Source organism: Gorilla gorilla, chromosome 14 (genome assembly GCF_029281585.2).
Source record: "Gorilla gorilla gorilla isolate KB3781 chromosome 14, NHGRI_mGorGor1-v2.1_pri, whole genome shotgun sequence".
NCBI lineage: Eukaryota > Metazoa > Chordata > Mammalia > Primates > Hominidae > Gorilla > Gorilla gorilla.
In genome coordinates, this window is record NC_073238.2 from 83,978,741 (window position 1) to 84,122,919 (window position 144,179).

At 33.6% G+C, this 144,179-nt stretch overlaps 1 long non-coding RNA gene across 1 annotated transcript; it reads right to left on the reverse strand.

Moving 5' to 3' along the window:
• Positions 1 to 9,443: 9,443 nt before the first annotated feature.
• On the reverse strand, positions 9,444 to 104,452 carry LOC109029352 (uncharacterized). Its single transcript, XR_010130679.1, has 4 exons — positions 104,390 to 104,452; positions 38,735 to 38,815; positions 36,809 to 37,041; positions 9,444 to 9,549 (listed from the first exon to the last, which is right to left on the reverse strand). It is a non-coding gene; the product is annotated as an uncharacterized lncRNA (long non-coding RNA).
• Positions 104,453 to 144,179: the final 39,727 nt, after the last annotated feature.

A 144,179-nucleotide genomic window follows, 5' to 3' on the forward strand; every position in this document is an offset into this window, starting at 1 on the left:
GCAAGAGACGAGAGCAGGCTGCATAAAGCAGCAAGCCCTTGATATGTGTTTATCACACTCTGAAGCCAAATATTTCCTCTAGTCACTGACACTCTCAGCTTTTAGAACAACATAAGGCAAAAGCTGAACTAGAAGATGACCACTATCAGGAATGGTATGTTAACAAGTAAGTGGTCATTGACTACAAGATTTTAGGATGATATACTATGTGTAGATAACTAAAATGGTTCTTTATTCTGTAAAGCTATACCCAGATGATCATAATACTTCTATTTCAAATTGCCAGTAATGAGGGCTACACGCAATTGCCCATGTCAACTGTCAAAACACACAAATCTACTTTCTTAAGAGCCAAAGTAACAGCCTTTTTTTTGCTGATGAGTAAATTGCTGAGTTGACATATCCTACCAAAGTACACCCTGTGCTGAATGAATGTAGCTGCATTAATATCATTAATGTACACTACATAATCTGCTGTATTATCCCTCTATGCCAAGCTTCCTATAAGAACCCAGTCAGTGAGGTATTTCAAATGAAAGATCTGGTGTAAACAACCCAAACATTTGTTGATGGGGAAATACCACAACTGCCTCAATTATAGCAACTCATGAAACAGCAGCAGGAAGACCACCAACCTTAACCTCTAAACAAGTAGAACAGTCAGAGAACCAGAGCAGAAAACAGAGGATCAGTACCTTTCAAAAATCAGATCAGCATTTTAAAAACTTAAGTCCCCAGTAGAAGAAAGTGGAAAGATAAGGGGAAGAGCTGCCTATGGATACCTGAGAAATGTGTTGGAATTAGTTTGCTAAGGCTGCCATAACAAAGTACCACACATTGGGTGGCTTTGCTAAGGCTGCCATAACAAAGTACCACACATTGGGAGGCTTTAAAAAAACGTATTTATTTTTTCTCATAATTCTGGAAGCTAGAAGTCTGGAATCAAGGTGTCAGCAAGACTGATTTCTTCTGGGGCCTTTGTCTTTGGTTTGTAAACGGTCATGTTTTCCCTGTGCCTTCACATGGTTGTACATCTATAGTCAATTTTGTCCAAATTTTCTCCCTTTATGAGGATATCAGTTATACTGGATTAGGCCCCACCATAATGACATAATTTAAGTTTAACTACCTCCTTAAAAAGCATATCTAGAAATATGGACATATTCTGATATATTGGGGTTTGAATTTTAATACATGAATTTAGAGAGGATGAAATTCAACCCATAACAATAGGTAAGGCATACTAGATGATATCACTATCCTCTGAAGAGGATAGTGACAGTTCAGTATTCATGGGAAATTAGATATTTGTATAGACGAGAAATATATAAAGAAAAAAAGAAAATTTTAAAATATATGTGTGTGTATATATATATATTACTCAAACATATAGGACTTTAATGCTCTTAACTACAGCATTGATCATTTTTAAAGGCAAAACACTGTTATGGAAGTTGTTAAGCAGAAAGTTAAAACTCTAAAATTTGAGATATCTAAATAGAATTGAAGGATTTATTCACAAAAGGCTGGAAACAGAAAATCTAGTCAAAATTCTGTTAATAGTTCATAAGAAGAATGATTAAGGAAAATCAGGACAGAAATAAAAATTGTAACAAAAATAAAACTTTCAAGAAACACTAAAGCTAAGAGCAGCAAAATTTGGAGTCCAACTGAATATTATGTATAAATGAAAAGGGAAACTAAAACTATTTTTATATTTTTAACCTGGAAGACTGAAAGTATTTTGATGCTGATAGTGACAACAGTAAGAAAAATAAGAAGTAGAAGAAAATACAATTCAAGACATTTCAATTTGCAGATGGAAATATGCAAATAGGTCAAAATTCATTAAACTCAAAATCAGGAGGTCAGAAGTAAAACTAGACTTGAAGTCATGCATATACAGAAAATAATGATGGTAGTGGGAATGAAGAAAGATCTTAATGTGGATCATTTTGTAAACATGCTGAAAATATAATTTTATGAAATTTCGGTTTTAAGGATCAGATATATACATACATATACATAAAACTTAGGAAAATATGATTAAATAAAAAAAATGAGTACTCAGAACCAAAACAGTAAGGATTTTAAGAAGCAGGACATTTGTTTTTCTCAAAAGATCAAATAATATGAAGATATAAAAATTTGAATTTTCTAAGTTTGAAATTACAGTAGATTTTGGGACCCATTAATTTATTTCAAAGCATTTTCCCTAAAATATTAGACTCATAAGATGTTACATATAGATTACAAAGGAATAAATCCATATGCAAATTGGTTTGAGAAAAGTTATAAACTATACCTTGCTTGGTGATTCACAATATGAATCATATTGGGATACACCATAACTGTTAAAAAATTATTCAATGACATTTGTTAAAGCTTAGTAACTAAGAGTTTATCCAGGACTATTGCAACAGGCACTGGGACCACTGCAATGGGATCTTGCAGTGGGGAAGGGACATTGAACTCAACTCTGAATACAGCATGGAGAAGTGGGAATTTATAGTCAAGGAGCAGGTGGGGATTGGTGGATGAAAAATTGCTAAAGAGAAACAACAGGGGTAAGGAGGATTCTGGCTGAATTGACTCAACAACATTCGTGCTGAAGCCAGGCCACAGTGATGACATCAAGTGAGGGATAGTGGTAAATGAAGAACCTAATCCAATATTGAAGATGATCAGATCTTGAAGATGGGTGGTTCTTGCTAAGCTAAATTGGCAGGGTTCTTTGCTAAAACTGGATTTTACAAGGAAGTGCACAGATGGGCTGGCCTACCAGAGGATTCAAAAACCTGATTCAAGTTTGCCCAAGCAAAGAATCTTTTTCAAAAATTTTCCCACAACAAAGAATGACCAAGTATGAAAAACCCTATCCAAATGATATGAATAACATTACTTTTCCAACTTTACTTCCACTAATTCCTCAACTTACCGCTCATTCAATCCACTCGGTCCCCAGAGTTCCTCTCCTTCCCCAAACACACCAGGAATACTCTTTCATCTACACCTTTGTACCAGTTTTGGCCTCTGCCTGGAACTCCTATTACTCAAAAATCTAAGTACCCTATACTTTCATCTTCAAATCTCTGTTCAAACACTGTCTTCTCAGTAAGGCTGACCCTGCATCTTCCTTAGAATATAAACTATCCCTCAGCCCCAGTGCTGCCAATCTGTATGAACTACTTGTTTTTTTTTTATAGCCTTTAACACCTTCTAGCATACTATATACTTAACGTACAGTTATGGTGCTTATTGTTAACTTTTTGTCCTGTCTTACCAAAATGTGTGTTCCCTGAAGAAAGACATCTGTGTTTGCTTTGCCTACTGATTTATACCAAATCTATGACAAAACTAGATAACTCAATACATATTTGTTAACTTTAGTAATTTAGTTTTCACTTCATTTATTTTATTTTCAAGACAATTTAGTGTACATTTTTTTACTAGTTTATATGGAAAAGGTGGCAATTTTTATCTCCCATCTGGGTTGGCATGATCTGTGCTAAACATATTCTTGTTTCTTTGTTTGCTGTTACTTCTCCCTGCGGAAAGATGAATTTCCCGAAAAGACATTACAGGCTTTTTCTATTTTTTTTTTAGTGGGAGGAAAACTGCAAAAGGTTAAAGGGATCATTAATTTCTTAAGGAACAAAAAAACACATTAGAACCCAGAGCCATTCTTACCCATTATTTAGTATTTTTATATGTTTTAAATAACCTGGTGTCCTAAAATAATTGTGCAAAATTTCTCCATTTACATATTTATATCTCAGTAAAACAGCACAATGTAGGTCATTACTACTATAGCAGGAGACAACGCACTAGGATATTGGAGACTGATTAGTTGCTATGCTGTGCTTGTTAACATGCAGACCCTTGAGTGAAGATTACATTTGCATATTTCTTTTCTTGTCCAGGATGACACACATTTCTCTTTGCCTGCCTAATACTATTATCATGTTTGAACATTCTTGTCCTGGGAATTAATTTTACACAGGTCTTTCTGTTTGCTCCACTTTTTCACTCTATTTTTGATTCTTTTAAAATTTATGTTTATATAATTCTGTCATTACCTATTTAATTGTTCAAAGTAGCATTTTCTCTGATTTTTTTTTTTTAATGTTTTTAGTTTGGGTTTAACTCCTCAGAGAGAATATGGGTAGGATTTGACCATGAGATGCTGTGCTTTTTTAAATATTTAAGACTTACATATTCTCTCTGCTCTATTTCATATGGCATGTTTATTACCCTTAACATTTAAAACTTGTCTATTTTTTTCCAAACACTCTCAACTCTCATTTCTACTCTAAGCAAACGCAACTATGCAGCTGTCATCAAACATAATACATATTAATCCAACAAGAGATTTGCTACATGAACAAACAGGAAATGCCTCTGAACAGGATATATACATATAAATGCAAGTTTAAGATATATAATTGGGCCAGGCACAGTGGCTCACGTCTGTAATCCCAAGACTTTGGGAGGTCAAGGAAGGTGGACCACAAGATCAGGAGTTCAAGACCAGCCTGGCCAACATGGTGAAACCCTGTCTCTACTCAAAATACAAAAATTAGCTGGGTGTGGTGGCATGCATCTGTAATCCCAGCTTGGGAGGCTGAGGGAGGAGAATCGCTTGAACCCGGGAGGTGGAGATTGCAGTGATCCGAGATCGTGCCACTGCACTCCAGCCTGGCGACAGAGTGAGACTCCACCTAAAAAAACAAAACAACAACAAAAAAGATATATAATTGAAGGCTTACACTTTAATGAGAAAGTTTTCAAGGGAAGAAGAGGAAGGAAACAGAAAAGGAAAGTGAAAAAAAACCTCAAAAATAAGAAATGTGTCTAAAGGAAAGAAAATAATAAATAATAAATACAGGGTTAGAAGTTGATTTAATGGAATTCTGGCTCAGATTGTGGAGTAAGATCACTCTGATATATTCTCTCTGTTCCCAACACATAATAGTGATAAGAAAATATAAGGGTAAAAATACCAGTAACAAGAAGTCATGAATTCTCTGAAAAACAAGATAATTTGATCTTGTTTGATCTTTGATCAGAAAATTAAACATAAACTTGAAATAATACATAAAATCGAGGATACCAGTATGATTTTCTTTGGTTTTTGAGGCTGACAACGATGATTGGATTTTGATTCTTACAAGTCAGAGGGCACTAAAAATGTTCCACTTCAAAAGTCTATTCCCAAGGACAAAAGAGGAACAAAAAGACTTTCTGTCCACAGATATTTAGACTAGATTGAGAGATCTCAACAAGAGTCAATAATTCTGGAAGTAAACATAAGAAACAATGGTGAAGTTGCAGAAATCATTGCTTTAATTTCCCAGAGGATGCCTTAGATCCAAAAAGCACAGATCAAATACCAAAAACTAAAAATAAATATACATATAGATCAAATATATAATAACTATGAAAGATCAAAAATAAAAAGAAAATCTTAAAGACTACCAGAAGAAAAAAGCAGATTATTTACTAATTATAATATTTAGCAGAGTATAGTCTTAATAATAGCAGCACATGTCAGGAACAATAGAGTTGTATCCATTTGTTGGGGGAAACCCTCTGCTCTGACTCTTTCCGCCCCATGAATTTCTTACTTTCTTAGCATTGAACACATAAGATTTTTTGTTTACTTAGTAAATATGTACTATGTATAAAATTCAGTTTCAACTATTTGAAAACAACAATGGCATTGAACTTATAATTTTGTGAGGCATAAATATGACCATTGAAGGGAGAGTGATATTTACATGTGAAACTTTAAGATAGTGAGTGACATCTACCTGTCAATATTATAGCCTAGCTGTTCTTGCCTTGCCCTTGCTTATGCTTTAGTGGTAGATGACAACTTGCTTTGAAGAGTTATCTCCCAAATTAGTAGGCATATAAAGAAATGCCAAGGTTGTGCTATACTTTCTACATGTCATGGAACATACAAATGTGTACATATATATATGGCATATTCTTGTTCTGTTGTTTTGTTAATTTGCTGGACTCTCCCAAGAGGTAGTATATTCCTTGCATTTATAAACCCGATTTATTTGTGACTATGGTTGAGGAAATCCATAAATCAGTTAGTCTTAAAATATAGCCTTTAAATTACCTGCACCTGAAACATCTGCATATTGAAAGTTTGAGTCTCACTACCAGGCAAAAATCCATGAACAGCGGAGAAGCTTGTTTATGTCCAAGTGACTACAGAACTGGTAGTAGAATAAAATAGTTATTAATACCAGCAAGTCTCATGAGATCTGATGGTTCTACAAGGGCGAGTTTCCCTGCACAAGCTCTCCTTTTGCTTGCTGCCATCCATGTAAGCTGTGACTTGCTCCTCCTAGCCTTTTGCCATGATTGTGAGGCTTCCCCAGCCACGTGGAACTGTAAGTCCATTAAAGTCTTTTCCATATATAAATTAGCCAGTCTTGGGTATGTCTTTATCAGCAGCATGAAAATGGACTAATACAGCCCCTAAAAGTTCTGCATATTTATTCTTTATTTTGATATGAGTATTTTGTGTGTAACTGGCACTTTTTTCTCTCTCAATCTCCTGCCATCTAACATAATATGGCATAATAGTTAATTGAGTATCTCAGTAAATAAGTTACTGAGAATATTAAAGGGGAAATATAACTCAGCAAGAATAATTAACATCTATAAAGACAGATAAAAATAATATATCCTCCTTTGAAGCAAGACTTGGTATATTTTCAGTTGTACAAGAATGACTGCATTATGTTAGGCAGGAGCATAATTTTGTTGTTGCCTTAATTTGAATTTAAGCATGGTCAAGTGGTGTATATTGATGTCAAATTGACAAAGGGTAAACCCCAGTGGATTTGTACTATGTCAATTTAGATAGGGGAGGACTAAAGTTATTGGAACAGTAAACAGCTGCAAGTTAGTTTCAGCCATAGAAAATATTTTGTACAAAATCCTCAAAACAGAACTTAAGCATCCAAGAAGCAGCAGCCATATCCTTTTTATGCTTAAAAATGAAAGCTCAGCGGGCACAGAGCACCGCTGCTAGTACTGCACAGCCATGTTGTTCTACTACATGTTGGTCTACTGCCTCACCAGGCCCTCAGCAACTCCAGCTCAGGGTTTCTGAATCCTGGGCCAGCATGTTCCACTCCTGGGGCAGCTGTTGGGTGCATATTCCTTCAGCTTCTTCTGCTCCTGAGTCAGGTATGTAATAAAGGGAACCAGTAAAGCAGTTTCCAGCTTGTTCTCACAGATTTCAGTTTGTTTATGCTCCTCTTCACTTTCTTCTTCACATTCAAATTCTCTTCCCTTCCCACTCCTCGCTGCCTGCCCTGCTACTACACAGCCAAACATAGAAGAGCTTTCATAATTGAATAAAGCTAAATCCTTACAACAAATCCTTTAGTTTATATTCTTAATATACTTACTTATTTGATGAAGCCTGACTAATGTAGTTCTAGAAATTAAAATGATTTAGTGATCGTGCTATACAATTAAGGTGTGTGTGTGTGTGTGAGTGCGTGTGTGTGTGCTGGCCAGTCTTATTCTTTTGTTGTTTTGCAGGACACTCTCAGTGGTTTCTGTTTTCCGTGTTAGTGGAATGACTCAAATGCTGACATATTGGGAACTGTTTGAAAGATATTGATAATTCATAACCCCTCAAAGTGTGATATGCAGATCATCTGCACCTAATTCATGTCTGATCACTAGTTTTTGATCTCAATCTGTTCCTAGAGATTCGGATTTATTAAATCATTAAAATGTTGGTTGCCAAAGGCTAAGGGAGTGTATAGCAGTGTATATTAAGTACCATATTTCATGTAAGAAAGTGGGGTAAAAACTTTCAGTTGCTGGATTTAAATAAGATATTGGTAAAATACATACAAAACTAAAAACAGTGATTACTTGATTAGCAGGACATGTCAGGGTAAGGAAATTGGGGTAGCTGGACCTTTCACTATACACTTGAAATTATTATTTTGATTTTTGCACCATGTGAATAGAACTTCTATGTCAAAATGAAACAGAAAGATAATGAAGTGAAATGAAATAAAAACCAGCCAGATTGTTTTGCTACACTCTGAGATTTGAGAGCCTCTGACTTAAGTTGCACGATATTTAAGTATTATCTTTTATTTGTATGAGACTCTATGTTTTACAAAATACTTTAACTTCATTATTCTAATTTGATTACTATGACAGACCTATTAGTGTTTATTTCTATGCAACAAAGGGGAAAACTGGTATTTCAGGATATCTTCCTTTGGTCTGATGCATTCTGCACCCAGATTTCTTCTCCCACTTTTCAGTGAGTTTTCCCAAAAGCAATTTCCTCACAAAATCATTCCTGACACTATATCTAAAATAAAATAGACTTTTAGTCTTAACTTTCCTTTTTAGCTTTTAAAGATTTTATACCTGATATTCTATCTCATATTCTATTTTATTTTGTTCTATTTTTGTGTTCATTATCATTAATCCCCCCCCCCATCTATGAAAAGCAGCCACATCAAGGTCCAGCCTTTATATGTTTGGTCAACTGCCCGATCCCCACGTGCTTAAAAGAGTGCCTGCGTAAAGTAGAAACCATAAACATTTTTATGAATGAATGAATATCTATTTGGTTTAAAGATCACTCAAAAGTGAAATAATACTAGCTATAAATTTAGACCCCCAACCAAAAGACCTGTAAAAGCATGTACTGCAAAGAAAAGTGAACAGAGGCAAATTGTGTGAGATGTAATAAAAAATAACGAGCAGATACTTTAATAAGTATGATAAAAATTTAATAGACAATTTTAAAATTTTCATAGGACACTTCATGTGAGGTAAAAATTAGATCATGTAAAATAATTCAGGAGAAAAAGAAAAAAACAGCAAACTTTATTTTTGTTGGAGAAATTGACAATTATATATGTATATTAAGTGCAGATAATCAGAAAAATGCAGGGGGGAATATGATCTATATTTTTCCCTTTAGGAGTGGAAACATTGCCAGAGTCATTGGAACCAGAGTAATTCCATCTTGAATAGGAGCTGGGTAAAATGAGGCTGAGACATATTGGGCTGCATTCCCAGACAGTTAAGGCATTCTAAGTCACAGGAAGAGATGGGAGGTCAGCACAAAATGCAGGTCATAAAGACCTTGCTGATAAAACAGATTGCAATAAAGAAGCCAGCCAAATCCCACCAAAATCAAGATGGCGATGAGAGTGACCTCTGGTTGTTCTCACGGCTACACTCCCACCAGCACCATGACAATTTACTAATGCCATGGCAAAGTCAGGAAGTTACCCCATATGGTCTACAAAGGGGAGGCATGAATAATCCACTACTTGTTTAGCATATCACCAAGAAATAACCATAAAAATGGGCAACCAGCAGCCCTCGGGGCTGCTCTGTCTGTGGAGTAGCCATTCTTTATTCCTTTACTTACTTTCTTAATAAACTTGCTTTCACTTTACATACTCGCCCTGAATTCTTTTTTTGCATGAGTTCCAAGAACGCTCTCTAGGGGCCTGGATCGGGACCCCTTTGCTGTAACAAAATGGAAAGACAGAAACTCTTATCACTTTAAGAGAATGTAACAAAAAAGGGAAAAGAACTAAACAAAAGATGTCACGTCAAAAGTACAGATTAAAATGGAATCAATAAATTTAAATATATCAGTAATTAAATGTAAATGAATTAAACTTATGCTTTATAAGTCATTTATGATCAGATTAGATTTGAATTAGACAGTTACAGGTTTCTAAAGAGACTATACCAAAACACAACAAAGAAAGAGTGAAAATAAAATAGAGAAAATACCTTCTAGAAAATAGTAAACAAGAAGATACCCACCTAAGCATACCCGCCTAAATCAAATGACAATATTTTAATGCTAAAAATAAAAAAAGAATGGGCTACCAAGGAGAAAATAAACAAAAAAAGTGTCAAAATAAATATTAACAGTAAAACATTAATAAAAATAAACACAGATGGTATCAAATAATACAATAATTCAGAAAATATAAGAAGAATAAAACCCGAATATATTTTAAAAATAACTTCCCACTATACAAAGCAAAACTAATAGGATTACTAAATAAATGTCAATCTATGGTGATAAATTTGTGACACGCACAACTCTATTAGAAGGTAATAATTCACTACACACAAAATTAGTTAAGTGTAGAGAAGATTGAAATAGTAATATCCCAAGCTAGATCTAATAACTATATAGTGCATCATTCATCCTCAAAAATAGAGACTATATAATTTTTTAAGAACACATGAAATATATAACAATTTAGCCACTTTTTTGATCATAAGAATATTTTATTTTTCTCAAATACTATTATATGTTTTTACTGAAATTAACTTTCAAATAAGCCGTAAAAGAAAAGAAAAACCTTCACATATTTTAAAACATAAATTTCCCCTAAATATCCTCTGTGCAAATTCATTCACACTGGAATTTACAAAATTGAACAACAAAAAATCTTTTTTTATGGTATAGTGGTACTTCTTCTAAACTTGCAGTCTTAAAGATGCTTAAAAAAGAGGTGAAAGTAAATGACTTAAGTATTTAGTTGCCAACATAAAAAAAAAGGAATAAAAAATATGATATTCTATTCTATTGGAGATGTGAAGAGTACCTATGATTCTTATGGAATGATTAATAAGACATGACATCTTTAGTTCATGCTTTATTTGAATTCCATTTTTAGAAACCCAAAGAAAATAAAAAAATCCTGTTATCTCAATACACTATTTATCTTTTGTGTTGATTAGTTTTGTATATTGAATAAAAATGTTTTTAAAATCATATATTAGATTATATGTGTTTGGAAGTATATTTAAATGTTACTGAATTAAATAAGCTTCTAAATATACAACAAAACAGCTATAGAAAGAAAATTTTGCACTTATACACTACTAGTGATTTTTTGCCTAAAAACTATACTTATGAGTCAGAAATTATTTATGTTATAATTTTTCTTGTTAAACAATTTGAAATATTTCTCTCTCACATTAAAAGTTTTCTCCCACGTCTGGGTACAATTTTTAGTGCATATATAATACTCCATTTTTCAAAAGCAAAGATGGTACTAAAGATTGAATGATGGCAGGCAATTTACATAGAAAATGGTTTACATTTTCCCAACCTAAAATATACATTTAATCAATTCCAATCCCCCAAATCGTTGTATTCTCATTGGAACAATTCTAAAGGAAGGGCATTGTGGAAGACAGCCTCCAATATGGCTCACAATGATCTCTGCTTCCTGGTGTTTTTACTCTTGTAACTCCTCCCCTGTTGGACCTAGGTAGGTCCATGTGACCAAAAACACATGCAAGAAGTGATGGCATGTGACCTCTAATGATAAGTTACAAAATCCTGCAGGTTTTCACTTGGGAGAGTCTATAATTATAAAAATCTCCTTGACACATTCCCTTTCTTTGTCTCAGATATCTTGCAGTAAGGGAAGCTCTGTCCTGAGAAGCTTTTACAGAGGCACAGGAAGAGGCCAGGACCTGAAGCCTCCCCCTCCCCCAAGAGTCACACAAGTGAGCTTGGAAGAGGAACTTCAGCACCAACTGGCAATGTAACTAGTGCCGTGTGAAAGACCCTGAACCAGAACCACCTAAATAAGCCCCTTCCAGATACCTGAGCCTTAGAAACTATGTAATACAATAAAAACTTGTTCGGGGGCAATTTATAACCCAGAACTGGATAACCAATACAGTTATGTTTTTAACAAACAGCTGGCTGGGGTGAAAAGTGCAGGTTGAAACAACAAAAAGAATTTTCCCCGTAGAAATGTACCTCACCCATATGAAAAATTATACTTGCAATCAGATTCTCAGCAGCAGTGCTTTAAAGTACATTTGTATTTATTTTTAATTGACAAATTAAAAATTATATATGTTTATGGTGTAAAACATGATGCTTTGATATAGGTATAAACCGTGGAATGGCTAAATTAAGCTAATTAGCATATGCATTGTATCATATAGTTTGTTGTGATGAGGACACTTAAAATCTACTCTCAGCATTTTCAAGTATACCATACGTTGCTATTAACTGTAGTCACCATGTTGTACAATAGATTGGCAGAACTCATTCCTCCTGTCTAATTGAAATATCGTATTCTTTGACCAATGTCTTCCCAATCCCAATGCTTTAAACAGCTGAGATAATTGTATTTAGATATTGCCATTTCATTATTATGCTATTAATATGATAATAAAATAAAATTTTCACTGAGCTAAACTTAGAAATATTGAATCTTAAAAAATAGGTGGAATCATTACAAAAGTGCCAATGCAACTTGTTATTAACAGCATAGGTGATAACATTAACTACCAATCACAATTTCAGAGAATGTAATATATTCAAAAATATAGCTTGTCTTTCATTAAATTTGGATGGTGTATTATTTTATGAGACTCATTAAACATTTAATTTTTTAAAAAATAGTGAAATTCTGCTGACTTAATTCATAAGGCAAGGTGTTCACTGCATATTTGTGTTTGGTTCAGTTAAACTTAGAAGTTGGAATTTAGATTTTTTTAGTAATTGTTTAACTACTAAGTAAAAATATATTAATTATCTTTGTTTTTACCCTGTATTCAGACAATTAATATGTTTTATGTAGTTCTGATTTGTTTCTTGGCAATTGTATCAGTCAGTGTCAAGTCTGGAATGCAGAAATCACTCTAGAATTTCAGATACTGAGAAATTTAATGCAGTTGCAAAGTTGTTAGATGGGCTGTAGAAGCAAAAGAGAAAAGGATTTATGAGCAATTAGGGGGTTGGCTCAGCCCTGGGGGAGGAAGGATGTGACTCTTGCAGGTGCAGCTTCTTCCTGAAACCATGCTGCCAGGGTTGCAAAAAGCAATTTGAACGCCTGAGGGCTGCACTGAAACCGTTTTCTATTGCATTCAATCCCTATCCTACCTCTATGTTCCCATTGGAATTCTCTAGGTGCAAAGAGTGTTAGAGCATGTGCTTTTGAGTCTTCCCTTTCAAACACAATACACAGGCAATTTCAGAGAAACAGGAAGTGAGCTGAAAACCCACAGACACCTAAGAGATATAACAGTGGACAATAATTTGTAACATTTAAGTTTCTTCTAATAGAAACATTTTTTCAGGTTTCCAATGCAAATGTACGCAAACATATAGCAGTTTGACCTTTGCTTATTTCTAAGCTTTAGCATATTCCTATAGCCTCCTATAGATCTGACTTTTCCCCATGAATCTCAACAGATATACTTGCCTATTAAGCCAAAAACAAGTGAAAAAACTGAAAATTGAGGAAGCAAAGGAATCAACTTTGAACATAATTCCTATGAAAAGCATGTTCCTCCTCTTGTCTAGGATTAAGTCCATCACCCCTGCTCCATATCTCATAATCTTGTCTTCTCAGGACCTCACTTCATCAAAAGATTTTCAATTATCCACTGCCCATATAATCACATTAATCTTTCTCTCATTTTTTGGTTCCTTTCTAGTTTCTTTAAATTTTCTGTCATCTTAAAAATTAATTTTTGACCCAAGATGTCAGATTAGTTATACTCTTCTTTATTTCCATTCAAATATGCTTGTTGAAAGTGTTGCACAAGCTCACATTCTCCTCTTGCTTATTTTCATTCCTCCAATCAGTTTGGTTAAGTATTTACATCCACTACTGCATTGAAACTACTTTAGGAAGGAGGTCCACCAATAACCTCGTTTCCTTAATGTTTTGCTGATTGTGAAGCATATTACCATAGCTGTTGGGTCTATGGCCTACTTTCTCACTTTTGCAAATCTCTTCTGTGGTCTCAAAAAAAAAAAAAAAATCACTCTGCTGGTACTCTTTCTCTGTTTGCTGATTCTTCTCATGTTTGCCTCTGGGTTCTGCCCATGTCATAAGTATTTCCCACTGAATATTCTTCAAAGAAATTTTGTCTCATTTTGTGACTTGAACTAGTCTATGTCAGAGAGGCCTAAAGCTGTATGTCTGGTTGGGGAGCTTCAAACTCATGTATCAAATCGTTTTGGGCATATAAATAACCTGCATGTCACAGAGATATTACTCAACACAATATGTTAAAAGAGAGTTTGTGATTAAATCTCTTCAAATCTTCCTGTCCAAACATATATGATTTCTAAATGAACAGCACCACCGTTCTCTTAGCTCTGAATACATGAACTTTATGGTCAGCTTTGTGGCTTCTATCATCCACACCAATCGATAACTGAATCTTGTTAATTTCATCACTTAATATTCAGCAAAGCTGTAAATTTGTTAGCATTCCTAATGCTGATAGCTTACTTTGTCCTATGGATTACTTCATCCTGTTTTACATAGTCTCCCTGCATTGTCTTCTCTTCCTTTAATGCCTTTTTGCTATGTTAACTTGAATAATATTTGTGAAACATAAATACAACTGATCATTACCATGATTATCTTTCTCCATTAGCTATAGAAACCATTTGATATCAAATTCAAATTAATTAGCCCTAAGATATCATGGGAGGGACTTTGACTTTCCCTTTTTCCTTTTCTTCCTTCTTATTTTCTTTTGCATGACTTACACTTTGGAACTCTAGTCACTCAAATGATTCATGCTGTGGCTTTCACACATGCTGCCTCCTGATTTTGGCCCTTCTCGCCTTCTCTCTATACCTAAACCCATGTTCCCTACCAGTACCTCAGGTCAGGAATTACCTTCCCTTAGAAAGTATCTTAGCCTTACTTGAACCTCAGGCTGATAGTTGCTCTTCCATAGACTTTTGTTCATAATTCATTATAATATTTAGTAAATTTTATGACTAGTTTCTGGATATGACTTGGTTCTCAATGTCTTGAAAAGAGATTTCATATTGTTAACATTTGAGTCAATTTCGTGACCTAAGAGAAAGATTATATGATGGAAGAACAAGTAAGTAAAATAAAACATATTGAATTGATTCGACATATGAATTGAATGTCTGCAAAATACCAAGCTTTATGTAGGACTTGGTATCCCAGCAGTGATGAATTCACACTCAGTGCTAGTTTCTTATCTATCTTCTGCATAAGACTCTGTACTCTTTGAAAGCCGAAAGAGGCTTACCAATATTAAACCTATTGCCATTTAACGGATGAGTTTTGAGAAAGAATGAAAAAGCGAAATAATTTTTGCAGTTATAAATCCAACTTGTAAAAAGTGCTGCTTTTGATATGCTCCACTTTTGGATTACAGACTCTTAAGTTTCTCCCACTGTAAGAGAAAAGATCTGTTACTAATCCTATAATCTACTTTAGAGTTTTTTCAGGTATCTAAAATAGTCTTGCATCCATGTATCAGGGGCAGCTTCAATTATCTTTGGTCCTCTAAGACTGATATCCTTTTAATCAACCGAAATGGCTCTACAATTATCTAAAAACGAAAGGGTATAAGTTAAAGGTGATTCTTAAATGTGGAAGCTAAGAGATTAGAAAACATTAGGCACATGTTTTCTCAGACTTAATAATGAGTCATCTATATTTATAAGCCAGTTTGCTATAACATCAGTAGGGGAGTGATGCATACTTTTATTGTAGTGAATGGAATATAATAATCGCCAAATTCTCCCTTCCATATTTTTTAGGTTTTATACAGTTCTAAATATTTCAGACGAATAGAGTTCAGGCCAAGTCAGGATTTAGAGAATTTTATTATAGAAATGTTATAAGAAATATAACACATGAGAGGGATACTAAATTACCAAATAGTGTACATAAGATAAACAGCTTTTCTTCACCTCTGAAAATAATTTAAATATGTCAATGCCACTTTCTTGGGTATGTAATGCTAGATGATAAAACAGAAAATTCTAATATTGGTGAGTTTTTAAGGAATTTTCAGTAAGTTTGATTTACAAAGTTTAAAAAATCTTGTTTGATAGTTTGTGTTAATTTCACTTTACTCAACATTTTTCTGATGCTCAATAGATAAAAGAGTGAAGTCATGATTATTCATGTACTAAATAAAGTGTGTTTAATTGCAAATTTTACTTACTGACCTCAAAACAATTATGGTACTCAGTCGAACACAATTTTCTTTCTAATTACCTGAATAAATTACTGTGTTCACTCTATATTGCTTTTTTATTTCACTTTGCCTATTGTTTGCTCTCAAACCTGACTGTCAACATTCTGGAGATGCCTTTTATTGGAGGCATTTCATTTTCTTTGATGGAAATGAATAGTTTAAAGTGATTTTATTCTGTTCTCTCATAATTGATAAAATAGAAAATGACCATCACAATCTGGAGACCTTTATTTATTTATTTATTTATTTAAAGACACATCCAGAAATGCTAAAAGTGAGAATGAGAACAATTTATTTTTTATCCAGCATAAATTCATCTTCTTTTGGAAATTTAGAGTATAGGCACATATATTTGTTTTATTCAATTTAAATATTTTAGCAGGTATTGAATACTTGTTAAGGAATTTAGTGTAATTTTTCCTAATAATACTCTATAATATTGTTCTTTTAGGATGTTATTGTTAGCTGCATCTATCTCCAAGAAGCCTGATTCACTAGATAAGAAGTATTATTTTAGAGTAATATAAGCCATTTGTTAATGTTTGCTAATAATTACCTAACTGAAGTGAAGGGGAAATAAAAACAGGTTTCAGTCTCTGAATGGACATTTATTACACAAACTATTTGTCATGATTGTCACATGTAGGATAAAAGTTAAATTTATGGTAAATATGTTCATATACTATGTAAAGTCAAAATAATTTTTACTGGTCCAAATAAGTTGGTCATATAATGTATATGTAGAGTAAATTCTTTCTTAATTTGGAGTATCACTAATCATTTTTACCCTAGCTGAGACGAAGCATATGTAAATATGTCTTCTGCATATTTTTGAAGAGAATGTTAGAAGAAAATGAAGAAAATATTGTCAAATTCTCAATGGAAATAAATGAATGAGTTATAGGCCTCCTTCTGATGGACAAAATGACGCACCAGAAATGTCTATAACCTAATTAGGGAATAAAACAAATATCATACATAAGTAATAACATCTTGAGACTCAACTGGTTCCTCAAAAGTGAATGTTCAAGTAATACTTCAAGAGAATCCATTGCAATCATAGGTGTCTAGTCACACACAACTATGTGGTGGAAAATTCTTGGGCTGAGAGAACATGCAACCCTGAGGGAGGGTAGGAGAAAATAAGAAGCAGTTGATTTCATCAGCCAGTCAACAAATTTGATTCTTTTCTTGTTTTAACGGCTTTTGTATTAAGAATGCTTAATTTTTATGAATCATATGGATAAAGTAAGAAAATTCTAATTTGGGCTATTTTAACATGTCAGCCATTTTAATCTTCAGTTGCATCAGTCTTAAAAATTGTAATCCAATAACCTAGAAATGTTAATTCAAAAAAATCCATTATAACATATAAACAACCCTAGTCAGATCAATTGACCGAAAAGAAAGGAAGGAAAGAAATTGAAGTCAAAAACATACAAAAACCAGAAATGAGAAAAATTTATGTAGAATGATATTCACTATAGATTACTTATTTAAAAAAAAAAGAAGCAATCAAGGTGCCCAAAAATAGGAAATATTAAGTAGATAACATATGATACAGCCATTACATAAAAAATATATGCAAATTAGAAATATTTTCTGATTTAATGATACCTGAAGCTTTTCACAGTTTAGTGGTAAATTAAACATGGATAAATAACGGGCAGAGTAAAATAAAACTGTAAGAAAGCACACCTTTTTTTTTGCTTTTTAATAAATGTTTACATTTTAAAATATATCTATGTTAACAGAAGAGTTGTGAAGAAAGTACAGAAAGATCATATTTGCCCTATACCTAGTTCTTAGGGAGAGAAGTCAGATGAAGATAGATAATATAGGAACAAAACAAGTACAGAGAAAATCTACTTCTATATAGGAGGGAGTAAAAGTGCACATTTATCTCCGAAACACAGTGACTATTTTTAAATACATTATTAGTATTTAAAACTTGGACTGTGGAAACTCACCTACTTAGAGACAGATTTTTTTTTTTTTTTTTGAAACAGTCTCCCTCTGTCACCCAGGCTGGAGTGTAGTGGCATGATCTCACCTCACTGCACCCTCTGCCTCCTGAGTTCAAGCGATTCTCCTGCTTCAGCCTCCCAAGCAGCTGGGATTACAGGCGGGTGCCACCACGCCGGGCTACTTTTTGTTATTTTTAATAGAGACGGGGTTTCACTATGTTGGCCAGGCTGGTCTCAAACTCCTGGCCTCAAGTGATCCGCCCACCTCGACCTCCCAAAGTGCTGGGATTACAGACATAAACCACCACGCCTGGCAGATAACTTTTTATAAACAATAGAATCCCCTTCATAGTCCAAATTTTGTTGAAAATAATTTTAGCAGTCAAATTTCAGTGTGTTGCCATAATCACAGTACCCCAAAATATATTGTCCTTATCCCTCACCACATCATTAAGTGTATACAAGCTGTTAATTAGACAAATATCATCATATTTTTCCCTTCTTACATTTAAAACATAGATTTCAAAATAATTCATATGATCAAAGTAGGGTACATGAATTTATTTCATATATTATTTTCAGATTTGTCTTTTATCCGTCTCCCATTTTTTTCTCCTATCACGTGAAAACTTTGTCATCATGCAATTATGCAGTCAAAAATTTAGGTTTAGAATATAGCACTGAAGATCAAGAAAAATGAATATATGGTTTAAGTGTTTTGTTTTCTTTTTCCATTTCTTACTTTGATATACTCTGTGTTTATAGCCTCTATTGTAATGTTTGATAGCACATCACCGTGTCCCTATGGTAAAATTAAACAAAACACAGTAACTGAAGGTATAATTCTGTTTAATCACTGCAATAGGTATTTGTTGTGGACTTAATAGTTACTCTCGGGTTATTCTAAATCCTGATATAAAGATAAATAAAACATTGTTTCTAACACAGAGGACGTCACAGCCTAAAGGGGAAATGAAATAGGATTGTACTTCTTCCTGACACTTTCATTCATCTTTTCTTCATTATGGGAGCCCTTGATAACTCCCTGCAGTGTGTTTGTTCTTAGAAGTAATCCAGAGGTGAATTACAAGGCATTTAACTAGCTAAAGGCTCATATTCTGTTGCTCCTTATGATATCACTCTTGCTGTTAGTCAGAATTGAATCTAGCAGTCTGATTTTAGTGACTGAGCTCACACTTTGCTCCCAGATTCTACCCCTGATGTAACTTGGCTATTGACTGGGAGCTCTAACTTGACACTATTTAATGAATTCCATGCTTGATAACCTCCTTTTACCCCAGAATCCTACAAAAGATGTTCTAACCTTTGCCTTACCGGTGTGCTAGAGTTTTGCTTCCTTACCTTGCCCTGTTGCTGGGACCCTACTTAAACTCACTGATCTCCCAATTAGGAGTCACTTTCCTGCCAACCTGGGGCCTCAGAGAAGAATGCTTGTCTTTCTTACTATTCTTTGTGGCACGGAAATTTAGCATAAGTCCTAGAAAAGCATAACGATCCAAATATTTTTATTAAATTGTTAACATAAACTAAACCTCGCAATTATTCATTTTTGTCTTTTCCCTCATTGTCTGTGCTGTCTGTCCGGACCTCAGAAGCATATTGTTACATGCTGACAAGCATACTTCCTATCACATACTTGTTTTCATTTTCTATACTTTATCTTCTTCCAGTTTTTTCTGGTTTCTCTGTCTACATAATGTATGTCATTTACCTTTTTGCAACTCTCAACTTGTTCTCTTTCTATAAACACTTGAATGTCTCTCATTAATATTATAGCTTCACCAGGGAATTACATGAGCACGATATTATGATGCTAATAATTCCAGGAAGAATGGACATTTTAGAACAGCATAATGTGTGATAATTATTCCTGAAGAGGTCAGAGAAGATATCATAAAAAAGATGTTTTGAAAGCTTGAGAGGGCATTTTCCAGTTGGAAAGCAGAAGAATAGTTAACTTTGCTCTAAGGAAAAACTCTCAGACACATGTGAAAAAAGACTATGATCAGGTTACAATAATTAGTTTGGTGTAGTTACAATGTGGAAATAATTCTGGAGAGTGTGAGGAGTTGGAACTGTGTATTAGGCTAAGACTGTGAAGAACCTGTTGTAAAATGAAAACAGATTTGAACTTTGTCCTTTGGTGAATGCTTTTATTATGAGAGATTAAAAGGATCAGATCTGTGTTTTAGAAATATGCCACTCATGTTTCTGTGATACTAGATCTGAGAAAAAAGAGCAAAGAGTCACTAATACCACTTAGACAGGGACACTGACAAGGAACAAAATACGATGCTGTGGGCCTGAATTAGGTTATGTTGCAAAATGATATGACACAAATAATATTTATTTTTATGTGGAAAGTATGTAAAAGAAAGGGGTCAAATATTCTTTCATCAATTTATTCAACAATGAGTTGAATTTACTAAGCAAAGTGCTATAAATGGTGTATTAGTCTGTCCTCATGCTGCTAATAAAGACATACCTGAGACTGGGTAATTTATAAAGAAAAAGAGGTTTAATGGACTCATAGTTCCACATGGCTGGGGAGGCCTCACAATCATGGTGGAAGATGAAGGAAGAGCAAAGACATGTCTTACATGGCACCAGGAAGAAGTGCAGAGCAAAAGAGGGAAAAGCCCCTTATAAAACCATCATCAGGTCTCATGAGAACTCACTCACTACCATGAGAACAGGATGGACGAAACCACCCCCATGATTCAATTATCTCCACTTGGTCTCTCCCATGACATGTGGGGATTATGGGAACTACAATTCAAGATGAGATTTGGGTGGGGACACGGGCAAGTCATATCAGATGGCTAGAGCAACAAAGAAAACTGACAACAGCCCTTGATCAGAATGCTTAATTTTTGGTAGGGGAGACAGGCATTAAACAGATACACAAAAAATATATAATCTGGAACATGATTATAAGGTCTGTGAAGAAAATTAGGCAAGAAACGAGATGGGAACAAAAGAATACTAGGAATTTTAAATGTGAGGACTTGAAGTTGAGAGACAGAGTCATGCATAAACCTGGGGAAGAGCATTCCAGCTAGTGGGAAAGGTAAATAAAAAGTTATTATTTAGATGGAGCACAGTGTATGAGGAGGAGTGTAGCGAGAAGTAAAGTCAGAGAGTAGAGAGACCTACAGGCCAGTATTGTCTTTAATTTACTTGCAGAATCAGAAGTAAATCCTTACTCTGTGAGTAGATTGTGAGTTGGATTTTGGAAAGATTTTAGTTTCCTGAGTAAAATATCAGAGAAACATCCACTAAGTCAATGAAGGTGTGACTTCAGCTCAGTAGGCAGATTGGAGACACAGAATAAGAGGACCCATCTAACAAGTTTGAAAAACATTCTTCCAAAAATTAAAAGGGAAAGGCTGAGTCAACATCAAAAATAGAATTTTCAATAGAAGATTGTGAATGACGTGAATGACACTGAAATTAATTCAGAGAAGTCACATAGGTAAAAACTGAGAGAAGGTCATTATGTTTGGCAATTAACAAGTTTGTAGTGACTTAAATAGGAGCTCTTTTAGTAGATTAATAGAAGGAGAGACAGATAACAATGGTCTGTGGAATATGTGAAAGTGAGGACGATGAAGGAAGGTTAGTATTGAGGATTTTTTTATGGTAAATGGATAAAGAAAGCTAAAGTTTGTTTGATCATTTTAAAAATACACTTTATTACAAAAAGAGTTTCGTGTAACTTTGGAATTCTTAATTTCTGTGTATTATTTCTATCAAGTTAAATACAGGAAACTTCAAAGAACCTACAAATTTCCTACACTGTGCTGAAATTAATGGAGTGATTTGACTGTGAAGTACAGTCTAGCAATCCAGCATAGTATGAAAAACATGTGTTCTCAAATAAAGACCTGGATTTCAGGGCTGATTTTGGCAAATAGTATTGCATGGGAGTGTTAAACTTCTTTGACCTTTAGTATTCTTAACATAGAGTTAGGATACTAGTAATATCTACCTGAAAAGTCTATTACAAATATGAAATTCATGAATACATGTTTTTTAAAAAGGCGTTTAAACATACACAGGGTGGTTCCTGTTATGATTAGCAACAGTAGGTTTTACAGAGGGAAACTGGTGACTCTGATTTTAAAGAGTGACACTTTTGCTCCCTATGATTTCAGGCAAGTCATACTTTTTAAATCTAAAAAATACTATCTGTGAGGAAGTTTTAAAAACATAAGCATCAATCAACCTAAAAGTTTAAACCTTTTCCCCATCTTTGAGCATTATTATTATTTCTAAGTTTTGTAAGTGATTTATATTTTGAACTAGATCCTGTACAGAAAAGTGTTTACAAACTGTGAAACACTATGTACCTGTAAAGTTTTATATATTTTTCATGTTTTCATTGCAATGATATTTTATTTAATTAGATTTCACGTGTAACTACTATTCATTATAGCAGATTACATATATATATCTTCTGATTCCAAAGAAATACTTTCAATAGTTTTGAAATAGCCTTGGTTACAAATAGAGCACCTTTGATTTTCTTCATAAAATCATCTTTCATAACCTTTGGATTGAACACCTTATATCACTTTCATGTTGCTCTTTGAAACTCTATTTCTGATCCCTTTAACATCAAATACAGAAAGAAACATACTAGAGCACCATCACAGTACAGCCCTTCGGAGATTCCAGAAGAAGGCCTATGGCACAGTATGTTAACCCATCACCCATTTGGATACTTTAGCTTATTTGACCCCTGCTTGACAAGAAGAGGTCAGATTCATATTGTTAACATTCTTAAGCATGTGTATCTCTGACACCCTCCATTTCCCTTTAAGACCAGAATAGAGTTCAAATGCACTCACCTTTTCAATAAAGCATCACTAGTATTGTCTGCATATACACTTGGTATTCAGAAGATGCAGATCTTTTTGAAGTAAAATCAAGAAAATACTTCTTGTATATATTTTGCCAAAGATTTAAAATGCTTTGTGCAATAAGTCGCTCTTATCAAAGGTTTAGTTGAAAAAAAATGAATGTTTCAGAAGATATATCTTAACCTAAAGAATATAAAAAGTAACAGCTATGCAAACCATTTTGGTAGATAATAGTTTTAGGTCACTAGATGTTCAGAGCTAAATTTTGGATTTTATCATTAATAAAATGAGTCCTCTATAGGACTTCTTCCTCCTCTTATGTCTTTAGTATTTAATTTTTGGCAATACATTATGGATGGACTAGTATACAGTTATAAAAGCATGGAATTTTACATTGTAGAACTCTGAATTTGAATGCGAGTGGTCTTTGACACTTTACAATTGAATAAGTTACTTAACCAAGTGTGATCCATTTCTTTTTTCTATGAAATGGAAGAATGCATATATCACAGAGTTTTCTCTTCCTTGTTTTATTCCATTTTGCTAATTAAATAAAAAACTGTGTATACATTGCCTGATACAAAATAGAGCTTCAATCAACAATTGGCTTCTTTTTAGTATGTTTGGTGGTTTTATATAATTGTTAATATAAATTGCCTAAAATTATTTTATCTGAGCATGTATGATATTAACAAATGTGTATTTGATACCAAAATATGCTCAATAACAAGATGAAGGAGAAGAGTAAGGGGAAAATTGGCCATGATAACAAACATACTCTCTCATAAGTAAACTACTACACAAGCATTGCTATTCTATTATTTTGCTTTTTATTGTTGTTAACTTGATCTTTATCAGTTTTAATTCTATTTTGGGTGACTTTCTATAGGTAAGGATGTAGTGATAATAAATCATAATACATTTGAAATACAATCAGGAACTGCAATAATAATGTTTTGGTTAATGACAGACCTCATATACAATGGTGATCCCATAATATTTTAGTGAAGCTGAAAAATTCCTGTTGCCTAGTGATATCTTGATGGTTCTGACCCTGTGTAGGCCTAGGCTAATGTGTGTGTTTGTGTCTTCATTTTTAACAAAAATTTTAAAATGTAAAACAAAGAAAAAAACAACAAGAAAAGAAGCTTATAGGATAAGAATATAGAGAAAATATTTTGGTACATCTGTAAATGTGTTTTTGTTTTAAGCTAAATGTTATTACAGAAGAGCAAAAAGTTTTAAATAGGAAAAAGTTTATAAAGTGGAAAACTTACAGTAAGCTAAGATTAATTATTAAAAAATAAATAACTTGAAAAATGTCTTATGAATTTAGCATAGTCTAAGTGTACAGTCTTTATAAAGAATAAGGTAATGTACAGTTATGCCCTAGGCCTTCACATTCACTCACTCACTGACTTACCCAGAACAACTGCCAATGTTGCAACCTTCATTCAGTAAGTGTCCCATTTAGGTGTGCCAATTTTTATCTTCTATGCCATAATTTACTGTCACTTTTCTATCTTTAGATATATTTATGTACACAAATACTTAAAATTGTGTTACAATTGCCTACAGTATTCAGTACAGTAACATGCTATATGGGTATGTAGCCTAGGAGCAATAGGTTTATACCATGTAGCCAGTGTGTGTAGTAGGTTACACCACTTAAGTTTGAGTAAGTATACTCTATGATGTTCACACAAGAACAAATGTGCCTATTGATGTATTTCTCAGAACATATCCCTGTTAAGTTGTGCATGACTGTGATAAATATTAATACCGTGAAATGCTTTGAGAATATATAGTTATTTCGTTGTTATTTATGAAAGTATTTCATTGTTTTTTATGAACACATTTTTCACTGAGAATGATTGCCAACTAAACAAGGTTTCATTGGAGTTTGTCTATTGACAAGGTGTTATTGGAGTTTGTCTATTGACAAGGTGTTATTGGAGTTTGTCTATTGACAAGGTTTTATTGCAGTTTTTATATTATCAACATTATCTAGCTTTGCAAACCGTAGTGTTCAAAAACCTTAATTCAATGTGTTTGTCATCACATACATTTCATACCAGGAAGTCATTTCTTTAAATGAAAGAGTTTAGAAGCTCAGGTTATCTCAGAAGTTGAAAGATATACATAGAGGCAAGGATACTAGATTCTGAAACTCAGCTTCTAAATGTTCATCACTACCTCAAATAACATGTGTTATAGGGAATACCAAATTTTTATCAAATAAAGTAATTGTTCCCAAAATAAAATATGAAAAAAGTTCACTATCAAAAAACTTGTGAATAAAATATGTACTGTGATGATCATTAAAATCAATACATTATATCACAATTTGTATTATACAAAGGTAAGAAAAATCTAGTAAAATCTTCAAAAGTATGTAAAGATTAATTACGGTTAACTATTACATACTCCATTCAATAAGTATTGGTGTTGTTCAGTTTGTACCAGATATTGTTGAGGTTCTGAAGATCTAGCAAATCTGGTAGACCTATAGAATTAAACTGTTAACCAATGTCCTGAGTAACACTGAAATAAATGAGAAATTGAAAAGCATGCAGGTTTTGAAGAAATTTTCCCAGTGTAAACTCAACTTATTTTTCCAAGTACGATTCTTTATATTTTGTGATTTTGTAATTTTGCCAAGATTATTAAGAATTCAGTAATCAAAATATTTACACATTCTGCACTGACCAACTGTCTTCTTGTGTTGATTTTAGTTTCAGCAGTATGTATGCACATTTAGTATAAGCTGCTATGAGAATGATTTTTGAATGATCACCATTTTCTTTTAATTTTGGCAGTTCTATGATATCCATAACTCAGAAATGTAAGTTCAACCTCACACATAACCAGAAACCTAACTGAAATATAAATTATCGGGTAAAATTCCTATTTTACTAACAAAAATTAAATGATCTTTTGTTACACACACGCACACACAACACGTAAACTAAACTATTTATAGAGGACTATAAGTAACACATTGCATGCCCTCATTTCTCTAATGTGACATGTACTGGAGTTCTATTTGAGAAGCTTTATTACTGCTAGCTGTCTTCCAGATATATGTCTATTCTTGGTTTTATTTGGAGATTTATTTATATGCTTCTTTGGAGCTTTTTCTAAAGTGCATAGCTAAGAGACGTGAATTTTTCCATTTTTTTAAGTTTTGTTTATATGTTAAGATATCATCTAGTTATAAACTTGTCATTGGCTACTAAGTTTATAACATGGTTTTTCTTACAGAAAAAAATATAGACTTCCATTCTTTCTGTCACAATTAATTTATGTTGCAGTAAATAGGTTAGTAAGGTCTAGAAAAGATTTTAGAAAGGCAAGGGAGAACAAGTACTGAACAGATACAAAGTTCTCCCTGTAGAGAAGGATTTGTAGAAATAGCCCTGTGTGGTCACTGGATGGCTGTATAAATTGTCATGTTGTGCAGCCATCTCTCTCTCTCACTCTGTCTCCTTCTCTCTCATAAAATAGAGCTTTTGTGTCTTTTAAATACACACACACACACACACACACATAGATGCTCAAAAGGAAATTTGAAGTGTTATAATATTTAATTTTGAAAGTAGAAATTTTCAGCTACCTATTTCTCAAATAATTTTCCCAACATTTCTCTTATTTGGATGATTTTTGTCGCTAGTATATTTAAAAGAAAAATTATATTTTAAAAGACCTTCATATACAGTACATTTTTCAGTTGTATAGTGATGTTACTTTTTAAAGTATATCTTTAATATGTAACTATCTTTTAAAATTATTTTGCTTTACCTAACAAATTTTCTCCAAACAAATTTACTGGCATCTTGTCATTTGGTGTTGACATTGTAGCTATACTCTTGATGTCCCCAGTGACTTTCATTGATTTAGTTCACTTTTCTGTTTGGAATGTAACATCTTACAGCCTTGCATTGACATCTTCTGGGGAATTTTGTGATGGCAGAAAGTCCTACTTATGTGAATAGTATAGATGCATACTTATTTTCTATTGTTTATATGCTATCTCTTAGCTTACTGAATGATGTTATTTAACATATGTCTCTGAGGTGTGTATAATATATAATTAAAAAAATAATATTAAGCTTTCATTGATCTATGCAGCTGAGTGAGAGGCAATATTTCTAGATAAATTGTACTTTGGGATCCCAACATTATTATAATTTTGAACAGAAAATGAAAATTTTTATTTCATGAGTTACTCATGAAATGAGTTAACTCTAAAAGTCTTCAAGATAATTTTAGCAGTACTACTCTGTGTGTATGTTTATTGCTTTTCTTTTTAAACAGTAGTTACACATTAATATTTATTTCCTTAGTACTTTTGAATTCATCATGCATGAAACACAACATTTAAAATGGGCAAATTTTCTATAGAATATAGTTCACTAAAAATGCTTTACTATCATATTTGTCTTAAAAATAAGTATTAATGATATAATTTAAAGAGCAGCTAATATATCAAAATTGCAATGTTGTCAGCCTGTTTGCAGGCACAGATTTTAAGTTCTTTACTCAGTCCTAGCAATAGAACTTCAGTAAAATGTCTGTCTTATCATAGCTGCCTATGGAATAAGACACGTAATGGGATAGTTTGTGACTACAAAATATATTCAAACTAACAGAACATATCTATATAAAACTTTTAATCTTGATCTTACTAGAAATATTTTCTACTAAACTAGCTATTTCTATGAAAGTACTAAATACACTATCTTCCTGAAATAATAATTTCAAGAAACATCTATTTCTGTAAATTTTCTTTAAAAATTTCTTTTAAAATATTGAATATGCTGAAATTAAAATAAATTGTTTAAATGATTAAATATAAACAATAGTAATAAACATTCCATACAGATTTTCAGAAAATTATATTTCAGTGAAGACATGCTCGCCTTATACATTTACTTAAGCTCACTTAATCTGTCATAAACATATGATTATGAGATACTGTCACAAAGTATCTCATCAAATCTTCAATAAAACATAAGGTTATTTTGTGTGGCAAAGACTTCTTTTTTAAAAAATGTACACTATTACACTTCTTAAGGCGAAAGTATGAATTCGTTCTTTTTTGAACATCTTCTGCCAATAGGCATTTCTCTGACAGTTTATTGGTCATCACCTCTAATACATTTCACCTATTCAAGGTGTTAATTAGGGGATGCTTATTCTATGAGCTAGCCACATTTTTGCTTTCAATTTAAATTAAAACATGTTTCCAGAATAGTTTTATAGGCATTATTGTATATCTGACTAATATGAGTTATTGTTAACTACATTATAAATCTTATTTATAGCCATATGCTTGGTAAAATAATATTTGATTCCATGTAATAATGCAATTTACAAATATAAACAGAGGTAAATAATTACACTATTATACAGTAAGTAAAATTGTCATTAACTACATATACCTTTTCCATGAATGACAATATAGTTTTTCTTGGTATTTAGTGTATATAATAGGAAAATCTTCATCTCTTAGTTACCAGATACATAAGGTATATTTTCTATCTATAAGCAAGTGGGATTTAACAAAGTGCATTAAAACAAACTGACAATAAAAAGCAGAATATGGTGGGACAATACAGTGGTCCTGGGAAGCTGTTAGATTGCAATTGGAAAAAATAAGTTGATGTTATTAGAGAAAAAAATGCAATGGGAAAGATGGGCTTCCATAAGACTTTAAATGCATTAGAGGAAAAGAACAGTAAGAAAAAAATGATCATGTGGCAAGAATTGCATGTTTCTTATCCCGTGGGAGTTAAGAAGAGAGTGAATATTTTATTTTTGCTGCAGCAGAGGGAGATGATACTAAAAAGACAGTATAATATATTATAAACTGTTGATTAATCTGTCAATACCAAGATATGGTACTTGGCTATTTTTTTGCCTGCAGGAAAAGTAAACCCTTTGGAATTAGCTTTCCTTTGTTTCATTTTTTTCTGCTTTATCATTTTATTGATTATTATTTTTACTAATTATACTCCTTATCTGGTCTCTTCAAAATCAAGTTGGAGCTTTAGATATGAGTCTATCATTCAGGAAAAGAAGCTGGCAAAAAAATATAACAATAAAGGAAGAAACACATGATGGGAGTCTGAACATTAAAACTCTCTTGATAGATTATAAATAGAGATATAGATAGATAATAGATAGTAGATGGACATACTGATATATATATGAGCATAGTAAAGTATGATTATAATAAGTAGTTTGGAAAGAAGAAATTTACATTTAATACATTTCTGCTTTTAATGTCTTATCCTGGTAATGAAGCTTTATATTCATTAACTGATTTCATTATTATATTAATTTAGCAAATGTTTGCATTTCATAGATAGGTATATTAAATCTCAAAAAGTTTGAATAACTTGTCCAAGATAGCATAAGGTAGTAAAAGCATACCAAAGGCTTTTCAAAGGATTCAACACTGGAAACATTGAGCCCAACAAATTCTGATTCTATGTTTGTGTAAAGAATGATTGGATTCACATATTAAGTATTTAGAGAATCAAGTCGTTAAAATGTCATAAGGCTACCGATAAATTATTATTATTAAGCCTGAACAACTGTTGATGTGATAAATACTGTCTTAATTAGGATTATTTTTTTAAATCTCAAATAGATACAAAGGCAGGAATTCCTTTAGGATTAATGATTTTTATTTCAAATTGAAATGAAATGAAATAAATTCTGATTCAAATTTTGCTTGAGGTTATTTATATTGTATATAGTCTTATTTCCCGGAGGTATTAGAATTAGAACACATTAAAATATTAGTAAATTTTATGGTAATAATTTTAATTACCAATAACTTCACAATGGTAAATCATTTAAAGCCTTGAGAAATTTATGTCAGCATACCGTTATTCCTAATTTCCAAAATAAAATGAATTATATCACTTATTTATCACATAAATGTTAATAAAATTAGTCTCTTTTTCTACCAAATTTTTATATCTTGAGATTTGCTGATTATAAAATTAAGCAGAGAGCTTCAGTAGAGGCTCAAATGAACTCTAAAACATTTAATCTATCAATGTCAAAAATTATTTAGGAAAACTGAAAAGAAATACAGTTATTGTTTATATTTTCTCAATTTCCTATAGTAAGCATTTGCTATTTTTAATAACAAAAATAATCAGCTAAACTTTAAAAGATTTAATTCTGTTATGTGAGAAATAGCAAATAACATTATTTTATAATTAAATGAGAAGATGTAGGTAAGTCTAAGATGAACCATAACTGAAAGGTGAAAGATTTTTAACATATGGGTTTAGGAAATATTTTAATAAATCATATTTTAATTCCTGTTTCTGTATATATTCTGTACTCTGTTCCTCCTGTCTGAAATATATTTCTTCTTTATTTCTGCTCAGACTTCGACTTTTTCCATGCCATGCCGATCTTCTCCTCCCCTGAGACGTGGCCTCAATTGGTTTTACTCCTTTCTAACAAAAACTCATCTCTCCTTTGAAAATGAGAAATTTTATCATTAATGACAACATGGGTGGAATGTGAGGACATCTTGCTAAGTAAAATAAGCCAGGCACAGAAAGACAAATATTGTATGATCTTACCTTATATGTGGAATCTAAAACGGTTTTTCTCTTGGAAAGGGAGTAGAAAGACAGTCTGGGTTGGGGAGGAGGGCCTGGAAAGTGGTGGGGATAGGGATGATGTTAATCACAAGGTACATAGTTTCATTTAGACTGAAAAAATAAGTTTTAGTGATCTATTGCACTGCATGGTGACCACAGTTAATAATAATGTATTATATCTTTCAAACTTGTTAAAATAATATTTTTAATGATGTCACTATAAAAATAGTTAAGTTGATGAGGTAATGGATGTGGTAATTAGCTTGATTGAATCTTTATATTATATTTTATTTATATATATATCAAAACATGACATTTTACCCCACAAGTATACACAAATTAAATTAAAATGATTCATCACAAGTTTAACGTGCAAAGTCTATGCTCAAATTTTACTTTCAAAACTATGTTTCTCTTTGCTTAGAAATCTGGTGGTTTCTATAGTGGTTTCTAAAGCAAAAAACACAGCAACAACATACAAAATGTTAGAGATAAGTGTGCACGGGCATTGCTTGAAAGAGAATAAATTGATATACCAGCTAGTATAGTCAAGTGGCAGAAAAGAAAATGACATTCTAAAACAAGTGGTCTATATATTTCAGCCTTTCTATTACTTACTAACTCATAAATACAGGATCATTTTAATGCTGATATATTTATTAATTCATACAGATTCACAGCTTCTGAAAGGACCATGGACTAATTGGATCACAAGCAAACTGAAACATGACAGGGTAAATATTATTGTGATTAGGATTATACAAAAACACCATGATGCCTCTCCCAACTTAGGGAAATCAGTGAAGATTTTCTTGAAGAAAAGTGTTATGAACCATTAGAATATTTGGGTAAAAGGACCAGACTGCCAGTACAGCCAGCTGCTGTAATATGAGGGTGTTTCTTATGTGGCTTACTGATTTTCTTTTTTAAAAGTGGATAATGATCTGGAGATATTTTTAAACAAATAAATTGAATGCTAGGTTTTGAAGAGCTCTCTGGCAGCGCTATAGAGATTGGATTGAGTTTGGAGGTACGTTAGATTCATGAAGGCTAATTAAATGGCTCTGGCCATAATCCAGGGTTGATATGAAAAAGCTCTTAACAAAAGAATTGGGGGTGGAAGTAATAGGAAATATGAAGCAGTTTTGAGAGGTATTTAATATATTGATGTGACCAAGTCAAATGACTTGTTAAGATATCATAAATGAGACTATAAGAAGAGTCTAAGCATTTTTTACACCATAAAATACAAACAAAATAATAATATTTCAAAACATTTTGGAATATACAGATAAACTTACATTTAATGAGAGATAATCATCTCACAAAAGGGCAGAGATGAACAATATCAATCTATACCTGCAACCAATTTGGGACACACTATAATGGAAACCTCTCTAGATTACTTCTGGGCTTCTGCTTATGTAAGTAAGTGGATTAAAGATAGTACCTTCAAGTGCATGTTTTGAGGACAGTAACAACTAATGAGTAAAGTTTTGGACAAGTTAAATAAATCAAAGTACAGATATCCTGCATGTTATTACAAGTTTTGTTCTACATTTCAGAAGACAGCAGTAGGAGAAGAGAGAGATTTGAGGTTATCAACATTTAGGCATTGGCAAAAAGCCATGAGTCTTCTTAAGATAACAAAGGAAATAAGTGAATTGAGTAGGTCAGTTAAAGAACCTAGAAAGCACTAAAGTTTCAGTGGTCAAATTGAGATGAGGATCTAAGAAAGAACACAATCAATAAACATACAAAGAAGTTAGAGGAGACCAGACATTTTATTAGAGAAATTAGATAAAACATGGATGGTCACCAATAGTAAATGCTTCAGAAAAATGAGGTAATACAGAGCAACAACAATAACTACCATCACCACAACAACTATTGAAATCGGAAACTGAAAAGTCCTTGGTAACACCGGGAAGAACAGTGCTAGTTGGGTAATAGGCAAGGTACTAAAAAATTAAATAAATATAAGATTGGAGATTATAGACCATAGGCTACTCTTTTAAGAACTTGTACGATTTGGAGGAAAAGACAAATACTTCAGTAGCTACACAAGACGCATTATGATAAGATGACAGTACTTATATTTATATCTAAGTTCTACCGTATTTAAAAAAGGGAGGTGTGGGCAAGAATAATTAGACAGGGAAAAAAATGACAATGAAGTTGAAGACAAGACAACTGATGGAATAAGACTCCCATTGGGAAGAAGATATGTGTTTCAGATTTTTTTAAATGGAGAAATTATACTTCAGAATAACAAAAAACACCTTCATTTAAGATAGGTTAAGGGGAAAGTGGTATTACAATGCAGATAATTTTCTAGTTTGAAAGGGTAAAATATTGATGGAGTCTATATCTCATTAAAGCTATTTAATTGTAAATAAGGATATCTGCTATGTAAAATATAGTCTGTGAAGTGCAGGCTTTGAGAATCAAGGAGGGTTTTGATTAAAGGATATTGAAGAATTGCTGTATAAAATTGAAATTTTTTGTGAATTTAGAGCTATTGTCACATGGTTTTGTATCATTAAATTCAAAAGTAAGATTGGGAAAAGCAATAAGTTGATTAAAACAATATGCAGGCTTAGGGAGTTGAAGAGGCAGACAACCAAGGAATAAAGTGTTAATGTTTGGGTGACAGAATACTGTAAATAATAAATAACAAAAATTACTACTAGGAAGAGATTGTTTAGAATAAATATAATGAAAAATATGTTCTGAAAATTATAAATCCCTAGGTACATATTCAGAAATATTATCAAAAGATAAATTAATGCTTAGCTATAATATGTTAATATAATTAGCAGTTTAACACTAGTGCTACTATAATGAAAAGGACCACTTATATAAGGATCCTTATTCACACAAAATTCCAAATTCATTTAAAATACAATTTAAAATAATTATCCATGAATCATATTTAGTATTTAATTTCATTATCTTAAGGAATACATACTATATTATTTCCAGAAAAGACATAGAAAATAAGTAAAAACAATTTCTTTGGCAATCCTCTGAGAAACTGCAATAAAAAGAACTGCATTGTCTAATCAGACTCACTCAGAGCTTGAGATTTATGAAGAATCTGAGCCATAGAAATGATCACAATGTACAAGCAGAGCAGAGAAGTCCAGGGACTGCCACTGCAGTTGTCTTGTTTGTTGTTGTTTGTTTTGAGGCATTTTTTGTTTTTGCTACATAAGAGTAGAACAGAATAGCATACCAAGTCTCTAAACAATGTTCGCAGCTATATTGATTAAAATAAAAATTGAGTTGTTTTAGTTGTAATACATCTCCATTTTATACTCTGATATTTACATAACATACAGGACCTTTACCAGGGAGCCATGCTCTTAAATCCCTGTGCTCTACATGTGCTTATACTAAGCAATTAAAACAAGTACAACATACGAAGAACATTTTACAGATAAGGGCTTTTTCACCAGCAAATACCAGTAACATGTTTGCAAGAGGTTTGTCATTACACTATTTATGAGTATATTTGACCAGGCTATCTTCTTTGTTTCATGGGGCCACCCCTCCATTCAATTGAGGGAATCATCTGTAGGCCTACTGCTAACCATTTTCTTCCAGAAACATACATTTATATTTGACAACTGGTGATCCTTTAATATTCATTTAAATTTTAAGTTTCTCATCAATGAAATTACAAAAGATGAAAGACATTAGTATTTTCCCTGTGCCTCTGAGCCAAACAATATCAAGTAGCTTCTAGCTGCTTTCTGCATAATTAAAAATATAATGTCAGTGTGGTTAAGCATCCAAGGTAAATAAAGTATTACATGATGTCAAGAGCTACCTTATTGATAATTTGGTCACTGTGACCTCTGAGACCCCTCTGAAAATATCTGGACTTAGAGAAGAATACTGTGTTTCCTATTTATTGCATGTCTATGCTATATAATCTCCCTCTCCCTCTAAGAAACCAAATTAGGAGCTAGAGATATGTAACTAGACATACCTAATAAAGGAATACAATTGGCCAACATAAGGTATTTCATCAGCAAACACAGTTCACTAATTTTTCAACCAGAGATGTTAAATACTATCCAAAACATTCTATGATGTTATAAAAGTCCAAAATACTCATTTATAAGAAAGTGCATTTGTACAAAATATAAATAGGAAAGCAAGGCGGTCTTTTCTTACAGAATCCTACAGTAAGATCAAAGAACCTTACTGAACAGACATTTAAATAGATCACTGAGAGATAACATTTGAATTGGTTTTAATTTTATTTGAGAAGATTCTACCAAAATCTATAAACCAGCCAATAAAATGTCATGATTAACTGCATCAAATGCTGCCAAAAGGTCCAACAAAATCACGAAAGACAACATCCCTTGTTGCAATCAAAAGGTCATTATTTTCTTTCAATACAGCAGTCTCAGCACTATGATGAGGATGAAATCCTGATTAAAATTGCTCAAATGAGTCAAATTGCATCTTGTGTTAATGTAATTGATTACAACCTCCAACACTTTAAGCAGAGCCTAAATTAAAAAATGAATGATGATGTTGCACTTTATCCACCAGTAATGAAGCTTTCTTCAGCACTTCTGGCTCAGTATAAATTCACGGTCATTTGAAGAGCTGACTCAGAGCCAAGAAGGAGAAAAAATACTATTTTAATGTCCATCAATGACATTATGAGAATCAATATCCAGGTTCAAAACAGAGGACTGAGTCTTGCTGAGAATCCATCTCTCACTCCGAGAACCAGAATTTACTAATCCTGAACTGTTGAAAAAGAATATCTACTTTGGTCTCTGAATAATTACTACCATAAACTGAATGATCATATTCCCACATTGTGCTCCTCACAAAGTTTTGCTACTGAACAATACAAAAAAGACATGTTCTTAGATCTTGATAGTTCTCCCTCATTTTGGTGCCTCTCACAGATTAAGAGAAACAGGAACTGTGTCATTGACCTCCAGGTCATTAGTGCTACAGCTGTACGCTAAGATCATCCCAAGGTAGACTAGAGATAGGAGGCGGAGACAAATCAGAAAAAAATGATTTACGGATTGCAGATATTTTAGCAAACAACCTTGGCTCATAACTTATGCATGTAATCTATGAGGAAAAATTGACATTAAAATTTAAAATGTTGCTATGTGATAGTAATAACAGTAATAGATAACATTCAGGGAGTGATTATTTTTTCCAGGAAATATTATAAGTAACGTATCTACACACGAACAAAATTCATGTTTGTATTAGCTTCATAAAAATATCTCCTAATCTATAAAATAATCCCTATTTTGCAGATTAGGAAACTAAGACAAAGAGAAGAAGTTCTGCCAATTCATTCTTATATAAGTACAAAAGTTTGAAATTGAATTCAAACATTTTGTTTCAAGAGCCTGCACCACTGTCTCATAGCATCGCTATGCCATCTTATCCCATGTTGTCTAATGCTTATGTGGCTAGTGACACTAGACAAAGCAACTCAATTCTCATGCTACATTCCACTACTTTTTACACTGGTATTTCCTTTAGTATGCTGCAAACAGCCATACATATATCCATATTTATATACACACATAAAATGTCATAAGAATCCTAAAGGGTATATATCCCTAAGCACTGTTTTATATGTACATATGTATTATGCACATATGTATCAAATGATTTAACTCATAACTGGATAAACACTCAAAAACTTTTATAAGAAAAAAATTATAGGACAAAGTATATATTGTCTTTGGCTTAAGTTGCCTATCACTAATTATTTGGATTAAAAGGGTTTCTCAATAGCATTGAGTGGCAATGACAAAAAAGATTTTCTCTGCGGTAATACTCTCACTATAATAAACTATCTTAGCAGAATGGCATTATCACAGTCAAAATATTGTTGTAGTCTATACATTCTTTCTTGCAGACACACGTATTAATTTTTAATCCGGAATATGACAAGAAAGAAACTATAACATATTTTGAACTGAAATAACAATGAGAGAATCATTTCACACAAAATCATCTCTAAGTTTCATTAAGTACATCAGCTGTCTCATCAACTGATTTTTGAAGTGGCAGAATGACCTAGCAAATCACATCTAATGACAAAGAAAGTAAATGTAATTAAAATCCAACCTAGGGCAAAAGCCAATAACTGACAAATGAAGAGAAGGCATTAAAGTTATGTTAAAAAGTGAATTAATAACCTTGAATGAAATAATAACACTCTAATGACTAAATTTCACCGACAGCTTACCAGATTCTGAAGTCAATCTGTCGTCCTTTTAAATCAGGTGTCCAACTATCCCAAGATTGATTAAGAAATGCCGGCTTCCATTTTTTCAAAGCAATTTCAAATCCTTCCATCAGTAGTTATTTTACTTTCAACGTCTTTCCCAAATTGATTGCAGATTCTGTTCTTCTTGATTTTTGTTCATGTTTCATGGCTCTGATTTCTCATTTAGTCACATCATAGGTCGTAAAACTGTGCTACATTCAAAAGACCACTGAATTTAGCAGAGTATTTAATGGACATTGAATCAGAAGGACTGTGGTTGAATTTCCATTTACCACTTACTGAATGAGTAGTGTTAAAATTAACCTTTTGAATATCTGCTTTCTCCACTGTACAGGGAATTTTAAAATAACAAAATCTGCAAATACCTTATTTTTAAAAAAGCGAATGTGTTAAAATTTGGATGATCCTTTCAGTTGGACAAATGTAAAATATTATTTTCAATGGTAACTGACATTTTAGCAATACCCAAGGGCACAATTAGAAGAATGAAAAGTAGCAGCATTTACCATTGATTTTGAGAGGTATAAGATATTACATTCGATTCAACTTTTTATTTTATAAAAATGAAGAACTCATTGCCAAAGAGATAAATGTATCCGAGATCTCAAAAATAGAAATTTGGGGTAAAGTTTCTTGAATCTGGTCTGTATTTTGTTTTCAAAAATAAATCATTCAGGATTTACTAAGCAGATACGTTCTGAAAATGTGCTGACAGGAAGGAAGGAGATGAGATCTGTTTCTAAATGGGCACAATACTATTTTAGAAAATCTTGCCAAATATGAAATACCAAATAAAGAGACTAGAGTCGTTTTCCAGTTTTGCCTTTGAATTTGTAAATATGGAGAAGGAGCCAATTCATTTTACTCCATTTTCTTTGTTTGTAAAATGGATAGGACACAGTCATCTATAATGTCCTCCAGCTCAGTGAGTCAGCTTCAGAGCCTTCCCCACTGCTTATAGTAAGCAAAACTTAAGAATTTGACCTTATAGTAAAGAACAAGTAAGAACAAGTAGTTTATTCCTGTTTCAACCAGGTACTCTCTTGACCTTTGAATGATTACTTGATTTAAATATTCTGTCCTCCAAAATGGAGTTACAAATGTGCCCATTTTGCAGAGTTGCTCTGAGGATTAATGACTCACTTTGCACATACAAAGCACTCAGTCAATATAAGCTTTTATAATTTATTATAATGATTGTTTTCATTAGCTGATGTGGAAACAAGACCACTCATTAACTCATAATAATCAACTCCTATAAAGTATCTTTAAACACTGTCCTCAAAAGAGTTATGTTACAATTGTGTTGAATTATCTTGTTTGTTTGCTTTATGAATTTTCTTACCTCTCCTTTACTTGGCCTTGAATATGTCCAGCCCCTTACAAGGTCACACTAGAACATATCTTTCTTTATGAAGCCCTTTCTATCCTTCTCTAAGCTAAATTAACTATCCATCTCTTGCAGTAGCATTCTGTATACATTTCCACAGTGATACTTAAATTATATTACCATGAATTATACTTGTGTCTGTGTCTCCTACAAGAATGACTCTTCAGGGAGCAAAACCTGGGACTTACTTACCTTGAGAGTTTGGAGGCCCAGAAGAATTACTGGCAAAACAAAGATTCTTTGTACACATTTGCTAACTTTATGAAGTATTAGCGTATCAGAATGTAACATTAAAATGTATTACATTCTCCCAGGTTACTTTAGCAAAACCCATCTAATCAACCTATAGGGATATTAATGTGTTAATAATCTAGATAATTGCTTTGGTTTTTCAGATTATAATTTATGTAAATAAAGCTGTATTGCTGTATATTTTACTTTGAGCATATTTATTACTTTGAAGTTCTTGTTGGAGAAACAATAAACTGTGATACCTTTGCTCTCTCTGTTCCTTCTCCCAAGAATATCCTTCTCCCAATATCTACAAGGTTCACTCTCTCATCTCCTTCAGGTTTCTGTAGGAATATCACATTTTCACAGATCAGTCCCCTGACCACCATTCCTCTTGAATCCATTTTTCCATTCGTATGATCTTCCTCTCCTATACCCACATTACATTTTAAGTGTTATATACCTTGTTCATTTTCTTTGTCTTGCCCCAGTTAAATCTTTCTGAAAGCTAGGCCTTTCATATATTTTGTTCATAGCTATATTATCTTTGCCAGAAGGTGGTCTGTCACACGTAGGCACACAAAAATGTTTGTTAAATACATGAATACATGAATAAATACTAAGATAGAGTAAGGGAAATGGAGGACAATGGTATTTTAAAAAACACAAAACGTCAAATAGTTTAACATAACAGCACCATAGATTTATCGAGAAGAATCATTAAAGAAAAACTTTCTTTAAGACTTATTATTATGACATTGTGAGATGTCTTGTTTTCATGCGAGCTAATAATCGCAATTACAAAATTAATCATTGCAGCCAGCACACACCATGGGTAATTATGTGTATTGCAAAGTATATCAAAATGAAGAGTGACTCCTTTGTGAATTTGTATACCTTCTAAAATATATATGTATTGAATGCGTGCAAATATCTCTTCATTATTATATATGTACCAATTGATTTCTGGGTACCCTGCAAGCCCAAATGTTTTTAGCATCTATTTCTCTTCTGTATAGCAGTTTCCATGAAGATCATGTGTCTGGCAGTACTAGCAGAGTCCCATCAGCACAGGTTGTAAATATATGAATGATAACAGCAATAATATTATTAATAATAATAATATAAAAACAATAATACTAATAGAGAGTAGCAATGGCAAGAAGCATTTATTTTTTAGATGGTGTACCAGTACAATTGGTAGCAACATCTGATTGAGAAATTATGAGCCATTCCTTCTCTAAGTGAGATGTCGTGGTTTTCAGAACACCCCATGCACAGAATTTCAGTTGCATACTAGTATTACTCATCTACTAATCTGAAAGCAGCAGAAATCTTGGCTAAATATACTTTGCAATTTCTAAATACGGTTCTAAGTTTCTGAACTTGTGATCCTCAGATTTATTTTTTTTTAAATCTTCGATTCAGATGGGCCTGGATTTGACATTCAAATAGAGTACATCAAAAGTTGTTACTAAATCATCAGTTTTAAAACTTTAGTATGAAAACTGCATTGGAAATTGTGTAAAAAGTTATCTAACATACTTTTGCCTTATTCTATAAGCATTAAGGTGAGTTCTGAATAGAAAAAAAGTTCAGATATTAATAAGTTTGAAGAAAAAAGTGAATTAACCTAACCAGCAATATTCACATTAAGTGGATATCATGACATTTAGCAAATTAATTTTAAATTTTAAAAAATCACATAACATATTGTAAATAAACACTGCTTTATGCTGGTTTGTGTGCCATTGTTCCAGTAAAATCCCTTGCCAAATAAGTTTTGCAAATATTATATGATTTAACACAGATGATACTGTAAGAGGTGATGTAAAATTGTCTGTATTCATTCAAACTAGACATAAAATATTTTTAGATCCTAATATTTCAAAGAGTTTAATGGGGAAGAAAATGAAAATATTAATAAAGAACATATCAGTGCTGATTCAGAGAGGAGAAAGTTATCAAGAAAAAGAACAATTCAAATAAAAAGCAGTAAGAACTACATGAGTAACAGGATTTCTGGATTTAGGGGTTTTTTTTGTTTTTTTTATGTGGGTTTTTTGTAATATAATTTTTTTCTAACATCATGAGAGCTATTTGGTATTTGGGCTTGTGTCTACTTTGTTAATGATGTTTGGACTTTTAGTGTTAGAGCCCTACAGTTGATGTAGGAGGATTATTTACTTTCCTTGTTTGGAATTTAAACTGTGATAAAATCTGTGGCTTAAGGTATAAGAGCACTGTGTGTGTGTGTGTGTGTGTGTGTGTGTGTCTGTCTGCCTGTGTGTGTCTGTGTGTATGTGTACCTATATTTATTTTCTTATATTTACCACATTAATTAATATATGCCTATTATTGAGACTTGAAAGTGTCTGTAAATGAAAATATTATGATCACCCAAATTCACCCCCACTAATAAATTTATTGTGTGAATGAAATTACATGTCTTTTTTCTATGCACACCAAACTGAAGGACTGCCTAAAGGATTCTGTTTTGGTCTTCACATTACTGAGTGTCAGCGATGTGCAAGACACCAAACTCAGAGCTCAGTAAGGGGCTCAGCCTATGGGGATGTTTAACAAACATTTGTAAAATTATGACTGAATGATTATTACAAGTATTTTCTATACACTCAAATATTTTTCAAAATTATGATTTTGAATGGCTTAAGGGATTGTCATCTCATTTTGTCATACTAAGCATCACTCCAATATTGTTGACTGTTATTTTCAATTCATTGCATCTAGAAATAATGCTGCAAAGCCGGGCATAGTGACATGCACCTGGAGTCCCAGCTACTCGGGAGGCTGAGGCAGGAGGATTGCTTGAGCCCAGGAGTTCAAAGTTGCAGTGCACTATCATGGCACCTGCGAAGAGCTACTGCACTCGCACTCTAGCCAGGGGAGCATAGTGACACTTCATCTATTACAAAAAAATTATATAAAAATTATAAAAAGAGAGAATACTGAATGAATATATATATAAATATATAAATATATATAAATATATATTTTTATATATATATATATATCCTTTGTAAATTTTTCTTTAGCTTATCTACCCAGGTGTTGCATTATTTTACCAAATAATAGAATTCACATAAATCTGCAGAGTTTTCAAAGAGACTGTATTGAAGTTAATGCTTGTGTACATTATTATTTAGTGAAAAGTTAAAAATGATGGCATAATGTTTTGTTTCATTTTCCCATGTTAATAGTAAGGTATACCCAGAGTACATTTCTTATTAAGAAAAAAAAGATTGGGGTCACCTTGATGAAAAATTACCTGTATACTAGTTCAAATATATTATATATGAACTACAGTTCAAGAAATATCATCAAATATTATTAATATATTCTACTATCTAAAAATTCTGCTATAGCATTATATTTTATGGCTAAAAAAGCTTGATACTGGTTGTTACAGTAAATCTTTACTAATTTATGAAGCATCAAATTCAGATTTTTAAAAATTACGTCAAGCTCAAGCTATTTAGAATTCAGTATAATTTTATATATTACATAAAAAGAAAACAGCTTAAAATAAAGTTATATTATTTTATTGGGATGGGCTCTGGAGCCCATCCATTATTTGATTAAATAAATAAAAATAAAAAATAAAAAAGCCATTATTTGATTAAATAAATCAAATCAAAAATTAAATCAAAATTAATTTTCATTAATTCTTCATGGGCAAATAAGTTGTACTAATAGCCAAAAACATACCTAATTAAATATATAAAATTCTCATGCAATTCTACCTGCAATAATTACTAAAAGTTGGAAGTGGCATTTAAACTTCAAAGTAACATAACTGAATTTATTTAATAGTAATTAAAAATGTCTATGCTACTATATAGGGCTAGAGAACAGGATGCTGTTTAACTTCATTTTTCTTCCTTCTCAGAAAAACCTCAGAAAATGGAAGTTTAAAGGTATCCTGCTATTGTCAATTACTGTGGCTCGTAGTTCTTTTCACAATCCCCCCACCTCCAACCACCACTTTTTTCTTTTTCATCAGGTTTTCATTCTGGGAAATTAAATGTTTCTATTGACTGGGTTATTAATGCAAGAAACCTATCCAGAACAATTATACCACTTAGTAGTTTGGGAGAATCTGTATCTAATTCAGCTTTTGAAATGTTTCACTTATACTTAATCATACATACCAGTTTATGGGTGCATTTACATCTTATGAAAAGCACATGTCAATGCAATTTTAAAGTTTCTAGAAGATAATCAAGCCACAAAACTTATTGTCAACCCAATTAGAAATATTTTTATAAGAATACAAATATAAGTTATGTAAGACTTCTTTAACAACTTAGCAAGAAGAAAAATGACATAAATTTTAACCATTTTTACACAGGAAAAATGATCCTACTTTTTGTGAAAATGGAGTGTTTCAAAAAACAGAATTTTACAAGTGCATGAATTTATATGTTTTCTTGGGGAAAATAAAACGTGGAGCACTTAGAAAAGACTCCTATATTGTAATCAGATTTGCAAAAGCACCATAAAAGCCATAATGTAAAATTGTTTTTGAATTTCCTACCTAGCATTATAAATACTACACCAAGAACAAAACTTGAAAGTATAAAAGAAACTAACTTTTATAAAGTATGAACTATGACACGCAACAACTTTGTACTGTAATGTAACATCGCCCTTATTTCCTCAACAGGCTGTAGGTTTCTCAGACAGGTTAAGTAGCTTGCTCAAGGTCAGGTTACTAGTTTGCAGGAGGCAAGAGCATGCATCCAGCTTGGTTTTAGGCTAAAGCCCCATGTTATGTCCACGGTATCACATTGTCTCCATACAAGTGAAAAGAAAATGATACAGAAAATTGATTCATAAATGAACGAAATGGGTTGTATAACCTAGAAAAAAATAGAATTTGGTTTGTCACAAATAAAATGAAATAAAGTCTTTACACATCTGTAGGATTACTTCACATATTCATTTATATTTTAAAACGATTTGAAATTACTTCTTTGTTCTTTAGTCTTAATTTTTTAAACCACATGTTCGTCTGTAGCTATTTTCTTCTTTTATTTTCTACTTAGCCTCTAGATCTCATGTAGGTACACATTTGCTGGAGACATCACCCCTAAGAATAGTTTACATAACTAAGAATTAGTTATCTAGTTATTGAAGTCTAATATATTTGACTCACTCATATTGTTTATTCCTTGATCTAGAATTACAATGTACTATGTATGTTAAATTTGCATTTAAATACATTGAATTATCACAACTGACTTTCTATCCTACTTGATATGTTTGTGCTTCACTGCAAACAACCCAAATAAAACCATAAAAACAATTGATTGTATTGATACAATTATATTTCAATTTTGAAAATGAATTTTCCATAACAAAATTATTTTTGCCTTAATACTGTATTGCATAATTGATGAAACATAAAATGATTATTCAATAATGCATGTATGCACTAACTTTGCATCAAAAACTATTTCTTGATATATTTATGAATATTCCAAATTAAGTACTAAAATATATTGTTAACTCCATATACCTGGCAAAATAGGACAATGATATAAATTATATTGCAATGTTGCCATGTGAACAAGTATCCACTGTATAAATGCATGCATGCAGTTTTATGTGTTTAGACTTCTAAATATGCATACCTACATCTAAGTGTGTGAGTGTGTGTGTGTATGTGTGTATAGAAGAGAGAAGAGAAAAATGACAAGTGTGCATAATACAATGAATAGTACAAGATTGCCACCTTCTGGATTTAATACATAAGTAACTTTTTTTTTCTTTTGGAAAAATGTCCCCCTCTTCCAAAAAGTGTTTATTATTAATGATATTTCTTGGTAGCTTGCCCTATATTTTACTACTCATATTTAAGTAGTGTTTCTAACACTAGAATTCTTTTACAATTGCTTGGAATTCATTTTATGTATACAAAGACTTTCTAGATAATATAATAGGTCTCAAAATTTTCTCCAGATGTAGCCATTTGTGTGTCAGTGACACAAATAAAGCCAATCTCCCCCTCCTGCCCCCCAAAATAGAACACACTGCAATGGGAACATATATTTAGTAGGAAGTTAATTAAGTCATTATTTTTATAAGTGTAGAAATTGATAACTCAGCAATAAAAACATTTCCAATATTTTGTGCAAAATAATGGCAAAACACATTTTTCTAACATATTTTACTAGTTTAATATTTTGAATTTTTATATATATAGGTTTCTTATCAAAAGTAGCAGAATTATTTTTGTTAAAGCTCAAAATTAAACATATGAACATTATACAAGTATATCTACATTATCAGGAATGATCAGACATTATGTGAAGTGAGCAAGCATATATTGGATTTACAATTGTGAGATATAGACCTCTCTTCTCCTTTGGTACCAGATTCCCCTGAGCCATGAGGAAGCTGAATCATGATGTCCCTCATTACCCAAAATCTCATATTCCATAATCAGAACTTGCTCTGAATCTAAAATCCAATCAAACATTTTCAGCAGTGTTCTAACTCACTTAGAATACAGATAAATTATAATTGTTAATTTTGCTTATACATAAAAATCATTGACCTTTCTTCTATTAAAGAAACATCAAGGCTTTGGGAAGGGACATGATTAATCATTGCGTTTGGGGCAATTTGCTTTACTTCTTTTCCTTTTGCCTGTTTTTTATTCCTTTCCTCTTTTTCTTCTGTTTTTGGAAATATGGGGTGCATATATATTTCACCGAGCTTATAAAGACTGTAAAGTATCTGAATCTTTATATTTTGCACGAGTAAGACTAACCTTGCATACAAACATATCAAATATACATATGAATCTTAAATATGTCAGAAAAGATATACTATTTTTGGCTGTAGACAATATTTTATAACATAATGTAAATGTTCATAGCCACTCTAACATTAATGCTAATTTTATGTAACCTATGTTGTAAAGGTCTTTTAAGGAACTTATAATTCACTCTTCTTTGGGGGATTGAGATTTTAAGAATCATGATACCTCTCCATTATCTGTGTAAAATTGCAATAAGACATTATTTTAAACATGAGATAATGTCCTTGTCCAGATTTCTTGCCCTTCAAATATTATTCATTCACTCTTGAATCCCCAAATGACAACTTCTCAAGTAGATTCAACTAATGGGAATATGGAGTGTATTGAAACAAAATGAGAGTGAAGAATGAAACAATTCATTGTAATAGAAGAGGATTTTAAATGCTTATGACTTAGTGATGTTTATGTAGTTCAAATAATCAAAATATTGTAGAATACACTTTTCTCACTTAATATTACAACAGGGACACATTTTGACGCTCCTGCACTAGTTTTTGCCGTATAGTCCCAATGACATAAGCGTCTGTCCCAAATACAAAATGTACATGGGCCGGGAGCGGTGGCTTACGCCTGCAATCCCAGCACTTTGAGAGGTCAAAGCGGGCAGATCACAAAGTCAGGAGTTTGAGACAAGCCTGACCAACATGGTGAAACCCCGCCTTTACTAAAAATACAAAAATTAGCCAGCCGTGGTGGCAGGCGCCTGTCATCCCAGCTACTCAGGAGGCTGAGGCAGGAGAATCGCTTGAACCTGGGAGGCAGAGGTTGCAGTGAGCTGAGATCGCCCCACTGCACTCCAGCCTGGGCGATAGAGCGAGACTCCGTCTCAAAAAAATAAAATACATTAAAATAAAATAAAATAAATCGTACATAATTTCTACATCAGGGATTTGAAGTTCTGTAAAGAATAGTGCTTTACTTTTAATGTAAAAGAGCTTAGAAATTCTTGAGTTTAATAACTAGTAACTTCAAAAGCTCTGTTTATGTATAATTATCATAAAAATTAATGAGGATTAAACATACTATTAAAAGGTCAACAAATACCTTTGGATCTCAACTGGAATTTCTTTCACAACTCCATACACTCCAAAATAAATATAAGTAATTGTCTTAAATAAGATATTTATATTTTGAGTAAAATGAGTTAAAACAATATAATATCATACAAAACTAGCAATCTCACAGTATTGACAGTGTATTGGGGGTTCCAGAGAGAAAGACTAAGAATTGAGTATCTTGTAAATAAGAAATATCCTCTGCAGGGTGCGGTGGCTCACGCCTGTAATACCAGCACTTTGGAAGGCCAAGGTGGGCGGATCACGAGGTCAGGAGATAGAGACCATCCTGGCTAACATGGTGAAACCCCGTCTCTACTAAAAATACAAAAAAAATTAGTTGGGCGTGGTGGCGGGCACCTGTAGTCACAGCTACTCGGGAGGCTGAGGCAGGAGAATGGCGTGAACCCGGGAGGCGGAGCTTGCAGTGAGCCCAGATGGCACCACTGCTGGCGACAGAGCCAGACTTTGTCTCAAAAAAAAAAACAAGGAATATCCTCACCTAGGAAATTATCTTGGTGAACAAACCAAAGTCCTATGTGTATGAAGGACTTGGAACTTTGTTAGTAAAAACCTCTTCTTAATGAAAGAGAAAATTGAGATTAAACTTGGTGCAAGGATCAAAGGCAACTATGAAAGGGAAGGGTCACTTATAATTGCAGCCTGTCGCAAGTTGTGCATTACTCTTATACTACACTTTTCAGATTCCTGCCAAGATTCCAAGGACATGACACTAGCCTGGAAGCATTTCTAAATTAATAAAGGTCTATCATCGCTGAAGTCTCTGTAAACAACTGAAAGCCTAAGACTTGTCAGCTTGATAAATTTGCTTTAAAATTTTGGAAGAAATATATTTTTCCCAGTTAAGCATAATGACTTTTTATTGGTTGAAATACATGGTAGCTTGTTTTTGTTTGTTTTTTAATTTTATTTGACTTTAAATTCCGGGATGCATGTGCAGAACGTTCAGGTTTGTTACATAGGTATACATATGCCATGGTGGTTTGCTGCACCTATCAACCCATCATCTAGGTTTTAAATCCTGCATGCATTAGGTATTTGTCCCAATGCTCTCCCTCCCCTTAGCCTCCACCCCCTGAAAGGCCACGGTGTTTGTCCTTCCCCACCCTGTGTGGTTTCTAGTTCTCATCGAAGAGGTCCTTCATGTCCTTTTTTAGCTGTATTCCTAGGTATTTTATTTTCTTTGTGGTAATTGTGAGTGGGAATTCATTCATGATTTGTCTCTCTGTTTGTCTATTATTGGCGTATAGGAATGTTTGTGATTTTTTCGCATTGATTTTGTATCCTGAGACTTTGCTGAAGTTGCTTATCAGCTTAAGGAGTTTTGGGGCTGAGATAGTGGGTTTTACTAAATGTACAATCATGTCATCTGCAAACAGAGACAACTCGACTTCCTCGCTTCCTGTTTGAATACCTTTATTTCTTTCTCTTGCCTGATTGCCCTGGTGAGAACTTCCAATACTCTGTTGAATAGCAGTGGTGAGAGAGGGCATCTTTGTCTTGTGCTGGCTTTCGAAGGGACTACTTCCAGCTTTTGCCCATTCAGTGTGATATTGGCTATGGGCTTGTCATAAATAGCTCCTACTATTTTGTGGTACGTTCCATCAATACCTAGTTTATTGAGAGTTTTTAACATAAAGCGATGTTGAATTTTATCGAAAGCCTTTCTGCATCTATTGAGATAATCATGTGGTTTTTGTCATTGGTTCTGTTTATGTGATGGAATATGTTTAGTGATTTGCGTATGTTGAATGAGCCTTGCATCTCAGGGATGAAGCCAACTTGATCGTGGTGGATAAGCTTTTTGATGTGCTGCTGGATTCGGTTTGACAGTATTTTATTGAGGATTTTCACATCAATGTTCTTCAGGGATATTGGCCTGAAATTTTATTTTTTTGTTTTATCTCTCCATAGCAGCCTGTTTGGAGAAAATTTATATAGCAAGCAGGACTCAATGGTTTCATAAAATAATGTCTGTGGACAGCAGAGAGGAAGAAATGACAGATACTGGGATATAGTCCATGTGACTGATCACATGTGAGACATCACCTGAAGAATTTAAATTGACTCCAGTGTCCAAAATGCAGTGGGTAATGTTAAGCCAAAGAAAAGCAGTTATAGTTATTTTTATTGTGAGTATTGAATGACCTAGAAAAACATCACAAAAAATAAAATCATAAGGCAAAAGTTATGTTATCTTATAAAAGTAGTCAGTTCTCCAAAATGTAGTTCAAAATTTTTAAAGTTACCAAAATAACGCTAGGACGAGACAGCTATTAAGGATCCTTTTGGGCTGGGCTGATTGTCATTGGAAAAAAGAAAATTGCCCCAAAGGGGAGTAAGGTCGGAGGTACTAGGTTGGTGCAAAAGTAATTGCAGTTTTTGCCATTACTTTTGCCCCATCGAATACAAATACAGTTGAAATCATTACCTTCAATGGGTATTGATAAATTTGTATCTGGTCTCCTAAGAAAGCAAGGTCAGATCCCTGATTTCAAATTCCCAGAAAGCTCAGTAATTATACACTCAACACTTGATCAATTAACAGATACTGTTGGAGTATTCCAGGAAGAAAAAAAAAAAATCAAAAGTTGTGATTTTCCTAAAACATTCCTCACATTCTTTTACCATATGAAAATGAGATAAACCAAATTCACGTCTGAATTTTTAATGTCAAGACTAGAAAAAGAAACAAGATGAATGACTCGTTTTGTGAAGTTTTGGATGGTTTATATCCTTAGTATTCTAACTTCAGTAAAAAGAAAAAAAAAATCATTGCTTTAAAAGTTGGACTGAGTGGTCAATATGTTTTAAATTTTCGGAGCCTCATTTGTCCTTGCCAGTATATGAGTTAGTACACTTCTCGACTGGTGAATATTTGCATGCTCCTTTTACCGTACCAACAACAAAGGCATAAATTAAAGAATCAGCCTGAAAACAATAACACAGTGTAATCAGAGGAATGAATAGTGTCTGCTACTCCAAAGTAAAGCTCCAAACCTCCGTTCTGGAATCTTTATGGGTTCTTGTTTCACGTTATAACTTCTTCTCAAGGAAAGAAACTTGAGTGTAAGTTCTACTTGGCCCAAGGTCATCTAACCATTTTAGCAGCATCTTCACACTAAGAAAATAATAATGTTATATTTAAGCTGGGGAGAGGAGAATGTACTCTGGAGAGAATTTGCAGGCACCTATACAAAGCTTGATTTGTTAAAAATAATTATATTTATTAAATTTCTTGTATTATGAAATTATTTTTATTAAAGTGAGGTATAAGGAAAGACGTTAAATGTTGATTCAATTTTTATTTCAAAACTATTAATACAAGCTTCTTTTATAAGTATAACTTTATACATGTTTCTATGATTTAAGAAGCATATACATTTCTTGTTCAAAACTTTTTTAATGATGATCTTTTCAAATCTTTCACAGTCACAATATAGTAGAAAGTTTTGCATGTAAAATGATAAAATATTTAACTCCAAATTGTCCTTGAGGAGAGCAGGAGCTAATGCAGGACTACATCAAGGGACAATCCCCAAGTGACTTTAGTAGTTTGACTTCCATGATTGAAACCTAGAAATGTTGATGGCCAAAAACCTCCCATATGAGAGTGTTCTTTAGCACTCATGAACTCATTCAACTAAAAGGAGAGAAAGGAGTCATGCTCATGCATGCTAAACTTTAAACTTTACTATAAAATGCATGTTATCGGTGTCTTGGATGTGAGCTATCCAAAGAAATACTTCTCTTTGGAGAAAGAGTAGGATGTTTCCCATAACTATTTTATCCCCTACTTTAGAAGGCACATTTTATTTCAACCTTCCCTCCAATTTATTGAGTTGTTAAAACCTGTTATCAATTAGGAACATTAATTTCCACTCTGAGGAAGAGATGGGCAGAGAATTAGAGAACTTCTGCAAGCACTGTGGTGAGGCCTCTTCCCTGCTCTTTGCCATGTCTTCTATTGATCATTCTGGGACCAATGAAATAAGCAGTACATCACATTGATCAAGGGCTTCTCTAAATGCCCCTTAACATTGCCTTCAGAAAATAGAATCCTTCTCTGATTTAACGGATGTATTGGTGCAGAAATTGAACAAATATATTAATTCATAAATTAAAATGATACACATGCCATTTCTATATTTTAACTTTAAAAACATAACTCATCAGTGATAATGTATCTTAATAAAATATTTCTTGTATATGACTCCCATAATACATCTATTTTCAGTTTGCTACTTATATAAAGAGACATTACAGATAACTGGAAAATAATTCTGAATATAGAATCCTTCTATACACTTTACTCTCCCATCACTCCTGAGTCTTTTAAAACTCTTTGTCAGAACCACTTTGACAGCGATTTCTTCTTAATGATTTGCCTAAAGGGAATATCTGCAAAGTATTTCACTTAGTGCATATAGAACAAAATAAATCTATTTTCCCCACACTCATGCATCATTCTTTTGCATATTACTTAACTGTATAATCAAATACATGCTAAAACTGATACAGTCATGGGAATAATACAACATAATCTTGGTTAGCATACAAACAAAAAAGTAGCCCAAATGTCATGGCTGTTAAAAAGAATATAAAACATTGGTTAATCTATCACATTGTTACATGAAAATAAATTTTAAAAGTTTTGACTATCATGCCTTGTCAGCAACTAAGCAATGTGAGAAAAGTAAATTTTAAAACATCTTCCTAAGTAAACATTTTATTTCTACAGGGGAATTAAAGCCTCCTAAATAAACATTCTTCTTCCTTTCAAATAAATTTATTTTCAAAAATAATTTCTCCACTATCATGTCTTTATTCAACTCAGTCCTTGCTGTAATGACACTCTCATGTGGCTAAGGAGAGCCTGGATTTTATCCCCAGCTGTAGCCACTTGAGTCATCCTCTACCGTAATTAGACTCATATCTTCATTTAACATCTGCAAAGTTGGTTAGTCTAACTTCAGTCAGTCTTGTGTGTCTGCTTTGCTGACGTCCCAGCTGGTCAAGACACATAAGGGCATTTTAGCACCAATAAAAGTTCCACAATATTTAGGAAAAAAAATCAATTCTCTAGAAACAAATGCAAACAGCTACTACTTTTTATGATCTAGACACAAATTCCCATAGAAAATAATATTTCTGGTGCAAAATTGAAACACTCAAAAACAATGTTTAAGGCAACTAGTTATAAGGTATTAAGTCAGAGCCTCACCTAGCTGTCACCTTCATAGCTATTTAAATATGCACATGTACACAGCTTATTCCAACATATTTGATTTCAAGTTAAATTTGGTATTTTGTACTTTTTAAGAGCTCTACAAGTGATTCTTAGACATGCATCTCCTACTGTGAAATGCTTGCCTATGCTTGTCAGCCACCAACTACAGGAGAAAATTATTTCAGGAAAAGGAGTAAACTAACAAATGTAAACAAAAACAGTAAAAACATTTTTGGATGCATAATCACTACTAGTGCCTCTTTGTGGCACTATTTAGAATGTAAAATACATGAACAGAAATTTCAACTGGTGGAACTCTTCTATCAGGTGATTAATTGGGGTACTGTCTTCTCATTTCCTGGGAAAGTCAAAGGTTCCCCTTCAGGCTGTGATATCTGAAATATGTTTGTTCTTGAGTAATCGTCTGGGTCTTTCTTTCCTTTTTAAAATTAATTAATGAATATATGTATGTATATATTTACTGCTATGCTTCCAGTACTTTAATGTTGAATTAAATGGAGATTTTCAATGGTAGAAGATAGACTCCAGCAGTTTTTCTTTTGTATCCCAGAAGTGGGTCCCACATGTTCTTCCATTTCTTGAAATTAGAAAATGTCCTCGAAAAGACTGTCAAACTAAAATTGTTTTTGTTTAGCCTTTGTTTTGTGTTTCTTCAGCCTCTATCCTCCAATGTGTGTTCTTTCTCAAACCTCTCAGTTTTTTACTTTTTTTTAACCGTGAAAAGCTTTGACCTCTTATATTGCAATAAAAGGGTCACCTCTCTTTCCGTGCAGTTAAACAACTTGACTGAAATTCTTGTTATATTCTACTTTCTTCCCTATATTTCTCTTATATCTGTCAGATGTAAGATAAACTTTTAAAACATTAGCATTATTCCCTCTCGAACATATTAAGGACAAATATTGGATGCTGAATTTAAGCACTTTGGATTTTTTTTAAATTCACTTTCCTAAGAGACAAAAAGTGTCTTTAAGTTTATCACATTCTTCCTTGTATTGCTGGTGTTTCCTTTTAAAGTACCCAAATTCTGTCTGTTGTGAACATAACAGACTGAGTCTTCCTACTTTTCACTGCTGTTTTCCTTTAGTTCTGAGCAAAATGATTCCTAGGGTCATGGAATTTTCAACATAGACTGTTTACACTCTTCTTAGCTACTGTTTACCACACTTTCATTGATTCTTTTTCCTCCACTCCAATTCAGGAAAATACTACTGTGCTGTAAATATCCCTTCTCTTTATTCCTTGTAGTCAACAATAGCACCAATTTTGAACCTACACTCAGCAGCTCTGAAATACGTAACCATGGCCAATGGTTATCTAATCAACAATTCAAATCCAAATTGAGAGTCTGAGAGAAATGTCCAAAAGGCCATAGGATTTCACCAAAGTTCATCTCATAATGGTTCCTTTTGCGACCTTGGATATTATACTAAAACAGAATAAAGAGGGAGAAGAGTAGTGATAGCCAATATAATACTGTAAAACACCTTGGAATTAAGAATCCAATGGCCTAAATAAATCAAACAGGCAAACTGTGCTTTACTGAGTGAGCTCATCATTGCCCATAGAAACCTTATGGTTTTTACAATTTGAAGTCTAAGACAAAACTCTTGAGAGCCCCCAAATGAAGTTCTATACTCTTACAGCAGAACCTGCCTGCATTAAATGTTGCCAACCAGACCTGTGTCAACATGTTGCAGTAGTGTGAATGTTGCATTCTAAATATAAGGGATTTGGATTCATTTATTCATGCATTCACATTTATTTATATACATTTACAAATATTGACTAAAATAAGACTGTCCAAATCATTCTGCTAATCATAAGTAGCTGCTATAGTAAAAAATGTTGGTAATATAAATTCTATCCTCCGAGACCTAACAGTATAGCAGAGATGATACTTAAGTGGATCACACAAATGATTTTCTAAAGGTTTGGTAAGCACACAAGGAAAAACACAGAATTCAGATTTTGGACTAACCTAATGAGAGTTCCCAGTTTGTAAACTTTCACATCTACTGAAAATATACCAGACTGTGACAGTTAGATTTTAAGAATGTTTTGAGTAGCTCTGCTTTTTATAACAGCAGGTGTTAAGTTTATATGGTAGGGTTTAGGTGGCAAAGTAAATTATGCAGATATCAATTCACTGAATTTTCATGACAGAATACATTTGGGAAAATTTGAAATGAATACTATGGAGAGCGATATTTAACACAATTCTAAGTCATTACATAAACACTTGGGAGATCTGAATTAAAATATTTGAATAACAAATTCATTGAAAAAATGTTGAACATTTAGCAAAGCTTAGTGATTTATAGTGTATTTGAACTAAGGTGTAACTTAATCAAAACACTGTATTTTACATTTAAATCTGTTACCAATAAGGCCCATATAACAAAATGCATTAAAAAATAAAATAAAACGAACTTATCCAATTCTATCTAGAAAAGTCGCTTTCCCAAAACTCCAATCTGGTACCTTTATATAACATTAACATACCAAATATCATTTTAATTCAATAAATTACAAATGAATATTCAAATGGATATGATAAAATAAAGTGTAACCTTCAGCTCAAACTATCACTCTGTCCAGGTGTCAGGTTGAATATAAACTTTTAAAGCCAGACTTAGAATTTGACACTAATTTCCTTCAATGTCAAATTACATTGGCCTTAAGAATTTTCAATGACTGAATAATCACACATTGTATTATTTTCTTCTATTACACACAAATTATTCCTTCTAGGGACAAAGTTTATTTATTATTGATTTAGTGTGTGCCTATGTTAAATAAAAATTCTTTTTACTCAGCTCTTCACGTGCAATGAGATTTCCTACTCAAAAATCACTTGCAATGAGATTTCCTACTTAAACCAGCTAATTTTACAGGTGAATGAACTCTTCTAGTTGGGCTAAATGATACAACCTAATAGCGGTGGATTTAGTCCTAGAACCCAAAGTGTCCTACGCCAGCAAAGTCCTTCTGTCTCGGAACAAGAGTTTGCAAATTGATAGTTACAGAAAATTTTTAACCCATATTGTGTATGCATATTGTGCTAAAAGTAAATCCAATGTAAATGAATGTGAATCTGTTTAGTATTTCTGATTTTCCAAGGTTTCTACTACTTCTGATGTTTGTATAGCAGGTCTAAAATATGATGTGGATGTCAACCTAAATAACAGACAAAGAAAAGCTCTCTAAAAGAAAAGGATATTTATTTAGAAGTGGCCGTTACAATGTGAATATGCATGCCATATTAAACTATATACATACTGAGGGAGGAAAGGGAAGCCAAAGGTTTTTAAAGAAAAAAATGAGGAGGATTTACATAATTGTTTTGAGGTAATTATCCTTGCTACAAAGATCAATAACAAGGGTGGCACCAGTCCAAGTTTAGACAGGCAGTTGCTGAGCAGATGTCCTCACAGAAGTATCATTTTGTGTATAAAGTTTTGATTGCCCTGGTACAAGGTTGTGGTTTTTACAGTCTTTTGTGATAATTCTTTTTATCAGATGTTCATCTATAAGAACCTTGCCTTATAGCCTCCCCTGGCTCCACTCATTTTTTTTTAATACAAGTGACCATTTTAATTCTTATAACTTTCACATTTCTTTTTCTTTCTTTCTTTCTTTTTTTTTTTTTGGTTAACATTTTTTTTTTTTTTCTAAAAGTATCACTGACCAGTTATCCTGTAGCGAGCCTTTGATTGTCCCTTGGTGTGGGGATGGATCTTTCCCAGGTTGTTGATTTGTTTCATATTGGAGGGCATAATTGGCAAATAAGAGTCAGTGTCACTTTTAGCCACATTTGAGTATTAAGGGACCACTGGAGGAAGTGGTTCTCAGGTTAGGGCTAGGTCTACCTGGAGTCCATTGTTAAGTTTCATTTTGTCTTTTCCATAGCAGTTGACTGTCATCTTAAGGTTCCGGGTGAGCGCTATTCTGTTAGGAGTTGTACTTCTGCAGAAATTTTACAACTAACGTACAAAATTAACACATGCACACACACACACACAAAGTAAAATTAATGGTAATAAGATCATCTCCATTTACATGATAGTTTTGAGCCATGAACCTAGAATTTAAAACAACAATTTAATAAATCAAATGACATGAGAAATTAGGTGAGACCTATTGTCATTATGTGGCCTGTTTTCTTATTTGTGTATATAGGTCGCAACTTTCCCAGAGGAATTTATTGTGGTACACGATGTAGTATTAGCAATAGCCCAGACATTTTCTTATTTAACCAATATGCAGCAAATTTATCATCTAGTATCCCATGACTGGGTTGAATTAAAGCAGGGAGAGAGCAATAGTTGTATTAGGGATGTTGCCAAAATTACTCATTAGGTGGAATAAAGAATCTCTTAGGTAAGATGCTATAAAGTTACCAGTGGAAGCAATTAGTTTTAAAATTTCAATTATACCATTATCTTGCCAAGTAAAAAAATGTAGGCAGGAAGACAGATAAGAATCTCATTATGATATGGAATCTTACTCTGCCATCTTAGGAAAAGCTGTCTACAGTGTGAAACCATCAACTTCTTGTTTTGGTTTGCATTTTGAATATATCTTGTTATGACAGCAGGCAGTTCAGTGAGCACTCTGTGTGGTCCATGTATCAGGCACAAGACTTATTTATTAAAATTCATTCAGCTTATAGGGCTTTAGCACCAGAGTAGTTTCTGTTTTTACTAATTTCATAGAATAAAGTTAGATTGCAGCAACCTAGAAGAATTCAGGATCTAGTATACTCTACAGATAGATAATAAAACTTTGAAAACAGTGCACAGTGCTACAGTCTAATAGCAGATGTATTATAGCTTTTCTTTAGAAACATAACTTTTCTCTCCATAGATATCTCAATTTCTACCAAAGATAATATGAGTAAAAGAAATTTGTAAAATAAGTTTAGTTTCATCAGTTTTGGTCAGATTATTTACATAAGGGCAGCAAGGTGGGTATTAATTACATCAAAATCTCAAATTTAAGAACGTCTTGGGACTAGGATATGAAATAAATGTAGACTTTAGATTTTGCCTGCAGTACTTATAAACAATTTAAATTATGGCATTTCGGTCAAAACGTTGGTAATATAACCAGTGTGTTCAACTATATCCTGTACTAAAGAGAGCAGATTCTTATTGAACTTATGCAAAAACTAATATTGCCATAGAAATAAGAATACTCATGAATACATTCTGAATGTTGGAAAGATCAAGTAGGGAGAAGTAAATGTTATCACTTTTGTTTAAAAAGTAAACTTTACCAAATTGATGTAAATTATAGATGGCTTAAGACAAAACGTCATAAATCTGGAAAACAAAACATTTAACTAAGGATCACAGAATGTTACAAAGAAAAGTTTAAAAACAGGCTGGGCGCGGTGGCTGGCGCCTGTAATCCCAGCACTTTGGGAGGCTGAGGCGGGCAGATCACGAGGTCGAGAGATCAACACCATCCTGGCTAACACAGGGAAACCCCATCTCTACTAAAAATACAAAAAATTAGCGGGGCGTGGTGGTGGACGCCCGTAGTCCCAGCTGCTGCGGAGGCTGAGGCAGGAGAATGGCGTGAACCCGGGAGGCGGAGCTTGCAGCGAGCCGAGATGGCGCCACTGCACTCCAGCGTGGGCGACAGAGCGAGACTCAGGCTCAAAAACAAACAAAAGTTGTAAAAACATTATATTCAGCAGTTATACAATCTTGTAGAATTAAAATATTTGGTAAATCTTGATTCACAATTTTATGTACCCATCAGTTTCTTCATTAGAATTTTGAAAATTTTTACTTTATCTATTGGTATGTTCTTAAAGTTATCAGAAACGTGTATTAAAGAGTAATTGTTAGAGGCTTTTCTCTGAATCTAATCATAGATGCTTTCAGAGAAAAATTAAAACAGTAAATGTAGATGACAAAATTTTATGTTAGCCATGGTTAAAAATCTGATGAGTTCAAAATTGATAAGAAAATACAGTTATTTTTGGCAAACAACATAGTAACTAGAATTATGACTGATGGCATATTAGATCTTTAAAAATTTTATACAATTTTGGAAAATTAATTCAATAATATATTCATAAATGTAACTGAAAGATCTGGCATCACTCATCATTTGATAAAGATTCATGTATAATTCAACATCTCAAATAAGTTGTTTTATTTGATAACTCTGTTTTATAACTCTTTTATACAACTGAAAAGTTCCTAGGCTCTGTGAAATGAGTTTGAGATAAAAAATGACTTAATTTAGAACTTGATCTTGGGAAGCCTGCAAAATGTCAAAAAGTTTAAAACACTTCTCCCAAATAGAATCACATGTCTTTGGGATATAATAATCATTCACTTAACCAGAGTGATGAAGGATTTTTAGAACAATAAAGAAAGTTACATATATGTGAAAACAAACGAACAAACCTTAACCATTTCAAAGCTCATTTTTTCCTAAGTAATCAAAGAAACCCAATAAGACCAACATGAAACACAGGAAATTATCTTGGAAAGATTAAAAAATCTTTGTTTCTCAGGCTAGTTACCAAAATGATAAAGAAAATTTCCTCTACTGTGATTGTTTCTCCTTATAAAAAGCCCATTTAGATAATTTGAAAGTTGAACCTAATGAAGAGGCACTTAAATTTAATCAGACTCAAAAAGAATGTATGTCTAAGGTTATGCATGTACAATTTGCCGTATTTATTGGGAATGTAAACAAGAAAACTATTACTTTAAGCAGGGGCATAGATGATTTTTAGTAAAAGCAAGGAAGATTTTCTGATTACATGGAAGAATTCAAATGCAAACGTAAAAGCCAAGAGTACAAAATCAAGTTATACTGGAGGAAAACATTGATCTACACTGTAAAGTTGCCGTTCAGATGATGGTGGAAAACCAATTGTGTATTAAATCAAAACCTCTTGGCAATTTTATATAAGGAAATATCAATAATTCAAGAAAACCTTGTTGTTCTAACATAGGGGACCACAATTTAAATTCTGTATCAGTATGTGTGTGTACATATCTCAAAGTTCAATCTTTAGAAAGACTTATAAATAATTCTCTTTTAATTATAGCTGGCTTGATCAGACACAAATTTCTCTCATAAATTTGTTATTCATTACTTTTCATGATGTACTTAACACTTTTTATGACGTGCTTAGACCTTTAATTTGGTCCTATATTTTCTTTTTTTTTTTTTTAAATAACCAGTCATTTTGCTTTTTGAAAAAATCACTCCCTTTTTTAAATCATTTTGAAAAATTAAGGTCTTATTTGAAATCTCCTCATCAAAAATACATCTTAATACTTATAACTTTTTTCACATCTTTCCCTTATCTCCTATGTACTTCTTTTTTCCTTTTATAACTTTTTTTTGTTGTTTGTTTGTTTTTAGAGACAGGGTCTTGCTACATGGCCTAAGCTGGTCTTGAACTCCTGGCCTCAAGCAATCCTCCTACCTCAGCCTCCCAAAGTGTTGAGAATACAGGTGTGAGCCACTGTATATGGTCCTTGTTTCTTTATATATTTTTACTATTTCTTTCCTAAAATGACTCTTTGAAACAACTTTAAATACCATCTGAATTTTGGAAAAAGAATTCCCAAAACACCTACATGTTTATACCTTTGCAATAATTTTTTCTTCAAAAACACATCTTACTTTTTTGGTAGACTTTGTATACAAAATTTTATATATTAATTAGAATTTTTAACTGTTAGTAACTGTAATTTCTATTGAAAACAAGGGAAGCCCCTGTCTCTACTAAAAATACAAAAACAATTAGCCAGGGATGGTGGTGGGCACCTGCAGTCCCAGCTACTCGGGAGGCTGAGGCAGGAGAATGGCGTGAACCTGGGAGGCGGAGCTTGCAGTGAGCTGAGATTGCTCCACTGCTCTCCAGCCTGAAGGACAGAGTGAGACTCCATCTCAAAAAAAAAAAAAAAAAAGAAAAAGAAAAGGAAAAAGAAAACAAGGGAAGCAAAAAATTTTGAACTGTCTGTCACATATATTCATCTTTAAAATATTAGCAACATATTTCCCTGTGAGAAAAATGTTATGTGTATTAATAGACCCAAATATATTTAGTCTTCCTGTAAAATTTAAGAAAGTGGGAACATATTTATATTTATACATTGGTTTATGTTTTAGTATTCTACCTTATTTGAAAATTATCTAGAAGTGTAATGAATATCCATTACTTAACATAATAAAATATAATTTTAAGAATTCAAATCATATAAAAAGTTTATTAGTAAAGGTTTTCCCATTTTCATTCACCAAATGTATATGTTGTTAACAACTATAACTATATCACTTGTTAAAACTGAGATATGAGACGAAGCTAGTCATCATTCTAAGTTATTTCTCTGTTAACTATTTTTATAGCTGGGGAATATTAGGTATTCACCTAAGTAAATTCCTGATAGTTATAGAAATTAGTATTTTGCCAAAAACTTAGAAGAAACAACTGTTTTCATCAAGCCAAAAATATTAAACTAGTCTTACTTATCAAAGTTACAAAAACAAAGCTTATTCTCTTTTTAGAGTGCAGTTGTAGTTGTGTCACCTTAAAACAATTAGAAGAGGCAAATGTAATTCTGTGTGAATAGTAAACCCAGGCAAAAACCTACGCTGAGAATTCTGAAAATATTTTTATTTTATCAACAAATTTAAAACTAGCTTATTAAAGAAAAGTTTTCTTAAGTCATATGAACTAAAGGCATTTGCTTACTCACTATATATTTTCATAATTTATATGAGCACTCACTTATCTAAGCCAATCCAAATAGAATTTCTTAAGGGGTTTCTGGATGATTATGCCAGATACTAACATGTAGACACAACACACAATGTAATACATGTACATATGCATAAACACACATAAATACACACACACGCATATATATACATATGCACACATACAAAGATCTTATACCTTTCATTTTAGAACTTAGTAAGGTGGCAGTATAACTTACTGATAAAAGTTTACCAATTGATAAAAGAAGAGTTAGATCCAAATTTTATTTCTGACAAAATTTTAATTTTAGTTTTAATTTTTATTGGAAATTGACAATTCATAATTGTCTATATATTTATGTACAGGAGGCTGTATGTATTTATGGAGTATAAAGTGATGTTATGATTTATGAATATAATGTAGAAGAATTGACACATCACCTCAAATACCTTACATGTCTTATGGTGAGAACATTTTAAATTTAATTAGAATTTTGAAATATACTGTATCAATAGTATTAATCATGCTCTGCAATATATCTAAAAAGGAGAATAAAACATATTCCTCCTGTCTAAGATTTTGTACCCTCTAACCATTGCTCCACTCCTAGACTCTGTAATTACTCTTTCAATCTCAGTTTCTCTTTTCTTAAGGTAAGCATTTATTTCTATAAAGTTAATTCTTAGAATTTTTTCTGCATTTTATACCTTTTGATGTGTTGTATTTCTATTTTCCTTTGTTTCAAGATATTATTTAATTACCTTGTTGATTTCTTTCTTGATCAATTAGTTGTTCATGAGTGTGTTGCTTATTTTCCACATATTTGTGAATTTTCCCATTTCTCTTCTGTTATTTATGGCTAGTTTTATACAATTATTTATGAAAAAAATACTTAATATGATTTTAATACTTTTAAGTATGTTGAGACTTGTTTTTTTTTTCCTAACACATAATCTATCCTGGAGAATGTCCTGTGTGTGCTTGAAAACAATGTGTAATGTGCTGCTGGTGGATGGAATAGTCTGTATGTGTTTGTTAGGTATATTTGGTCTATAGTTATTCATTTCTACAGATTTCTTATTGACATTTTGTCTAAATGATTTATCCTTTGTTTAATATGGGATATTAAAGTCTTCTACTATTGTATTGCTATTTATCTTTTCAGTTTTGATTTATCTTTTTAGTTCAATTTATATATTCAGGTGCTTTAATTTTGGTGACATATCTATCTCCCTATCTATCTAGTATCTATCTATCTATCTATCTATCTATAGATGTATGCCTCATGGTAACAAAGAAGTATGTTATAAAGTTATCTATAGATAGATATGTCTGTCTCTATATATCTGTATCTATATATATATATCTATGTAGATAGTTTTGGTGGCATAGATATATAGATATCTACCTATGGATATGTGTCTGTAGGTATCTATATCTCTATGTATCTATATCTAGACAGATAGATAGATAGCTATCTTCTCTTTTAGTCCATTTACTGGTACTTATACCTGAATGCCTCAACATGGGTAATTCATACAGAAAAAATGAATTTATTTTTTACAGTTATTGAAGCAGAGAAATCAAGGGGGCCACACCTGGTAAGAGTCTTCTCTCTGGTGGAGACTGTAAAAACTCTGAAGGTGGTGCAATATATTGCATGATGGAGGGGCTGAATATGTGTTAGCTCAGATTTTTCTTCCTCCTCTTATAAAGCCACCTGTTCTCTTCCATGATAACCCATTAATCCATCAACACATTAACCCATTAATGAATGAACTAATAAATCTATTCATGAGGGCAAAGGTTTCATAATCCAATCAATATTTAAAGATCTTACATCTCAATATTAACACATTGGAGATTAAATTTCAATGTGATATTTGAAGGGAATGAATATTCCAATGATATAATCCTCTCTGTGAATATACTCTTTTATAAATTTTATAATACTCTTCTTTGTCTCTTTTACAGTTGTTGACTTAGGTTTATTCTTTCTCTGATATAAGAATAGCCAACCATGCTCTCTTTTGGTTACCATTTGCATGGAATTTTTTTTTTTAATTCATCAACTTCAGCCTATGTGTTCTTAAAACTAAAGGACATCTTTTATTAGCATATAGTTGTATCTTGTTGTGATGATGATTGTTGTTCTATCCATTCAGAAAATCTATGTCTTTTGATGGGATGATTTAATCCAATTATATTTAAAGTAATTGAGAGGTAAGGACTTACTATTGCGATTTTGTTATTTTTACTGTGACTGTTTTATAGTTTCTTTGTTCCATCCTTCCACCCTTACTATCTTCCTTTATTATTTGATGGTTTTTTAGTCGTTGGCTTTGACTTGTTTTTTTAATTCTTTTCAGTATCTACTAAAGAATTTGTATGTGTAGTTACCAGGTGGCATACATAAAAGCTTAGTTATAACAGTATGTCTTAAACTCATAACAACTTAAGAAACTCATAACAACTTAAGTTAGTTTATATAAAAAGAAGTTCAAGTTCTGCTTTTTAAATTCTCCTCCCCTCACATTTTATGTTACGGATGTCACAATTTACATCTTTTATATATCATGTATTCATTAAAAATATTGTAGTTATTTTTAATAATTTTGTCTTTTCATGTTTGTACTAGAATTAAAATCATTTATGTATATCACTACAGTATTAAAGTATTATGATTTTTATATTATTTTTACCTTTACTATGAGTTGTCCACTTGTATATATTTTCACATTGTATTTGAAATCCTTTCATTTCAAGTTATGGAATTATCTTTAGCATTTCTTTAATGGAGGTCTACTAGTGATATCTCACATTTTGTTTGTCTGGGAAAATCTTTATCTCTCTTTCATTTCTGAAAAATAGCCTTGCCAGGTATACTGTTCTTGATTGGCAGCATTTTTTTTTTTTTCCTGCGCTTTGAATATGTCATCCCATTCTCTCCTGGTCTAAAAGGTTTCTGCTTATAAACACCTGATAGTCTTATGGAGGTTCTTTTGTTTGTGACAGGTTGCTTTTCTCTTGCTGCTTTCAAAATTCTGTTTTTGGCTTTTGAAAATTTGATCATAATATGATCTTGGCGAATTTTTAAAAATATTTAATCTATTTGGGGTTTGGGGGAGTTTATTTGCTTATAATATTTATTTCCCTCACCAGATCTAGGAAGTTTTCTCTTAATATTTCTTTCAATAAGCTTTTTTCTTCATTCTTTTTACTAATCTTTAAGGGACTCCTGTAATTTATATATTGGCTTTCTTGATGATGTTATGTAAGTTTTGTAGGCTATCTTCACTCTGTCATTTTTTTTATCCTTTCGTCCTTTGGACTAGGTCATTTCAAATGACCTGTCTTTGAATTTACTAAGTCTTTCTTTTATTTGATAAATTCTGCTGATTTAGCTTTTTGTCTTAGTATATTTTCTGGTGCTAAAACAGAATGCCACAAGCTAGGTAGCTTATAGAAAATGGAAGTTTAGTTGGCAATTGGTTCTGAAAGCAGGGATGTTCAAGATCAAAGGGCCACATCCAGTGAGGGCCTTCTTGCTGCATCACAACATGGAAAAAGGGATAAAATGGTGAATGAGAGAGACAAATTGGACCAAACTCATCTTTTTATTAGGAGCTCATGCCCACAATAACCAAAGCAATCTCATGATAATGGCATTAATCAATTTATGAGGGTAGAACCCTTATAGCCTAATCACCCCTTAAAGATTCTACATCTCAATAACATGACATTAGCAATTATTTTTAAATGTGAGTTTTGGAGGGGACATTCAAATCATAGCAGTTTTTATGGAATTTCTTAGTTCCCTTGTTGAGTGATTCAGCTTAGAATTTGTTTACCCTTTTTTATGATTTCTATCTCTTTATTGAACTTCTATTTCTTCATGTTTTGTTTTTCTGGTTTCTTTTATTTGTATATCTGTGTTCTCTTGTAGCTCACTGAGCTTATTTAAAATGATTATTTTTCGTTGTTTGTCAGAGAGTTCATACTTTCCATTTATTCAGGGTTGGTTAATCATGTTTTATGGTTTTGGTAATATCATGTTTCTATGATTATTTCTGATCCTTATGGTCTTGCATTGGTGTTTTTATGTTTGAATAATTAGGCACTTCTAGTTTTTACAGGCTGACTTTAATAGAAAAAGCCCTTTGCAAGTCAACATGCTCAGATTCTGGACTGACCATTTGTGAGGTCCAAGGGAAGGCTTGAAGCTGGAGTCTTCAGGTGGGTTGGCCCGATGACTGCGTAAGCAGGTCAGTGAGCCTGACACCTGGGTCCACAAAGGCCAGCCTGCTGGCTGGGTCTACAAGGTTGGGCCTGGACCCTAAGTCCACTGGGATGGGCCTGCAACTTGAATCTATTCATGCAGGCCTGCATCTGGGTCCAGTGTGGTAGGTTTGTCTACTGAGTTCATAGGGACATGCTAGGAATGTTAAGTCTGTGGGATGGGCTTTGAGTCTGTGTATTTGGGGGCTAAAGCTTAGATCCATGGTGGCGGACTTTATACTGGGGCAGGCTTTGAGCTTGAGGCTGCAGAACTATCCTAGCATGAAAACTGGCCTGGTGCCTGAATCCACGGGGTGGGCCTGGTTTGAGTCTCCACCTCTATAAGTGTAGAGACTTTTTCAAGTCCAGCTTTTAAGTACATTTACCAACCACCAACAGAATAAGAGACACACTTCACATAACAGGATAATGAAAATTAAAAAGATGAATTGGAGAACATCTGCCAAGAATATGAAGGGAGACATAATTCTATGGGCAAAAGACAATGGGTGTATTGCGGAGGCTTATTTCAAGAGAGTAATTTAAATATCTAAATTACACATTTCTGTAGAAGTGAACAAAAAATGAAGATTGAGTTAATGGATATAACATATTCTTTCTCTATTCTGAATAATGTCAGAAAGAGAACACTTTTTATAATTGATGTAAAATGATCTAGTAGAAAAAAAAGTCACTGTTCCACTGATATAAGTCATGAATAAAAAGGCAAAGTCATGCTGAGAATCAAGAGGACAAAAAGAAAAAGAGTCCTTGGCAGTACTAGGGCAAATTTTTTTATTTAGTTACAACTGGGTGTCTACTTATCAATCTCTAGTAAAGAGTAATTAATCCCTCTCTGCACTCTATTGCTACCCTGCTCCTTAATGCTGTCAGAATTTTCTGATTGCCCTATAGACATTGACAAACAATACAATACAATTCTAAGGTCTCCCTGGAGAAGACAGAAGGATCTATTAAAGATATGAGTTACATCATGTCCTTCATCTAAACAGAACTGGGCGGTGGTTTTCAAAAATATTGGAAAGAACCAGCTATTTGAAATGTTAAGACAATTCCATGTGTAGAAAGGGTAGGTACAGAGGTTCTGACTTCTAGCAGAGCTTGGAACAATATAAGAGCTTCAAGAAGACCAGTAAACAAGCCTTTCCGTTGTGTCAGGCCAGTGCCACTGGAGTAAAGTAATCATAGGAGGTGGGGAATAAAATGATGCTGGATAACTGAACAAGTGCAGTGAGTCATTGTAGTCTATAGTAAAAAGAATGACTCCTATTATTATTTTAGGGATTTAAGTAGAGGGGAGATATAACCTAATTTAGTAATTTATCATTATTCTGGCTGGTGTGTGTAGAATAATTTGGAAGTAGGGAAAATTGGAAATAGAAATACAGATTAGGAGGCTCACATAATGCAATTCATAGCAAGTACATGGTGGTAATTTGGCCTGGAATAACAGCAGTAGAGAGGGTAGAGAAGTAAACATATACAATATTTATTCTAAGAATAGAACTGATAGAATTTGCAGATGGGTTGAAAGAAAAGTGAGGAAATTATTGGGTTTATTATGGGTTATTATATCTGGCTTAATCAATTTGGTAGCTTTACTAGAACTGAAGGAAAAATAAGTTTGGGATGGGCTAGGAGAGATTAACTAATTGCATTTACATGTATTAATTTAGAGATGGCTATGAAGCATTGAATCAGATATGCCAAATAGGCAATAGAATAAATAAGTGGGGAGTTCACAGGAGAGATCTAAAACACAGAGTTGTTAGAATGTTATCAGAATATGTATGCTATTTAGAGATATGGGAAATGGCAAAATTACCTAAGAAGAGAAGGTTGATGGAGTAGAGAAAATTCCTTTCGCATAATCTGAGGTGTTGCATCTTTTAGAAGCATAGTGGAAAGGTTGGAGTCAAGAAGAAATGTTAGAGAAAAAAGTGAAAAGGAGACACACTAATAGGTAGTTGAAGTTTCATAGAAACCAAGAGAACATTTTAGAAAGGAGGTAAAGGTCAATTCTCTGGAAAGCTACCAAGTGGCAGAATAAAATGAATTCAGAAAAATGTCCACTGGATTTTTCAATGAAAACCCTTGGAGTCCTTTACAAAATCTATTTTTATGGACTCATTGGAACAGAATATATAAACCAGATCATAGTGGGTTAAAAGTGAATTGATATGGAAAAATTGGGGACAACAATTTTGAAATTTACAGTTAGAAAAAGCAAAGAAATAGAACATGAAATTGTGGCAAACGGAGGTGGAATCAAAGAAAAATTATTATCATTTTGTTTTTGTTTTTAGTTTGATTTGGTTTGATTGTTTTTTTCGAACAGGAGAATTCAGAGTTAATGTGTTTCTTTGTAGGATGCATCAGGAAAAAGGCAGAGCTCGATAATGTAAAAGTGAAAGTGGATAGGTGAAGAAATCTATCCCTTGATAAGAGAAAGAAGATCTAGAGCACAAATGGGAAGATTGGCTGTTGATAGAAGGAAAGATGCATAAACACCAAAAGCAATTTCAATAAAAGCCAAAATTGACAAATGGGATCTAATTAAACTAAAGGGCTTCTGCACAGAAAAAGAAACTATCATCAGAGTGGACAGACACTCTGGAGAACTGGAGAAAATTTTTGCAATCTACCTGTCTGACAAAGGTCTGATATCCAGAATTTACAAGGAACTTAAACATATTTACAATAAAAAAAACCCATCAAAAAATTGGTAATGAACAGACACTTTTCAAAAGAAGACATTTACACAGCTGACAAACGTGAAAAAAAGCTCAACATCACTGATCATCAGAGAAATGCAAATCAAAACCGCAATGAGATACCATCTCATGCCAGTCAGAATGGCGATTTTTAAAAAGTCAGGAAGCAATAAATAGTGGTGAGGCTGTGGAAAAATAGGAAAGCTTTTACACTGTTGGTGGGAATGTAAATTAGTTTAACCATTGTGGAAGATAGTATGGTGATTCCTCAAGGATCTAGAACCAGAAATACCAGTTGACCCGTGAATCCCATTACTGGGTATATATCCAAAGGAATATAAATCATTCTATTATAAAGACACATGCACACATATGTTTATTGAAGTACTATTTGCAATAGCAAAGAAATGGAACCAACCCAAATGTCCATCAATGATAGACTGGATAAAGAAAATGTGGTATGTGTATATATATATATATACACACACACACACACACACACATACCATGGAATACTATGCAGCCATAAAAAGGAATGAGATCATGTGCTTTGCAAGGACATAGATGAAGCTGGAAGCCATCATCCTCAGCAAACTAACACAGGAACAGAAAACCAAACACCACCTGTTCTCACACATAAGGGGAGTTGAACAATGAGAACACATGGACACCGAAAAGAGAACAACACACAGGGGTTAGGGGGTGGGGGTTGACGGGAGAGAACTTAGAGGACAGGTCAATAGGTGGAGCAAACCACCATGGCACAAGTATACCTATGTAACAAACCTGCACGTTCTGCACATGTATCCCAGGTTTTTTGTTTGTTTTTTAGAACAAACATGAAAATAGAAAGAAAGATACATTTAGTTGGAAACAAATGGGAGGAAGAGGAAGGAAGCTGCAGATGCCAAGGAGGGGATAGTCATGATTCGGAGGTGAGATGATAACAGGGTATCTTATCTGGGGACTTCTATTTTTTTAATGTTGCTTGAAGCAAGATAATCATCAAAGACTATGTAATGGCATAAGCAGAAGGAGAGTTAGCAATGTATGAAATACTTAGCTTGGAGTTTTAGAAATGAAAATCAGGGAAATTTAATAGCATCATTAGACACTTTCGAGAACTCATTTGATATATATATATCAAATTATATATATATCAAATTATATATATAATCGTGAGTGATAATAAATACTTATTGATTTAATTCAATGAGATTTGGAAAAGTTCTTTATACAGAAAAGGTTACCCTGTACAACCCATTACTTAGTTTACCCATAAGTGGTGAGGCCACCAGATATAAGAATCCTGTTTTAAGTATTTGAGTAGCATGATAGAAGTCCCTTCTTTGAAGGAGAAGAGGTGGTACTAAAAACTGAAGATTTCTTCAAAGTTGTGTCTTCACAAAAATCCCTTTTCACTGTGTACTCTGACCCTTTTAAAATACCTTTAAAGGGGGTGAGTGTACAAAAAATCCCAGGGCATAGTTTTACTAATTTCCTGTATTTATTGATCTCAGCTACACTATGATATTTGATAAGTCTTATCATATCTCAGTCAACAGAACTTCATTCTAGATGTGGTTTAATAGGAATTAATCACATGGATATAGATATCACAAAAAAAAAATGTGACAGGAGTGGCAATGAGGAGGAAATCCAAAAGATAGGATCTGGCAACCAGGATGCGGTGAGAAGCTGATAGACACTTACAACATGAGCTTCAAAGGAAAAGAGGTTTTTGTTCTTTTTTCTTCTGTTGGCTTCTGTTTTCTCTTTATATAAATATGGGAAAAGATTTTGGATATATAGATGGAGGAAAGAAGAGAATATCTTAACTTGTGCCTTTGGGTATATTAGTGAAGTGTTATGTAAGATAAATAAGAAAAAGAGATACAAGCAGTAAGAGATGAAAGAAAAAAATTCACTTGAATTAAATGCAAGGGAGATTGTGATCTAATAATACAGCTAATTTACAGGAAAGACAAAGGGGAGGAAAAAATTCTTAGGAATGAATTTTAACATTATGAAAATACCTGATCCCAGATGAAGACTTTCAAAGTAACTGGGTACCTTTAAGCTGGAGAGAAATCTGGAGCTGGGTTTGGTAGAAGATATGTGAGGCTGTATGAGGATAGTTAGATAAAATTAGATACCTTTGGTTATTGCAGTAAAGGGAAAGTGAAGCACACTGGAACTAACTCAGAACATAAAAGATGGTGGTGGCTGTCTGAGTGAAATGATTGCTGGAGATAGGCATTCTCTCCAAAAACCACAGGCAGCATCCCTACTGTAGTATGACTTTGGTTGTGATCTCTCTCAGAAGTGGTAATTTGGTGGCTAACACTCCTGGAAAAATAAATGAAAATATTCTAGATGAATGAGCATACAAGGACATCAGACAAAAAATTTTAAGTGAATAATTATAAAATAGCATATAGTATAGTTGCATCATACCCTGTTAACTGATGGGAAGTAGGGATTATAAGAGAAGAGAGGGAGAGAGAGAAAGCTACTTATAAAACGAGTCTTAGACTCTCTTAGTGACTCTAAGAGATTATACCAAAGCTTTTCATCATGCCAGTGTAATAACACTTAAACATTTTAAACTGAAACTTTTTTCTTGGCTAGCTTTTTTTTTAATTTTATAACCTTTCATTCCTGGAGCCAGTAACACTAATTACCTCTGACAAGTGGCTCAGAATATCTACAAGAACTAAATTAAATAAAATGTTAGATAAATTCACAGCAATCAGTCTGATATCAGAAGAATTTTATTTGTGATAGCTAGACACTTGGGGAAGATACAGCTTGTTTTACACTCATATTGATCAAAAACTAAAAGACTAGAATTCCTAGAAGCTAACTGTGATGATGGACATAATGGAATATATTCCATGAAATTATTTTACTGCCACACAGTAAGCAATTAAAAGTCATGTCTAACCTGAAGAAAAGTTTGGAGAGGATCTGAGGAAAAGTGTCTGGTACTTGTAGGCTATCAGGGCTTCTAAGAAGGAGGCACAGTTCCAGTCAGAGTATCTAGGTAATAAGTCGATAGAAAGCCCACATCATTTGAGGAAGAATCCAGAAGCATGGGGTATCCTGAATCCCAAATTCCTCCTAGGCCTCTGGAAGGAGATTGCCTTACATTTATCCTGCAGCAACACAGGGGAGCAGCAGTAAGAGACACGTCAAGGTAGACACACAAAGGTAGACTATGTCTCAGCAAAGAATGTCTATGTTCCTCTCCATATCCCTAAAACTCTTCAAACTCTCTTACGGAATGAAAAAGTATTTGAAAATATCTCTATGCACCATTCAGAAGAGCAAAACTTGTAGTCAAGAATCACGGCATCCTGGGACAAGAGGTCAAATAGAAGACACTTCAGTGTGGGAAATTTTAGCTGGAAAGAAACCCAAATGGACCTCAAATAATCTGCAGTCAGGAAGGGTTGAGGAGACCCTTGGGGAAAAAAGCAAAGAGCAGATTGTTTATCTCCTCCAAAGAAATCACTAAATTTGCTTTGCCTTAAAATTATGGATGACCAGAATCAGTAAGAAAAAGACAAGACAGAAGACAAAACCCAACGAACAAAATGAAGGAGACATGTCAGCAGAGGCTGGTAAAGGCCAAGAAAATGTACACAGACAGCTTCTTCTTGCTCTGATGTGATCATATTTGCAAGCATTTTCCTATATTGAGGTGCACCACAGGGAGGAAATTGTGGACATTCATTTACGTCTACACAAACACCTAGGAACAGTTCTATAATAGAGTTTAATGGCTGAATTCAATGAGATTAAATTGAATTAGGCTGAAATTGTACTCTACAGAGACTTTATTTTAAATAAAAATACACAGATTACCTCACATGGCAAAATTAAATGTTCCACCATCACTAAAAACAGAGACTTATATATTATCATATTATTTATTAATAATAAAGCTTATATTATTATAAGTCATGCCCATTTAAGTTATGAAGTAGTTTTATCATGTTTTTCTAAAGAAAGATATGTCCGCAGCAAAAATAAAAATATATAGTATATATCCAAGAAGGAATATAAACAAATACCAGAACAAAAGGATACACTCAGAAATAGGGAAGTATAGAGGGAGTGGACTCGAATACAGCATGAAAAGCTGGTCAGCAAAGTGGGAGAATAAATAAGAAAATTATGGAGAATTTTAATCTAGAAAAGAAAGAATAAAGAGAAAAGAGTTGAGAACAGAAGACAGGGAAGTAACAAGTACATTTTTAAAGTGGCAATGTGAATCTAAAATCAGAAGGTACTAAGGTGAAATGCTAACAAACAGAGGAGGAAAATTCAAAAGTAATGAGATAATGGAGAAGACATAGGTCAATTAAGATAAGTACTAAAAAGCATCCTGTGGATTTATAAAGATAAGTGTGAGATTTGACACACACACACAAACACATACATACACACACAAGCGCACACACAGACATATTTACTCAATTTTTCTTGATATACCTAGGATATGGTGAAGAAGACATCTCATTTATTCAAATGTATGAGTTATTCAATACTCTTGCAAGTTAATAGTAGAATTATGCTAAATATTTTTATAACTACTGTGCTTAACTTTTATTAACATCAATGTAGTTTTCATTTATCATATAGATTTAGTCACCCTTAAAATTTTTTAGTCTTCTTTATGGTGCAAATGGGATCAGAGACTCAGAATTTAAAGCAAGAAGGTTTTTGTTAACAAGAACCACATTTTAGGAAGCTGAAGAGTTCTCAAAACCCAGGAGCATGAAACCACCAAACTTCAGTGTCTGAAACATTGAATCATAGACATTACTTAACATCTGACTATCCCCAGGGCCTCCTACTAGATCTAATTTGAAGTATTTAGGAAATACTCAAAAAGTATAGACTTCATATTCTTAAAAAGCAAACTGAGAGCTGCTAACATATGTTTGAGACAAAAAAAATATAATTTTCATGAAGGATTTAATAAAGTATAGTTAGTTTATATTTCTAGTTCCTTTGAACTCAAAATAAAATTTTTCAAGTTTTACTATCATATGTTACAAAGATGCCATATAAAAATATTCAAGATGACTTTACTGTAATCAGAAAAATTGCTCTACTGAAAATCAGTGTTGAGCTTCTATAATCCCATATTTTGATAGATTGATAGGCTGTTATCTCTAAATAAGTAAATTTCTATTTTCCTTAATTTGATGACCTTATATAAAATGTCTTCAACCTTACTAAGTATGAAAACATCTATTTATTAATGCAATTTGTATGATAATGTGAACTCAGATACTAGTTCACATTATCCCCCATTCCTGTAAATAAATAACCCCAGGTTATAGTAACCCAACAGAAAATTCTAAGCATTTCTTCATTGTTTAAAAATTTTGCACTGAGATAAACATTTGTGGTAAAATATGTGTAGCTATATTAATACAAGACAGAACACAAAACCCAAAAAACAAAATAATTCTGTATCTTTGTTGCAGTTAAAAGGAATGCAACTAAAATATTTGCTATGTATATTTTTCCTAAAATATTACTTTAAAAGCAATCTCAAATGGTTTTTCAAGAAATAACCAAAAAGAAGTCTCATTTAATAGGGTACTTGACCTTGTATTTTGTTTTAAAGAAATATTCTGTATTTTTTATAAACATAACTATTCAAATATAAAGGGTAAATTTATAGAAAATGTAGTTGATGAGAGTCCTTTCCTGTATACTGCAGAATATTTGAAGAACTTTGCTTTCTATGAAGAATAATGTTAATATGAAGGCTTCACACTAAAGTAAAAATACTTGAACTAGAAATAAACACACAATCTCGACTAAAATATTTTATATATAATATGAAACTATCAAACTATGTACTCAATTCTTGATAAAAATAATTTTTGTTCTAATTAATGTTGTCTATAACATGAGTTGCAAATATATTTCCAATTGCTCTATATGATTTTAATTTGCTGTTCATAATTTTTTCTATTAAAATTTTTAAATTTAATACAATGAAGTTTATTAGTTCATAAAATTGAAGTGTATATTGTTCTTGATATCTATTTTTATTTATTCTGGCTTTACTTAACTTTATATATACATTAATGTCCAACAGAATGATTTTGTTTTTGGCAACTATGCCTGTATTGCTAATTATGGTTCAAATACATTTGATACCCTTTCATGTAATCATTTGATATACATGGATTCATAACTATTTTGTGTTCATATTTGATTGCTGATTTCTTGCTTGTCTGTTTCTTTTATTAAACATATCTGCTTATTTCTTTGGATGTATTTAGACACCTTTTTATTATAGATTAAAATTTAGCTTTATTTTTTATTTCACTTTTCACTCTTTTTTAAACTTGTTAAATTTTTCAAGTAACTTTTATCCTTTTATATGCTATTGATTCATAGTATACAATTATTTTTATTGTGCTAGTATTATCATTTTATGGAAATAAACACCTATGTCTTTAAGGATGGAGGATCTACTCAGAGCCTCATCCAGATTAGAAAATAATAATAGCTGCTAATTATCGAGTATTCAGTGTGCATCAGAGCCTGTTTTGTGTGTGTGTGTGTATTAATTCAACTGATCTTGCTAGAAATCCTACAAAATGACTATTATTTTCCCATGTTGCAACTGTAACTGAAAGACAAGACAGACAGGCATTTTAAAGAGAAATGTGTATCCTTCCTCTAATGATGAATATTACACAAGAAATAAAATAGAAAACATTACTAAGCCCTCTTTGACTTTGTACCACTTGCTCTCTCTTGACTTTGTACCATTTACTGTCTAGCCACAGATATCACTTTCATGTGTTGTGTCTAGAACATGTGTTGCTCATTTTTGTCTTAGAGACTTTGTCTTTGCTGTTCCTTGTGCTTAGAAAGCTTGGACCAGATTTTTTATTTCATATATGGTCCTTCTCATCAGAAAATTACTCCAGTTTGTCCAAGAAAAAAAAAGCCCCTCTTTCATCTATCGTAGGCATTGTGCTGCCTTGTTTGATGGCAGAATAACATATTTGGATCCTAATTCTGTAATTTAGTAACAATGCAATATTAATACGATAAGAATCGATATAACTTTTGTGTTTATCATCTCCTTTATATATGAAATGTAGGTGATAATTGGATCTAGCCAATTGGGATGTTTTGAAAAATAAGTACAGTGAAGAACTCAGAAAATGGCTTCGCATAAAAGCAGCACTCAAGAAAAACATTATTTTTCAATGATATTTGTGATTCCACTTCATATTATTTATTATTTAAAATGCCTTCCTTAGTATTTTTTAGTTGATAAGATTTGAGGCCCGTTTTCAACGTTTTTAATAGATTTTCTTCTATAAAATGAAACATGGAGATTTTTAGTTTTCTATTAATGGTATATTAGTTTATATAAGACAAAAATTGTACATTAACTATGAATCTCATTGTTTAAAAAATATGGGTGAAATGGGAGCACAAAATAATTAGACATCATACTTTTATTGACCTTAAATATATTTAACATAGCTCAAATATTTTAAGATTATTTTATTGTACTATTTCAGGAACTAATACAGTAAAACCATAACAGACTGAAAATATGTTGAAGGCCCTTTGGCAACTTTACCATTTAATATGCAGGCTGTGGAATGGCCCCAGCCATAATTAATGGTCACCTCCAAACTCCTTCTAAAGTAGGTTATACTACCTGATGGACAATCAATCATATAACACAAGAGAATATTGACATCTATAACTTCAGTCACTCATTACTTCAATTAGTTCTAAGTTATCCAAATTTCTGCAGTGTGTACTTTCATAGGAGAAATCTTCACCATGGCTTTAAATATTTTGATGTCCTCTCTTTGCATTACTTCCTTAGAAATTTCCAAATTGAAATTCCTTTTTTAATATTGAAGTCAATTATACTATATAGTCCTTGGTAACTCAATTACTTAAATATCTTTGTAGATATTTTACCTATATAAAAACTCCTCATTATTAATAAAAGCTTTACCTTCCCATAATTATATTATTATTCTTTTATGTTAAAGCATTTCAGTTTGCTAATAACTTATTTTCAGTAATCTCATAAATAGATCCAATGAACTAAACAGTGATTATAACAAGTACTTGCATAATTAGGAAATATTAAATAATTGCCTATATAAATTGTATAAATTTTTTCAGATAAAGTGCAGGGCAAATTGCAAAATAAAAATTTACTTGTCATGAATTCATTATTTAAAGAATATAAAAACAATAAGGAATTATGTGAAACATTAAACACATTCAAATGTTAAACTATCACATTTTTATAAAATATATCTTAAAAACTAGAAATACTCTCAAATCATTGATGATGGCATACAGCCCATTTCACAGTGGCTATAGACTTTTTATTGTCTATAAATGTAACACAAAGCTAACAAAGATAAGATATACAATGTAAGATAAAAATGAATACATAAAGGATTAAGTTATAGGCATATACTCATATTTGAATTGAGTTCGCTTAACCACATGCACTATATAAACAAACATTATAGCAGACAGATTGAAGCTCAAGATTAGTAAGCCAAAGATAAATAAAAATATTTCTGCTGGGCAACAGAGTCCACCACTTTTCATGAAAACATATGCCATTAAAGTCTTGCTTTACTTATTAAACTTAAATTAGCATATATTTACTAAAAACAGGGTGTATATAAATATGCTAGGTACTGCAGATGAACAAAAACTAGAACACTCACTTGGCGAATTTAAAAATCTAGTAGAATGATAAGAAAAACTCATGGATGAGTGTAAATTATGTTAGAATATAATATGTTGAAAATGGGGTACAGATAAAATCTTTTTGGTGTAGGTTATTGACTGAGAAAAGGTCCAAGAATCAGAGGAATTAGAGAAAAAAATAGGATACAGCAGCATTTGGGAACAAATTCTTTGAAAATATGTAGTTGCCAGTACTATAGAAGTCAACAAAGATAGAAACTCAAGGTAATAGATTGGATTTGCCAATTAACAGTCCATTTTGAGAGAGTAATTTTGTTAGAATTCCTGGTGGTGAAAAGTTGATAATTAGACTGCAGATAAAAATATATTTCCTGTGCTATTGGTCTATCTTCTCCCATCCATTTTAGAATGCATCCTTACTAATTACTCTAAATGAAACACTAAACTAAACAGAATATTAAGACAGTAGCATTTTCTACATATTATGAGCCTGTTTTTGTAATTTTTTCTGCAATTAAAATTTAAAGTTAGGAAGAATAAAAAGATAAATATGCAGTGAGATTGAATCAGTAATACATAATCCGCCCAACAGCAACAACAGAAAAGCCCAGGACCACATGAATTCACAGCCAGTTTCCACCAGACATTGGAAAGAATAATTGGTATCAATCCTACTGACACTATGGCCTAAGATTGAGAAGGAAAGAATCCTACCTAACTCATTCTACTAAGCCACTCTTACCCAAATGCCAAAGGAGGAAAAGATGTGACCAAAAAAAGACAATTACAGGACAATATTCCTGATGAACAACAAAAAATTCCTAATAACGTACTAGCAAACCAAATTTAACAACACATCAAAAAAATAATTCACCGTGATCAAGGCATTTTATCCCAGAGAGGGAGGAATGGTTCAAGATATGCAAATCAATAAATGTGACCCATCACATAAAAAGAATTAAAAACAAGAACCATATGATCATCTCAATAGATGCAGAAAAAAGAGCCAATAAAATTCAGCATTCTTAAAACCTTCAACAAATTAGGCATAAAAGGAACATACCTCAAAATAATAAAAGCCATATATAAAAAGGATTCCCTATTTAATAAATGGTGCTAGGAAAAATGGCTAGTCATATGTAGAAAGTTGAAACTGGAACCCTTCCTTATACCTTATATAAAAATTAATTCAAGATGGATTAATGACTTAAATGTTAGACCTAAAACCATAAAAACCCTAGAAGAAAACCTAGGCAATACCATTCAGGACATAGGCATGGGCAAGGACTTCATGTCTAAAACACCAAAAGCAATGGCAACAAAAGCCAAAATTGACAAATGGGATCTAATTAAACTAAAGAGCTTCTGCACAGCAAAAGAAACTACCATCAGAGTAAACAGGCAACCTACAGAATGGGAGAAATTTTTTGCAATCTACTCATCTGACAAAGGGCTAATATCCAGAATCTACAAAGAACTCAAACAAATTTACAAGAAAAAAACAAACAACCCCATAAAAAAGTGGGCAAAGGATATGTACAGACACTTCTCCAAAGAAGACATTTATGCAGCCAACAGACACATGAAAAACTGCTCATCATCACTGGCCATCAGAGAAATGCAAATCAAAACCACAATGAGATACCATCTCACACCAGTTAGAATGGAGATCATTAAAAAGTCAGGAAACAGTAGGTGCTGGAGAGGATGTGGAGAAATAGGAACACTTTTACACTGTTGGTGGGACTGTAAACTAGTTCAACCATTGTGGAAGACAGTGTGGCAATTCCTCAAGGATCTAGAACTAGAAATACCATTTGACTCAGCCATCCCATTACTGGGTATATACCCAAAGGATTATAAATCATGCTTCTATAAAGACACATGCACACTTATGTTTATTGTGGCACTATTCACAATAGCAAAGACTTGGAACCAAGACAAATGTCCATCAATGATAGACTGGATTAAGAAAATGTGGCACATATACATCATGGAATACTATGCAGTCATAAAAAAGATGAGTTCATGTCCTTTGTAGGGACATGGATGAAGCTGGAAACCATCATTCTAAGCAAACTATCACAAGGGCAAAAACCAAACACCGCATATTCTCACTCATAGGTGGGAATTGAACAATGAGAGCACTCGGACACAGGAAGAGGAACATCACACACCGGGACCTGTTGTGGGTTGGAGGGAGTGGGGAGAGATAGCATTAGGAGATATACCTAAGGTAAATGACGAGTTAATGGGTGCAGCACACCAATATGGCACATGTATACATATGTAACAAACATGCACATTGTGCACAAGTACCCTAGAACTTGAAGTATCATTAAAAAATTAAAAAAAAGAAAAAGAAAACTGCTGAAAGAAATTATAGATGACATAAACAAATGGAAATATATCCCAAGTTCATGAATTAGAAAAACAAATGGTCATGAAAATGGCCATGCTGCCCTAAGCAATTTACGGATTCAGTGAAATTTCTACCAAAATATCAACATCATTCTTAATAGAATTAGAAAGAATAACAACCCTAAAACTCTTTTGGAACCAAAAAGGAGCCCAAATAGCCAAAGCATTCTTAAGCAAAAAGAATAAATTTGAGGGCATCACATTACTCAACTTCAAGTTATACTACAAGTCTGCAGTACCAAAACAGCCTTGTACTGATATAAAAGCAGATATGTAGACCAACGCAACAGAATAGACAACTCAGAAATAAAGCCGAATAATTACAATCACCTTATCTTTGAGAAAACATACAAAACATAAACATACAAATATAAACCACGGAAAAGTTAATAAATGAGGCTGGAAAATTGGATATTCACATGTAGAAGAATGAAACTGGATTCCTATTCTCTCACCATATACAAAAAATTAACCAAAGATGTATGAATTATTTAAGAACTGAAACCATAAAAATTCTGTAAGAAAACCTAGGAAAAACTATTCTGAATGTTGACCTAGGCAAAGAATGTATGACAAAGATCCTCAAAGCAAATGCAACCAAACCAAAAATAAGTAAATGAGACCCATTTAAACTGAAAAACTTCTGCTCAGCAAAAGAAATAATCATCAGAGTAAATAGAAAACCTACAGAATGGGAGAAAATATTTGCAAACTACATGGCCAACAAAAGAATACTATCAAGAATCTACCTCAAATCAGCAAGAAAAAAATGCCACTAAAATGTGAACAAATTACATGAATAAACATTTCGCAAATATGTACAAATAGCAAAAAAATATGAAAAATGCTCAACATCACTAATTATCAGTGAAATGAAAATTAAAATCACAATGAAACACCATCTCACACCAGTCAGAATGGTTATGATTAAACAGTCAAAAAAATAACAGATGCTGGTGAGGTTGTGGAGTAAAGGGAATGCTTGTAACTGCTGGTAATATGATTTGGCTGTGTCCCCACCCAAATCTCATCTTGAATTGTAGTTCCCATAATCCCCAAGTGTCCTAGGAGGGACCAGGTGGAAATAACTGAATCATGGGATAGGTTTCCCCATCCTGTTCCCATGATAGTGAATTAGTTCCCATGAGATCTGATGATTTTATAAGCGGCTTCCCCCTTTGCTGGGCATTCACTCTCTCTCCTGCCACCATGTGAGGACGCATTTGCTCTCCATTCTGTTATGATTGTTAAGTTTCCTGAGGCCTCCCCAGCTGTGTGGAACTGTGAGTCATTTAAACCTCTTTCCTTTATAAATTACCCCGTTTCAGGTATTTCCTCATAGTAGTGTGAGAAGAGACTAATACAGCTGGTGTGAATGTAAATTAGTACAGCCTCTTTTGAAAATAGTATGGAGATTTCCCAAGGAACCAAAAGTAGATCTAGCATGATTCAGCAATCTCACTACAGGGTACCTACCCAAAGGAAAATAAACCATTATATCAAAAATACACCTATGTGTGCATGTTTATTGCAGCACAATTTACAATAGAAAAGATATGGAATCAACCTAACTGCCCATCAATAAATGACTAGGTAAAAAAGTGGGATATAAATAGATGTGTATATTTATAATATGATATATATAATATATATGATATATATATAAAATGAACTAGTACTAAGCCATAAAAAAGAATAATATAATGTATTTTGCAGCAACTTAGATGGCATTAGAGCTGTTATTCTAAGTGAAGCAACTCAGAAATAGAAAACCAAATACCAAGTGTTCTCACTTGTAAGTGGGAGCTAAGCTAAGGTACACAAAATCAGACAGAGCAGTATAATGGGCATTGAAGACTCAGAAGGAGGAAGGGTTAGAGGTGGGTGAGGATAAAACCTACCTATTGGGGTACAGTGGACAGTCTTTGAGTGATGGGTACAATAAAATTCAAGACTTCACCGCTCTACAATTCCTCCTTTTAACCAAAATTCACTTGTAAAGTTGTTGAAATAAAAAAAAAATAAAGAAAACAAGAGAAATAAAAAAAGGCAAATGACACATTCAAAATTTTTTCTTGTATGAGGCTGACATTCTAGTAGGGGACAGGAATTAAACAATGAAATGTACATGTAATTTATGTACAATTACCTGTACATAAATAGGTAGGTTTGAACAGGAAAAGCCAAGTCTTCTCCGAGAATTCTTAACATTGGTCTTGAAGAGGGTTGGAAAAGATTTATCTGAGAAAATAAAGTTATGTTTCAGCTGAACTTTGCATGTACAGTAGAGATTGGGTGCACGAAGTGGAAGGAAAGATTTGCATCATTAAGAGGCTGCAACTCATGCAAAATCCTGAAATGCAAAGGTGCACCGTCATTTGAAAAACAAAAAGCAGCCAGGCACTCACAGCTGTAATCCCAGCACTTTGGGAGGCTGAGGCAGGTGGCTTTCCTTAGGTGAGAAGTTCAAGACCAGACTGGCCAACATGGTGAAACCCGGTCTGTAGTGAAAATACAAAAAATTAGCTGGGTGTGGTTGTGCGCACCTGTAATCCCAGCTACTTGGGGGGCTGAGGCAGGAGAATCACTTGAACCTCGGAGACGGAGGTTACAGTGAACTTTGTGCCACTACACTCCATCCTGGGTGACAGAGTAAGACTTCGTCTCAAAAATAAAATAAAAATTAAAAAATTTAAAAAAGAGAAAAGCCTGATTCCTGGAGCAGAGTGAGAAAGATGAGGAGAGAAGCAAGAGAACTATGAGATGTATTTGAAAATATAGGCGAAAGCCAGACTATGCAAGACCTTATAGACCATGTTAGGAATTATAGTATTTATTCTAAGAGCAATGCAAGAGAGTTATTGATAAATTTGTATTTTAAAAGTTAACTGTCACTGCAAGGAGGAGAATGGATGAGAATAAAAACAATGGTTGATAAGGTAAGATCTTTATAGTTAAAAATATGATAATTCTGATATCAGAAACAGTCGAACTTTTGCTTATGTAAGGTCTCTTGGTGTAAGCACTTTTATCTTCCTCTTTATGTTAAAAAGTGACCACATTTGAACAGTTAATTCCAATAATCAACATAGAAAGATTGTCTGAAATTAGTAATGGAAGATAACATCAAGCGGATGAATTGGAGATGAGTTTAGAAGATGAATGCTCAGAATTTGACAGAAATACAGGAGAGAGAACACAGAACAAGTCAGTAATGATGTCTAAAATTCTAGTTTGCACAACTGGTAGAAGATGGCTCTGCTCACCAAAAACATTTAGGGAGATTAGGGCTTTGATACTATCAGTGACAGGAGTAGGAACCAAGAGGAGCACTAAAAATGAATTCATCTTTAGACATGTTGAATTTGAATTGTTGGTGGGACATCCTGTTGGAAATATTAAGCAGACAGATAGATGCGCCTGAGACTCCAGTAACAGTTCTGACTGTTCTTCTGTGTGATAATTGAAAATAAAGTACAGATGATGTCCTTTTAGGGGAGGTTACTAGTAAGAAAAAGGCCAAGAACTGGTAGCAAAACAGAAAACACTGGGGGAAAGGAGAATGCACCCTCAAAAGACACCCCCCGCCAAAAAAAGAGATGAAAAATAGAGAAAGGGATAATCCACGATTTTATGGAAAAGATTATTGCAAGAGAAAATACTAAAAAATAGCATCTAATTTTTCTAAGATATTAGTTACATACTGTGAGTACCAATAGGCATAGCTATCTGGTTAAAACCTAGAGAAGCCTTTGATAATTTTACATATGAATGAAGTATGCATTAAATAAGAAGATAAATAAATTTCATGAAGCCAGCATACATTTCATTCTCTTTAAATATTTCTTTCTGAGTTCAATCTTCCATCATTTCATATTGTCTATTTCTTTGCTACTTTTGTTGTGATTTTTCCTCTTAGTTCAGAATGTATTATCCTGTGTAATGTTTTCAGCGCTTTCAATAATACAATATAATCTTCAGCTGATTTTGTTGTCATGTTATTACTGCATTGCCGATCTCCAACTGTGAGCAACCACACTGACTGCTTTCACTGAATTGCTGAGTGTTTCACAAAATCATGCTAGTACGATAGTACATTCACCAAATATTTAATTTGCCTTTCATTTATTATATGACAGGCATTATGTTACACAATGGAGACTCTAAAATGTAAGCAGATGAGCGAATGGAACTTTATTCCAAGAATGACTGCATTAGGCTTCATATTCATGAGCTTGATAGATACTTGACTATTTTGTAGACTAAAACTTCTAACTCCTGAACTGACTAAAAATTGTATTGCTACATAAAAACAAGTAGTTGCTTTGTCAATAAAATGTGTAATTAGCATAAGCTAAAGGATGTTTGAAAAGTTTACTTATTTTGGATTATTTGCTGACATTTGAGGCAATAACTTTGAAATATTACTCAAACAATAAGAAATCAGCAATGTCCTATGAAAATTCAGAAAACAATTTATACTAGTAGTTAAATAATACATTATATAGAAAGTTTAAAATTAAAAAGTAAATTGCTAATGATTTTAAATCAATAATAATAAATAGTGTAAACATCACTGGGGGGGAAGACCATTAGTAAAATTGGCAGTACATATAGAAATATGCAGCTTCATTACAAATTTTCTTTCACTCAATGCTAATAAATTTAATCAAACCAAACAAAAAAGGAACAAAAAAGGTTGAAATATCCTACTATAATCTTTAAAACACATTTACCAAGATCAACTTCTATTTCTTGCACTATGACTAAATATCTTTAAAATAACTTTGATTAAACACACTTAAACATTATTGATAAAATGTTTTTATTAATATTTTATAACATGCATAGCTGAGTTCACAAAAAAGTACAGAAAATAAGCAATAAACAAGAGTAATAAAAAATTGATAATTGAAAAAGAAATGGTAAGTTATTGCTGAAGCTATGAAATGTATTGTGTAATTAAACAAGAAGCATGGGTTGTAATGACCATATTAGGGAGAGTGGAGTCTTGGACTCATGCTGGGTCCTGGGACTAACCTCCAATGAAAGTTTATAGAAGAAAGAACACATTAGCTAGCAGAATACTAAGAAAAGAAAAAATTGAAAACAAGGCAAACTTGAATTCCAATACAAACATATTCTACATAACATCTCCTCAATTACTGTTTTTTTTAGGGAAAGATCTCTTGGTTTTTGATATCCAAATATTTTATGGAGTAGATCTGTCATTATAATGTTTTTCAGCCGATATTTACAAGAAAAATATATGCATATTTACAAAGCTCACTGAATTATAAATGAGCATGCAGAGATTATATCAATTTATATATCAAATGCAATTTGCAGAGTTTAAAAATCAAATAATGATGTTTAGAAAAACATTTTAAGCACCAACAAAGCTAATGCATATAAAATGTATTAGGAGGCACTAAGGGAAACCATACTATACACAAGGGAACTTTTTATTTAACAATCATATATATTTTTGCTAATCCAGTAGAAACTGTTTAAAATATTTGTATCCTAACATGATAGTTTATTTCTTACACATAGACATGTAACTCTTAGTTGTGCTACTCAGAAATCTCTTAGGGGGTCTTTCTGTGACATGTCAAATATATTATTTTTTCTTTTTTAAAAATGCAAAATCATACAAACCACATAGGTAAATGTCGAAAACATTAAACTGAGTGAAATGTCTTACACAAGATTTCATAATACATAATTTCAAGTCACTGAAATCTGGAGCAAGCAAAAGTAATAGTTGGTGCTGACAAAGGAAAGAATAGTGGTTGCCTATCAGCATTTGGAGGTAGAGATTGACAAAAAGGGTGATGGTAATGATCTCCATTTTGACAGAACTTTTAGTTACAAGTGTATGCATTTTCTAAAACACATTAGTATACTTAGATTGCTGCCTTTATTCTATGTAAATTTGACCTTAAAAAGATCATTTAAAGGTATCCAACTCTAGTTAACTCTAGCATGCAAAAATGTTTTTGAATGAAAATAATGTCTGCAAGTTTAAAATTAAATAAAAATTGATGGATGGATGCATAGATAGATAATAAAGCAAATAAAGTAAATGTTAGTTGTTAAATCATAGTTATAGAATGTGAGTGTGTAGGATTCATTTCTTTCAAATTTTTTGCACATACGAAAATGTCTTTGTAAAATGCTGAAAAAGTTAATAAAGAATAAGAATTAAATACATGATAAATCTTTTCCTGCAGAAAGTCTGATTTAATGAACTGGGTTATTGATGTTAAGTAGAGATATCTTTATATTCTACCTGTGTTGTCTTGAAAACCCAAAGCTTAAAAATTAAGTTAAATTAGGCCTGAGTAAGTATGGAGCATAAGTAGCCAAATAGAAATAAACTCATATACTTACTTCTAAATCAAAATTGAATTTGTGACAAAATGTGCGGAATGTAGAAAACAGAGTGAGAGGGAGAAAGGGAATATAAATCAAATAGAGAGTCAGAAGAACATCTAACAGGAGAAGATATCCCCACCAACTTCATATAGTGGGATTTTTATCTATGGAATGTAAAATTTGTCATGTTCCTCCAGCTAAGCATATTCAATAGACAAGTTATCTCCTCCTAGGAAATAGCATTAGCCTATCTACCAGAAGATCTGGTTCATAGAAAGATTATGTTATGTGTTCTGACTTATTCTCTTTCCTTTGAGGTAGAGTGTGTGTGGAGTAAAGGTTGGGCCTGAGAAAAGAGTAGACAGAGATCAGGCCAGTCGCTGTATCTCCTTATTCCCCAACACCAAAAAATAAAATAAAAGATAAAAATAGGGGAATTAAATTCCAAATGAAAAATCTAGAAAAAGAACAAAAAACAAACCAAAACAAAGTAGTAAAAGAAAATAATAAAGATAAAGGCAGAATGTTGTAAGGTTAAAACAGTTAATAAGTAAATTTAAATGCTCATTATTTAAAAGAATCAACAAAATGCAAAATCACTAGGTAAGCTGATAAATTAAAAAGTAGATAAATCAAAAATCAACAAAAAATGTGACAAGTAAAATAATTATTAATGCAGAAAAAAGCTGAAATATGATAGACAACTTTTCAGAACTCTATGAAAGTAAATTTTAAAATTATATAAAATGAAAAACTTTTAAAGCAACTAGAGAAAATGGTCAGATCACTTACAAAGGGAACTCTATCAGGCTAAGAGTAAACTCTTCAGCAGAAACTCTAGAAGCCAGAAGAGACTGGAGGCCTATTTTTACCATTTTTCTTTTATTTATTAGAAAAGAAATTCCGATCGTAAATTTCAGATCCAGCAAACTGAGTTTCATAAGCAAATAAGATATAAAATCATTTACAGGGAAGCAGTGGCTAAAGAAATTCTTTATCATTAGGCAGCGTTACAAGAGTTCCTTAAGGGAATTCTAAACTTGGAAACAAAAGAACAATATCTGCTACCACAAAAGCACAGACAACTACATAGCCCACAGGTTCTGTAAAGCAACTATGCAAGACTGCAAAGCAACCAGCTGGCACCACCACAGGATCAAAAGCTTACATATCAGTATTAACCTTTAATATAAATCGTTGAAATGACCCACATAAAAAGCACAGAGTGGTAAGTTGGATTTTAAAAAAGAACTACCTTTCTGCTCTCTTCAAGAGACCCATCTCCCATGTAATGACACCCACAGTCTCAGAGTAAACTGAGGAAGAAAGATCTATGGCAAAAAAAAAAAGGAAAACAAGAAAAAGCAGATGTCATTTTTCTTATATCATATGAAAGAGACTTTAAACTAATAACAGTAAAAACAGACAAAGAAGGATGTTACATAATGATAAAGATTTCAATTCAACAAGAGGACTTAACCATGCTAAGTATATACACACCCAAAATTGTAGCACCCAGATTCATAAAACAAGATATTTCTAGACCTACAAATATATTTGCACAGCCACACAAAAATTCTGGGGGACTTCAACAACCCACTGACAGTGTTAGACAGATCATTGGGGCAGAAAATGAACAAAGAAATTCTGAGCTTAAATTCCACTGGTCTTAAATTTGAACAACTGGAACTATAGATAATAGACATCTATATAACACCCCATGCAACAAATATAGAATAGACAGTCTTCCCATCTTTATATGAAAAATACTGTAAGATTGATCACATGCTCAGCCATAAAGCAAGTTTCAATAAGTTCAAAAAATCAAATTCATACAAAACATGTTCTCAGAAAACAGTAGAATGATGTAAAAATCCATATCAAGAGAAACTCTCAAAACTAAATTACAAAAAAGCTGGCCGGGAGCAGTGGCTTACGCCTGTAATCCCAGCACTTTGGGAGGCCGAGGCGGGTGGATCACAAGGTCAGGAGATCGAGACCATCCTGGCTAACATGGTGAAACCCCGTCTCTACTAAAAAAAATACAAAAATTAGCCAGGCGTGGTGGCGGGTGCCTGTAGTCCCAGCTACTTGGGAGACTGAGGCAGGAGAATGGCGTGAACTTGGGAGGCAGAGCTTGCAGTGAGCCGAGATCATGCCACTGCACTCCAGCCTGGGCGACAGAGCAAGACTCCGTCTCAAAAAAAAAAAAAAAAAAAAAGGCTAAATGACTTGCTTCTGAATTACTTTTGGGTAAACAATGAAACTAACGCAGGAATGTTCTATGATATGAGTAAAAAGAAAGACGTTGCATCTGAAATCACTCGGATTCAGCAAAAGCAGTGTTAAGATGAAAGTTAGTGACCCCAAACACCTACTCAGACAAGTTAGAAAGATCTCAAATTAACAAAATTATTAATCTAATTTAACCAAGAGAAAATAGAAAAACAGCAAATACACACTAAATCTAACAGAAGAAAAGAAATGACTAAAATCAGAGTAGCTAAATAAAAATTATAAATCAATAAAATTTAGCTAAAGAAAATTAAATAAAATTTAGGCTCCCAAATCCATGCAAAGAATTAAATAATGAAAGTTGGTTATTTCAATGGATAAACAAGATATATGGACCATTAGCTAGATTAGTAAAGTAAAAAACAAAAGAGAAGATCCAAATAAATACACTGAGAAGTGACAAAGGCGATGTTACAACCAATCCCTCAGAAATACAAAAGATCCTCAGAGACTACTGTGAATACCTCTGTGAACATAAAGTAGAAAATCTAGAGGAAATGGATAAGTTCGTGGAAGCACACAAACTCCCAAGGATGAATCAGGGAGAAATTGAATTCCGGATCAGACTAATAATGAGTTACTACATTGCATCAGCAAAAACAAACAAATAAACAAACAAAAACTACCAACCAGAAACAGCCCTGTGCAAGACAGAGTTACAGCCAAATTCTGCCAGATGCACAAAGAAGAGCAGCTACCAATCCTACTGAAACTATTTCAAAAAATCAAGGAGGAAGGTCTCCTCCCTAACTCATTCTACAAAGCCAGCATTATTTTCATACCAAAATCTGGCAAAGATGCAACAGAAAAGAAAACTTTAGACAAATATCCCTCATGAACATAGATGCAAAATTCTTAACAAAATACTTGCAAAGTAAATCCAGCAGCAGAGCAAAAAGTTAGTTCACCACAATCAAGTCGGTTTTATTTTTTGGATACCAAGTTGGTTCAACATACATAAATCAATAAATGTGATTCATCACATAAATAGAATTAAAAACAGTACCATATGATTATATCAATAGACACAGAAAGAGTTTTCAGTAAAATTCAGTTTCCCTTTATGATAAAAACCCTCAACAAAGTAGATTTTTTCTTTATGATAAAAACCTTCAATATTGAAAAAAACATTCTCAAAATAATAAGAGCCATCCATGACAAACCCATAGCCAACATCATACTGAACAGGCAAAAGCTGGAAGCATTCCCCTTAAGAGGTGGAATAAGATACCAATGCCCACCCTCACCACTCCTATTCAACATACTACTGGAATTCCTAGCCAGAGAAATCAGATAAAAGAAAAAAAAGGCATCCAAACAGGAAAAGAAGAAGTGAAATTATCTTTCTTCACTGAAGATATATTCTACATGGAGAAAATCCTGAAAAGTTCACCAAAAGGCTACTAGACCTGATAAATGATTTCAATAAAGTGTAGGACACAAAATCAATACACTAAAATCAGTGGCAGTGCTATATACCAATAACATTCAAGCTAAGCACCAAATAAAGCATACAATCCTGTTTACAATAGCCACACAAATAATAAAATAACAAGGAATACATTTAGCTAAGGAAGTGGAAGATCTCTACAAGAACAGGTAAAAAGCGCTGCTGAACAAAATTGTAGAGATACAAACAAATGGAAACACTTTCCATGCTCATGGATTGGAAAAATCAATATCATCAAAATGTCCATGTTGCCCAAAGCAATCTACAGATTCAATGCTATTCCTGTCAAACCATCAACATCATTTCTCACAGAATTAGAAAAAAAAACTACTCTAAAATTCATATGGAACCAAAAAACAGCCTAAGTAGCCAAGATAGTGGTAAGTAAAAGGAACAAAGTCAAAGGCATTACGTTACCCAACTTCGAACTATACTACAAGGCAACAATAAACAAAACAGCATGGTGTTGGTACAATGACAGACACATAGGCCAGTGGAACCAAATAGAGAATCCAGAAATAAAGCTGCACGCCTACAGCCATCAGACCTTCAAAAATGAGCAATATGGAAAAGACTTCCTATTTGATGAAAAAAGTGCTTGGAAAACTGACTATCCATATGCAGAGGAGTGAAACAGGACCCCTGTCTTTCACCATATACAAAAATTAACTTAAAAAGAATTAAGGACCTAAAACTATAAAAATCCTAGAATACAACCTAGGAAATACCATTCTGGCCATCAGACTTGGCAAAGAATATATGACTAGATCCCCAAAAGCAATTGTAACAAAACCAAAATTTGGTAAGTGGGACCTAACTAAACTAAAAAGCTTCTAAACAGCAAAAGAAAGTATCAACAAAGTAAACAGAAAACCTATAGAATGGTAGAAAATACTCATAAACTACACATCTGAGAAAGGTTTAATATTCAGAATCTATAACAATAATCTATAATATATAACAACAAAAAACAAATAACCCCATTAGAAAGTGGACAAAGGACATAAACAGACACTTCTCAAAAGAAGACATACATGTGGCCAACAAACATACGAAAAATGTTCAACATCACTAATCATGAGAGATGATGATTGTTGATTGATGATGTAGTTTTTATGCAAATCAAAACTGCAATTAGATATGCTACACCAGTCAGAATGCCTTATTAAGTAGTCAAAAAATAATGGATGCTGGCAAAGTTGTGTTGAAAAGGGAAAGCACATACATTGTTTGTGTGAATGTAAGTTCAGCCACTATTAAAAGCAGTTTGGAGATTTCTCAAAGAACTAAAAACAGAATTACAATTTCACTCAGCAATATCATTACTGGGGAAACTCCCAAAATAAAATAAATCATTCTACTAAAAAGACACATGTACTAATATTTTATATGATAAAATTTATAATGTAAATTATTATAGCACATTATAGCACTATGCACAATAACAAAGACATGGAATCAACCTAGATACCCATCAATAATAGATTGGATAAAGAAAATATAGTACATATACACTATGGAATACTGCATAGTCATAAAAAGAATTAAATCATGTCCTTTGAATCAACAAGGTGAAGTTGGTTGCTGTTGTTCTAAACCAATTAACACAGAGAAAACCAAATACTGTATTCACTCACTTATAAGTGGGAGCTAAACATTCGGTACAAACGGACGTAAAGATGGGAACAACACAACCTGGGACTACTAATGGAGGGAGGAAAGGTTAAAGGTTGAAAAACTACCTATTGTGTTGTATGTGTGTATGTGTGTGTATGCTCACTACCTAGGTGATGGGTTTACTCCTACCCCAAATCTCAGCATCACACAATATACCCATGTATAACAAACCTGCACATGTGCTACCTGAATCTAAAATGAAAGTTGATTTTTTTTAAAAAATGAAGAAAATTGCACATTTAAAATACATTATCACACCATTGCTTTCCTATTAGTTTGCTAAAAATCTTAAAGTTGACAGCATCACTGATGGCAAGTCTTTATTCAAACTAGCTCATCTGCTCACTGCTTGTGGGAATAACAAATGATATACTTACGAAGGTGAATTTGCCAATAATTAACACAATTACATATGTATACATACGCATATTTGCTTAAAACCTGCTACCATACTTCTAGCACAAATATAAAAAATAACTCATGGAATTATTTATTGTGTTGCTATCATTAAAAAATCAAAATTCAAGAGTATTACATATGATATTGTAGATTTAAAAAAAAATTATACTTCTGGTTCCAAAATAGTGGTGTAGAACCAAACTGGTTCCACTCCTCACCACCATGGAAAACCAGAGACAAATATATATCACTGACATTATCCCAGGAATGTCCCCTAAGTCAAATATGAGGATGAAACAGCTACTGGTTAAATTTTTGCATGAACCCCCAAAATATGTACACCTATTATACATAAGAAAAAAATTTAATGAATACATATATATGTATGTGTGTGTGTGTGTGCATATGCATATGATATGCATGTATATTTGCTTACTTAATAAGGGAAATATAAACTGACAGTAATGAAATGGCTTTCTATAGGGGATCATGGGAATAATTTGGAAAAATAGAGTTAGGAATAAGACTTTTGTATGTATGCTTTTATATAACCATGAATTAAGGCTAAGAAAAAAAGGACATGCTAAATTTTGATACCAACAGACACAGTAGATTTTTACTGTGTTTTAACATCATAAGCACAAATAAAAAATAACAAACAGCAGTATTTATTGAACTCAGAACTCTGACTGAACAATTTTTTAGCTACATTCTGAGAACAAAATGAACTATATTTAATATTTGCAATGTACAGTGTGCAACATTTTATATGTATTAATTTCCTTAATACTCACAACCACCCTACAATATACACACAGTTTCTAAACTCTACAAGTTTCATTATGTAGGCAACCAATGCTTAAGATAGTTAATACATTTGCTGTCAATGAAATGCTGGATTACATGTCTCCTGAATCTTTACCATCCACATCTGCATTATCCTGACGAGAACAATAACAACCAATTACACATGTAGCTAAGTAGAATAAAGTCAGTTTTCTTCTATAATTTCTGGATCACTTTATGGCCTTTCTCATTCGTTATTTTCCATAAAATAATATTCCACTAATTGTTTGAATTGTTTTACATAACACAATCACTAAGAACATAGGTCAGATATACACATAAAAAGAATATTGGCTCAGCCTGGCTAACATGGCAAAACCCGTCTCTACTAAAAATACAAAAATTAGCCCAGAGTGGTGGTGCATGCCTGTAATTCCTGCTGCTTGGGAGGCTGAGACACCAGAATTGCTTGAACCCAGGAGACAGAGGTTGCAGATCATGTCACTGCATTCTAGCCTGGTTAACAGAGCAGGAACCTGTCTCTAAAGAAAAAGAATGATGGTTCAAAGATATCAATAACAAAGTGAAAATAAGTGGCAGATACAAAGAACTAATATATTTTTATACGGACAAATGTTTGATTCTGCATTGTATTATGTTCTAATATTTAATAAAATTTTGGATTTGTATAGTGCCTATTAAATTATAATCACAGGCAGTGGAGAAACTAATAAAAATCAATTTATGTTGCCATCATTTTCAGATATATAAAATGAAAGTGCTGCTCTTAATTTTTCCTGAAAATCATACTATCTTGGCACATTGTGATCAAAAATTCTTACAAAGTTGGTTAAAAAGGAACTTTCTCAAATCTATGCAGCCTCAATATAAGTGACTGTGTCACAAAACTCACTAAAACTATAAAATGGAGTTGAATGAAAAGTAAAAAATCTCTATTAAAAGTCAAAGCTTTAAAATTAAAGATCATCCAACTATGACCAATCATAGCTTTGGGAATTTAAGTTTCCATTATATCGCATTACATATTTATTTTTAGATTTCACACTGCCTCACTTATAATGATAAATATTATTCTTGTTATTGTATATTTAACTGAGACAACAATTAACATTGATGTTATCAAGCTTAGCATACATATTTTGAGAAGAAAATATTAGGAGTATATTTTTCTTTTTCTCATTTGTGGGTATTCATCACAGATACACTTTTTTTAAGAGTATGATTTTCAATGACAATTATGTGAACACTGTGAGGACACATATCAATGTTTGTGGTTTTTCTGATTTGAAAAAAGCTATTAGAGTCTTAAATAAAACAACTTTTTATGACCTGCTGTCTACTCCTTAAGGCAACCGAAAAGGATGTAAGGAACACACTGTAATGGATATTTTATGATTATTCTGCCCATTACACAGTGAATGTTTAGCACTTCTCCAAAGCAAACGCTTGCAGTTAGAATCCTGATGAGTTAAATATCCTTCATTACCATGAGCACTTACATATTTCCCTTTATGTACAACTTCAAGGTAACCAAACTACTGAAGTTATATTTATGAGGAAAAAAAAAGTAAACATTTTGCATAAAAAAGATAAATAAGAAGTTTCACACAGCTGCTGTTTCACAATTTTGGAAAAGTTACTTCATGCCAAGGTCACTGCATATGAAATTATTGGCATCTTTACTGAAACCCGGCACTTCTTGCACAGAAAAGCAGTAAATCCATCTAAGAGAATGATTGGGAAGCTAAAGCAGGGATACAACATCTGTCAAGTAGTTTATGCATCTGGCCTACAGAAGAGGTTCCTTCTTTTCAAAAAAAGGCAGCTTTACCAGACTGTGTGTGGAAATAAAGATAGGCCCTTACAACGTATCTTTAAATAGATGGCAAATAATTGAAAGTAAAGTTGTATTTTCATCTTTTTTTCTACCACATACTAAAATCTATTTAAAGGGAAGTTTCATCATTAACTGAACAAAATTCTACCCATAAATTATTGATTGTTGATTAATGCTGCACCAATGTAATTTCAGAAGTGAGTCTATCTTAAACTTGACACTGTAAGTAGTTCTGACGTACGCTCGTGAGGGATTTAAAGGGCTTGTTTGTCAAATATATATATAATATAATCCTCAAAAATAAGTAAGATACAAAAAGAATTAAATTTGTACACATCATAAAAGCAGAAAACAAAAGATTACAGGAAAACAATTCTGTACTTAGGGAAATTGGGAAAAGATTATATTAAATATAATATTAAGCTTTAAAAAATCAAGGCAATCAGTATGAAGTGGGGGAGGTTTACAAATTAAGGGTAATAAATTACTAACAGAGAATCTTGATTTATTACAAATTCAATATGTCACATAAGTTTGATCTGTTATGTATGTCCACAAATAAAATATATTAAAGAACAAAAGAAAAAAGAAATTCATTTTCCGGTGGTGGTAATATACTGTACTCAATACCCCTGAAGTGAAGCACTGACCAAGTATTGGATCTTTAGCAAATTGTTAAAGAGTCTAAAACTGGAAGCAGTAAGACTAAAATGGCTATTTAACACCGAATAGAGATAGCATAATGATGCATTGTTTCCATCTTCAATATGTGACAAGCTTTAAATCATACATTCCACAATATGACACAAAGGAGTCTCATCTATTTTTCTCATATCAGAGTCATAGACCTAGCCTTGGGTGATAGGCAGCAATTTAGTAGAAGCAGGGGGCAGAATCATAAGAAGGAAGGTCTGGGGACAAGTGAGAAGATATATTTTAAGAATGATGGGGTCATTCATAATGGTAAAAGTTCTTGAGAGTTCAGCAGGCTTTAAAAAATAATTAAAATTCTTAAAAGAAGACAGCACTGATAACTTTCAAGAGAGAACAAATGGAAGTAAGACTATGAGGGTATCGATGATACACATGGTTTTACAGTAAATTGAATAAATGTTGAGAATAATCTATTTTCTAAATTTGGACACCAATAAAAAACATAATTTGCAATTATGATTTATAAGGGGTAGCAAAATCATTTATTTTTCAAGATAAAATTGGAAAAAATTATTTAGCTTACATAGAAAAATTTAATTATATTTTATATTTATACATAAAATTAATATATATAATTTCTATGTGATATATTTCTATATAAATATATGTAAAATGCACATTTGTGTTTACACTTTTTGTTCATTCTTGTTCTATCTCAGTCTCCTCCTCTCTTTTTCTCTCTACACATACACACACACAGACATTTTTTCGCTACATAGAAAAGTAAATTTTAGGCATCAGGTTACTAAAATACATCATGTTTAAATACGTCAATGTGCATTCCCTAAGACAAAGAACATCCCTCTACATAAACACAACAATAACAATGGTATGCAAGAAATGCAATATGTACACAATCATACGTATTACATTTTCAAATATTCCCAAGTATCTCACTTACATTTTGAAAATGTCTGATTAAAATCACAGCAATGTGAAGTTATTGTTTCTATAGAGAGAAAAATTCCATAGGCTAAGTGAAATAAAATAATTTACGAATGGAAATGTTTGTAAACCAATTTTTTATATTCAATAAATTTCAAACTATTTTATCTACATTCCCCATTTTGATTTTGTCTCTTAAACTCATAAAGCTTTATCTGAATTACGTTGTGTTACAAATGTTTCTTTAAATTATTTGTGTAATTAAAAGGGGAATAAGGCATGATCGGATTAAGTGAGGAAAAATATGATATCTATTAGTAGAATAAAAGGATCTAGAACCAGAAGTACCATTTGACCCAGCAATCCCATTACTGGGTATATACCCAAAGGATTATAAATCATTCTACTATTAAGACACATACACATGTATGTTTATTGCAGCACAGTTCACAATAGCAAATACTTGCAACCAACTCAAATGCCCATCCATGATAGACTGGATAAAGAAAATGTGAAACATATACATCATGGAATACCATGCAGCCATAAAAAAGAATGAGTTCATGTCCTTTGCAGGGTCATGGATGAAGCTGGAAACCATCACTCTCAGCAAACTAACACAAGAACAGAAAACCAAACACCACATGTTCTCACTCATACGTGGGAGTTGAACAATGAGAACGCATGGACAGAGGGAGGGCAACATCAAGCACCAGGGCCTGTCAGAGGATGGGGGGCTAGGGGAGGGATAGCATTAGGAGAAATACCTAATGTAGATGATAGGTTGATGGGTACAGCAAACCACCATGGCACGTGTATACCTATGTAACAAACCTGCGTGTTCTGCACATGTATCCCATGACTTAAAGTATAATAAAAGACAAAATAATAATAAATAAATAAAAATTAAAAACGGTGAATATGAATGAGACAGGAGAATTTCCTTGACCCCTTCATGGGAACCCCTGTGAAGGGGGTGGCTCATTTACTTGGCCACCATGCATACAGGAGGGTGTGCATGCAGGTAAAACAGGAAGGGAGCTTTTTTTTTTTGAGGGGGGCTTCAGTCCTACAGCAGTGTCCATGGGTGTTACAATGCTCTTTTAGCTTTGCATCATTGATGGCTAAGTGGTAACCAGCTCAGTGGTGAGTCAGGATGACAGCCTTTTACACCCCTCACTCTTTGTACCCAGGTCCTTGTCCAGTGTCCAGGAAAAATCAAGTCACATGGACTTGAAGGATGGTGAATGCAGGGATTTTATTAAGTGAAGGAGGTGGCTCTCAGGGGGTGGATGGGGAGCTGGAAAGGGGTGAGTGATTTGCATTAGTGATTTTACAAAGCATGAGTGATTTGCTAATAGTTCCAACTCAAAGATTCACATCTGTTCATATTTTACAGAGATAACCAATGATTAATCAAAATTTTAACAGTTGTCATACTAATGAATGGTATGGAGAAGTACAGCAATGCATATGAAATACAAGAAGCAAGTATTCTGCCATATATATTACTGGTAAAATATAAAAAAATACAGAAAGACTCTTCTACTTTGACCTCACCATCTGACTTTATATATAAAGTCATATTTATATAAAAAAATCAATTTGAAAATAACATTCTCTAGGACAACTATCTTATTCAACTTGGCTATTATAAAGTAATAATTGATTATAATAGAAATGTTTGGAGGTACAATTAAATATGAAAATAAAAAATAAGATGCAACACAAGCCCAATAAATAGAAACAACATTCTATTATGTTACATATTCTTAAATAAAGCTAAAATATTATTCTTCATATAAATTCACCTTCCCTTTTAAATGTAATATTTCCCCTTTTTGTTAAAAATGACATAACATGTATGTTGAATTTAATATTTGATGTAATATTTTGTTTTGAGGAAATTTTTATTTTTTATAGTTTGTTACAGGTTTGTGGACTAATATTTCTTTTGTGAACTGGGTGTGTGTAGCTTTTGCACATATTTCTTCTTGTTATTGACTCAAAATTGTTATACATAATAAACATTTTTCTTGCCAAGTTGTTACATTAATATGTTTTTTATCCTTCGTGTATTTGTTATGCTTTCTGATATATATTTTTCTTTTTATTAAATAATTTATAGCCAAATATAGCAATCTTTTCAATATTTTTATTTATTGACATTTCATGTTGATATAAAAAATCAATATGCAATGAAGTGCAATGTGTCAATATTTGTTGTCTATATAATACAATAAACCAATATTTTCCAATGTACAGTGCTCAATGTGACAAAATCATTCATAGGTTAACAATCTGTTCCATGTACAGGATAGAGAAATTGATTAAAATAAAATTGACTAAAAAAAGTTCATTGGCATGCTCTCAGGTCACATTTTAAATAACTTGTAAGAAACTATCACTCGTTAACCTTTTTGTATGTCTAAGAATATCCACAATTGTCCGAAAATATTATTAAAATATTTTCCCTTTCCCAAATACCTAAGTGAGAATGGAATTTGTTCATTTACTTCAACCAAAACAATATACAACAGATTGAAAGGAGAAGCAGATATGAGATTCCAGCTATTGTCTATGAAACTATGCACTAATCATATTTTTCAAAATGTAAAACAATGCAAATCTTTTCAATAATTGTTTTTACTTTTGAGAATAATATGTTCTTCTTAAAATATAATGAAATTATTATTTTTATAAATTAGTAAGGCTTCAAATTTTTCAGTTTTAACTTATAATAGTGCCAATGTTTATAACTCATGGAAATAAAATCTTCACATGTACCCCAGAAACTAAAGTAAAAGTTTAGAAAAAAAATCCAGGCCTCTTCCAACTCTACTTATAACCTAAGATTTTAGAATTGTTTAACCACATAAGTGATGTAAATTTTACATGATTCTTCTTAATAAAACATAGTTTTGTTTTCATTGTTTACCTGTTAGTTGTTTCAAGTGGAAATGTTTATCAAACTAATAAAACTCTCTATATCCCACAAATTTAGAACATTACTCATTCCTTTGTTTTAAACAATATTAAACATAATGTATATTAGGTCATTTTATTATCTAAAGTTTCGAATAAAATCTAAATCTACCCATCATTTTTGACATGGAATCCCATGTATATGCTTTTCTCTTTTGTTAAAAGACTTCTGAATTGTGTGATGTATTTGGGCAGAATTTACATAATATCTTAGTAGAAAGTTGCATTTCTTTAGCCAAAATTAAAGTGTATGCTCTCTGTTGTGGATATATGGATGCTTTTAATTGGGGTCTGTTATAAATAATGCTTTTATGAGCATTCTTATCATTGACAATATGTATGTTAGGTTTAAAAACATAATGCCAAACAGTTTTCCAAACTCGTAGAACCAATGTACATTTTCTAATTTTTTAATTTTTTTGTAATTTTTATTGGTATATAGTAAGTGTATATACTTCTGGGGTACATGAGATATATTGATACAGGCATACAATGTTTAATAATTACATCAGAGTAAATGGGGTATCCCTCACTTCAAGCATTCATCATTTCTTTGTGTTGTGAACATTCCAATTGTACTCCCTCAGTTATTCTAAAATGTACAGCAAATTATTGCTGACTGTAGTCACTCTGTATTGCTATCAAATGCTAGATATTAGTCATGTAACTAACTATATTTTTGTATTCTTTAACAATCCCCACTTTCCCTTCCCTCCCCACAATCCTTCCCACCCTCTGGTAACCATCATTCTGTTCTCTATCTCCATGAGTTCAATTGTTTTAATTTTTAGCTCCCACAAGTTAAAAATGTGAGAACATGAGAAGCTTGTCTTTCTATGTCGGGCTTATTTCACATAATATAATGTCCTCTAATTCCATCCATATTGTTGCAAATGACAGGATCACATTTTTTTAATGGCTGGATAGCACTCCACTGTGATAATATACCAAATTTTCTTTAGCCATTCATCTGTTGATGGACACAGGTTGATTCTAGGTCTTAGCTACTGGGTGTGAATAGTGCTGCAACAAACATAGGAGTTCAGATATATCTTCAATATACTGATTTCCTTTCTTTAGAGTAGACACCGAGAAGTGGGATTGCTAGATTATATGGGAGTTTTATTTTTAGTTTTTTGAGAGACCTCCACACTATTCTGCATAGTGGCTGTACTAATTTACATTCCCACCAAGCCTGTGAGGTTTCCCCTCTTCACACCCTCACAAGCATTCCTTATTGCCTATTGTTTGGATAAAATGCATGTAACTAGGGTGAGCTGATATCACATTGCAGTCTTGATTTGCATTTCTTTGATGATCAGTGATGTTGAGCACCTTTCATATACTTGTTTGCCATTTTTATGTCTTCTTTTATGAAATGTCTAATCAGACCTTTTGCCTGTTTTTTAAATTGGATTATTAGACTTTTTCTAATTGAGTCTTTAGAGCTCCTTATATATTCTGGTTATTAATCCTTTGTCAGATGAATAGATTGCAAATATCTTCTGTCATGCTGTTAATTGTCTCTTCACTTTGTTGATTGTTTCCTTTGCTATTCAGAAGCTTTCTAACTTGATGTGATCCCATTTGTTCATTCTTTGGTTGCCTGTACTTGTGGGGTATTACTTAAGAAATCATTGCCCAGACCAATGTCCTGGAGAGTTTCCCCAATGTTTTCTTTTAGTAGTTTCGTAGTTTGAGGTCTTATATTTAAGTGTTTACTCCATTTTGACTTGATTTTAGTATATGGCAAGAGATAGGGGTCTAGTTTCATTCTTACACATATGAATATCCAGTTTTCCCAACACCGTTTGTTGAAGATCGTCCTTTCTCCAATATATAGAACCAATGTACATTAGATATTCCTTTATATGAAGTGCTTATTCATTTATTTTGTCTATATTTCAAGTAGCTTTTCTGTCATCTTATTATTATTGTTTTACAATATAAATATTTAAATAGACACATCCATCCATATATACATAGGTACATAGATAGAGACATGTATAGATGCATATATTGATAAACACATGCAAACATATTTTGAAAATTAGTCCTTTCTCAGATATCTTCATTTTTAATGTAATCTTCCATGTAGTCTGTCTTTTTATTTTTTAACCATGACTATTGAGGAATAAAGGTCTTCATGTAAATAGCATCAAATTTATCATTACTTATTTAATACATTATTTAGGACATTTTAACTACTCTAATGCTGTGAAGGTGTTCTTCTGTGCATCAGGATCCATTTTTGGACACTTCAGTAAAGATAAATAAAAAAATAGACAAATAAATAATCTATTTAAATTTTGTTTGGCATTTCCATTATTATAAAATGTACATTTTTACATTTTAAAGTTCCCCAAGTTAGCTTATTACAATTCATGTCAATAGAACATGACAGAGGTAAAGAATTGTGCTGTGTTATTAGTGACATTGCTTGCATATGTCACTAATTTGCAAATATCAGTGTCAGATGCATCTATTTGGCTCTTCGAAATAGTTATTTGCAATATTATCATCTGGATTAGAATTTTGTGTAAATACTTCATTTTTAAATAATCAGTTAAGGAAAATTTGAAAGAACATAACACAGAACTTTCATTTGCTTGAAGTATTTGAGGGTAAGTTGCCAATATGTTATTCAATCTCCCCTAAATATTATGCAGTGTATTTTCTACAAGCATACAATTTTTCTATATGGGAACAATATAATCAAAAAACGGAAATTAGTATCAATATTTTGGTAAAATCTAATCCTCAGACCCCACTCATAATCTGCTAATTGTCTTAGTAATGTTCATTATGGTAAAAAAGAACCAGTTTAGAATCATGAATCATTTAGTTGTCGTGTCTTAATTTTAGTCTTTAATCTAGAAAAACTACTTATTCTTGCTTTGACTTTTATAACCTTGTCACTTACGAACAATGTGAAAGAGTTGTTTCATAGAATGTCCTCAATTTGGGTTAGTCCGCAATTTAATATGATTGTGCAGAATGCCACTGAAGTGCTATCCTCCTCAGTTTGCACAATATATAAATTTTCCAATTATTGGTGATGCTTATTTTGATTCTTTGATGAAGGTGGCATCTAATAGACTTCTCAATTGTGAAATTACTCTTTTTCTTTTTATAAGAAAGTATTTTATGAGATGGTATTTTAAAACCATGCAAATAACCCATTGTTATTAAAGACTAAGTTTACTAATTTATTTATATCAGTATATACTCAACATTTTTCTTGAAATTGATGGGCAAAATTGGTAAACATCATTATCTGTTTTAATGCTCAAATTTCTCCTGATTTGCTTGGTCTATATTACTTAAGGTTGACATCTGTATCTTTTGATATATCCTTATTATTTTTAAGTAATTTTTTGATTTTTGGTTAAAATACAATTCATGATTATCATGTATTTTTTTCTGCTCCAGGCCTAAAATCAGGCACTTCCCTAAGGATTTCTGGATCTTTTCACTGGAAAAATTATACATAGACATCATAATCAGGCTGCTAGCTGTGCTCATAGAAAGCATTTCTTGGCCGGGTGCGGTGGCTCATGCCTGTAATCTCAGCACTTTGGGAGGTCGAAACAGGCAGATCACGAGGTCAGGAGATCGAGACCATCCTGGCTAACAAGGTGAAACCCTGTCTCTACTAAAAAAAAAAAAAATAGCCGGGCTTGGTGGCCGGCGCCTGTGGTCCCAGCTACGCGGAGAATGGCGTAGGAGAATGGCAGGACAATGGTGTGAACCTGGAAGGTGGAGTTTGCAGTGAGCCAAGATCGTGCCACTGCACTCCAGCCTGGGCGACAGAGCAAGACTCCATCTCAAGAAAAAAAAAAAAAAAGCATTTTTCATAGATTTTCTAGATATTTGAATCTATCTATCTATCTATCAACACACACACATACACAAACACAAGCATATAATATATATACATTATACAAGTACATAAATACATAGATATACATAACATATTTATACATTATATGTGTATATACACACATTATATATACAGATATGTGTATGTGTATGTATGTGTGTATATATGCTCCATATAAATACATACATAAAAATATATATTTATTTCTTTGCACATAAGAGTCTTAGGACATGAGATCATAAAAATTTTCTTTCAACAGGTTATGGAGCGAGAGGTTTAACTAACCTATTCTTAAATCACCATACAAAGCCTTGTGATTCTTCACACAACTTTCTTCTGTTGCCATGTTTTTTGTAACCGTGTATATGCTTTTTTTTATTTTTAGATACAAATCAATCATGAGGGATGTCCTTAGCTTCACTGATGTTGTTATATTATTCTGCAACAAATTTTTCAAAAGCAGACTCACATGTTGTTACACTAGTGCCAGTTAAATATATCAGCTTATTTTCTCCTTATCTTTCCCTATGTGTTGTAGTTTGAAAACATTTTTCTATAACACATGTAGTTTCTGCCAGGAAAACAGAGACATAACATTTCTTATGAACTTGTGTTTTACAGCCAATCATTGCCACAATCATCATCAATTATGGATGCAGTTTTTCTTATAATAAAAGTTTGGTTTGTTGGATTTTTCAAATAGCTTTTATTTTTTAGTATTAGAATAATGCATAAATAAATCTTAAATTTAAATTAATTTATAAATTTAAGGAAATAAATAATTCACAATAAATTTGTAGGTTTTTGTTTTTTGTTTGTGTGATGTCATAGAGATTGTAAATTTAGATTCAGGAGGTCCTACAAAATTTAGATCTAAACATTGCAATAAATTCAATCTAGAAAATACCTTTTTTAAAAAAACTTTATTTCTAGAGTGTTTTAAATTTTCTGTGGGGGAAACAAATAAAACATAAAGTATAGAAATTGCAGGGACAGATGAACAACTATATAAAATATCTCCTGTCACAGAAAAAGAAAATATTCAAAGTTCTGGCAATGAAAAACTTATTTTGTGGTATTTTTTGAAAAAAGAAATCAAAATATCTTGGCTATAATAGCTTATAAATGCAATGTTATAATTATACTAGTGATGACCCATTCTATACTACTGGACATCTCAGATATTATGCGGTTTTAAATACATTCAGATGAAGCCATTGGAGATACTTGACTAATTTTGAACCAATCTTCAGAAAATAATAAGAAAGTTTAAGATAGTTAGAAAAAATTCTATTATAATTTGTTATTGTACCTTGCTATGTAGATGGGGCTTCATTAAAATAATATTTGAGCCCCTTAATACTTTAAAAAATGTATATTATTTTACAGTGATATCACAAATCAATCATTATATTTACATTTTAGTTTAATCTGAGATTGTTTAATACATTTGTATTTCAAATAATTAATGGAACTGATAACAAAAACTTTCTGTTCTAATATTATGAGAGTCCAGAGTAAAGATTTACATATAAAATCATTATTCTATCTGACATAATTTAAAGAAGGAAGCATGACAATTTCTGTCTACAGAATGCTTATTTTACTATTGAGTGAGAAACTAAAAGCACTTACTAGCAGGAAGAGAGACAAAAACAAATGATACTATTCATACATCCTCTGAAGCATTTTTCTTATCTTATTAATGCATTAACAACTTTTAGAAATACCGATGATCTTTATTTTTAACTTTAGTTTAGCTGAAGATTGCTTGTTTAAATTACTTTATTAAGGGAACATGTAGGAAAGAAAGAGTGACATTGGGAGTCAGCTTATTATGACAGACAACTATGGATGAAGATTTTGTAGCTAAGAATCACTTTATATAATGTGATATTGCGAATACACTTGTATAGTTTCAATTATGATTCCTATTAGAAAATAAAAAAGAAATAACCTAAAAATTCAGGAGATAGAATTACCTAAATTTTCAGAAGATATTTAGCTATTACTACTTTAAAATTTTTCAAATGAAACTACCATAAACAGTAGGACTTTGTAGTCTTATTTGAAAACAAAACCAAACCACACAACATAAAATTGACCATATTAGGAAAAGGGTGGAGAGAGGTGGCAGAATAAACCAGTTTAGCATCATTCCCCCAAAGAAAGATCAATTTTAACAACTATACATGCATAAAAATATCTTCACAAGAGCTAAAGAAATTAGATGCGGGATCATGATACCGGGTAGTAATACTAATAAATTAATGGAAAGAAGCAAAAAGAACAACTTTACATTATTCATGTCACTCCTATCCTAACTTCAGGCAGCAGAGCATGGAGAAAAATACTGTCCTCTTGGAGTGAAAAAAGGGAAGTAAGTGCAGGACATTGCCCTGGATCCTGATACTGAGCCCACCACAGTAAAACACAGCACTAAGCAGATCCTCACAGTTCATGGCTCAAGGATAGTACCCATAAACTGAGCCCCTAGACTCACCCCAGGGCCAGATGGGAACTCGTAGATCCTCGCAATAGACTCAGCTTCCGGGCTACATCACCACCAAACAACCACAGTGGCCTTGGGTTCTGGAAAAATCTCAGAGACAATCAGTCCTCAGTAACCATGGAGATTGGTGTACCCCAGCACCATGTCAGCTTTGGCAGCCACAGGATGCCTGTCAGGTGCCCTGCCTGCCTTGAAAGCCACAGGACTCCAGTCTTGGCTGCACTGAAAGTAGTGGTCCTGGACTTAGGTTGCTCTCAACGTTGCAAAGGCTGAAGTTATCGCAGACTTAGGGATCATACCAGCTGGTTCCCAGGCAAAGCCTGTCTGCAAAGACTGGAATAAACCTCTACTCAGATGTGCAGACATTCACACATAGCTACAAGAATTAAGAATAATCAGGGAAAGAAGATTTCACCAAACAGACAAGAGGCCAGTGACTGACCCTGAAGAGATCTAGAAGATGAACTACCTAGCAAAAAATTTAAAATACCTGTTTTCAAGAAAGCTCAGCTAACTTCCAGAAAATATAAAGAAATAATTCAGAAATTTATCAGAGAAATGCAACAGGACTAAATTAATAATAAAAGCCCTATATCCTGCAGAGAAAAAAATACAGTGAACAAAATGAAAAATTAATACAAAACGGCAACAGCAGAATTGATCAAGTAGAAGAAAGAATCTGTGAATTCAGACAGGTTCTTTGATAATGTACAGTTAGAGAAAAAATAAAAAATAAATAAAAGAGAATAAAGAAAGCTTACAGGATTTATGGGTCGCATCAAAAGAACAAATACACAAGTTATTGGCATTCAAGAGAGAATAGAGAAAAATTGAATAGAAAAAATATTTTAAGAAAATGCAGTATAAAACTTTCCAAACCTGGAGAAAGATATAAATGTCCAGATAGAGGAAAATCAAAGCTCACTAATCAGAATCGCTCCAAACAAAAAGACCCCACTATATGTTATAATCAAGCTCTCAAAAATTCAAGCCAAAGAGGGAATTTTTAAATTCACAAGAAAAAAAGAAGAACATGATATATAAAAGAGCTCCAATAGGCCTAGCAGCAGACTGTTCAGCAGAAACCTTACAGACCAGGAAAGAGTAGAAAGATATATTCAATATACTGAAGAAAAAAACCTACCCAGCAAAAATACTGTACTATGCAAAGTCATCCTTCAGAAATGAGGGAGAGATAAAGAGTTTCTCAGACAAATAAAAGCTGAGAGAGATTATCACCTCCAGATATGTCTTACAAAAAATGCTAAAAAGAATTCTTCAACTAGAAAGAAATAGACACTTATGAGTAACAATAAAACTTACTGGTAAGTAAGTAAGTAGAGAATTAAGTTCAGAATATTCTAATACTGTAATGATAGTATGTAATTCACTTATATCTTTAGTATGAAGCTTGAATCACAAAACTATTAAATAATAATAACTATAGTAATTTTAGGTTATATAAAATATGTACAATATAAAATATGTAAATTGTGATATCAAAAATCCAAAATGTGGGCAGGGGAAGTGGAATTAAAGTAGTGCGTGTGTTCAAAGTAATGTGTTATCAGCTTAAAATAATGTGCTACATAGCTCTAAGGTGTTTTTTGTAAGCCTCTTGGTAACCGCAAAGAAAAACCTAGAATGGATACACTAAAAACAAGAAGTGAGGAAACAAAACATAATATTTGAGAAAATTACTTAACTACAAAATCACACAGTAGAAGAGAAAGAAGAAAGTATATGCAAAACAAACAAACAAAAATAATAAAATGGCAATAGTAAGTTCTTATGTACCCATGTAAATGGAGCAATTCTTCAATTAAAAGACACAGAGCAGCTGACAAATAACAAAACAATACCCAACTATATACTGCCTAAAAGAGATTAACTTCCCTGTAAGGACACACATAGGTTGAAAGTAAAGAGATGAAAAAAAAATCCATGCAAATGAAAGTTAAAAACAACAAAAAAGGAGAAGCTATACTTATATCAGATTAAATAGAATTTAAGTCAAAAACTGTAGAAAGAGACAACCAAAAAAGTCATCACATAATGGCAGCATGGTCAGTTCAGCCAGAGGACATAACAATTGTAAATATCTATGCACCCGATATCAAAGTACCTAAATATACAAGCAAATATTAATGTTACTAAAATTTGAGATAGACTGTAATACAATAATAGTAGAGGACTTAAGCACCTCACTTTTAGAAAGGACATCACTCAGGCAAAAATATTTTTAAAAATCATGAGATTTAAATATTATTATGAACAATTATATGCCCAACAAATTAGATAAACTAGAGAAAATGGATAAATCCTTGAGCACATATAATCTACCAGGATTAAATTATAAAGAACTATAAAATATTAACAGACCAATAAAGAGTAATGAGATTGAATCAGTAATAAAAAGTCTGCTGTCAAAAAAAAAAAAAAAAAAGAAGCCCAGGACCTGATGATGGCTTTTGTCGTGGTTGTTGATTTGTTTTTTTTTTTTTTTGAGACAAGGTCTCACTTGGTTACCCAAGCTGAAATGCATCGGCATGGTCATGGCTCACTGCAGCTTTGACCTCCCAGCTCCCAGGCAGGCTCAAGTGAACCTCCTGCCTCAGCCTCCTAAGTTAAGACAAAAACCAGAGCATTGGACAGTCCCCTGAAAATACAGAACTTTGTACATATGTTTCACTCTTCTCCTTAAAAGGAGAAACCACTCTTCTCTTTTTTTTTTCTTTTTTCACTTTGGAGGAGCTCTGAGCTGAGCCGTTCCTCTCAACCTGCTGAGCTGTGCCAGCTTGGGAAAAGGCATATACTGTCTACTGCCTATAATATAGATGATACTATCATTTATGTGAAATATATTTTCTTACCTGTTTCAGTGTGGCTGTTACTGATTTTGGGCTTGCATGGAATACAGTCTTATTTAATTTATGGTTTTTCATAAAGGGTTTTTGGACTCTATACTGTATTGTTTTTAAGGTAGTATCTCTGTCGAGGGAACAAAATCTGAGGCTTCCTACTCTGCCATTTTGCTAATATTATGCCCAATAAAAGACATTTAAAAAGTATTAAGACATTTAATTTGCCAGAAAGGATATATAAAAATGTTGCATTTTGATTACTTTAAAATTGAAACTATATTGATTCTTCCTATCAATGAACATGAAATGTTTTTTTTCCATTTGTTTGTCTCATCTCTGATTTCCTTGATCAGTGGTTTGTAGGTTAACTAGTTGTTTAAATTAGATATTTACAAGTAATTGTGAATAATTAAAATATACTTTATGACTGCCATTTTTTCTAACTTGGAATTTAGCTAATAAGTCTTTTTTTTATCAAGAAGGTTAAGATTGTATTAAAACTCTTCTATATTCTTAACTTTGATCATTCATTCAGATTTGATGGTACTAAATGAAATATGTTTATAATATCTATTATAAATAACATGAAATGTGCTTAAAGTCCAAACAATGCCTCTTGCATAGTTTCTATATTAATCTTTTCACATTATTTTTTATGTATTGGTATTAGGCACATATTCATTACTTTATTTCTACACACCATTGTGTATATCACTTCTTGTTTTATTTTTTCAAAGAGTTGACATATCTTTTATATTTATATTTATGTTGCTTGTATTAGAATTCACGTTGCAATACTTTGCTCAGATATCTTTGCATTTCTGTTAATTTATGGTCCCTTACTTACCTGAAAAACAGTACTGTCTACATCCAGAAAAAAAAATCATTATTTCAAGTAGAAAAACAATTTATCTAAGGTTCCATCAGAGAGAGATGTCTTTACAGTGCCTACTTTCAGATATTTTTTTGTTACAGAAAAAAAAGTCAATACATTTCAACTCATAGTTGAAGTATGGGAAAAAATAAATTGAGAAGATTGCTAATATTTGGTAGTATGATGAAAATAAAGATACACCAGAAATACTCAAGGCTATTATGGAAAAATTATCCTCTAATTGCCTGTGCTACACCTGACCTCAGCCACTCTTTTATGGTTACACACAGTGTAGTCATTATCAACAAATGCACACCTCAAATATCATCCTACTCTTGGGTTACCTCTCCTCTTCACAGATCCTTTTGTAGCACTTTTCCAGATTACTTTTACTCAATCAAGACCTTTGATTTATTGACTCAACCATTACTTCAGTATCCACCCCCTCCACTTATCCTTCTGTTTCTCAGTAATCAACTTAAATATGACCCATTCTTTTGATCATGTAATGAAACTTAATCATTATTAAATCTAAGTCTCTGTCTCTTCCACACCGTCCTGTTTTTACGTGGCATGTCATGGGCAATGAACACAGTCTTTGTGACTAACTACACATTGAATTGATGATCACAATATGAGAACTGCTTACCAATCCTATTATATTTCCTTACTAAATGTATTCTGTGAACTCCATGGATGACTGCTGTGTGAGTTCAGCTTCTGCATGAAACAGAAAACCAAGACATAATTTGACATATAAGAGATTTTTGGAGAAAACACTTATGAGGAAAAGTGGGCAGGAAGTTGGGGGAGATTAGAGAGTCATCAGGCTCAAAGCAGGTCTAACCCCTATGAAAGAGAAATGGAAGGAAGAAGACTGGGTGAAGAAACGTCATGTGCAATGCAGCTGTTGAGAAATTCTTAAGCCAAAATCACTCAGATAAATCCCACATCTTTCCGGAATAGGCCTATGTTAGTTGAAAACAGCCTAAGTATGTGTCAGGCATATAAACAAGATGCTAAATTTTAGAGTGAATCATGCAGGACCAGTTATGCAATGTACACTCAGAGACCTTATGGGTACAATTTCATGGCCACCACAACTATTCCACACCTTCCCTCTCTTCTTTCAACCAGAAACTCTTACTTCCTCTTCAAACACAGCTAACCACTAAAACCCTTTATATTGAGATAAGAGCATTCAGAAGACAATGAACTCATCCTCCTCACATAATCTACCAGTCTATCTGCAATATATATATATGTATAATGTGCTCCTTATTTATAGTATATGTATAATGTGCATCTTCCCAGAACTATGAATAGGTTGTCTCTACTTGCATTTAAGATCAGCCAGTCCACTTGTGTTTTGCATCCAATCCCTTCTGGCCTGCTCTCTCCTTCACTGCTTTCTCTCTACCAGTTCATATCTATGTTAATATAAACATACTGAGATTGCAACAAAACTTTTACAAAATAAAATAAGTAATGAATGATTCTTGAACATTTTTTTCCTCAAGTGGCCTGCCATCTCTTGGCTGTCTTTTATATGTAGTTTTCCCTCAAAGTTATCTAAAGCTGTCTCTTTCCCTCCCTTATTTTTTTGAACCAGCTCTTATCAGCTTTTCTATACCACTTACTGAATTTTTTAAATGTTCTCCAGTGATTTCTATTGTGCCATACTCAGTAAGCACAATTTAGCCTTCATTTCACTTGATCATCCTCCTTGAAATACCTTCTTTTGGCTACACTGATTTCATTCTCAGTCTTTCTTTTCCTTCGTCAGCTTCCTTTACTTTTTTTCCCTTCCACATTCAGATCTTCAATTCCTGAGCGTCCTATGGCTCAATCCCCACCCTTCTCTTGCATCTGTTCTCATTTCCTACATGATTACATTCATTCTCACTACTTTATACAATACAGATATACTTATGCTAATTACTAATTTATACTCCCTTTCAACTTTAACTATGAGCTCATATTTAAATTTTCCAAATATAAATAAAATATGTAATCTATAACAGAAAAGATTTAATAAATATGAAATATTTATACTATTTAGTATATAATATATATTATAATAGCACAAAATCATGAAACACAATAAATATCTGAAATCAAAACAGCATTATTGTATTCCAATGAATGCCTATCCTCAACTACCAGGAGATTATTGAAACTTATCTTCTTGAATTCTGTACATTTTAATGTAATCACTATTCTCCTGAAAGAAAGAAAGGATACACTGATATTACAATGTATGAACTCCACCTATATAATCTTCTCTCTACAGCCTCTTTATTGCAGGTAACTATTCATGATAAATTGAAGATTTTAGCACCCGGAGGTAAAGTCATGATATTCATTCCAAGGCTTGTCGTCATCCTCAGAGATGCTAACTTTCATACAAATTAGCCAGTAAACATGCAGCCCTTTTAGAGCGGTAACTTCCTTATATCCACCTTATCTGACTATGATTGCATCTTTGATTTTATCATTACCCAGAATTTCTTTTCTACTGTTTCTATTACTAGATCTACTTTTACAAATGCAAATGATGTTCATTTCAATTTAATTAAATAATAACTATCTTTTACAAGAAAGGTATACTACCTTTAAAGATTCCATATCTTTATGGAGTGAGCATTCTGTTATGATATCTAACTCTACAGAAAATATAGTTACATAATTTTTTACTAAGTATACAACAGCATAAGAAAAGTAATTATATAACACGTGCTTGAAATATCCTCTTATATCAGCATATGTTTTGAATGAACAATGTTGTTTTCAGGAATAATATTTTGGTATAATGATTTGTTTCCAAAAAGCATGAGGTAATACTGTTATTTGAGAATAGCGCTCAATGCTATTTAAAGCAAAAATACAAATGCTTCCGTGGTAACAGCACACTTTCAATTTTCGACATGAGTAAAAATTATGAAAAGAAGTGAGAAAAAATATTGATTTTTTAAATTAGCAATATTGTGTTCCCTTCTTAAATGATGAAACACCTACTAAAATTAGAAGACAATTGAGCTTTGGGAGCAGTTATATTCATTTACTTGGTTATCATTCCATAAGCATATGATATACAAATGACTAATTTTTGATGAAGTAAATAAAATTTAGTCTTAAATATGCAGAAACATTTTTTAAACTCATCAAAATATAGGGTTAGGTTTTATGCAATACAGAAAATGTTAACTATTTTTGACCAAATACAGACTTCTGAAAATAATGATGCAGAACATATACAGCTTTCAGCTACTGCTTACTTAAGCATTCTCACCTGAAAACACCCCTCTCCACTTTAGTACCCCCATTGTAATGGCTTACCACACAAGCCATTTCTAGACTCAGTGCCTTTGCACTGTTGACTGCTAGAAATTTCTTCTCTGGAATCTTCTTATGAATTGCTCTTTTTTTGTATTCTTGAAACTTAATTTCAAATATGACTTTCCTTCATGGAGTTTCACTGACCACCTAGCGTAAATTGCCTGTTATCTATCCAGCCATTATAGAAGTTTAACTGTAATTTTGGCCGGGTGCGGTGGCTCATGCCTGTAATCCCAGCACTTTGGGAGGCCGAGGCGGGCAGATCATGAGGTCAGGAGATCGAGACCATCCTGGCTAACATGGTAAAACCCCATCTCTACTAAAAACACAAAAAATTAGCCGGGCGTGGTGGCGGGCGCCTGTGGTCCCAGCTACTCGGGAGGCTGAGGCAGGAGAATGGCGTGAACCCGGGAGGCGGAGCTGGCAGTGAGCCGAGACTGCACCACTGCACTCTATCCTAGGCAACAGAGCGAGACTCCATCTCAAAAGAAAGTTTAACTGTAATTTTAATGTTTGTGTGTATGTGTATCTTTATGTAAATATAGTTAGCTCCCTTTGCCACAATGTGTTTCCATTTTATTTTAATTATTGCCAGTCTCAGAAGAAGGATATACATTGTTAGTTGTGTAAAAAAATGAAAACTATTCTCAATTCTTTTTTCTCCTAAACCATAGACAGTATGGTAAGAAAGGGTGGTAATAGTAATGTGCACTTTTGTTTACTGTTTCTCAGTCGCTTATAAAGATTTTGTGGACACAGCAACTGCAAAGTGAAATATACTTCAGCAGTAGGGACTGGAAGTGTTACTATTTGGTAATATGTGGTGCTAATATTTTGTGAATTAGAATATTTGTAGTTTTAACAAGAGTCTACTCCCAACACCTTGGTTTACAAATATCTTTTCAAATGTCTGAGTGGTCAGTTTATTTAACACGGATGCATAGAGCAACCCAAGTCACTAAGAGATTGTAAAATGTAAGACTAATTCTCTACTCCAAAGTTGAAATTTAGATCACATTTTATATGTTCCAGATGAGTGATTGTTTGTTTAATATTTGGGTATTTAAGACTTACAGTTAATGCTTAACTACCTAAGCAAAGTTGCAGTGCTCCCTCCCGGCCTCATGAATCTACTGGGGGAAAAAAAGTAGAAGGGAGCCCAGGGTTACAAAAGGGGATATAGAATAATTGGTCTTCTCCACTCCTAGTAAAAACTATTAAAATCTGATGGCATGGAAAAGAAGTCATTCATACCCAAAGTCATCTATTGTCAAGTACAGGTAAGGACATATATTCTGTTACCTGATCCTGGGAAATGAAATGTGAGTACAGACTGAGTATTGATTAGCCTTAGGAATTTCCTGGGGTAGCCATCAGGCCCTCGCATCTGCAGAAGTCAGCACTGTAATTTCACCATTTATGTGAGTGACCAGGCACCTGAAGACTAAGCAACCTTATCTTGATAAAGGTGTCTTGGTGTTCAGGGGATGGGCATCCAATCCCTACAGCATATCAGTGATGATCAGGGAGATTAGCTGAAGATAAGTGAACAAACAACTGACCAGTCTAGAAAAGCCATCAGTAAAAACAGATCACAGGAGACTTTTGTGGCAGGTCATGACATAGTAAATAATACTAAAAAGACCTTCCTTCAGTATACAAGTATGAAAATGAGTCTGGAATCAATCAGAAAACTGTTTTGAGCATTGTACAACATTTAGGGAGAAAGGAAAATCTTTAGAGCTTCTTGCTCAACAAGGTTTTCTGTCTGTCAGGGAGCTGGCAGGAGCCTGTTAGCAGAACATGGTCTTGATGAGCTAAGAAGAGGCAGAGGTCAGAATTCTGTTATTGAAGCAACTGGAAGTTGTAGGTCAGTGCATTAGGGAAGACAGAATGCAGGCAGAGCTACATATGCACAAAATGAAACAATGTGAAACTCACTACAGATTGACTTAGTAGACAAACCTCAGTAAAATTCCATGCTAATACCTCAGACATCCTGCTGAAACACCTAGAATAAGTCAAATTCTAGAGCCATCTTAACAAAGCTTACAACCATGCCCTGACCAGATCCACAAGTGAGAAAGAGTATGAAGCTTAAGTCCCACTAAGTTAGAGGAACTTGGAAAGCAGCTCAAGTTTTTCATAGATCTGCCCACAAATAGCACTAAGCAAGCTTACAGAAGTTCACATTTTCCAACCCACAAGTTAACTGCCTGTGAGGGAGGAAATCACTGCTTTAAGAGACCAGAATTGAAATCTCAGCAGTGTATAATTCACATATCCAGAGTCAAAAATGGAAAATTATTAAACATGAAAAGAAACATGAAAAATGTGACTCATTAAATTAAAAAAGTGGTCAATATAGGTAAACCAGATATGGAACCTGTGTTGGATTTATCAGGCAAAGACCTCAAAGAAGTTATTTTAAATTTCTAAAGAAATCTCAATGAGTGAAGGGCAAGGGAGCAAGGGAATGTCAGCAAGAAGTGGAAACAACAAAATATATACCAAAGTTGATCTAAAGTGTTCAATAATTGAAATGGAAAAGTACTGGATGGGTTTAAGAGCAGACTGGAGATGGTGGAAGAAATTGTTAATGAATGTAAAGATTGATCAATGAAAATTATTCAAAACAAAGAACAGTGAAGATAATATTGAAGGAAAATGATTAGAGATGTAGTGACCTGTGGGACATATCAAAGCATCTGGCAATTACACTCTCCAAAAAAAAATCAAAGGAGTTTGGGGCAGAAAAAAATTTTTTTTAAATGGCAAGTGCTTCCCAACTTTTTAGGAGAAGAACACCAGCTTATAGATTCAAAAACTCAGCAACCCACAGGAATAATAATATTGTTAAAAACTGAATGTATGTTAAATTTTTTGAAGTAAACTATTTTTCTATTAAAATAAAGGACAAAAATAATATAACAATTTGAATAGATGCAAAAAAAAATCGCTGGACAGTTAATGCACATTTATGAATAAGGAAAACAAACAATAAAGAAATAAATTACCATTAGCATACTGGAACTACAAAGAATTTTCTCTATATGGTATTGGCCTTCTAAATGTTCACCTAACTTCATATTTCAGAATGAAATATTGAATACTTTTCTTTTTTCTTTCTTTTTTTTGTATTGATCTTTTTTTTTATTATCATAACTTTAAGTTCTGGGATACATGTACAGAACATGCAGGTTTGTTACATAGGTATGTACATGCCATGGTGGTTTCCTGTACCCATCAACCCATCATCTACGTTAGGTATTTCTCCTAATGCTATCCCTCCTCTAGCCCCCAACCCCCCAACAAGCCCTGGTGTGTGACGTTCCCTTCCCTATGGCCACATGTTCTCATTGTTAAACTCCTGCTTATGAGTGACAACATGCGGGGTTTGGTTTTCTGTTTTTGTTAGTTAGCCGAGAATGATGGTTTCCAGCTTCATCCATGTCCCTGCAAAGGACATGAACTCATTCTTTTTAATGGCTGCAAAGTATTCTATGGTGTATATGTGCCACATTAACTTTTGTTTTTGTTTTTTTTGAGAAGAATTGTCTCTAGTTTCCCAGGCTGGAGTAAATGGTGCAATCTAGGCTCACCACAACCTCTGCTTCCCGGGTTCAAGCAATTCTCCTGCCTCAGCCTCCCGAGTAGCTAGGATTAGAGGCATGTGCCACCACACTTGGCTAATTTTGTATTTTTAGTAGAGACAGGATTTCTCCATGTTAGTCAGGCTGGTCGCAAACCCCTGATCTCAGGTGATCCACCTGCCTGGGTCCCCCAAAGTGCTGAGATTACAGGCGTGAGTCACCGCACCCAGCCGTGCCACATTTTCTTTTTCCAGTCTATCACTGATGGGTATTTGGGTTGATTCCAAGTCTTTGCTGTTGCGAATAGTGGTGCAATAAACATATGTGTGCCTGTGTCTTCATAGTAGAATGTTTTATAATCCATTGGGTATATACCCAGTAATGGGATTGTTGGATCAGATGATATTTCTATTTGTAGATCGTTGAGGAATTGCCACACTGTCTTCCACAATGGTTAAACTAATTTACTCTCCCACCAACAGTGTAAAAGCATTCCTATTTCTCTACATCGTCTCCAGCATCTGTTGTTTCTTGACTTTTTAATGATTGCCATTCTAACTGGCATGAGGTGGTATCTCATTGTGGGATTTGCATTTCTCTAATGACCAGTGATGATGAGCTTTTTTTCATGTTTGTTGGCTGCAAAAATGTCTTCTTTTGAAAAGTGTCTGTTCATATCCTTTGCCAATTTTTTGATGGGGTTGTTTATTTTTTTCATGTAAATTTGTTTAAGTTCCTTATAGATACTGGATATAGCCCTTTGTCAGAGGGATAGATTGCAAAAATTTTCTCCCATGCTGTAGGTTGCCCGTTCACTCTGATGATACTTTCTTTTGCTGTGCAGAAACTCTTTAGTTTAATTAGATCCCATTTGTCAATTTTGGCTTTTGTTGCAATTGCTATTGGTGTTTTAGTCATGAAGCCTTTGCCCTTGCCTATGTCCTGAATGGTATTGCCTAGGTTTTCTTCTAGGGCTTTCATGGTTTTAGGTCCTATGTTTAAATATTTAATCCATCTTGAGTTATTTTTTGTATAAAGTGTAAGGAAGGGGTCTAGTTTCAGTTTACTGCATATGGCTAGCCAGTTTTCCCAACACCATTTATTAAACAGGGAATCCTTTCCCCATTACTTGTTTTTGTCTGGTTTGTCAAAGATCAGATGGTTGTAGATGTGTGGTGTTATTTCTGAGGCCTCTGTTCTGTTCCATTGGTATATATATTATATATATATATTATATAATATATATATATATAATATATATATATATATAATATATATATATATAATATATATATATATATATAATATATATATATATCAGTTTAGGTACCAGTACCATGCTGTTTTGGTTACTGTAGCCTTGTAGTATAGTTTGAAGTCAGGTAGTGTGATGCCTCCACCTTTGTTCTTTTTGCTTAAGATTGTCTTGGCTATACAGGCTCTTTTTTTTTTTTTTTTGGTTCCATGTAAAATTTAAAGTAGTGTTTTCTAATTATGTGAAGAAAGCCAATGGTAGATTAATGGGAATAGCATTGAATCTATAAATTACTTTGGGCAGTATGGCCATTTCCATGATGTTAAGTCTTCATTTCTGTGAGCATAGAATGCTTTTCCATTTGTTTGTGTCCTCTATTATTTCCTTGAGCAATAGTTTGTAGTTCTCCTTGAAGAGGCCCTCCACATCCCTTGTAAGTTGTATTCCTAGGTATTTTATTCTCTTGGTAGCAATTGTGAATGGGAGTTCACTCTTGATTTGGCTCTCTGTTTGTCTATTATTGGTGTATAGGAATGCTTGTAATTTTTGCGCATTGATTTTTGTATCCTGAGACTTTGCTGGTTGCTTAACAGCCTAAGGGGTTTTGGGGCTGAGACGATGGGATTTTCTAAATATACAATCATGTCATCTGCAAACAGAGATAATTTGACTTCTTCTCTTCCTATTTGAATACGCTTTATTTCTTTCTCTTGCCTGATTGCCCCGGCCAGCACTTCCAATATTTGTCATTGGTTCTGTTTATGTGATTTACTACGTTTATTAATTTGCATCAAGACCCATCAGTGTACTATACGCAGGAGACGCATCTCACATGCAAAGACACTCATAGGCTCAAAATTAAGGGATGGAGGAAGATTCACCAAGCAAATGGAAAACAACAACAACAAAAAGCAGGGGTTGCAATCCTAGTCTCTGATAAAACAGACTTTAAACCAAAAAAGATCAAAAAGGACAAAGAAGGGCATTACATAATGTTAAAGGGATCAATGCAACAAGAAGAACTAATTATTCTAAATATATATGCACCCAATACAGGAGCACCCAGATTCATAAAGCAAGTTCTTAGAGACCTACAAAGAGACTAGACTCCCACACAATAATGGTGGGAGATGTTTACATCCCACTGTCAATATTAGGCAGATCAACAAGACAGAAAATTAACAAAGATATTCAGGACTTGAACTCAGCTCTGGACCAAGTGGACCTAATAGACATCTACAGAACTCTGCACCCCAAATCAACAGAATATGCATTCTTCTCAGTACCACATTGCACTTACTCTAAAATTGACTGCATAATTGGAAATAAAAACACTCCTCAGCCAATGCAAAAGAACAGAAACCATAGCAAACAGTTTCTCAGACACAGCACAATCAAATTACAATGCAGGATTAAGAAACTCACTCAAAAATCTCACAACTACATGGAAACTGAACAACCTGCTCCTGAATGAATACTGGGTAAATAACAAAATTAAGGCAGAAATAAATAAGTTCTTTGAAACCAATGAGAACAAAGACACAACGAACCTGAATCTCTGGGACACAGCTAAAGCAGTGTTTAAAGAGAAATTTATGGCACTAAATGCCCACAGTAGAAAGCGGGTAAGATCTAAAATCAACACCCTATCATCACAACTAAAAGAACTAGAGAAGCAAGAGCAAACAAATTCAAAATCTAGCAGAAGGCAAGAAATAACTAAGATCAGAACAGAACTGAAAGGGATAGAAACATGAAAAACCCTTCAAAAAATCAATGAATCCAGGAGCTGTTTTTTTGATAAGATTAACGAAATGGATAGACTGCTAGCCAGACTAATAAAGACGAAAAGAGAGAAGAATCAAACAGACACAATAAAAAGCGATAAAGGTGAAATCAACATTGATCCCACAGAAATACAAACTACCATCAGAGAATACTATAAACACCTCTATGCAAATAAACTGGAAAATCTAGAAGAAATGGATAAATTCCTGAACACATACACCCTCCGAAGACTAAACAAGGAAGTTGAATCCCTGAATAGAATAACAAGTTCTGAAATTGAGGCAGTAATTGATAGCCTACCAATCAAAAAAATCCCAGTATCAGACGGATTCACAGCCGAATTCTATCAGAGGTACAAAGAGGTGCTGGTACCATTCCTTCTGAAACTATTCCAAACAATTGAAAAAGAGGGACTCCTCCCTAACTCATTTTATGAGACAAGCATTATCCTGATACCAAAACCTGGCAGAGAAACAACAAAAAAAGGGAATTTCAGGCCAATATCCCTGATAAACATCAATGTGAAATCCTCAGTAAAATACTGGCAAACCAAATCCAGCAGGACATTAAAAAGCTTATCCTCCATGATCAGGTTGGCTTCATCCTTGGGGTGAATACTTTTCTACTAAGATTAGATAGGTCTTGGGGATACAGTACATGTTATAACTCTATATGATCTACCAATCATATCTACATTTTGCAGCTCTAGCAAGCATTATAATTTATGATGTATATTTTATGAAAAATGTCACACATATATTTATTCTTGAAACTATTTTGTTTTTTACATAAAACTGTGAAGCATTTTTGATAAATAATGCCTTAACCTGACTTGTTAATTTTTCTCACTGTTTTCTTAATAAGCATAGTGGAGACTTACATATAAACCTATTAGATATCATTTTTGGTATAATGAGTATATTCCTTCTAGTTTCGGTATAGTTTACGCATTCATTTATTTTCAAAAAAAATGTATCTTTGTTATTAATAATGTCCTGAGTTAAATAACTTCTCTACAGACATCTCTATGTAGATTAATAAAACCAGGCTGAAAATAATGGTGGTGGTGCTTATTAGAATTAGATATTGATACACATGGTAAGCAAAGAAAAGTAACCAGCAATTTTCACAGATCTCTATTTTAACCAACCTAAGTTGTGAGTGAATTTATTTGCTATAGTTTTCCATCTAATATAGCTCCACTGAGTCTCACAATAACACTGAGGTAAAATATGACTGTAATTACGGTAAACATGGTAGGTATGTTTCTCACGTACAAATCATAATCCATTACTTATCACAAATGAATGGATTACATAATTTTATGCTCCAGAGATAACTATGAATCCCCTAAATTTGTGAGGAGCAAAGTACTTAAGTTTCTAGTATAAGATTAGGAAGAGGTAGCAAATCAGATCCAACTGCAGCCACTGCTCTTCCCACATTATATCCAAATACTCCTGAGAAGTTGATTATATGATTTTTAAAAGCACTGAGGTCTGAAATGAAAAGAGAACTCCTGGAAAAAATAATAAAATAATATAGCAAATCAAGCAGAAGAAATATTTAAAAGTTGCTTGAAAAGTTAAGAATTCTGAAGCATGATATCCAAAGTCTTACTTAACCTAGAAACACCAAGTACACATGATTATGGACTATCATGAGGAAATTTAACAATTCTGCAGGGAAAAACAAACAAACAAAACAAAACAAAAAAACAAAAAACAAAAAACCAGCAACAACAGTTTTTCAGTTTCTTAAGTGCATTTCACCAAGCAGAACTGAACAGTATAAATAACAAGGAACAATATGATTATACCAAGGTTGGACTATTTCTTTAAAATAAATGAAAAAGTAGCCCCAGAAAATATCTAGAATTCCGAGTAAACTCATTATAGTTTCTGCTTGATGTCTGCTCCTTTTTTAAACTTTATATCTAAAATTTCAGAAAATTACAAAAATTAAGGATTTTCCTAAAGGATTTTTTTTTTCTCTGAATATCTTATGGACTTCCAATTAAACCTACCACCTGTATTTACTGGTGCATTTAGCGCCAAATTTACTAAATCCTTTAACATATATTTAAATTATACATATATACATGTATATAACTAAACTGGATATGTAGTTAAACCCCTGCATACAAGAAAACTTTGATAATTTAATTTTTTTCAATGATTTTTTCCTACAAAATCCTAGGAGCATCTTAATAGTTAATAGCCTGTTGTACTACAGAAAGACTGAATAGCAGCTTGCCCTCCTTGTATAAAAACATAGAGGCATTTTAGCAGCTGAAAACACTTAACAATTACCTCTAAACTTTGATTTATTTGCTGCCAAAATGATTCAGTTAAGACTTCATCTTATTTGGCTAGTCCAATTTCTTTGGATAAAATTGAAAGTAGTTCTCTGATATTTCCTTTGAGAAATATAAATATGCAGCAAGGTTATTTTTCTTGACAGATTTTGTTGTAAATGAAAGCTCAGCTGCTGACAGACTATTTCCAAGACATTTCAGTGACCAAAACCTCTATCATAGTTGGCCACCACCTTGGTACATTAGGACATTCTTTTAGAAGAGCTGATGTGTGATCCTAACGGCATTCACTATATATTACAAAGGCAGTAGGAAGGTAGAATTGACAAATTCATTAACGGTGTATAATACTAACAACACACATGTTACTTGTTTGCTTTAATTAATAATATCCAAACTCAGGCTATTATTAAAGTTGTTTCTTGGGCTTGAATAAAATATTTCATCCATAAAATATTTTTATTTACTAATAATCCCTAGTGTATACTTTTGTAACATAACCTAAACTATTTATTAATTTGAAAATATTCTCATGGGGATTCTCTTTATTAGCAGTGATATCTAATAACCATATGTCTTTTTGTCACTGTTTTCTGATGGCTGGCATGGTATCTGGCATATAGAAATAATGCAATGTAAATTCTTTGATTGCATTAATGAAAAAGAACAATATACCAATGATAAAGGAAAGGAGGGAAGAAGGGAAGAAAGAAAACAATGAAGGGAAGGAGGGAATTCCATATGATAAGATACAAATTTCCATTCCCTCAAATTTCCTGTTTTCTGATAGGAAAAAAAAAGAAGAAGAAGAAAGAAAAACAAGCCTAACCTTTAATGTATGTATTTAATAAAGACGGTCATTCCTCAAAAGTACAGCAAAATAAAAAATGTATTTTAGGGATCTTAATCTTCTAGTAATATAAGCTTCAAAATACAAACATTTCTGTGTTTATTTTTTTCTAAGTGAGAAAACTTTTCAGTTAAAATCCTTTATGTATAGTAATTTCCTATAGATTGATATTTTCTTCGGTAGTGCTTTCTTTAATTTATTCATATGCTTAAACATATACTTTTGTAAGTCAAATGTTAGAAATATGAATGTCATGAAACCAGACACAATATTGTATATATTGAAATTTCAGTGACTAATTCCCCAAAGAGTTCATCTATATTCAGAACATTAAAACTTGCTGGTGTAGTGTAACTGATTGATAAATATATATTGATTTATTCCATATGGAATGAAGTATATGGCATTGAAAATCACAAATACAAGACACATACATTTTTCTTGGGGAGTGAGAAAAATAAATGAATCACTACAGACAAAAACATGAATACAAGGATAATCAGATGACCCTTTAATTACACTATTTTAAATAAGTCAAATGCACAAACTAGTTTGCATATTTTATTCTACTATATTTGAATCATCTTATGATATTGTAACAAGAAAGTTATTTAGTACTTTTTCCATTTCATATTCTATCTTTTTTTAGCTACTCTACTAACCTACAGACTATCAAAATAAATTTTTGTTTGTTTGTTGTAGTGCTTTATGTTGAGAAAATAACTAGAATATTTGGTGACCTGTACCAAATTTAAAGTATTATGTGAGAGACTTGCATTGGAAAGTATACAGCTAAATAAAATATAACCATAATGTGAAGAATTGAAACTAATATTTACAGACATTATTGGAGATAAATGGAAAGTATGAACAAGTTAATGAAAATATTGTAGCAATTACATATAGTAATCACAAATAGTTGTACTCCTTAGAGAGAATGTCAGTTTTGATCAAGAGATTTTCTTCAGAGTTGAGGATAAACATCACAGAGTATGAAATCTTTAAAAATAATTGTAACTCCATCTGATATGTTTTATCCTCTGCATTGTCAAATAGTGAATGAGAAGCCTAGAAAAACTTATGACAGCTTATAGAGTACACTAAGAACATCAATTGTTTTGAATTAATTCTATGGTAAACTCTCAAACCTCTGAGGATCATATGACTATTTTTCCCAATACCAATTGACCTCCTTTGATGTGACTTCAGAGTAAAAATTCCTAGACTATCATCCAGTGTTAATAAGTCTAATAGCTATAATTTACTCATGAAATAAACCATACAAAATGTGAAGGTACTAATGAACACATTTCTTCAGACTTATTTTTTCATGAGCTAAACATACTAATAATCAAAATAAATATAGGACAGAACTGTTTATTACTCCAGATCAACAACAGTGGTTAATCTCTTGGTGGCAACTATTACGTAGTGATCAAATCCTTCCAAGTAGATTCCCCAAATATAATACAATCTGCAGTCATTTATCATGTTTGCATGATTGAACTATTTCCAGTCATATATGCTAATTAAATTTTTAATAAATTTTATTCATGTTTATAACCATATTATTGCATGTAAGTTGTAACTAGAAGTAGAGTCTTAATTATTCTATGTTATTCTTGGAAATACATCATTGTGAAGCAGTAGTGGGGGAGGGGCAGGGAAGTGCTGGAAGGAGGAAGGCAGGGTCCTTGGGGAGGGCTCCACCCTCGGGCCTATGCCTACGGACCTAGGTGAGGACAGCTCTCCTTTTTGCACCCAAATGTTTCATTTTCCAAGATCACCCTGGCCTGCCATGCCCCCGTTCTGTGCCTATAAAAACCCTGAGACCCTGGCAGGCAAGAACACAAGCGACCAGACGTTGAGAGGAACACACTGTCAGAAGAGCACATAGGCGGCTGGACGTTGAGAGAAGTAGAGGAGTGGAAGAGCACACTGACAGGCACTGGCAGACGCCAGCAGGCCATCGACTGGCAGAACGACGTGGACACTGAGGGAATTTGGCCGGGGTGGTCAGAGGAGAGTCTGGCAGCTGAGCACCCGACTCCAGAGGAAAACCACATTCGCACTCCATCCTCTTTCTGGCTCCCCACCTATCTGCTGAGAGCTGCTTCCACCACTCAATAAAACCTTCCACTCATTCTCCAAGCCCACGTGTGATCCGATTTTTCCGGTACATCAAGGCAAGAACCCCAGGATACAGAAAGCCCTCTGTCCTTGAAATAAGGCAGAGGGTCTAATTGAGCTGATTAACCAAACTGCCTTCAGATGGCAAAACTAAGAGAGCACACTGTAACACATGCCCACTGGGGCTTCAGGAGCTGTAAATATTCACCCCTAGACACTGTCATGGGGTCAGAGCCCATGCACCTCACAGCCTGCCTGTCTGCATGCTCTCCCTAGAGGTTTGAGCTGTAGGGCACTGAAGAAAGGAGCTATACCCCTAGTCACAGGCCCTGTGAGGGGGATAAGGAAACTCTTCCCATTTCAGTAGGAAAACAAAAAATTGGTATATGTGACCCTAAAATGTTAACATATATACAGAAATTCCTGTGATAGAGCAAGTCAGTTTTTCCTTCATTTTAACACGTAGTAATGGGAGTCACAAGTTACTTCATCATATTTAGATTAAATACAATGAGGATTAAATAGCTCTTCAGAGATTTTGGACTTTCTGAACGTAATAGTTAACTGGTTCTTCAATTGTTTTAATAAAACCTTTCTCATTCAAATTCATTTTAAAGATTCAAACAGGAGTTTAAACAGACTTGTAACTCGTGAGTTGCATTTATAATTAGCTGCTAGGAGCAGACTGATAGATGTGTTTGAAGCAGGAAGGAAACCAGCATCCTAATTCTGCCATGTCAAAGCTGCAATTATCCTGGAGAACAAGTATACCATAGAACTTCTTGTTAGGGAAGATAGTTGCAAGCCATAAATAAATAACATTTTGTCCTCTGCTGAGCACAACTAATAATTTAAATAGAAAGTTATTAAGTTTGGTTGTTTAAAAAATGTTTATTTTATTCAAAGAAAAAACCTATTCCTCTACTCCAATTTCATTTTGTTTTCTTTTCTTTTCTCTTTTTTTTTTTTTTTGAGACAGAGTCTTGCTCTGTTGCCCAGGCTAGACTGCAGTGGCACGATCTTTGCTCACTGCAACCTCTGCTTCCCAGGTTCAAGCTATTCTACTGTCTCAGCCTCCCAAGTAGCTGAGATTACAGGAGCACACCACCACACCCAGTTAATTTTTGTATTTTTTTTTTTCTTTTAAGTAGAGATGGAGTTTCTCCGTGTTGGTCAGGCTGGTCTTGAACTGCTGACCTCAAGTGATCCACCCGCCTCGGCCTCCCAAAGTGCTGGGATTACAGGCATGAGCCACCGTGCCCAGCCAATTTCATTTTCTTTAAATTTAGAAGTAACTTAGTGATTTACTATTTTAAAGAATCCCTCTCCCTTCCCCTTTACATCTTTGCCACCTGCTTTTGCTGAATCCTTCCAAGAAGAATGCTCCAGCATATATTTCCAGGTCCTCCCTTTACTCCTGTTACCAAAAAATGCAAAACACAATTTCATTTTGCATCTTAAGGGCTCCAATGATCAAACATTGGGTGAGGGGGACTCTTTAGAATAGCCAATTAAGTTAAATTTAAAAATCCAAAGGAATGCAATTTGGTTGGGACAGGAATCCACTCCTATGTTCCTGGTAATCTGATCCTGCTCCATGAGGATTAATATATCTTTCAAGTATCAATCCACGAGGATTAACGGAGCAGTATCAGGTTATCAGGAACATAGTAGTGGATTCCTGTCCCAACTAAATTGATTCCCCCTGTCCTATCCACATTATGATTTGAATCCAAAGATCCAGCTCCAAGGATTGGGATCTAGTGAGCCCTCTCCAATCCAAACCTTTATAACCAGCTAAAGCAAAAAAGAGGAGGCAAAATGTTAAATACTGTAATCACAAAAGATTTCTGAGGAATGAGTTATCTCTGTGTATTAGTCAGGGTTCTAATCTCTGCAGTCCCTCCAGGGATGCAATATTGTTTTTGATTTACTATTTTTCTAGGTAGAGGCAGCTCTACTGGCTCCCATTTAGACTTTTCCACCATAATAGCCGTCACCACCAGTCAGGGAGCCAATGTGGGGGTTCTGCCAGCTGCTAAATATGTATATGACCATTATGCATTCTGGTACTGGGGAAATGACTACAGGATGAGTCTAGGGACCCCTGGACCCACTCCAAGTCAGACCTGAGTTAAATTCCAGTAATTATCTGACCTCCATAAGCCCGTACTTTAACTGGAGGACCACAATGACGTTTTGGGTCCCCTGCAATCAACATAAGCTCAGAGCCAGGGTCAAGTAATCCCCAAAATGCTTGATCATTTTCCTTTCCCCAGTGCACGGTTACCCTGGTAAAAGTCCAGAGGTCTCCTTGGAGAAGGATGGTAGAAAGATTACAAGCATAAATTGTTGGTAGTGTATTGAGATTCTTCCTCAAGGGGACCTGGTCTCCCCTTCAAGTATCAAGTATTAACTCACATAATCACAAGGTCGCACAATAGCCCATCTGCACCTGAGAAGCAAGAGAAGCCAGTTTGAGTCCCTAAACTGAACGGAGTCTGATGTGTGAGGGCAGGAAGGGTTCAGCACGGGATAAAGATGTAGGCTGGGAGGCTAGGCCAGTCTAGTCTTTTCAAATTTTTCTGCCTGCTTTATATTCTAGCAGTGCTGGCAGCTGATTATATGGTGCCCACCAAGATTAAGGGTGGGTCTGCCTTTCCCAGCCCACTGACTCAAGTGTTAATCTCCTTTGGCAACACCCTCACAGACACACCCAGGATCAATGCTTTGCATACCTCAATTCAATCAAGTTGACACTCAGTATTAACCACCACAGTCTGTATTCAGTTTAACTGATGAGTATCAATAACTATCAAATTCTGCAAAATGGCAGGGCACAGTGGCTCACACCTGTTATCCCAGCATTTTGGGAGGCCAAGGCAGGCAGATCAGTTTAGCTCAGGATTTTTAGGCCACATGATGAAAACCTGTCTCTACAAAAAATACAAAAATTAGCTGCATGTAGTGACCCACACCAGTAGTCCCAGCTACTGGGAGGTGAGATGGGAAGAGCACTTGAGCCCGGGAGGCAGAGGTGCACAGAAGATAAATTTTAGAAACTTAGTCAGTATAGAGACTAGTTGAAAGAAGCATTTGATATTTACAGTTCAACTGATAGTGCCAACACTTACTCTACAGCATATTACAGGGTTTGTGGTTGAAAAATTTATGTCGTTTAAAAGCTTACTGGTATTGCTACCCACCTAAGTCTAAACTAAATTCAGTGCTCTCATTTGCAATTTAATTTGTAAATTAAAGTGTTTTAAATATATGAGCCAATTATGAAAAATTAGTTTAAAGTAGAAGGTGAGATTTAAAATATTCCCAACTGGATTATGTACACCAATACATTGGAACTTTCCATTTTGCTTCATTTTTTCTTAAGAAAATAAAATAGCAATGCTCTAACAGTCACACAGAGGATATGCAGATTTAGCAATATTGATATTATCCTTTATCTTAGATTTAAAGATACTCTATACCTACATGTACACTACCAGCAGGTCACACATTACCAGTTGTAACTAAGCACTGTGACAAATTAGTCAGTTCTTCCCACATTAGTTCTTATTAAGACAAAAGATGTTTGGGAGGAAGCAAAATAGTTACAAAATGAGCAATGTAATGATCTAAACTTGGTATTATCCAGCTTCCCAGCCACAAAGGTAATATCTTCTTTCTCTACACCCTTCATGACACCATGCCATCTTGGTAAACCTCAGCATGGCATACACCACCTGCTTCATGCATGTGATCTTTTAACTCCTGCCAGCTTCCACCTGGAGGTAGCCCAGAGACAACCACTCTGTTTTCAGACCACCTGGGTAGGGGAGCCATGGAAACCTTCGGGAGTTCCGCTGCCTCCTTGGCCTGTGCCAAGGCCGTTTGTAGGAGACTCCACCAGCATAAGGCATCTGTTGTAATCACAGCTATAGAGACCATACACTGCATCTTCCTCATCGTGGCTGCTCAAACTCAACAAAGGCCAAGGGAGGTCCATGGGATTCTTGAGGTCCGTGTCACAGATAGTGCCCATATTTATAGATCACGTCCTCAGTGTCCTTGGTTGGGATACCTGAAGGTAAGCTATCCACATAGATGTGACAATTCTTTTTCCCTGCCTGTCCACGAGTCATGCGGCTTCCCAACATGGCAGCCACAGAAAGCGTGACCTCAGCACACACCTTCCCACCAAGCCTAGCCTAGCTGAGCACCCCCAGTCACACCACACCCCAAAACCCCTCCAAAATGGCCAAATGTTTTTCTTAATAAGTGTATTTGCCTCAATAAAAATATCCTTTTGTGGAGTCAAGAATGAATAAACATTCTGTTTTGTCATATGTATGCTGTTGAAAGTTTGGGAAACAGATAAATACACTTGAAGACTTTTTTAAGTAAAAGTCAGCTGATCTTGAGTGTTGTGAGATGTGATATGTTACCCATAATGTATTTCTCACATACTAAAGTTTCATCTGTCTACACTCTTGACTTCTTTGTTATGCATGATTATTATTATAACCTAAAATTGGATGCAAGAAGTAAAAACTGAAATGAAATCAGGGGGAGTGAAAAAATATTAATTCTTAAAGGTTTAGGGAACTAATTCTTAAAAAAAATGTTCTAGTACTAACTATACAAGAAAGAATACATAAAAATAATCTTATAGAAGTGTTGATGCTACCAAAAATTTTGACACATAGCATATTCAATTATAAATTAAATTTAAAAAATGAAGTTGATAGTATATAAATTTTGTCTGTTACTGGTAAATATAGTAATATTTGTAATAATAGAATATGTAAAATAATAGCTTCAAAAGCATTTAGATGTTCTGCATTCTTGTCAGTTGAAACACAACATAATCTGACATTTCAGAGACAATTATAAGTAAAGAAGACATTGAATGCATTCCCCTGACCAAAAAACTTCCCCATCAATGAGCATCACTTCCCAATCAATACAGTTGTGCTATTTGAGTATAATCCATCTTGATCCTATGCCACACCAATATATAACAATTTCAAGGAATTCTTTGGCATAAGACAGCAACTGATAGTCTGCCAGACTTATTGTTGAATAAAGTAGAAAGTAATATATTATAACATTAATATAGATAATTTTATTCTAATGACTAATTATCTGAGTAGAAAAGAAAGCTGATGGTTTTACTGCTCATTTAGTCTTTCCCAAGAGCCTATTCAATTATGTCTGTTTCTACACACAAATTTCCAATTCTTTCCCCAAATCAGCATTTATTCTGTAGTGCAATAATCCAGACTTAATACCTAACTTTTCTCTATTTTTGTTTCCTGTTCTAGACAATATTTCAGGGACTGTGTTGGTTCCTTGTATTTAATATCTTGTAGTGTGTGTACACACACACATAATAGGTATTGTAACTTTGTCTCTAGAGAGGAAACTTGAAGCTCAAAAAAGTTGAGTACTTTTTTTAAATTATATCACTGGTGGGGTTCATATCAAGTTTAGCCTGTTGCCTTTCTATCCTTATTCTTATATCCCTATGTTTTCCGCCTCCACATTGTTGGAGACTGCATTGTTGGAATGGATTCTTGGAATGCATTGTCTTCCCAAGACCCTTTTTGACATCCTACCTGTCTTTAACAGTGTAATGTATTTCCATAAAATCTCTTAATTCTTATTAGGAATGATTTTCCAAAATGGAGCTGTGACCACCCCTTGCTTTAGTCTCAATCTGACATTAATAATATCTATTTCTTTATGATCATTACCAGGTTAATGTTTCTTGAGACCACAACAATGTTACCCATAGCTTTAAAAATGTAGAGATTCAAAAACTCTTTAAATCCACTGAATTAGACATTTGTGATTAAAAATTACATAAAGAGTTTATAGTGTTAAATAAGTCATTGCTTGCAATAAACACAAAAGAAAGGTAGTTCTCTTTATTTTTTAGCTTTTTAGTTAAAATATTGAAACCAAATGATCTCACAGAAAACAGGTGATAGAACATTTCTCCCTACATACACTACAAGACATACAGACAGAGACATGAAACAATTTTGCCTTCACAATTTATTTATTTATACCTTCTCTAATAAATTGTCATTCTCTGATCCAGTGTTAACTCTTCCCATTTTGATCTAGATATTATCCCTAACAACCAGCTTAAGTGCTCATTTACCCCTTTCTCTTGTGCTCTTAATTTTATGCATTTTATTGAGTTGTTCCATCGAGCGTATAAATATGCTCAATTGTCTACATTCTAGCTCTTATCCTTATATAGCCAAGAGCTCTCTAGTTACACAGCTACCATTTCTTCTTTAAAAGATGGCTTCACTTCCCATTCAGTCTCTCATTCACATTTAGAGCTAAAGCAATTTGGCTTCTTGATCCACCATTACATTAATATCTTCTCCATGGCAACCAGTGATTTCACTGCCCAATTCTATAAATAGTGAAATCTCTGCTATGTGTAAAATGCACAACATACACTTTTCATGAAATTTGACATTCTTTTTCCTCTTGGTGCCATTTTTGTTTTCATTTTCTACATGCCTCTTGCTTCTGTTTAATCTCTTTCATGGATTTATCCTTAATCTTATATATTAAATGTCTTATAGGATTCAAAATCAATACAATTATTTTATATTCATTAGACAGTAAAACTTAAGTCAATATCACACATAATGTTAGCTTTATTTCTTTATTTTCTCCTATATACATTAGTGAAATATTAATAGAATAAATGTATACATACCATAAACACACACACACACACACACACACATATAGCGACAGAGAAAGTGAGAGAGAAATCTGTCTGCTTGCAGTTGTTCTAGGATTTACAACATGCTTATGGAATCTGTACTTTTAAAAAACATATAGCTCTAATATTTAATATTTAAAGCAGCGCTACAGTCTTTTTAACCAATTCCAATAATAAAAAAGATGTGCACCTCGGTTGACTCCATGTTGTTGCTGCTGTGAATAGTGTTCTGATGAACATATGAATGCATGTGTCTTTTCTGTAGAATTATTTCTGTTCTTTGAGTATAAACCCAGTAAATGAATTGCTGGGTCAAATGGTAGTTCGATTTTAAGTTCTCTGAGAAATCTCCAAACTGCTTTACACAGTGGTTGAAACTAATTTGCATTCCCACCAACAGTATATGTTTTCTGTTTTCTCTGTTATAGTCTTTTTAATAATATGCATTCTGACTGGTGTGATATGGTATCTCATTACAGATTTACTTTGCATTTCTCTCATGATTAGTGATGTTGAGCATACTTTCATATGTGTGTTTGCCACATGTATGTCTTCTTTTGAGAAGTGCCTGTTCATATCCTTTGCCCACTTCTTAATGGCATTATTTGTTTTTCTATTGTTATGTCATTCCTTATAGAATCTGGATATTAGACCTTTGTGGGATGCATAATTTGCAAATGTTTTCTCCCATTCTGTGAGTTGTCTGTTTACTCTGTTGATAGCTTTCTTTGCTGTGCAGAAGCTCTTTAATTAGATCCCACTTGTCAATTTTTGTTTTTGTTGCAATTGCTTTTGAGGATTTAGTTGTAAATTCTTTGTAAGGCCAATGTCCAAAATGCTATATTCCCTAGATTTTTCTTCTAAGATTTTTATACTCTGAAGTATTACATTTAGATCTTCACTCCATTTTGAGTTAATTTTTTTTAATATGGTACAATGTAGTTGTCTAGTTTCATTCTTCTGCATATAAATAACCAGTTATCCAGCACCATTCATTAAATAGGAAGTCCTTTCCTCATTGTTTATTTTTATTGACTTTGTCAAAAAGCAAATGGTTGTAGATGCACAGCTTTATTTCTGGGTTCTCTGTTCTGTTTCATTGGTCTATGTGTCTGTTTTTGTACCAGTATAATGATGTTTGGTTATTGTAGCATACTTTGAAGTTGAGTATTGTGATGCCTCAATTTTTTTTTTTTTTTTTTTTTGCTTAGGATTGTGTTACACTCTTTTTTGGTTCCATATGAATTTTATAATAGTTTTTTTTCTAATTCTGTGTAAAATGATTTTGGTAGGTGATATACTATAGAATAGTATGCAGCCATAAAAAATGAAATCATATGCTTTGCAGCAACATGGATGCAGGAACAGAAAACCAAATATTACATTTTCTCACTTATAAGTAGGAGCTAAACATATGGACATAAAGATAGGAACAATATAAACTAGGGACTAATAGACAGGGTTAGGAAGGTAGGGGCAAGGGCTGAAAACTACCTGTTGGATACTATGCTTACCACCTGGGTTTTGGGATCATAAGTACCCCAAACTTCAGCATCAGGCAATATACCCATGTAACAAACCTGCACATATTCACCTTGAATCTGAAACAAAAGTTGAAATAATAAAAAGGAAGATAAATAAATTACAGTTTGGTAACAAGGTTTACAACTCATCGTCAAATTAACTTTTTATTAGATCACTTTGTATAGTTTATGCATTTCCAAAATTAGACAAAATGAAACTTGTGGATGGAACATTCAGGAAATAGATAAAATAATACCATCTGGTTTTCTCTTTGTAAGTACTTAAGTAAAGAAATTAACCTCTAATAAAACAATATTTTTATTAGTTAAAAATAAAGGACATATGTATATACACACACATATATGTTATACATAAATACATATGAGAAAGACAAAAATTGAGAGATTAAGAGACAGAGTTTGAGATAGAGAGTTCAAAAAAAAAGCAAATGATATAAATTTACAAGAGTAAATAGAATAATCATGTGAAGGGTATTAGGAGTTCTTTGTTTTATCTTTTAACATTTCTGTAAGTTTAAAATTATTTCAAAATAAAGATCTAAATATTTTCAAAAAATAAAACAAATTTTTGAAAGTCTAAAAAATTTCAAAAAATAAAATATAAACATAAAAACCAGAAATCTGTCTAATACAAATGTAACTTAGTGTTTGATGGGTACATAATAAGTATGTGCTTTTCACATATTAAAACATTTAATCTTAACAATATATGATAGACTCTACTGCTATCATTTTCATTTACAAAGAACTTTAGAGATTTGCCTGAAGTATTACACCTAGTTAGAGATGAAAATAAGCGTTGAAAGTTGGCAATCTTAACTGTAAAGACTTGTTTTTAACCATTCTGCATATGGTCCCTTCAACGTTCCACTATACTATATATATTAATATTTATTAAATAATAAAAGTGCATAAAAGACAAAATGATGGTTGTAGGAAAATGAACATGAAAATGATTTATTTCTGTTAGTATTTAATATCAAAACACTCCTCTTCAGTTCTTTCAAGTGTTTTAAAATACAATAAAATGTGATAACTTTTTCAAATACATTTTAATCAATATTAGTGGGGTATAACTTTCAAAGAAAATAAACATATTTTAGGCTGGGCATAGTGGCTCACGCCTATAATCCCAGTACTTTGGGAGGCCAAGGAGGGGCCATCACTTGAGGTCAGGAGTTCAAGATCAGCTTGGCCAACATGGTGAAACCCCGTCTCTACTAAAAATACAAAAATTGGCTGGGTATGGTAGGGTGCACCTGTAATCCCAGCTACTCAGGAGGCCGAGGCAGGAGAATTGCTTGAATACGGGAGGCGAAGGTTGCAGTGAGCCAAGATAGCACCACTGCACTCCAGCCTGGGTAACAGAGCCAACAGAGCGAGACTCGGTCTCAGAAAAAAAAAAAAGAAACATATTTTAAACCTGTAATTTTATGACATTTAATAAATATTATACTTTTGTAATCAACACCCTAGTCAATTCTATCATGCCAGAAATTTCCCTTGTACACTTTTGCAGTTAAGCCTCTTAATTCTCCCTCAGAAAACCACCCATCTCTTTTTTTCTCTCTTGATTATATTTGTTTATCCAGACCTTCACAGAAAGGAAATTATATAGTAAACTTATTTTTCCTAATTTTTTTCTTCCAATATAATAATTTTTAGATTAATACCTCTTTGTTGCATACATCAATATTTTCTCATTTACTTTTGAGTAGCATTCTCTTATATGGATCTACCAAAATTTACATATCTACCACAATTTACGTATTGCACTGGTTGAAGGCTACTAAAAATAAAGCGCTTATAAATATTTACAAAACACTTTTAAATCAATTAGTGTTAATATCTAAGTGCATAACTGCTAGGTCTTACAAGTAAATTATTAATTGTGTAAGAAACTGTCTGATTGTTTTTCACTGTGGTGATAATGTTGTACATTGATTAAGCTCTGTGCTCCCTGAAGACAGTGGGAGTCATCTGGGAGCACAGAGAGAAGACAGTCTGTGCCTTGAGATGACAGTAAAGAAGTCATACAAAAGGTTAGTTTTCCAATGTGCTCTCCTCTATCCTTTTGTGTTCTAGAGATGCAACTATCTACAAAGGACAACCTTATCCATGATATCCTGAAATAAGTGCTTTCTCCATCTTTCCCCAGATGATTTCTTTGTTTACCTGCCTCTACAAATCCCAGGTCACTTTTCTTGTATGAGACATTTCCTCATTAATAAATGTTCTCACTATTGCATTAGCTTCAATAAAACCATCTTTTTAATGGGTGCAATTTTGTCTTTGACAATTTGGTGCCATGACTTGGACAGAATTGGATCTAACCCTTAAAACCCTATGTTCTCTATCTCGTTAGCAAGGCCTCCAAGTTTCCCTTGTGCTCCAGATGAAGAACTCAGAGGACAGCTCCTGACCCTGTGTTCCAGACTCCTGTACAACAGCAACACTGGTCTACAATAGCACTCATTGACTTTGATACTTATGAGTTCTCAAAAAGACAGAAAGGATATGACAAGAGATAAAAAAAAATTATTTCTGGTGCCAGCTTATTTCAGTTTTATGGCTTGATCACTTGTTGATCTCTTTAAACAGATGGTTTATAAATAACTTGTCTTTTTGGGTGAAAGACAACACAGATATCTTGTTTTTGTTTGTTTGTTTATTTGTTTTCTATTTGCCTATTGTGAGCTCAAGTCAATTAACAAGTTGTACTTAATGGGAAAAGAAAAGCCCCTTGATATAAACTATTGAGTTTTGAGTTTTGTATTTCTGTGTGTGTGCTTGGCCCATGGTAGATATTTATAATTGAAGCTGTTATCTGCTTATCTGTGTCTATGTATACTTGTGTTTTGAGGGTGTGTAATATTTTCCTATCTCTGGATGCTGTTACCAAATTTGACTACAAAATATTCTAAAATGGCTCTGTTCTGTTTGGCTTAGAGATAAATGCCAGTTACATAATTTGAATATATCTAAAATACTTTTAAATTTCCCACACAATAAAGAAATTGTCATGAGACACTGCTAGGAGTAATACTGACAGCAGTCCAACTTTATGTGTGAAGTACATAGTATGCATTTTTTGTTAAGGAAAAATATAGTAGTTTTGTACCAAGTAAAAGGTATTGGTGGTTCCAAATGAGAAAGAGGAAAATTCAGGACAAAACCTACTTGTATAGAAAATTATAGAACTAATGGAAATGGAATTTTTGCCAAGGCCAAACTGGCTATGGATTGATGGGTTTATTTATAAGATTCTCAAACAGATTTCAGTGTCAAATATAGTTATGCCTTTCGTACATCTCAGTAAACAACATAACCACATATATGACAATGATCTCATAATATTATAACACTATACTTTTACTGTACCTTTTCTACATGTAGATATGTTTAGTATACAAATACTTACAATTTTATTACAATGACTGATAGTATTCAGTACAGTAACATGTTGTACAGGTTTGTAGCCTAGAAACAATATGCTATACTATATAGCCTGGGTGTGTAGTGAGCTATATCATCTATGTTTATGTAAATACACTCCATGAGGTTCAAACAATAACAAAATAAACTAAGGACTCGTTTCTCAGAATGTGTCCCCATCATTAAGTGATGCGTGACTGTATTGTGATGATGCAAAGTTTAACTTTGGCTTTCTCTTTCTTAAAAGGACATTTTCTTGAATTATTGGTTTGCTCTTAATAGAAGATTGTGAAAGATTTTTCTTTACTTTCTGTGTAATCTGAATAGATAACAGTGATTTTTTGTTTTACCAGAACATCCTTCCATGGTTTATATTGATTGTATTATATCCTTGACTATTTAAAAAAAAAAAAAACAAAGGTGTCTTACTTGGGAACAGAGATTTTATGTTTTACCAGAACAAACTTCCATGGTTTATGTTGATTGTAGTATGCTCTTGACTATAACAAAGGTGTCTGACTTAGGAGGTAGCCAAGGTGCTTTACAATCATATCACTTCCACTGTTTACTTTTAAAAGTATTTTATTTTCACTTTGGATTGAAAGGCAGCCAAGTATTTTTTCTTAAAATTTGTGATCCTATCTTAATTAAGTGTGCATATATTCTAACAACATTTGATATTTTGCCCTCTCAATATTGAATCCTAGTTTTATCTTTTGGACCTAAAGTTGTCTTTAATATTTCCCAGCAAACCCTGGAAAATTACAAATAATGTGTTCTGTCACCTTGCAAAAAGTGCTAGAAATGATTAGGTTTATTTCATACATAATTTTGGATTCGTTTCATGAGAAGAGTTCTTAAATCAGAAGAGATACTGACCTTTCTGCAGGTTGAATTTGTATGGAAAACTATTATTAATGTAAATATTTGAGAAGTTTTATGGCATTTGGGAAGTTCCTAAAAAAATCAGCAATGCCCTCACAGTTCAAATTTTTATATTTATCAGCCTTGGCACTACATTGACTGATATCAGACAAAAACTGTACGTATTATTTGTCATAATTTCAGAGATTTTGTATGTTAGCTTTGTTAAAGTGTGCTCCCGGCTGACAAACAAAATGGACTCCTCGTGGCTCACTAAGGTGTTTAAAATTGAAACAGAATCAAGTAGCCATGGCTGGTGAGGGAGCAGACACTACACTTTGTTCTTGGAAAGATACTGTAAAAGTGTAATGGGACCTCTTTTTCTACAATCAAGCCAAACTAGTTTTTGTTGTCAGTGCTGAGATAAACTGCAGGTGAAAATTTCCCAACTGACTACCAACAGACCACCTAGAACCAGCCAATCAAAGAGACTGGTGATTTTGAGCTTAAAGGTCACCTGAACAAGGCTCTGTTCCTCAATCCCTAACTCTATTGCCTGTCCTGTGGATTTTGCTTTTATAGTCTTTAAATCTCCAATCCCCAATCAAGTGAAATTTCCTTTTACACTGAGGCTGCATCTCCTGAATTGTCAGATTTTTTTATAGAAAATATAGCTCTTCTTTTTATCTCCGTAGATCTCATGATCTTTTGTAACACTAGGACCCACTTTATTTTTTACATTTGAATCTAACACCTAAGTAAGTGATTTTTATTTGTGGATTCACATCACTTGTTGATGGAGTTTATTAATACAGATATTTTGTACCTACTCCAAACTAAATATCTTTACTTAGTATTCCTTTTTAACTGCTATTTTTATTTTATTGTAGTAAGAACACAACATGAGATAAATCTTCTTAAGAGATTTTTAAGTGTACTATACAATATTGTTAACTATAGGTATAATGTTATATCCTTGGTATATTCTGAATTTGTTCTTGGTGTTATATCCATGGTAAATTAGGTCTCAGGATTATGGATTTTATCTGAATATTCTTTTGGTAAAGATTGTATGCCTCTAGTTTTAGATAATAGATATAATATCCACTAATCTTTGAAAATAGTGTTATTATATTAACAGAATTTTTGATTGACTTTTATTTTGTTTTGTATGTGACCAAAAGAACAAAATTTTTGGTCAGTTATACTACACTTGTTATGAATTCTCATCAATCTTTCACTTTTGAAATTTTTCTATAGTAAGTTAATCACAGCTACTTTATGTCTTTTGTCATGTACAAAGAGCTTTTGATTTTACTTTGATGTATTCCTGAAAGCATTTACAAAGTACTTCCTCTTCAGCAAAGGACTGTCTCAGATTCCCATGGAAAAAGCTGTGTCAGGTAACCTCTGGATAGAGACATTGAATGGCAGTATTTAAACAACTTAGATACCCTATGAGTGGACTGAGTCAGAATTTCCAAACTTTAGCCAAGAAACAGATGAGTTTATGAGACTGCTAACCCAGAATGGAGCAGGGCAAAAATTAATTACATAGGACATAAACAAATGAAGGAAGATCATGATTTTTGCTTGGATATTGTCAGTGTTCTAATGTTATATTTTCAGAGTATAAAACTTTGTCTTTTCTCTTAAATTATTAAAACTCATAGTAATCTGGTAGCTTAAACTTTTGGAAATAAAAGCAAAATATTTCAAAATGATGTATTTTTCTCCCTGCTTAACAACTCCACAATTCAGATACTCTGGTCAAGTTTTGTTATTCCCATGATAATTACCATATTTTCACATGGGATCAACAAGAATCCATCCTCCTTGTTAATAGACGTGGCTCCAAGTGGTAACACACTTGCCTATAAAGTAGGAATGTGCCAATTCTGGTGAATATTCTCAGGTGTCCTTATATTTGTGCATTAACTTTTCACATACTTTATTTCTTTATGTCTCTGTAAGTAATTTCTTGGATGGAAAAAAAAAGACACTATACATGACTGATTAGCAATAGTATTTACCAACGAACCCACAGACAGATGAGAGAATCAAACACCTGTGCAAGAAAATAGATTCTTTCCATTTTTCTAAAGGAGAGCTGAAGTACAAAATCTCAGGAATACTTTCCCTATTAGAATGTGATGCCCTGAAGTCATGATTACATAAATAGTAAACTCAGGTGGGAAAGCTATCCTGTGGTAAACATATGGTGAATGTGGTAGCAAAGAGTATAGACAACTGAGTAGGAGTTGAAAGTGAGGACACTAGCAGGAGGAATTTATATCTTCTCCATTGTGTCTTTAGCCTTCTTAGGCTGAAGCTTAGTTTAGGACATGCGTGATATATCATCATGATTACTAAAATAAATCCAAACATTGAACTCAATGAAATCTGAAGTTATTTAAATTATTGTATGAACTAACAATTCCAGTTTGCTTAACCTTGAAGCCTCATTAATGCTACATTAATTATAGTAAATAAAATTTTAACATTATTACAAATAATAATATATTAGTATCACGTGATACTTAGGGTGTTGCTTCACCAGCCAGAAACCTCTGGGGCTGGTGGTGCCTCCTGCCTCAGTATTGCTCATGCCCACTGGGCTCATTCCGCCCACTCAGCCCATCAGTCTGCACTCGGCTCACACTACTGACCCAGATCCCACATCTACCAAGGGCAAACCAGGCATGGAGTTGTGAGGGGTGTGTGAGCAAGCAAGTACGAGGTCCAGTCACTGCACATAGCCAGGCATGCGAGCTGCTGTGGCACGGCAGTCAGCTCCAGGAACTGGCACCAGTACCAGCTCTGTGTGAGGCTGCAGCCAGACCAGACATACCACAGGCAGTTTCTGCTGTGGGCACCAGTGTCTGGACAAGGGGATCACCATGGCTCCTGAACACTCAGAGATGCTAAAAACTTCAGAGCCCCAAGGAGGGTGTTACAGCCCTGCTTCATGGAGCCCCTAGGTCTGGGATCCCTGAAGGGCTGTGACTCTTCTCTCCTCATCATCCACAATGTGGGAAGGCGAGGATGTGTTTCAGCCCTGTTTGTGTTATATCCCTTTCAGTTCTGCCATTTGGTGGGTTGAGAGTTCTTGTCCAGTGTCCAGGAAGAATGAGGTACAGAGAAAACTGGAGGGTGAGCAAAGCAGATAGGAGCTTCATTGAGCAACAGAACAGCTCTCAGGAGACCTGAAGTGAGTAGCTCCTTTCCAAAGGCAGGTCATCCCTACAAGTATCCAACTGTCAGAGGGTAGGAGACCTATAGTGGGTAGCTCCTTTCCAAAGGCAGGTCATCGCAACGAGTTCACGGGATCCAAAGTGGGCAGCTCCTTACCACAGCTGGTAGTCCCCATGTCTGTCTGAGTCTGGGGTTTTTATGGGCTGAGAAAGGAGAAAGTGCAGGCTGATTGGTCCACGGACAGCCATGGATGGGCCTCCAAAAAGCACCATCTGATTAGTGGAATTGTCATCAATGAAGTTCTCACTCTGGGCCACAGACTTTGTCTAGAGCAGGCAACCTGGCCCCCAGGCTTCAAGCATTCCTTGACCTGAAGGTGGGCAGGGACCTGCCCCTTTCCACCCAGAATTGTCTGCCTCCCACCAGCAACATGCCTCCACAACACCCAGACTGTTTGTACCCACAGGAGCCTGTAGGTCCATGCCTAGCTGCCCTCAGTCACTTGGCCTCTCTCCCATGCTCATCAGTGCCCAAAGTCTGGAGGGGGCCAAGGTGGCAGGGAGGCGTTACTGTGCTCAGGCTTGGCCACAACTTTGCTCCAAAATTGGAGTGAGCGCTGGGAGCAGGGAGAGGCCAGGCAGCAGAAGCAGTCACTTCCAAGCCTGCAGGGGCAGGAGGGGCCTTCCTGGGCACCCCAGAGCACAGGGATGCTCAGGTCCAGAGCCGCATCTAGGACTACAGGGCTCCTACCCCACCAACTTGGTAAGAGGCAGGGCTCCTGCCTTTTCCTGTCTCCTGCTGGCCCTGCAGAGCACACAATCCTGCCCATGCCTTCCCTACTGCAGCCAGCGTCTTCACAGCCACTGCTCCAGATGGGTCGCTACTGCCACTATTAAGGTGACAACTTTTTGTATTGCACTTAAAAGAGTTTACTGTCTTCAACATTATTTTGACTGTTTCTTGTAGAAAATGGAGTTAAGGTAATATAGTACATGAGTTTCTTACAATTACTTTATGTTTTGACAGCTACTGTAAATTGTTTGTAATATTAATGTTACAGAAACTGTTTAAATACTATCAACAATCTGTCAAGTGTTTGAAGTTAGAGATTATGCAATTAAAATAGATGTTATATCATGTCTAAAATAAAGGCTAATATATTTGCAAAAAATGCTTGACTTGTGATCTGTTGTCTAAGTCTCCAAACATGACTTTCAAATTGGCTAGCTATGCATTTACTTTGAATTTAGTAAAGCTTAAGATTCAGGCCTGATCTTTTGCAAGAATACTTCCTAAGGCCCTGGAATGGTTCCTAGAATTGTTTTCACAAGGTCATATGTTTTTGTAATATTTGACAATTCAAATTAATTTTGTAGTCTTAAGCAATCAGGGTTCTAAATAACTCTAGGATTTAGACCACATAAAGCTGGTTTAACCAGAATTTGGCTGCTTATTTTGTGTTCTTTATAATGGTGAACAACATTGTATGAGAAGAAACAGAAATTGGTTGTCAAGAGGTCATTAGGAAACTCACAGAACATTGGGCAAATGTTCATATGGAAACAAGGGTAGGGAGAAGAGTTTGAGGTAGGCTGAAGCTGCTCTAATAACCCAAACCATGGTATAATATCTGTCTTCTAAGAACTGTTGCCAATAGTTCTGACAAGGGACTAGAGAGATTATGAATCTGCCAGCATCACCTCCATTTGCATGTTGCTGCACTGCGACTCTGGCTTACCTCAAGAATGGATTCTCCATAGACCTCCTCCTTGCTCTATAAATTTCTGGTTCCTGAATCCAAAGTCAAGGGTAAATTCATCTAATTGGCAAGAACAGAGAAATAATAAACACACTTCAGGACTAAAAATGTAGAAATAAGCTTAGACTGCAGAAAAAGAAAAGCTTTGCCATTTATCAGAATAGAAGACATACATATAGATAGATAAAAGCAGCTTCAAATTGAACAGCAAACTTCGTTTTTGCAAAGGTTGTGCAGCAGCTATAAAATACCATAAGGACACCCTTTTTACGGATTACTGCTTTCTTACCATAATATCCCAAGATCTATTTTGCTATTCCCATTGATTCCTGGGGATACTTAATTGCTAAGTCACCAGCCCCTGGTCAATCCTTGCTGCTCTCTGTCCTCTCCGAGAAAAAGCAACAAATACAGAACTCATCCTTGCTTCTTTCATGCCCTCCTTGGAATCCTTCAATAATAATCCAAACCTTGTGAAAGTTCCTTACTTCCACTTTTTTGAAGGGCATTTCTCATTCCTCTAATTACTCTTCCTCTCTGTGAGTCAATAAAGCTGATTTTGCAGGAATACCAGTTTGTCCTGGTAGTCTTCAGCTGACTGGGCTTTAATGTCTTATCAGTCAATGTTTTACCAGAGAGGAGTGGAAACGTGATTTTCTGGTGTTACTGTTTCAATTTTTGATTACGGATTCTACTATCTATAAATATCCATAGATGCTGAATACCACCAAAGAAAGTATTACAAGAACATGTTAAACGAAAAACATCAGCCAAAATAAATTTAAAAGATTTTAACTGAGCAAAGAACAATTCACATATAAGGCAGCCTCTTGAGCCAGAGTAGTCTTAGAGACTTTCATGCGGTGGAAGAAGATTTATGGACAGAAAAAGGAAAGTGAAATATAGAAAATGGAAGTGAGGTACAGAAACAGCCAGATTGGTTACAGCTCAGTGTTTACCAAATTTGCCTTATTTGAACAGTTGGCCACCTTTGGCTAAAACTTGGTGATTGGCAGAAGAGTAAGCTATAGTCTGTTTACAATTCCACTTAGGTTATAGTTTATGATTTACAAAGAAACCTTTAGATTGAATTTAAAATATGTAAGGAGGGAGACTGACTGAGAAAATGGTAGATAGGAGGCAAGACTAACTTGCAGCTCCCACTTGGATGGACAGAGCAGCATGTAGAGACACATCATGAACTTTCGCTCCAAGAACTACCAAAGTAACATACCAGGAAAGCTAAGACAATCCACAGGCCCTTTGAAGGAAGTGGATTGCTGCTGCAGGCTCCAGGAGACAGCCAAAAAACTGTGAGTGCCCCAAGTGTGAAAGTGAGAAAGGGAGATTGTCTGTCCCCAACACACATCCTCACTGGTGGACCTGAAGGTCCAGATAACTGGAGAAGGATTTAATCTTAACTGGAGCCTAGATGAACTTAGAGAGCTGAGTGAAATACAGGGGTAGAGGAAGCAATGGGAAGAATCCTGCGGGCACTTGTGGTCCCCAGGGAAGCCATTTCTGACTTTGTCTCATAGGGATCCTTGGGGAGGGCTGCCAGTGGAAATGGGGAAAGACCACAGGGAGAAGGAAACCTCCAGCTAAACTTTGTAACAATTTCTACTGAAAGCAAAATTTCCTGGACAGAAACTGGGGGAGACGGTGAACTGGACATGCAGGCATAGCACAGAAGTTGTGATAGGCAGGGAGGTGCAAAACCTGAAAGCCTTGCTTGTTTTCCTAGTGGGGAGGCCTGGAACCTGGGGCAAGTCTCTGGCTGCCTTGAAATAAACTTGGTGCTGTTAGAGGGGCACAATACGATTGAAACCAGCCTTTCAAGCTGTGTGGGAGCTGAGTGAAGCCTGTAACTGCCAGCTGTCTCCCACTTCCCTGGCAACCTGCATAACGCAGCAAAGGCAGTGATAATCCCTCTGGGAGCACAACGATATCAGCCTGAGAACCACACTCCCCTCCCCTACAGCAGTCACAGCAAGCCCTGCCCAAGGACAGTCTAAGCTCAAACACACCTAACCCTGCCCCCACCTGATGGTCTTTCTCTACCCTTATGGTAGCCAAAAACAAAGGACATAATCTCTTGGGAGCTCTATGGCCCTGCCCACCACTTATCCAGGAGACCCTAGGGCAAGCTTGGATCCTCTCTGTATCACTGCAACTGAAAGCACCACTTTCTGGCTGAAGGCCAATAAACACAAAACTAGTGCAATAAACAAAAATACAACCAAGGCCCTTCACGGAATCCACTTCACTCCCATGCTACCCCCGCCGCAGCAGGTGCTGGTATCCAGGGCTGAGACACCTGAAGACAAATCACATTACAGGACTCTTTGTAGACACTCTCCAGTACCAGCCTGGAGCATGGTAGCTCCACTGGATGGCTAGATCCAGAAGAGAAATAACAATCACTGCAGTTGGGGTCCCAGGAAGAAACAACCTGGGCACCCATATCCAGGGAGCACCCCATGGGATGAAAGAATCTGAACAGCAGCCTTTGAGCCCCAGATCTTCCCACTGACATTGTCTATGCAAACGAGAGGAAACCAGAAACAATTCTGGTAATAAGACAAAAAAAGTTTTTTAACACCCCCAAAAGATCACACTAACTCACCAGCAGTGAATCCAAACCAAGAAGAAATCTCCAAATTGCCAGGAAAAAAAAAAATCATGTCTATTATTAAGGTACTCAAGGAGGCACCAGAGAAAGATAAATACAAACTCAAATAAATTTTGAAAAGTTACAGGATATGGACAAAAAAATCTCCAGAGAAATAGCATAAATAAAAAATAATCACAACTTCTGGAAATGAAGGGCACACTTAAAGAAATGCAAAATACAGCAGAGAGTGTCAGCAATAGAATTTTTGAAAAGTAGAAGAAAGAACATCAGAGCTCCAAGATATGACTTTCAAATTAACCCAATCCAAAAAAAAAGACAAAGAAAAGAGAATTTAAAAAAGTGAATAAAACCTCCAAGAAGTTTGGGATTATGTTAAACTTTTTAACCTAAGAATAATTGGTGTTCATGAGGAAGAAGATAAATCTACAATTTTGGGAAACATACATGAGGAAATAATCAATGAAAACTTCCCTGGCCTTGCTAGAGATCTAGACATTCAAATACAAAAAGCTTGAAGGATACCTGGGAAATTGATATCACATAAAGATCATTGCCTAGGCACATAATAATCAGGTTATCTAAAGTCAA